The sequence below is a fragment of the Antechinus flavipes genome, chromosome 3, assembly GCF_016432865.1.
Source record: "Antechinus flavipes isolate AdamAnt ecotype Samford, QLD, Australia chromosome 3, AdamAnt_v2, whole genome shotgun sequence".
Classification (NCBI taxonomy): Eukaryota; Metazoa; Chordata; class Mammalia; order Dasyuromorphia; family Dasyuridae; genus Antechinus; species Antechinus flavipes.
Genome location: NC_067400.1, coordinates 520167958 through 520312136, shown reverse-complemented (window position 1 = coordinate 520312136; position 144179 = coordinate 520167958). Strand labels below are relative to the sequence as shown.

General features: G+C 40.0%; 1 protein-coding gene across 2 annotated transcripts; it reads right to left on the bottom strand.

The window, feature by feature from the left end:
• Positions 1-55005: 55005 nt before the first annotated feature.
• CHRDL2 (chordin like 2) lies at positions 55006-138736 on the bottom strand. 2 transcript variants are annotated; one of them, XM_051987114.1, is made up of 11 exons: positions 138557-138736; positions 122083-122195; positions 104170-104263; positions 101243-101385; positions 87559-87652; positions 77677-77732; positions 72996-73164; positions 70949-71143; positions 64690-64860; positions 57477-57569; positions 55006-55160 (listed from the first exon to the last, which is right to left on the bottom strand). In XM_051987114.1, exons 1-11 carry the CDS (start codon positions 138636-138638, stop codon positions 55081-55083), a joined length of 1290 nt encoding a protein of 429 aa, XP_051843074.1. In that variant the 5' UTR covers positions 138639-138736; the 3' UTR covers positions 55006-55080. The 2 variants fall into 2 exon arrangements, with proteins under 2 accessions (XP_051843074.1, XP_051843075.1); XM_051987115.1 differs by lacking the exon at positions 70949-71143.
• Positions 138737-144179: the final 5443 nt, after the last annotated feature.

The window sequence follows — 144179 nt, the reverse complement described above, 5'->3', positions numbered from 1 at the left end:
ATTAATGAGGCTTTCTACTGGAGGGGGCATTTGAGTTGAGCTTTCAAAAATAAGCAGGAATTCAAGTCTGAGGAGAAGGAAAAAATGGTACCCTCGGGTCAGGAATGGTGAGCAAACATGCAGAAGTAGGTGGGGACACAGAATAAGGGGAGGACAGTAAATGTGAGACAAAGGTGGAAAGGTAAATTGGTTCTGGAGTGTTTGTTGTTGTTCAGTCATTTTTCAGTTACATCTGACTCTTTGTGAGTTTCTTTGGCAAAGATCCTGGAGGGGATTGCCATTTCTTTCTCCAACTCATTTGACAGGTGAGGAAACTGAGGGAAACAGGATGAAGTGACTTGCCCACACAACTAGTAAATGTCTTAGGTGGGATTTGAACTCAGTCTTCCTGACTCCACCCTGGAGCTCTCTGTATTGCACCACCTAGCTGCCCCTCTGTATTGTGGTATACTTTAAATGACTGGAAAAGGAATTTGAACCTGTAAGTAGCATTAGGGAACCAAGTAGAAAAATGATCAGCCCTATGCCTGGTGGAACGAGTACCCCAAAGAAAGGATGAGCAAGAGGCTGAGTGAGGGGTAAGCTCCCTTTTCTTCTGACTGCCTGCCCCTGTCCCCTGCCTCCCCCAGGAAATAACACTGAACCTAACCTGAGAGGCTCAGAACTTGATGCTGAACTTTTCAGTTAATAATGTACATGGTACATTTAACTTGATTGAGTCTCAGTTTCTTTAACTGTAAAGTGGGAAGAACAATGCCTACACTTCCTGTACCAAAGAGCTCTGAATTTGGAATCTGGAGATTTGGGATCCAATGTTGATTCTCCTATTTAGTTGCTGTATGATCTTGGTCATTTAATCTTCCTGGGCCTCATCCATGACAGGATAGGGGCTGACTAGTTCATACAGAAGATCCCTATTTTCTATGAAATATATGAGAATGTGAGAACATTGAGGGTACAGGACAGAGAAGACAGGAGTCAGCAGTTGTGGATTGTACCCCTAGCTCTGACATTGACTCCCTGAATATAATCATCTCTAAGGTCCTATTCCAAGTCAATTTATGACTGATTTGAGTGGTCTAGAAATGTAAGTCATTATTATTTTGGGGTTATTGTCTTTTGATAGTGATTATTATTTGAGATCATAGGATAATAACATTTAGAACTGGAAGAGACCAGAGATACCTTTGCTAACATCTAGATGGGCATTTTTAAGATTTACAAAGAATTTCACATTCATGATCCCTTTTGATCCTCACAACCACCCCTGGGATTTAGGTGCTGTTGTTAGTTATCCTTCTACAGAAGAGGAAACAAAATTAAAATGACTTGCCCAAGATCACACAGCTATGAGAAACAAGATAGGAATCCATTTTTCTATGTCTCATGCTCTTTTGACTTTACCATGTTGCCTCAGAGAGAAGGTACCTTGAGTAGGAGGTGTTTTTACCTGGTGTCCATTGTCCCTAAGGGGTCTAGGGATAACTGTCAGGGGGTCTGTGAGAAAAAATGGAATCTCTGATTTTCACTAACCTCTTGCTGAAATATATTATTTCTTTCAATTATTTGAAGTCATGATTCCGAGATGGGCTCCTCAACTTCACCAGTCTGCCAAAGGGCTCCATGGCACAGAAATGGTTTTAAAAAATCATTCTAGCCCAACCTTCAAATTTGACAGGAGAAAACTGAGATTTGTTAAGTGACTTGCCTGATGTGACACAGGTAGGAAGTAGCAGAGTTGGGATTCAAATCTAGGTCCTTTCATTCCAAATCCAGGATTTCTCCCCCTGTAGGCAAATTCTACTCAGTTGTCATAAATATAGTTGTTTTTCCTGGTGTAGTGGGTAGAGTGCTGAGCTTCAAGTCAGGAAGACTCCTCTTCCTAAATTCAAATTCAGCCTTGGATACTTCCTAGCTGTGTGATCCTGGGCAGGTCACTTAGCCCTATTGACCTCAGTTTCCTTATCTGTAAAATGAGCTGGGGAAGAAAATGGCAAACCACTCCTGTATCTTTGCCAAGAAAACCCCAACAGGGGTCATGAAGAGTTGGCCACGACTGAAATGACTGAATAACATTCTTTCTCTGTCTCTGTCACACACTCAGGCACACACTCAGATACACATAAACATACACACACCAGCAGCAGCAGTAGCAAACACTGCCAGGTGCACAGTTGAGTTTTTCCAAATTTCAGGAGCAAGGAATGAATGAGGGCCAACTGGCTGATCCCAAAAGCCTGTCCTCACTAATTCAATCTGCAAACGCTGACCAGGGACTGTTTCAGGGCCCAGGACCAGGATAGCAGGCGGGCTGAGGCGGCTGCCTTGGCTCTGGCCAGGACTGGAGTTGTGGCCAGGACAGGCTGAGGTTCTCCATATGGCCTCAGGCCTCATCCCTAGGTCCCACTGGTTTGAGCTTCTCATAGGTCCTGCTGTGGGGAGAAGGGTCTGGGGGTCCCAGCCAGCTGGGTGCATTTGTGTTATTCTTTAGATAAGAGATGGAGAAAGCTCATTCCTGGTGTTTTTAAAAAGCACTGAATTTCAGATTTGGGTGGAACCTTAGAGATGATTGATAAGCTGACTTTTTTATAGTCAGGGAAACTAAGGAGGAGTAGCAGTTAGGGACTCAAAGGGCATAGGTTCAAATCTCAGCTCCACCTGTGTAACTTTGGACAAGTCCCCTCCCTCTTTCTTCTCTGGCTTTGTTCCTCATCTGGAAGAAGAGGGTTTGGATTACATAATTTTCAAGATTTAAATCCAGTTTTAAATCCCCAGATTCAGAGAGGGTAAGGAACTTGGCCGGAGTCACACAGCAGGGTCGTAACAGAGGTGAGACTCCTTGTCCACTGCTCTTTCTATTACACCATACTACCTCCCTTGCTCCCCACCTCACACTCAGAAGGGTCACCTCCAGGTTAGGCGGAGGCCATCCTTTCTCCGAGAAATAGTGCAGGTGACCTGCCAAACCTGCACTTATACAGTTCCCCAGGCGGCCGGCCTTGTTAGAGCTGTCCATGTGCCTTCTCCTGTTTATGCGTTTTGGCTTGGAGCTGGTGCTGCCAGACCCCCTTGCAGAGGTCTGGTGAATGAGAGGAAGGGGATCTGCCAGTTCTGTCCAGTCCCAGTGGGAGGAGGAGGGTCGGTTTTCTGCTGGTCACCTGAGTTTCCCAATCTTCTCTTTGGACTCAAGAGGGCAATGATTCCTTCTTCTGCATCCCCTACAATCTGCCTCCCAAGGCTGGCCTTTGCTCCCTGGAATCAGCTTTCCCTGCCCTCACACCTGCTCAGCATCATTTCAGATCCTTTGGAGGTTTTTAGCTCTTTGGAGACTGTTGCCTGTCCCTCCCCTCCTCACACCTTCCAACCCACTCTCCAGCCCTCAGCGAGTTTCTCATTCCTGACTCCCGGGACACATTGCTCTCCTGTTCTGACCTGACCATCCTTCCCCTGTTTCCCCTGCTGGCCTCTCTCCTCCGTCCTGAGAATAAGCACTCGTTTTCCTCTAGTTTCTGCTCTCAGCCATCTCTGATGCACAGAATTCGATCCTCTCAAAATAAACTAGAAGAGCTACAAGGACCCTTGAGGGGTCCTTCTAGGTGACAGGTGAGGAAACTGAATGATTTGTGTGGGGGTCGGGCAACCAGTGCCAGAGCCCGGACTGCTCAAAGATAGCCTTCCTTTTGTTGTGCTCAGTCTTTCTCCAGCCTTCCTGGAGGCTTAGGCTGGATCTCTCCTATGTGGTGTGCTTACAGTATTTGTGTGTAGGTCTTACTCTCCATTCCCCTTCAAATTGTAGGGCAAAGGATGCCTTTTTTTTTTAAAGCATCTTTTAACAAACTTAATATTTGATGAATAAACATCACACCTACATGTATTTGCTGAAGTACAGGAGGTCAGAGGTCGAAGAATCCTTAGAACAGATAATGTCAGAGCTGGGAGAGATACTAGAACACAGAATGTCAGAGAAGGGAGGGACCTCAGAACACAGAATGTCAGAGCTTAAAAGAAATCCTGACACAGAATGAGAGCTGGAAGAGACCCTAAAAATCATCCAGTTCTACCAACTCATTTGACAGATGTAGAAACTGAGGCTTAGAGGAAAAGAGAGAATGTGCTAAAGTTAATTCAGCTAGTTTGTATTTATATGATACTTTAAGTTTGATCTCTGATAAAAATCCAGCACTCCTGACTTTTTTGGGTTTTCCCCTGATACCGTTCTGCCTTAATCCAGACATAAGCCTTCTTTCAGAAGACTGGTCATAAGGAAGGGGTGTGTCCATTTTCCTGTCAAGAGAGCTACAATCACACTCTGCACCCTCCCCCCTCCCCCCCTTAGTGAATCTAAAGTTCTGTTTACTTAAGTTTCTGAGAGTCTGTGATTCTAATATTCTGTAGGTCTTAGATTCTGATAGTTAATGATTATAATAGTGCTATTCTGATATTTTATTAATCTGAGAATCTATGATTCTTAGTTTCTGGAATTCTATGATGTTGTAATCCTAAGGTTCCAGCAGCCTCTCAGCCTGACATTCTGAACTTAGACTCTGGAATGTCAGAGCTGTTGCTGTGTACAATGTTTTCCTGGTTATGTACAATGTACAATGTTTTTTCCTGGATCTGCTTGTTTTACTCAGCATTAGTTCATGTAAGTCTTTCCAGACCTTTCTAAAACTAGCTTGCTCATCATTTTTTTAAATAGAACAACAATATTCCATTACTTTCATATACCATAACTTATGTAGCCATTCCCCAATGGATGGGCATCTACTCAGGTTCCAATTTGTTGTCATTATAAAAAGTGCTACTATAAATAATATTGCACAAGTGGATCCTTTCTCTTCTTTTTAGTGACACTGCTGGATTTAAGGGAATGCACAGTTTGATAGCCCTTTGGGCATAGTTCCAAATTGCTCCCCAGAAAGGTTAGAAAAATAGGTTAGAAAAAAAATTAGAAAAAGATTGACCACATATTAGGGCATAAAAACCTAAAAATTAAATGCAGAAAGGCAGAAATAGTAAATGCCTCATGATCATGATGCAATAAGAATTGCATGTAATAAAAAGCAGGGAAAAATAGACCAAAAATTAATTGGAAAATAAATAATCTGATCCTAAAAAAGAATGGGTGAAATAACAAATTATACACACAATCAATAATTTCATTCAAGACCATGACAATGAGACAACATATCAAAATTTATGAGATGCAGCCAAAGCAATTCTTAGGGGAAGTTTTATATCTTTAGATGTTTACTTGCATAATACAGAGAAAGAGAAGATCAAGGAATTGGGTATGCAACTAAAAAAGCTAGAAAAAGAACAAATAAAACCCCCCAAGTAAACACCAAATTTGAAATTCTGAAAATAAAAGAGGAGATTAATAAAATTGAAAGTAAAAAAACAAAAACAAATGAATAAACAAAACTAAAAGCTGGTTTTATAAAAAAAACAACAAAATAGATAAACCGTTAGTTAATTTGATCAAAGGAAAGAAAAAAAAATCAAATTGTTAGTATCAAAAATGAAAAGGGAGGAATTTCCACCAATGAAGAGGAAATTTGAGCAATAATTAGGAACTAATTTGCCCAACTGTATGCCAATAAATATGATAATCTAGGTGAAATGGATGAATATTTACAAAAATATAAAGTACCCAGATTAACAGAGGAGGAAACAAATTACTTAATTAGTCCCATTTTAGAAAAAGAAATTGAATAAGCTATTAATCAACTCCCTAAGAAAAAATCTCCAGGGCCAGATGGATTTACATGTGAATTCTACCAAACATTTAAAGAACAATTAATTATAATATTATGCAAACTGTTTGGAAAAATAGAGAAAGAAGGAATCCTACCAATTTTTTTTTTATGACACAGACATGGTATTGATACTTAAACTAGATAAGATCAAAAAAGAGAAAGAAAATTATAGATGAATTTCCCTAATGAATATTGACACAAAAATCTTAAATAAAATATTAGCAAAGAATTACAACAAGTTATCCCCAGAATAATACACTATGACCAAGTAGGAGTTATACCAGGAATGCAGAGGTGGTTCAATATTAGGAAAATCATTAGTTTAATTGACAATATCAATAACTAAACTATCAGAAATCATATGATTATCTCAGTATAGATGCAGAAAAAGCATTTAACAAAATCCAACACCAATTCCTATTTAAAAACACTAGAGAGTATAGGAATAAATGGTCAATATGGTTGAACAAATGGTTAAAATATTCAATAGTATCTATTTAAAGCCATCAGCAAGCCTCAGATGTAATAAGGATAAACTAGAATCATTCCCAATAAGATCAGGACTGAAAAGAGGTTGCTCACAATCACCATTACTATTTGATATTGCATTAGAAATGTTAGGTTTGGCAATAAGAAAAGAAAAAAGAGATTAAAGGAATCAGAATAGATAAGGAGGAAACAAAATCATCACTCTTTGCAGATGATATAATGGCATACTTAGAGAATCCTAGAGAATCAACTACTAGAAACAATCCACAACTTTAGCAAAGTTGCAGGATACAAAATAAATCATCAGCCTTTTTATATATTATCAACAAAGTTCAGCATCAAGAGATATAAAGAGAAATTCTATTTAAAATAACTGTAGATAATATAAAATATTTGGGAGTCTACCTGTCAAGGCAAAGTCAGGAACTATATGAACACACTTACAAGACACATTCCACACAAATAAAGTCAGATCTAATCTCTTGGAAAAACATTAAGTACTCATGGATAGGTTAAGTTAATATAATAAAAATGACAATGCTACCTAAATTAATCTACTTATTCATTGCCGTTCCAATCAAACTGTCAAATAATTATTTTATAGAGCTAGAAAAAATAACAAAGTCCATTTGGAAGAACAAAAGGTCAAGAATTTCAAAGGAATTAATGAAACAAAATGCAAATGAAGGTGGCCTAGCTGTACCAGACCTAAAACTATATTATAACGCAGTGGTCATCAAAACCAGTTGATATTGGCTAAGAAATAGACTATTAGATCAGTGGAATAGGTTAGGTTCACTGGACAAAATAGTCAATGACTATAGTAATCTAGTGTTTGACAAACCCAAAGACCCCAGCATTTAATAAGAACTCACTATTTAACAAAAACTGCTGGGAAAATTGAAATTAATAAGGCAGAAACTAGGTATTGACCCACACCTAACACTATATATACCAAGATAACCTCAAAATGGTTATCTCAAAATGGGTTCATGATTTAGACATAAAGAGTGATATTATAAACAAATTAGAAGAACAAAGGATAGTTTACCTCTCAGATCTGTGGAGAAGGAGAAATTTGTGGCCAAAGAAGAACTTGAGTACATTATTGGATGCCAAATGAATAATTTTGATTGTATTAAGTTAAAAAGTTTTTGTACAAGCAAAATCAATGCAGACAAAATTAGAAGGGAAGCAATAAAGTGGGGGAAAATTTTACATTCAAGGGTTCTGATAAATGCCTTATTTCTAAAATATATAGAGAATTGACTCAAATTTATAAGAATTCAAGCCATTCTCCAACTGATAAATGGTTAAAGGATATGAATAAGCAATTTTTAGATGAAGAAATTAAAACCATTTCTAGTCATATGAAAAGGTGCTCTAAATCTTATTGATCAGAGAAATGCAAATTAAGACAACTCTGAGGTACCATTACACACCTCTCAGATTGACTAAAATGACAAGAAAAGATGATAAATGTTGGAGGGGATGTGGGAAAACTGGGACACTAATACATTATTGGTTGAGTTGTGAACTGATTCAACCATTATGTAAATTAATTTGGAATTATGCCCAAAGGGCTATCAAACTCTGCATACCCTTTGATCCAGCAGTATTTCTACTGGGTTTATATCCTAAAGAGAACTTAAAGGAGGGAAAGGGACTCACATGTGCAAAAATGTTTGTGGCAAGAAACTGGAAACTGAATGGATGTCCATTAGCTGGAGAATGGCTGAATAAGTTATGGTATAAAATATTATGGAGTATTATGGTTCTATAAGAAATAACCAGCAGGATGACTTGAGAGAAGCCTGGAGAGACATGAACTGATACTGAGTGAAATGAGCAGGACTAGGAGATCATTATACACAGTAGTAACAAGATCATATGATGATCAATTCTGATGGATGTGGCTCTTGTCAGAATGTTTAGCTGAGTTCATGAGTTCATTAGGACTAGCAATGTATTAATGTCACAGTTTCCCACATCCCCTCCAACATTCTTTTTTATCTTTTCCAGAACATTTATTAAGTGTCTATTATGTGGTAGGACCAATGCAAAATGCTTTATTAATATTATTTTATTTGAGCTTATAATAACTTTGGGAAGGTAGACACTATGATTATCCCCATTTAACAGTGAAGGAAACTAAGGCAGAGAGAAATTAAATGATTTGTTACATGGCTAATTAGTGTCTGACACTAATTTGAACCTAGCTCTTCTTGATTCTAGTACTCTATCCAACTGCCCTTAGAGAATACCTGCATCAGCTCTTTATAGGTGAGAAAATTGAGGTTGGGACAGGAAGGGACTAAGTCCCCTCACTCTAAGTCTAGTGCATACTTTGCCTTTTATGGCCTTTCCAATGTAGATTCTAATACTTGTCCAGCTTCCCATGATGGTTGTGAAAGCATTCTAGAACACAGAATATAAGAGCCAGGAGGGCCTTAGAACACAGGATGTCAGAGCCGGGAGGGTCCTTAAAATACAGGATGTCAGAGCCGGGGAGGGCACTTAGAACACGAGCCGGGATGGCCCTTAGAACCTGGCAGAGTTTTGCTGTGTACAATGTTTTCCTGGTTGTATACAATGTACAGTATTTTCCTGAATCTCTAGAACTCTGGAACACTACAAAAATGAATTGCTTTTATGAGGTACCAGGGACCATGTAACCTGGTTCTCTTCAACTGTTGGAGAGCAGAGAATAAAGAACCTTGTCAGGGTGGCAGAGAACAAGATGGCATCCGTGCAGCAGCCCAACTCTCCGCCAGCTCCTGGAGGATTTCTCAACCAGAAGCAGGCAGCTTGCCTGAACCAGCTGCCACCCTGACAGTTTTCCCACCCCTCCCCCTTTGACAGGCCTGCCCACCTCTGGAGCTCTTGCTGTGGCTAGAAGCGTGATTTCCAAATGACGTAGCCCATGTGGTCATTCCTGGGCCTTCGGACACAGTTGCTGTGATTTTACACGGCTTCATTAATCCCCCTGGGTGGGCAGTATCATCAGCTGGGACGTTGGTTCTTCTTAGGCAGATAGGCAGGGACAGAACTTAGGCCCTTCTCCTTTGGCCTGGAATTTAGAGACCCTCACTCAGTTTTTGAAAGGACATACAAGACCAGAACTAGAAGAAACCTTAGAAGATGGAACATAGAATATCAGAGCTAAAAGGTACTTAGACTATAGAGCACTTAAATGTTAATGCTAAAGGGACTTAAGAATATAGAACATAGAATGTTTATGCTGGAAGGTACCTTAAGACAGAGCATAAAATGTCAGCTCTGGAATCTAACCAGAGAATGAGTCAGTTAATCAATCAATACTTATTAAGCACCAACTAAATGCCATCGTCTAGTACAGGGGTCCTCCAACTACGGCCCATGGGCCAGATGCAGCAGCTGAGGATGATTATCCCCCTTACCCAGGGCTATGAAGTTTCTTTATTTAAAGGCCCACAAAACAAAGTTTTTGTTTTTACTCTAGTCCAGTCTTCCAACAGTCTGAGGGACAGTGAACTGGCCCCCTATTTAAAAAGTTTGAGGATCCCTGGCATGTCAGGGCTAGAAGGAACCTGAGAGATCATTTATTCCAGCCTTCTTTTGCAAAGGAGGAAATTCAGAATGACCCAAGATTATCAAGTGGATCAGGGCAGAGCCAGAGTTAGGCCCACATGTCCTGGACTCTCAGACAGTTGGGGGATTTTTGTTCTTTTGTATTGCCTAGACCATGACACTATCAGGAAAAAGTTCAAAGGCCTCAGTCAGACATCCAATCCCTGGTACATTATGATACTTGTCTACTTCTCCATGTGTATTTTTCTTTCCTCCCTTCCATGAAATTCTGGTCAAACTAGATTCATTGCTCACACAATTTTGATTTTTTAAAAAAATGCTGGCATTTATATAGCACTTCACAATCTCATTTGATCCTCACAACAATCCCGGGAATTAAGTGCAATGATTATTTCCATTTTACAGATGAGGAAACTAAGGCAGACAGAGGTCAAATGCCATGCCCAAAGTTACACAGCTAGGCAATGTCTGAGATTGGAGTCGAACAATGTTCTTTCTGATGCCAATGATACTAACTCCAGTGATCAATCAATTGCTCCACTCAGTCTTCTTTCTATATCTATGTTGATGCTGTTTTCCTGCCCCAGAATTCAGCACCAAAATTTACTAGGCACTTTCTATGTGTTATTTTATCTTAGTGATACAAAGATGAAAACATCATTCTCTAACTCCAAAAGGCTTACAGTTTCCTAGTGTATACTTCAGATTCTTAAATTGTGAGTTATGAATGTCTGCTTTGTATACATATTTCATATACCTATATATCAGGGCCACATAAAAATTTCTTGGGCAAAAAGGTGTCACAGTAAAAAAAAAAAAGTTTAAGAAGCTCTGGTATGGACCATACAAAAATCTCATAATATCAGGCCAAGTGTGGCAGAGCAAAGAACTACTCCAGACAGATAGGCAAGTAAGGAAGAGAAGGGGAGCAAGACAGAGACAGACAGAGAAACAGAGACATGGGGGGGGGGGGAGTCAAGGGAGGAGGATGATGGAGAAAGAAGTTGAGAGGGACAGAAGGGAGGAAGGAGAGAGAGAAAAACAGAGAGAAACTGAGAAAGAGAGATAGAGAGACAGAGACAGAGACAGAATAAAGGAAGATGGACACAAGAGAGGAAAAAAGAGGTCAAGCAAAAAGGGGGAGAGAGACAGAAAGACAGAGAGACAGAGAGAAACAGAGAGACAGATAGAAAGAGAGGCAGAGACAGATTCAAAGAGAGTAAAGGAAAATGGACAAAAAAAGAGGGAGAAAGAGAAGCTTGTTTTCTCTCTGATTTCACACCTGTGAGGATGACATAAACAGGCCAGAGATGTTGAAGGTCAGAGGGACGTTGCCAGGTCGCCAGGAGCCTGATAATGTAAAGGGAAGACTAGTCCAAAGTCATTGTGTTGTTTAATTTTTTTTTAATGACATTTTTAAAATAATGGCAGCCCATTGAGTGTGTGTGAGGGGGAATGATGGAACTTTGGAACATGGTCCAATCCACCTCACTGACTTTACAAAGAACTGCATCCAAATAATTCCCCAAAGAAAGATGCCTTGGGGTTGTAACAAGTTTCTGGTTCAGAAGTCTCTCCCAGTGTCTAAACCAAATCTCTTTTCCTGCTGAGCTTGAGAAAAATCATAGTGACTAGAGTTTGAGCTTTCTTGTTCTAGTCTCAGTGTTTTTAAATCTTTGTATCATTTGAACCTCTGCTCCTGCCACAAGAAATTGGAAGAATTTGGGGAAGGGGAATTTCTCACAAAGTCTCTCTGTCTTGTTCTCCCTCTCCCCATGGAAATTTTGGGATAATTAAGATGTGACTCATTTTGCTCTTTGCTAACAAATTCTCAATTCCCCTGCAAGTGCTAAGGTTAACAAGATCCCAAATATAGAAAAAGTTTTATGTAAACAGATAGAAAATGCAGTATGGACTCATTCAGTCCCCTCCAAAAAATCTCCTTCCTAGAGAATGTCAAGAGAAGCTAGATGGTGCAGTGGATAGAGGACTGGACCTGGACTTAAGAAGATTCATCTTCTGAGTTTAAATCAGGATGCAGACATTTACTAGGATGGTAAAACGCTGGACTTGAAGTTCTTTCTGACTTCAAACCCAAAGCTCCATCCATTGCAACAACCTAGTTGCTTGTGCTCTCATGAACAATGAGAGAGAACATTGAGTGGAATGGGATGTGACATGATCCAAAGGTATCTGGATCTTTTAGGCTGGAGAAGGAAAGGGTAAGCTCTTTATCACTCATCCACAGTGAATGCCACGAATGTATGCACAAGAATGGATCTGCTTTCAGATCAAGAGGAAACAAATCACTTAATCCCATTTGCCTCAGTTTCCTCATCTGTAAAATGATCCAGAAAAAGAAATGGCAAACCACTCCACTATTTATGCCAAGAAAACCCCCAAATGGGGTGATGAAGAGTGAGACAGGACTGAAAAATTGCTGAACAATGACAGAAATGCATCAGGCCCAGTGCTAAGCATTTTATAAATGTTATCTCATTTGATCTTCACAATGTCCCTTTAAGGTTGATGCTGTTAGGATCCTCACTTTTACAGTCTGGCCAAACACTAGCCCAAACAAGGGAGTCAGGAGACAGAATGTAGAGCTCAGAAAATACCTAATAAGACAGTCTGGCTGAAATCTAGAATGTTTAAAGAAGAATTGTGTGTGATAAGGTTACAGGATGTCTTGGAACCACATAAGCTAGGGCCTTGAATGCCTGGATGAGGAATTTACATTTTATTCTAAAAGGAATAGGGATCCCTTAACGCTTCTTGAGCAAGGGAGTAGCGTAGTTAAAACTAGCTTCAGGTAGATTATTTTGGCAGCTTTGTGGAAGATGGTCCAAAAAGGAAAGGGATGTCCACATCTATGAGATGATAGTATTTGTACTAGCTATCTCCTATGGATAATCTTAAGACTAAACAAGATAACTTGTCTGAGTGCCAGTCTGTCCAGAAGTCTCTGGATATCAGTCTTAAGCCAGGTTGATAGATTGCTCCAGCAATCTCTTAATTCAGGCTCAGTGTTGGGATGAAATGAGCTACTGGGTAATCATTGGACAGTTAAGAATAGCAGGTTAATTTTGAGCTATCACAGCATAGAAATGCAAAAATGATACAGTGACACAAGCCCCTCTTCATATAAACACATCTGGTTAGCTAGAGACATAAATGAACTGGTATTAAGTGAAATGAGTAGAACCAAGAGAACAACGTACACGGCAACAAGATTATACAATGATCAATTCTGATGGACCTGGCTCTTTCAACTGCGAGGTGATTCGGGCCAGTTCCAATGATCTTGTGATAGAGAGAGACTAATGCCCAGAGAAAGAACTGTGGGGGCTGAGTTTAGATCACAACATAGCATTTTCACATTTTTGTTGTTGTTCACTTGCATTTTATTTTCTTTCTTATTGTTTTTTTTTTTCCTTTTTGATCTGGTTTTTCTTGTGCATTATGATAATTATGGAAATATGGATAGAAGAATTGCACATGTTTGACATATATTGGATTACTTGTCATCTAAGGAAGGAGGTGGAAAGAAGGGAGGGAGGAAAAAATTGAAACACAAGGTTTTGAAAGAGTGAATGTTAAACACCATTAGTGCATATGCTTTGAAAATAAAAAAAAAAAAACTTTAAAAAAAGATAACTTTTTTGCTTTGATGACATGTTAGCCTACAACTAGTACTTTACATATGCTGATCTGATCTTGATAAAACTCTTTGAGGAAGGTACTATTCTCATCCTTATTTTACTGATGAGAAAACTGAAGCTAAGAAAGTGACTTGTTTAGGATCAGTCAGTAAATGTCCAAGGGATAATTTGAATTCAGACCTTCCCGACTCTGTTGCACCACCTAGTGGCTAACAGAATGTCCAAGGAATCCTCCAAGGAATGGATTATTTCATTTTGATTTGTGACTCAGAGCAGTGATACATAATAGACACCAAATACTTGCTTGCTTGCTGGATTACTAGAGAGGTGAATTAGGAAGTTATTACAATAGTCTAAAGCAGGTAACATGTGTAGCCAAAGGCCCAGATATTGTTCCCATCCCTACCCTACAGTTGTCTGGAAGAAAGGATCAGGGGCTGTGCTGATTTTGTTTTGTTTGTTTTTCTTTACAATTCCTTGCACAGGATCAGTGCTAAATAGAGGATGGTCAATAAGCAATGATAGTGAAGACCTATAATCTCTGCTGATCAATTGCTCGAGTTCAGAAGTTTTGAGCAATAGCAGCACTCAATCATATATCCCGACACTAAGTCTGACTCCCTAAGTCCCTGGGAGGGGGGGAATCACAAGGCTGCCTAAGGAGGGGTCAACTGGCCAAAGCTCACTCAGGATTGAGGTCCAGCCATGAGTAGCCACCATACTTCCAGATAAGGAAACCCAGCTTAGTTAATTGAATGAATGAATAAACAAATTAAAAAATAAATGAATGAATAAACAAATACATTAGTAGTTAAAAGAATGGATGCATAAACAAATATGTAGATAGATGAATGAATGAATAAATAATCAAATAATGGTTGAATTAACCATAGTAGTGGCTGTGTACAAGTGGAGAGGTGACAGAATCCATACAATTTGGTTGCTAATAAATGTGAATGAAGAGAAGAGAATTATGGATGACTCAGAAATTAGAAACCAGGTGATTGCAGTGTGGGGGAGGGAGGAGAGTACTTTAGAAAGACATAGGATAGATGGAGAGGGGGAAGGGTGAATTTAGGGGAAAAGGATGAGTTTCATTTTATGCGTGTTGACTTTGAGATGCTAATGAAACATTCAGGTAGAGATGTTTATTAGGCAATTGGTGACTTAAGACTGGAGTTTCAAGGAAAAATTAGATTCAGATGACTAGATTTGGGACTCATCAGTGTGGACATGATAATTGAAACCATAGGAGCTGATGAGATCACCTAGGGAGACAGTGTGGAGAAAGAAAAGAAGAAATACCAGACAGATAGTTGGAAAAGATACATGCTCAGTGGATAGGAGACAATGATGAACCAACAAAGGAGGAAAAAGGACAGGTCCCCTAAATAGGAGAGCCAGAAGAAATCAGTGTCATAAAAGAGAAAGGAAGACAGACTATCCAGGAAAGAATGGCCCACAGCCTTGAAATCTCCTGAGATTTCAAGTGAAATAAAATATGGATTCAAACACCTACAAGCACTTATTAAGCACCTGCTGTGTGCCAGACACAAAAGCAGGATAGTTCTTGCTATCCCACTACATCTGTTCCCGACCTCTAATAGAGGAGGATACAACACTTACATGAAAATGTAAAATGGAAAAATTATTTCCAGGTCTAGAGGTGAGGAGTGTTGGGTAGAGAAGGGAACATAATGGTAAGAAGGCAAATGGTGTCCTAGCGGGTAGCTAAATAAGAGATGAAGCATGGGCTGGGGTCAGCTAGCTTGGGTGACTTAGAAGCATGGAAAAATCCATTAGCCACCTTGGAGAGAGCAATTTCAGTCAAAAGGCAGAGTCAGAAGTAAGATCACAGAAAATACCACCTACATTCAGAGAAAGAACTATGGAGTCTGCGGATCGAAGAATAATATTTTCACTTTTTTTGTGGTTTTTCCTTTTGTTCTGTTTCTTTTTTCACAACATGACTAATGTGGAAATATATTTAACATGATTGCACATGTATAACCTATATCAGATTGCTTGCTGTCTTGGGAAGGAGAAGAAGAAAATTTGGAACTCAAAATCTTATAAAAATGAAGGTTGAGAACATCTTTACATGTAATTGGAAAAAATAAAATACTTTTTACAAAAAAAGATTATAAAGAGGATAGAAATGTATTGAGAAGTGAAATGGGAGCATTGAGCGTGCTTGAGAGTTTCAGTATAAAAGAGAGGCAACATATAGGATGAAAGCTTGAGGGGTGTCCAGATCAACTAGTGTTTTTTTGTTTTATTTTTTTAAAGGGTTGGGGATCCAGGCATGTTTGTAGGCATAAGGGATGATCCAAACATTAGTAAGATGACAGAGAAGGAGGCAATGTTCACCGGGGCAAAAAGAAGAGTGGATTTTCCTCCCTCAGCCAAAATATCCCTGGGGAATAAGATATGAAGAAAAGAGAGTTAGGCTATAAGAAAAGGGTTTAGTCTTTAATATATATATTTTTCCTTTTGTGAGGCAATTAAGTTAAGTGACTTGCCCAGGGTCACACAGCTAGGAGATATTAAGTGTCTGAGGTTAGATTAGAACTCCAAGAGGAGTTAGTCTTGGCTAGGAGAAGACATATTTTTTCCTCAGAGATGAAAACAAAGAATGAGAGGAAGGGAGAAATTCTCTAGGGGTTTTGAGGTGAAAAATAGGAGAGAGAAAGGAACTCAGTTTTCTCAGTAAAGCAAGGTCATTTAATGAGAAAGAAGGTGAAGGGGGAGGCAGATGAGAAGGAAGGAGGAACACCCAAAGGGAGGGAACAATCAAGTGTGGAAGAATGAAAAGATTGCTCTGCAGTAGTGAGAGCTCAGTTAAGATCAAGTAATATAAATTTCAAGTGGAACCTGCTTGGTTATAGAATGTTTTCTATTCTAAGTAAATGAGAAAGTCACAAAACAAAACACTGGAGGTCTGAGCAGGAAGGTTGTTACTAACTACAGGATCTCTGTCACTTCTTTTCCTCCTCTTCTCAATTGGAGGTCACTTAGTATGGGGAGAAATATAGAGCTCTAGGAATCGGGAGTCTGAAACTGCCGTTTTGGTGGTTTCTGAACCTGAGCAAGACCAGAGCCATTGATTATTCAATCTGTCAAATAGGTTCGGCAATTTTCATCCCCTGTCAAATGAAGATGATTTCTAGGGTCTTTCATTACTTAGGGATTTTATGTTTTAAGGTCATTTCTCATTCTATTAATGTTTAGTAAGGTTTTCTATGGACCTCTTTCTCCCTCTCTTTTGTCCATCTTCCTTTATTGTCTCTCTCTCTCTGTCTCTCCCTTACCTCTCTCTGTCTCTGTCTCTGTCTCTGCCCTCCTCTTTTTCTGTCTCTGTTTCTCTATTTCTATCTGTCTGTCTGTCTTTGTCTGTCTCTTTCTGTCTCTCTCTATGTGTGTCTTTCTGTCTCTGTCTTTTTCTGTCTCTCTCTCTTTCTCTTTGTCTCTGTCTCTCCTTTCCTTAAATTTTTCTAATTTCTATTTTTCTCCCCATCTCCTCTTTCTCCACCTCCTCTTCCTCCTCTTCCTTATCTTCCTCCTTCTCCTCCTCCCCTTCTTCTTCCTTCTCCTCTTCCTCTTCTTCTGTTTTCTTCCTCTTCCTCCTCCTTGTTTCTCTATCTCTCCTTTACTCTCTCCTCCCTCTTATCTTCCTCTAACTCTCCCATGCTCTCTTTCTCACCATCTATCCTGTTTCTTTCTAACTCTGTTTCCAATTTCTCTCTCTCATTATCTCCTTGTGTTTTTTGGCCCACCATTATCTCTCTGTCTTCATTTCTTTTTGTTTCTCTTCCCATCTTTTGCTCTTTCTCTCACTTCAATGTCTCTCTCATTCTTTGCCTGTCTCTCTAGCTCCATATCTCTCTCCATTCTCTCTATGCTTTTCTATGTCTCTACAACTCTTTCTGTATCTTCATATTTTGATCTCCACATTTCCTATATATCTCTATCTCTAGCCACACTTTTTTCTATTTCCATTTCTCTCCTCTCCTCTTTCAATATTAATCTCTGTGTCTCCTCTGTTCTCTCTGTCTCTGTCTTTGCTTCTGTTTCTGTCTCTGTCTCTATCTGTGTGTGACTCTCTGTCTCTCTCTCTCTGTTTTTGTCTCTGTCTCTGCTTATCTCCGTGTGCATGTCTCTGTTTCTCATTCTCTAGTTCTGTCTCTCTCTCTCTGGTTCTTTGTCTCTGTGTCTCTGTCTCTGTCTGTCTGTTTGTCTCTCTTCTATCCCAAATCTCTTTTAAAATTGGAAGGGATTTCAGAGCTCATTTGAAGTTTCTCTCCTTCCCCATTTCTTTTGTCCTGTTTCTCCCATCTCTTTGTCCTCATTTGCTCTATCCATCTCTCTCCCAAGTCTTTTTCCCTCTCTCCTCCTCCATCTTTCTCCCCATCTTGCTCTCTGTCTTGGTCTTTCTCGGTCTCCCTCCATGACCCTCTTTTCCTCACAGAAGAGAGCACTGTACCTTCCATGTCTGTGAGCTCACTGCATGAGTCACAGACCTTTGCAGCCAGGTCTCCACCCCCACCCCCCAAGATCTCCACTCCCTGCGCCCAGTGGAGCAGAGCCATAAGTAGGCCCATGAGCTCATGCTGGCTCAGCTCCGGGGAGGGCAAGCTGCCAGTTATGGCCCACAGCACCCCAGGGGCATGACTGGCAGCAGCTGGCAGGAGCCTGGCCTGAGGGGCTGAGACTGACTGGGACCCTAGAGGGCAGCTTGAAATGCCTGAAGACTCAGGAACAAGCTCCAGAAATAGTTGGTCAGAATGGGTGAAGGGTCTCCAGCCTCTGAATCAGGAGACATGGGTTAAAGTCCCAACCCTGCCCTCACCAGCCATATAATCTTAGTCAAATCCCTCGCCCTCTCTTTATTTCCTCGGATTTGATGATCTTATAGATCATTCCAGGTGTGCAATTCTATGAGTGTGGGTGAAAAAGGAGAAGCACAGATAGAGCTGAAATGGGGTGGAAGGAATTCGTGGAAGGACATTGGAAATAGGATAGATTGACAGAGGTGATCAAGCTAGAGAGAGAGTATTTATCTGGCATGAACTATATGCCAGCCACCATACTGAGCTATGAATGTACGAACAAGCAAGCAGTCCCTGCCTTCAGAATGTGTATCTTCTGTTTGGGAATGACAACACATAAAGGGGATTTGGAAAGAGGGAGCTCTCTCTGTCACAGATAAGAAGTGATCTGGAGGCCAGATTCCCTACCAGATAAAGCCAACACTGATTTATCAGTAAATCTGACAATCCAAATTAAATGTAGGGAAGTGATGTTTTTTAATAAAATAGCATAACTGGAGCATCCACAAAGTGATTGCCTCTATGATTTTGGGGGGAAATTGGGAAATATTTGGCCACAATAGGCCTCCTTTGCTTCCTTTACAATTTTAACTTGTCTTTGGCTCATAGCAGTTCAGTTCTGCGGCCTCCCATCTCCTGTGATAACTGCATATTTAAAATCAGCTGGAGTCAGGAATTCAGGTTAAGGGAAAAATCTTCAATTTTTATTCTCAGTAGAGGTGAAGAAGGATTGTGATAGCAACATGGACAGCTGCAACAGGAAGCCAGCCAACAGTCTCTCGTTCCACTTCCTTCTCCGCCCCCCTGCCTCCACCCACCAAAATCGTCATTTCCTATACAACACATCAGGACTTGCACAAAGAGTGGACAGGGGCCATTCTTTCTCCAAGCAGATATATTAATAGAGTATGGTCCAATTACTATTTAGCCTCACTTGCTTGGGACCTCAGTGCATCAACTTGAGCCTCAGCCCATTACATTTCCCGCTTTCTTTTGTTTTAGAACACAGGTGGTCATGCCATCCCTGACTCCTCAGGGAGGTCAGAGCCCCCAAGGGGAGGTGATCACGCTCTCCCTGACTTCTCAGGAAAGGAGGTGAAAGCACCGAAAAGGAGGTGATTAAGACCCCTCTGAGTTCTCAGGAAGGGAAGTGAAAGCACTAAAAAGGAGATAATCACGCCCTCCCTGACATCTCAGGAAGGGAGATTAAAAACACCAAAGGGAAGTGGGGGTTGCTAACAGGTTTCTGGGTTGAAGGGTCTTATTATGCACAAACCCATCAGCATGGGAGGTATTACCCAAGCACACAGCAATAATGCAGAGGCTATTAGTGATGACTCTCCTCACAGTCAGTGCAGACTTGATGTGGTGTAACAAACATGAATTGTACACGCAAGTAACGGTATAACAAACAATATAAATCAACATGGTGTTGTAAAAGATTGCCAGAAGTCCTAGAAGGAGGGTATGTAAACAGCAGTCACACATATGCCTTCTTCAGCAGCCAAGAGATAGTCCAAAACCAATCTATTGTCCATTGCTTCACATGTCAGGGAATCCAATGATCCCCTCAAGTTTTTGAAGTCCTAACTCTGAGATATCACTACACACCTGTCAAATTGGCTAAGATGACAGGAAAAAATAATGATGAATGTTGGAGGGGATGAGGGAAAACGGGGACACTGATGCATTGTTGGTGGAGTTGTGAACGAATCCAGCCATTCTGGAGAGCAATCTGGAATTATGCCCAAAAAGTTATCAAACTGTGCATACCCTTTGATCCAGCAGTGTTTCTATTGGGCTTATACCCCAAAGAGATACTAAAAAAGGGAAAGGGACCTGTATGTGCCAAAATGTTTGTAGCAGCCCTGTTTGTAGTGGCTAGAAACTGGAAAATGAATGGATGCCCATCAATTGGAGAATGGCTGGGTAAATTGTGGTATATGAATGTTATGGAATATTATTGCTCTGTAAGGAATGACCAGCAGGATGAATACAGAGAGGCTTGGAGAGACCTACATGGACTGATACTAAGTGAGATGAGCAGAACCAGGAGATCATTATACACTTCGACAACGATATTGTATGAGGATGTATTCTGATGGAAGTGGATTTCTCTGACAAAGAGACTTAACTGAGTTTCATTGGATAAATGATGGACAGAAACAGCTACACCCAAAGAAGGAATACTGGGAAATGAATGTGAACTATTTGCATTTTTGATTTTCTTCCCAAGTTATTTTTACCTTCTGAATCCAATTCTCCCTGTGCAGCGGGAGAACTGTTCGGTTCTGCAAATATGTATTGTATCTAGGATATACCGCAACATATTTAACATATATAGGACTGCTTGCCATCTTGGGGGGGGGGAGGAGGGAGGGAGGGGAAAAAACGAAACATAAGTGATTGCAAGGGATAATGTTGTGTAAAAATTATCCTGGCATGGATTCTGTCAATACAAAGTTATTATTAAATAAAATTAAATTAAAAAAAAGTTTTTGAAGTCCTGCAAAAGTCTTTTTATGTGTTAGAGAATCCAATGATTCCAGCAGATTTTGAAATCCTGTAAGAGTCTTATCATTTTCTCAGAAAATCCAATGATTCCTGAGGGCTTTCAAGTCTTATGTCTCAAAGAATCCAATGATTCCTGAGAGTTTTCAAGTCCTACAACAATCTTATGTTTCAGAGAATCCAATGATTCCTGAGGGTTTTGAAGTCCAACAATTTTCTATGTCCACGAGTCAAACACCATAAGTGCCACTCTCTTTCAGTGGTGAGCACAATCAGCAACAGAACCACCTGATATTTCTTGGGTCTTCTCTTTCGTTTCAAGGGTCTGCTCTGTCTCTCTGCGATGGACAAGATGAACATGGCTTGTTGGCACCCATCTGATTCCTTCTCCACCTGTAGAGATAAACCTTCTCCCCCAAGCAGTTAGCCTATCTGATCCCTTCCATTCACCACTTTCTGGGTCTCTTCACATCGCCTGGTGATTATCTAAAAATAGTGGAGCTGCTCACACTGGACACTGCCCTTCTGGTGGGTTATAAAATCTGTCTGCTGGAGCCAGTGTATCTTTGTCAAAAATCAAGAAGTTAATAGTATAAAGGGTTAGATTTAGAAGTTCTCTAGGGTTACCTGTGGCTCCCCCTTTCTTTTGTTTTTGGAGCAGCGTCTTAATGTCTCTGTTTCTTCTCTCTACTATTGTCTGTCCTTGAGGATTAAAAGGTATGCCAGTGGTGTGTAAAATCTTATACTGTGCACAAAAGTGTGCAAAATGTTTAGAGGTATATACAGGAACATGATCTGTTTTTATTGCTTGTGGCACACCCATAATAGCAAATGCTTGTGTGAGGAATTCAGTGACCACTCGGGCTGCCTCTTTTGCTGTTGGTATTGCAAAAGTGAATCCTGAAAAGGTGTCTATCACAATGTGGATAAAAGACAGACGACCAAAAGATTTATAATGGGTCACATCCATTTGCCAGATTTCATTGGGTCTCAAACCACGAGGGTTCTTCCCAGAGGCAGTGTAGGAGCGTGGAAAGGAAGGCAAGCCGTACAGGCTTTTACTATGCTCCTAGCTTCCTCTCTTGTTATTCCAAATTGTAAAAGCAAAGCTCAAGCAGCCTGATGATATTTATAATAAGAAGCCTGGCCTTCTTGGAATAAAGGAGTATTGACCAACATAGTTAGAAGGCTATCTGCCTTTAAATTATCTTCAAAAATGAGACCTGGAAGTCCACTATGAGAGTGGACATGCAAAATATAAATCTTACTTGGATGCTTTCTCACTTGCTCTTGAAGTTTCTTAAAGAGCTGATATATATTAGAGGATGCAAATTTTATTTGGGCTGTGGCAATTCTTTGTACCACAAATCTGGTACTGAATACTGAATACTGAATAAGCCGAATCAGATATTATATTTATGACTCCTGGATAATAAGTAAGAGCTAGAATGATCGCATACAATTCATTCTGCTGAGTGGACTGAAAAGGAGTTCTGACTACTCTCTTTATAGTTAAGTCATTAGAGTATACAGCACAAATATTATGTTTGGATGCGTCTGTAAAGATAGTTGGTCCTTTAAGAGGAACTTTAGAAACTTTTTCTTCAAGAATCTATTGCCAATTATGTAAAAGTCTGGTTATCTTTAATGGAAACCTGTGTGTAAAATTTGGAGCCATGGCTAATAAAATTTGCCACTCTGGGATCGTCTTACAGCACACATTAATTTGTATATTGGTGTAAACGGTGTATATCTTGTCAGGTCTTGTCCCAGATAATTGTACTGCTCGCTTAATGGCCTTTAATAAAATTCTAGCCACAAGAGTTGGGTAAGGAGTATGGCTTTGTTCTGGTTGTGTCTCCTTGATGAAGGACTGCTGTGGGTGCCACTTGTGTGGCAAAAACTGATATTTCCAAGGGTTTTTGAGTGACTCTTTCAACCACATTGGATAAAGCCAGTTCAACTTTTCTCAAAGCCTCTTGAGCTTCTTTTGTAAGCTGGCATGGTGAATTTAAAGCACTGTCTCCCCTTAAAATGTCATATAATGGTTGTAACTGATAGGTAGTCAAGCCTAACATGGGTCACATCCATTGGATATCTCCTAACAATTTCTGAAAATCATTTAAGGTGTTTAGCTTCTCTGTTCTTAAGGATAGTTTTTGTACTGTAAGCACCTTAGGGTATACTTCGTATCCTAAATATTGAAAAGGAGCATGTCTTTGAATTTTTTCTTCAGCTATGTACAATTTGTAATTCCTTAGTGTTTCTATGGTCTTTTGTAGACTTGCTTCTAACATTTGTTCCTCAGGTGCACATCCCAATATATCATCCATATAATGTAATAGAATAACTTTTGGAAATGTTTTTTCTTACTGGAGCAAGAGCAGCAGCAACACACATTTGACACATAGTGGGGCTGTTTTTCATTCCCTGTGGCAAAACTGTCCATTCATGTCTTTTATAAGGCTCAGCTAAGTTAACACTGGGCACTGAAAAGGCAAATCTTTTCATATCCTCCTTATGCAGAGGTAAGAAACAATCCTTAATATCGATGACCCAAAGAGGCCATTCTCTAGGCAATTGAATAGGAGATGGAAGTCCAGGCTGAAGAGTTCCCATAGTTTCCATCTGTTCATTCACTTTTCTTAAATCAGTGAGCATCCTCCATTTTCCAGATTTCTTTTTTACAATGAACACTGGGGAATTCCAAGGACTTAGAGAAGATTGTAAGTGCCCTTGTTCAAGCTGCTCCTGTACTATATCTAATAAGGCCTAAATTTTATTGCTACCTAAGGGCCACTGTTCTATCTACACTGGTGTATCAGTTTTCCATTGGATAGGAACAGGTGAAAATGTTGGCAGGCCTTCAACAGCAGCCCTGCTTTAAAACCGAAGTACTCATTTTTAACCCTAATTGCTGTAAAACGTCTCTTCCCCACAGATTGATGGGTATTTTTTCAACTAGAAAAGGAGTAAAAACTCCTGTTTTGCCTTCAAAAGTCCATCTCATAGGGGCAGCACTAACTTCAGCTGCTATTGATCCTCCTATGCCAGACATGTAGGTGTCTGCTTTAATCTTTGGTCTGTGACTGGGCCAATTGACACCTCTAATGATTGTATGATCTGCACCAGTGTCTACCAATCCTTCTAATGGTAGGCCATTTATATTGATTGTGAGCTTAGGTCGGTCTGCTGTTACAGCTGCTGTTCAGTATATTCCTGGATTTTGTGGTCTGGAGTCAGAACCTGGGTGACTATCACCAGATTGCTTATTAGGATTCTGTATGAGTAAACTTGATGCTACTACTTCTCCTGGGTGATAAGTCACACATTGTCTATCTGTATTAGTGACTGGGATATTATCTACACATTCCCCAGTTTCCCACATTAGTGTGTGGATAGACACTGTTTTGTACGTACAAAAAGGAGGTGAAATGGTCAAGCCTACTGTGCCTGGAGGCAAGGGATCCATAGGCTGGAGAGGAACAGATTCCACCTCTCCAGGGGGTATCTCAGTTGTCCCAGCTGCATACAGCTCTATTCTCCCCAATTGTAATTCCTTTCTCCCATCAGGTTGCTTCCTGGCTATTTGATTGTGTAATCCTTTTCTCCCATCATATGGCTTTCTGGCTGATTGGTCATGTCTGGGTACTGGACTTGTAGGCACTCTCTGGGTGTACCATTGGCTGCCATCATGCCCCAAGTGTTTTTTGCTTTGGGCCCTGGGGCTGGGCCCCTCATCCTATTTCCCTGAATCTGTCTACATTCTGAGGCCCAATGGAAGCCTCCATTGCATTTTGGACATGGGGTATTGGGTCTTGTTCTCCCACCTTGTTTTCTCATTTGTTTCTATACCAACACTGAGCTTTCAGATGCCCTACTTTACCACACTGAAAGCATTGACAAGTCTCTCTGGAAGTCCCTTGCCAAAAGGGACCCTGTCTCCCCATGTTTGGATTTTGGGAAATCTGCATCATAACCTGGCTATAAAAGGCATTTGTGCCCACTGTGACATAGCGTCTTATGTGCTCCTCTAAGGGAGCATCCTTGTGCAGTCCTAGTATAATTCTTCTGCAAACCTCATTAGCATTTTCCTTAGCAAGTTGCCTTATCAAAATGTCTGTTTTTGCATTTTCCCCATTTGTTCTTGTGATAGCTGTCTGCAAACATCCCACAAAATCAGCAAAGGGTTCATTTGGCCATTGTGTTATTTTTGTGAAGGCCCCACCCTTGTCATCTTTATTGTGGAGAGAAGCCCACACTTTGATAGCATTAGTAGCAATTTGCTCATATGCTGCTATGGAATAATTAATCTGTACTGTGATATCTGCATAGGAACCTACACCTGTTAGTAGGTCACAGGTGATTGCAGCATGAACTCCACTTTGACTATTTTGTTGGGCTTGTATCCTACAGAGCTCACTATATTCAGAAAGCCACAAGTAGTTTTGTCCAGGTTCTAGGGATACCCTTGCTATAGATTTCCAGTCATTAGGGGTCAAGATTTCAAAAGCCAAATTCTGTGATAACATCTTAACATAAGCTGATGTAGCCCCATAAAGAGTGCAAGTCTTTTTCAGGTCTTTGAGGATTTCTATATCAAAAGGAGTGTCTCTTCTACTTTCTTGACCTGAAGAATTAAACTGTTGAATTACAGGAAAAATGTAGTGTTGAAATTCTGATACATTTCTCCCTTCCGCTTTGGCCTTAATTAGTCCCTTTTGCAATCTAGTCATAGGAGCGGCTGGATGCTGGGGGGGAGGTGCTGGTGCTGTCACTATCTTCCCCCCCACCCCCCACTATCCCTTCTCCCTCCATCCCAGAGGGTGGAGTTGACGGAAGAGAGTCAATTACCTGCTCCTTAGATGGGGCTGAAGCTGCCTCAGATTCACCACATCCCTTGAGCCTCACCTAAGTCTCCATGCCCTGTGCAGATATGGTCATTAATCTGTTCTTTGTCTTCCTCCTTTATCTCAGGCTTCCCCATTTGGCTGTTCCTAGAGCCTTTTCCTTTTCTTCTATAACTTATTCCATTTCTTAAGGCCAACTGTATTATATTGTATAAATAGAATGCCTTGATGGAAATTGAATGAGGACTGTTTTTGTTGTAATATGTGGAGAGCTGTTGCCCAATTAATGTCCAATTATCTGGAGAGATTTGCTCTTTCTCTAAGAACCAAGGGGAGGTGTATTTTAGTGTACCCAGAAGTCTAGCTATCTGTTCCCAAATTATAAGTAGCCCTTGATCTTCTATCAGCTTAAGCATGCTTTCTATAGCGCCACTCCTAGGTGGGGGTGCGGTGGGGGGATAGAGAATCTTTAGCTAGCATCTGTCCCATTTCAGCCAAAAAAGGTTACTAGTTTAGTCTTTAAGAAAATAAGTTCCCTGTTTGTCTATTACAATACTCACCTAAGTTCCTGGTCACTGGAGACTGCTTCTGTGAAAGTAGGGTCCTTGGTTCCCACACTTGGGCGCCAAATGTGATGACTGCGTATTTAAAATCAGCCAGAGTCAGGAATTCAGGTTAAGGAAAAAATCTTCAATCTTTATTCTCAGTAGAGGTGAAGAAGGATTGCGATAGCAATATGGCAGCTGTGACAGGAAGCCAGCCAGCAGAGGTGAAGGGGGATTGCAGGTGAAAGAGAAATCAGAGGTAAAGGAGGGTCACGATAGCAATGCGAGCAGCTGTGACAAGATGCCAGCCAGCAGTCTCTCATTCTGCTTCCCTTTCCACTTCCTTGCCTCCACCCACCAAAAACGTTATTTCCTATACAACACATCAGGACTTGCACAAAGAGTGGGAAGGGACCATTCTTTCTCCAAGCATATATATTAATAGAGTATGGTCCAATTACTATTTAGCCTCACATGCTTGGGACTTCAGTGCATCAACTCGAGCCTCAGTCCATTACATCTTCTGCCCCCCAGGATAATCTCTGTGCCTCAGCCCGGCAGGCTGGTATCTTTAACTGGGCGCCCCTCCTCTTTGCCTCCTGGACTCCAAACAATCATTCAGTAAACATTTGTTAAGTATCTGCAGTGGGCCAGGCACTCTGCTAAGTGTGCAGAAATACAAGTGATCCCTGCTCTCAAGGAGCAATCTGTCTTTTAGAGCCCAGGCAGGGGAGACCAAATGAGCCTAGTAACTTGATTGGGGTAATTAGGGGTGAGGGGAGCACAGGTGGCCAAAGGGGTCAGAGGAAGCTTTATTTCAGAGGGCCACACTCGAGTTGAACCTTGAAGGAAGCTGAAGAGTCTAAGATAGAGGAGGAGGGGGTGTATTCCTGGAATGGCGGATGGTCAGTGCAAAGGTATTGGAATGGCAGATGGTATGCTGTGTGAGAAACAATATGAGTGCCATTTTGGCAAGACACCTGTGTGGGGCTTGTAGATTTGGGCCAGATTGTGAAAGGCTTTGCATTTTAACAGAGGAGTTGATATTCAATCCCAGCAGCTTCTGGAGCTTGTTGATCAGGGGAATGGCATGTAGGAAAATTACTTTTGGCATCGGTGTGGAGGATGGAGGAAAGGAAGGAAATAAGCATTTATTAAGCACCTACCATGTGCCATGGTCCTTATAACAACCCTGGAAGTGAGGTGCTATTATTATTCCCACTTTACAGATGTGGAAACTGAGGCAGAACAAGGTTAAGTGATTCATTCAGGGTAACACATTTAACAAGTAATTAAGGCTAGATTTAAATTCATGTCTTCCTACTCCAGAACCAGTGTCCTATCCATTATTCTACCTAGCTAGGGAGAAACAAGATAGGATGTTATTTCAGTCCAGAGGATATGAGGGCCTGAATTAATATGTTGGTTGTGTGGGTAGACAGAAGTAATCAGATGTGGACAATGTTGTATAATAGAAATGACAAAATTTGGTGATTTAGTGAGATAGGGATGAGTGAAAGTAAGAATCTAGGATGGCAGCCAGATTATGGATCTAGATTACTGCAAAGATGATGGTACCTTTGACATAACAGAGAATGTAAGAAGGGAGTGATCTGGAATGAAAAAATGAGTTAGATATATTGACTTTTAGATGTCTCTGGATCATACAGGTGAGTAGACAGTTGATAATATATGATTGATGCTCAGGGGATAGACTCATCTGAATATATAGATCTGTGAATTATCTGCATAGACATGTCATTCAATGCCATGAGAGCTCATGAGGTCAATGAGAGAGAGTGCTGGGAAAGAGAGAGAAAAAAGAAGAACCAGGACAAAGCTTTGAGAAGAGTCCATGGTTGGGGATGTCATATGAATGATCCAACTTAAGAAATGGAAAAGGAGTAAGCTGGTAAAGAGGAGGAAAACCAGGAAAAAGCAACACTAAAAAATCCTAATGAGGAATGAATGAATTGGATTGAAATAATTTTTTTTTCTTTGTTTTTGTGCCATCAGAAATGAATGATTCCCAGGGGCAGTTAGGTGACTCATTGAGGAACATGTCAGCCCTAGAGTCAGGAGGGTCTGAATTCAAACTTGATCTCAGATACTTACTAGGCTTGTGATGATCTTGGGCAACTCACTTAACCCTGATTGCCTCCAAGAGAAAAGAAAAAGAATGAAAAAAGAAATAGAGAGAAAGAAGGAAAGGGAGAAGGAAGAAAGAGAGAGAGAGAGAAAGAGAGAGGCAGGGGGAGAGGGAGAGAAGAGGGGAGAGAGAGGAAGGAAGGAAGCAAGGAAGGATGGAAGAAAGAAAGAAAGGAAGAAAGGAAGGAAGGAAGAAGGAAGAAAGAAAGAGAGAGAGAGGGAAAGAAAGAGAGAGGGAGAGAGAGGGGGAAGAAGGGAGAGAGGAAGGAAGAAAGGAAGGAAGGAAGGAAGAAAAACAAAGAAACTAGGAATTAACAGTTCTCTTCCTATCATAGTCCCTGGATAAAGTCATATAATGTAGGACTTAGAGTTGGATATGCCTTCAGAAACAATCACTAGTTATTCTGCAGATAAGGGAACAGGTCCAAAGAAAAGAAGAGGCTTCCTCATTAACTATTAAAAAGGGGCTTTGTATAGAGGGAAGAATACCAGATTTAGAGTATGAAGAACTAACAATGATATTTACTAGCTATGTGATCATGTGCAAGTCACATTAAGTCTCCGAATATCATTTTCCTCACCTATGTGGAAATAATAAACCTTGCACAATTAACCTCATAACACTATCTTAAGGAAAGAAGAATTTTAAAGTTTTCTAGAAATAAGACTTCTTGTTATTGTGACAGGGTCTATAACCTCAGTAGTCTCCATGTGGTCTTCATAAATAAAGATGGTAGGAGGAGAGAACCTAAAATCACAGCCAAACACTGCAAGTTTCCATTGCTCTTCCCTACTAGTCTAGAACATCTATGAAGGCAATTGTCTTTCAAGGTCTCCCACATACATATTAGACACTCTCTAAAGGACATTTTGAAGGCTTGTTGAATTAATAACTATAATAGCTAGCATTTTCATAGTGTTTTTGAATTTACAAGCATGGTATTTAGCACAAATGCTTAGTCAATGTTGGTTGTATTATCAATTAATGTCAAATGAGGTGTAAGACAGGAGGTTATATGCTTGCTAAAGGTGTTGTCACTAACGTTCAAGATGGCTAACAGAGAATTCAAGTACAAGAGGAATTCCCTACAGTTTCATTCATTTATTCATCCATCCATCTATCATATGCTGAAGCTCCATGTGCTTTGCTAGTGAATACCCAAACAAAACAAAAAGGAAGCTGCCCTACAGAATGGGGGTGGAAAGAGTGCTGGATTTAGCATTAGGAAACCAGAATTAGTTTCATGGGTACTAGCTGAGTAATCCCAAGCAAATCTCTTTCTGGCTTCCTCAGCCTTTCCTTCCATAAAATGTTGGTGGTGGATTCCTTCCTAGATTCCTTGTATCTCTACATCTTCTAATTCTATAATTTCCCCCATTTCTCCTGGAGCTCAAGCAGGGCTCTAAGGGAAAAGATGGTGAATCAGGGCAACTCAGAAATAGAGACATACAGGGTTAGAGACCAAGTGCCTTAGGGCAGAGCCAGGTGAGAGCAACTTTCTAGACTTGAGATAAAGCAGTGACCTCTCCAGCACTTGGTCTAAGTCAGGGCTTTTTAAACTTTTTCCACTCAGAGTCCCTTTTCATTCAAGAAATTTTTATGTGATCCTGGGTATGTAAGTATATAAAGTAGATATACATATCAAACATTTACTGATAATAAATTATAATTTCAGGACCCCTATATTCAGTTATGAAGGAGTCAATCACGGTTTGCTTTAAGTCAATCCTCTTAGAGTCCCAATTTCCAAGTTTATTCCATAAACAAACCATTGTGGAGGGCTCTGAGCTAAAACAGAATTAGCTAAGATGACCTCTTATCCTCAGGAAGCTTTCTTATCTATCAATAACTTTAGACTTCAAGACATTTTCTTAAATGCCATAACATCAAGAAACTCTTATTAAAGGGAACTTAGTAAACACATCTAAATATATCGTTTTTAGGAAGGGAAATTATGTTGATTACATCAAGCCTTGCTTGGGACATCTTAAATGAGATTTCTGTCACTTTAAAGCGTTTGCTTAAATATGCACATGGAAAAAAAAACCAAATAGATAAAATGTCCAAATGATGATGAATGGTTGGAGAACTGGTCTACCGGTATTTCTAGCTCAGACACTCACTGAAGATGGACAATTTTAGGGCCAGAATTGAATAGGAGGAGTTGAGCTGCATTGCCTTCAGAAAAACACATAGCTTTCTCATACACCCAAATATTCTTGTGAAACAAAGGCTCATCTCATTAACCTCTTCTGGTGATGCTTTTTGGGGGTGGATCATGGAAGACCAAACTCTCTGAAAAATCAAAATTGCTAGCACCTCTGGGTGGAGAGATATGGTAGGCATAAATAGGCAGATCAGGAATTAAAAGAAAAAAACAGTGTGAGAGAGAACACTAAAAAGATGTGAATAGAAAAGTAAGTAATGTGTCAAGAACTATAAGCATCAAATGAAATAATGTAAGCAAAGAGCCTTATGAATGTTAAAGTATTGTACAAATGTGAGCTATTGTAGTTATTTCTATGTCTGCCTTTCCCTCCATTAGATTGCATTTTCTCCTGGGAATACGGCCTACATTATATCCATCTTTTTATCTCTGACTCTGGATTTGAGGCATACTAGTTATTCTCTAAAGGGCACTATAAAGACATATTGAATTATTAATAATAATAACTAAAACTTATATTTTAGATCTTGCAAGCACTGTATATAGTTATCTCATTTGGAAATTCTTATCATGCCCTCATTACCATCAGCCCTGATGCAAAACATTTGTCCTATGAATATTTGTTTATATTGTCACGGCCATGATCCACCCCCAAAAAGCATCACCAGAAGAAGTTAATGAGATGAGTCTTTGCGCTATGTGCTAATAGAAAAGTAAGACCATCTCTGCTCTCAAAAGGCTCATGTCCTAAATGGGGGAGATAAAACATATGGAAGGTTTTAGCTACACATTAGATGGAAGAGTCCCATAGTCCTTAGGAGGGCAGCTGCAATGGAGGTGGTGATAGCTCATATTCGATGCCATTTCCACTGATAAAATCTTCTCCATTTCTGATACTAAAGCATCTCTTTTGTGGCAAGAACTTTGTTTTCTGGGTCTTCAGTAGCTGGGGCTGCAGCACTTGTAGGGGCACTTACCAGGTTGCCTCTCCAACGGGGATTGCTTTCCATGACTAAGTACTCCAGGTGAAAATAGGGCTATTCTCAAGCTTCCTGGGTTTAGTCCTGGGCTAATTTTATTAGTAACTTAAGGGAGATGGTAGCCAAGGTGATGATGGTGGTTTGATTTGCCTGGCACATGCTGCCTTCTGTCCCTCCCTCAGAATCTCTTCCTGATTCAGTCAGACTGATTTGCCTGCCCTGTGTGTGGCAAATCATTGGCAATTGGTGGAGATGGCTGTCCCCTTCTCCACCGGCATTGCTTCTCCAGATGAGGTCAGAGTGAAGTTCCCATTCTAAGAGGTTTTCAAGTAGAAGGCTAAGGGAATTTAGGAAGGCCCTAGTTGGGATTCCAATTGGAGGTTATCTAAGATCCCTTTCACTGGCTTGCAAGGTAGCATAGTGGACAGAGCATTGGAATCAGAAAGACTCATCAGGAATTCAAAACTGGCTTCAGATTAATTAACTATGTGACCCTGTACAAATCACATAATTTCCCTTTGTCTTTTCTAGCCCATCTCAGAGCCTGATTATCTCTGAATAATCAGAGATTTTTTTCCTTTCTACTTTGTCCCCATGTGAGTATTTTTCTCCATATCCCAATCACCTTCCAGTTCCCTTGTATATGTTTTCCCCCTCCTATTAGAATGTAAGCTCCTGGAGAGCAAGACCCCTCTTTTTGTTTATATTTGTATTCCCTGTGCTTGTCACATAGTAAAGTGCTTAATAAATGTTTAATCTAATAATCTACTTTAATTTAAATATAGTTTAATCTCTTAGTTCTTTATCTATTAAATGAGATTAGACCAGATGGTCTCTGAATCTCCTCTCGAGTCTAGATCTAAGAGATAAACTTTTCTCCCCTTCACTCAGCCAGAGACTCTGTGGGGACAGGGGCCACGTTGTCTCCTCCCACGGGGCCATGCATGGGGTTTGGCATCCCCCAGGGATGCTCATGACAAGGCGGGAGTGGAGGGAATGAGAGACTGGCTGACAGGCTGACAGATGGAGCACAGTGGGGGAGCAGGGCGGTCGGGTTAGAAGGTGCTATTTGTGCCAGGTGGGTATATGGAGCCTGGGCACCTCCAGCCAGGGCTATTTTTAGAAATTGTGTTTGCAGGTTTCGTATTAATAGTGCCTCTGTCCTTGGGCTTGGCTCCCAGAAGCAGAGAGAGAGAGAGAGAGAGAGAGAGAGAGAGAGAGAGAGAGAGACAGAGACAGAGACAGACAGAGACAGACAGAGACACAGAGAGAGAGGGAAAGGGAGAGGGGGAAACAGAGAGAGAGACAGAGACAGAGAGAGAGGGAGGAGAGAGACACACACACACAGAGACAGAGACAGACAGAGACATAGAGAAGGAAAGGGAGAAGGAGAGACAGAGAGAGACAAAGAGACAGAAAGACAGACAGAGACAGAGAGAAACAGAGAGACAGACACAGACACAGAGACACACAAAGACATAGAGAGAAAGAGAGAGAGAGAGACAGAGAGAGACACAGAGAGACAGAGACAGGCACAGAGAGAGAGATAGACAGAGAGAGAGAAAGGTACAGAGAGAGAGACAGAGACAGACACAGAGACACTTGAGAAAGAGAGAGAGAGAAAGAGAGAGAGAGAGAGAGAGAGAGAGAGAGAGAGAGAGAGAGAGAGAGAGAGAGAGGAAGAGGGAGAGAGACATTAAAAGGGAAGGAGGGAGGGAGGGAGAGGGAAGGTGATTTCTGAGCCCTTTCTTTTTAGTACAGTACAAAAATTAGCCCTGTTCTCCATCCTGGACTGAGAGGGTCTTGTGATCAGAACCCTAAACTCTATGTATAAGAGAGGAAAATACAGGGAGGAAACAGTTCCCACACTTCCAGGGCCTCTCTGAGGCTAATGGTAGAGACAGGACATACACAGAATGGATCAGAATGAACCCTAATCCTGGCCCTGACTCCAGTCCTAAGATAATCCTTGACCCTGACCTTGCCTTTGAACTGAACCGAGACCTTGGCTCAAGGTTGAGTTTTGACCGTGGACACAGACTCAGACTGACAGCTAATTTTAGAGAGATTCCCATCTCTAAGTGTGACTCTAGACTGATCTCCTAATCTGGACTCTAGCTCACAACATACAATATCAGGCAGATGTTTGTATGATGCTCTGACCTATATGGAAGAGTGTGCATGTGTGACCTCAGACACTCTGGATGAGAGTGGGGATGGTTTGGTGTAGTCCATCCTCACTGCTATTCAATGCAATAAAAAAAAAATTAAATATCTCCTCTGGGGCAAGCGCTGTGCCAAATAATGGGGATTCAGAGTGCCTGCCCTCAGGAAGCTTAGATCTAGAATGATCTTAACCCAGCATACATCGCAGTGTGGGGGGCAGCTGGTGGTAGAACACAGGCCCAGAGTCAAGAAAATCTGACTTCAAATCTAACTTCGGTAACATTGATTTTGTGACCTTGGGCTTAAGTAAATCACTTAACTGCCCTTTGCCTCAGTTTCCTCATCTGCAAAACAGGAATAATAGTAGCTCTACTGTTGGGAAGATCAAATGAGGTGATATCTGTAAAGCATTCAGCACAATGCCTGGTGCACAATGGGTGCTGTATCCATCATGTCTTTGTCAGCAGGAAGAGGCAGTGGCTTAAGCCCTTGGACGGTCTAAGGGGATACATTTCCTTACACCACCCAGGGAACCCAGGAGTTCAAGGAATAGAAATCTGGCAGACGCCCACTGTGGGGCATGGGAGAGAGGGGAGGATGGAGTTTGTGGTTGTTAGCTCTTATTATTATCATGGACTCATAAGAAGAATGGTACCTTAATAGAGAAAATCCTGAAGAATAAGAAAAAAGTAGCATTACTTTTTTTAACAGAAAAATCAGGACCTGTTGAAATTGAGCCACTTTGCTAAGATTTAGTGATTTAGGATCGGATCTGAACAGGATTCCACTGTCTGTGGTAGTTGTCACTTGCCCAGAAAGAACTTTTATAGTCAAGCACAGACACCTTACTTGCACCTTTCAAAGCAGGGTTTGAGATCCAAGCAAATAGTACATCTGTGATGCCCTCTGGGGTATCCATTAAGGAACATAGAACCCTCCCCCTCCACTCCAGAGCATCGCTATATCAGAAGTGATCATTCCCACAACTAGAATCCTCTGTGAGGTGAGAATTCCAATCTCTCAGGGACCTCAGTTTGGGTCAATATCCTTCCCATCATTGCCAGAATCTTCTCCATTGATCCCCAACAGGAAGTCATCCAGTCTTTGGTTGGACTCATTTAGTGACAGGGAGGTCACTACAATCTCACAGTTCTGACTGTTAGGAAGTTCCTCCTTTGTAATCTCTCATTCCTCCTTCATCCTGATTCTTCCCTCAGGGCCAATCAATCAGGACAAGTTCTTTCCCCATACCTTCAGAATATTTGAAGACCACTGTCATTCCCTTCTTAGGGCCTCAATTTCTGTATGTGTACAATAAGACTAAAGACTGAAGAATAAAGACTAAAGATTTTTAAGGTCTTTTCTGGTTCTAATTCCTATGATTTAGGGATTTTCTTTTCCTCAGTTTCTTTGGATGATTCTTGCTTGACATTGTTCCTAGTTCACCATGTTGATCTCCCCTAGAGATCATCACAGAACTGCAGAATATCAGAACCCAAATGCAGGATTCCAGTTCATCACAGAACCTAAACCCAAAAGAACCTGGAATGTCATCTCACATTTTGCAGAGAAAGGAAAGAATTCAGGAAATGTTTTGCTCAAGGTCCCATAGCAAGACAGTGACATTAAACTCAGGTCTCCTGATTCTAAGTCTGGTGATTTCTACATTGATCATTAAGGTAGTTCAGTAGCTAGAGCACTGGCCCTGGAGTGAGGAAGAATCTGGTCTCAGAGGCTTACTAATTGTCTGATGCACTTAAATTTTGCTTGCCTCAGTTTCCTCACTTGTTAAATGAGGGTAATAATAGCACTTATTTCCTAGGGTTTTTGTGAAGATTGAATAAGAGAATATTTGTAAAGGGCCTAACTATCACAGGGTCTGGCACATAGTAGGTGCTTAGTTAAAAATGTGGCCCCAGAACTGGACCCAACACCCTAGGGGATGAGGGTGGGGGTGGGGTGGGGTATGGAAGCTCGGCCAGTGGCCGCAGGCCCTTGCCAGCCCTCTTACCCTGCCCCCCACACTCAGCTTTTTGAGTAAAAATAAACAGGTCCAACAAGCTGGCCCTGTTCTCCCCCCTCACAGCCCTCTGCCCCCCGTCAGCGTCCACAGATCCAGTTGCAGGCCCAGCCTGGCTGGCTGGCTGGTGGTAGTGGCGGAGGAGGGGGTGGAGAGGCTGGGGCGTCTGGGCCTGGGCCATCGGTTCCCAGAGCTGCTGTCAAAGCCAGCTTTGTCCCTGGCCTCAGCTCCCCCCCAAGTCCCCGAGGCCCATACGATTTTAATTAGCGTCTGGTTACAGACTGGGCAGATGTGGAATCCACAGGGCGGGAGAGCCCCAAGCGAATCAAAGCCCCCCTTCTTTCAGGGGGCAGGGAGCAAGAGCCTTATAGGGCCCCCCATCTCTCAGTTCCTCACTTTTCTCCTCACCGCATGATTCTTATATATTCCCCTATCTCTTTTATCTTTCTCCCCAAAGTTCCCACCCTGCAATCCCTCAGACCCCCCCATATCCACCAAACCCACCTCTCACAAAGCCCCTTCATCCCTGACCCAAACTCTAGGGAGACTGGTGTACCCACTAACATCCCCCAACCATGACTTCTTGTATAGTTCCCCACCCACCCTGCTTCCTACTCTCCATAGCTCCTGCATTTTCCCATATCCCCTCATATCAATTTCTCTTCTACACATTCCCACAATCCCCCCAACATTTCTCCTAGTTCTCTCCCTTTTCTTCTCTATATCTCATAGGTACTATATCTTCCTTCATCTCTTCTCTGTGAAAGACCATTCCCCCTGCAGCCCCCAAGAAGTCCCAACTTTTAGTCTCCATGCCCATTTCAGGTTGTAAAGCTTTTTGGGGAATGGGGGAACAGTGAAGAAGCTGAGGGAGGGCAAGATCTTCTTCCCCTACAGGTAAACTCATCAAGGCAGTGCCCCTTTCCTTGTTCTTTGTCAGGAGGGAGAGCCAGTGGCTTAAACCCTTGGACAGTCTAAGGAGGTATGTTTCCTTACACCACCCAGAGAACCCAGGAGTTCAAGGAATAGAAATCTGGCAGACGCCCAGTGTGGGGCATGGGAGAGGGGGGAGGGATGGAGTTTGTGGTAGGGACATAAAAATGAAATCCAATCTCCATAATCGCCTGTTCTTGCCTTGACAGGCATGTTTCTCTCTCTGTCTCCATCTCAGCTTCCTGCTTTGCTCACTCCACCAATCATTCCTCTCAGGGACTGAGAAAGTCCCCATCCTCTGACCCTAACTGGAATCCCCATCCCCCTCAGGGAGTCCCCTCTGAATCTGAGTTGAGAGGGCCTCTGAAGGCCATTAAGTCTTTCACTCTACAACAAACCCCAAAAGTAGTCAGTCTGCCTTTCTTAAAGATCTCTACCACATTCTGAAGAATATCCAATTCTGGATATTTTAAATTGTTAGAAAGTTTGATGTCCCCCATATCTGTCTCCTTGCAATTACTAGCAATTGTTTCTACGGTGCTTTTGGGCCAAGAAGCACAAGTCTAGTCCCTTTGTCACCTTCAAATACCCAAAGTTAGCCATTACATCTCCCCCATCTGAGCCTTATGTGGAATATACTGAAGGCCTTTTGTCATCCTGATTGTCCCTTCCTGGACACACTCCAGTTTATCAATGTCCTTCTTAAAATGTGCCATTCAGACCTGCACATGATATTTGAGGTGATCCAATTAGAGTACAGTAGGCTTTCCCAATGGTGTTTGCTATACATAAAGACCCAATTAAAAGTCACTTTAGCTCTCTTGGCTCCCTCTCCCCATCTTCCCCTCTCCACCATATGACACTGTTGATTCATGGTGACTTTAGTTTACTAAAATGCCAAGATATTTTTCAGATATATTGCTATCTAATCACACACCTTCCAACTTGTACTTATGAATTTTGTTTTTGGAATCCAATTGTAAGCCTTTACACAGATCTCCATTAATTTTTTTCTTATTTTATTTAAAAAAATAAGTTTTTATTGATGTCTTCTGTTTCTTATGTCATCATAGTCATCATCATTATCCTTCCCTTTTCACATCCCAGAAAACTATCATTTAAAGCAAATAGTATTTTTTAAGAGGAAAAATAGTCAACCCAAGTGAATCAATGCATTGAAAAAGTCTGAAAACACGGTACAATGTGCAACACTTACGGACCTTCATCCTCCATGAAGGAGTAGGAATGTTCTGGCTTGATCTTTATAAGTTTGTTAAATTTACTTTTGATTTTTGGTATGAACATTTTTATGTTGTTATTGCAGTCTATATTGCTTTCTTAATTCCTTACATCTCTTTTCATCAATTCATGTAGATCTTTCCATGATTCTCCATATTCATCCCATACATCTTCTTAGAGCACAGTAATATTCCATTACATTCATGCACCACAATTTGTTTAGCCATTAGCCAATCAGTGGGCATCTATTTTGTTTCTAATTTTTTGCGATCTCAAAAAGTGCTGCTCTAAATATTTTAATGCATATGGATACTTTCTTCTCATTGATAGAATCTTTAGGGTATAAGGAAGTATATTGAGGATATATGTCACTAATGGAACTTCTGGTTTAAAGGGAATGAACATTTTAGCCACTTTATTTGCATAATTCCAAATGGGCATATTCATTAAATGTTATCTTGATCAATCTTGCAGACTGCCAAGATTTTTTTAGGATCCTGACTGGATCATCCAATACATTTGCTATCTCTTTTAGTGTTCGTGACTTCTGCAAACTTTAGACATCTGTAAATTTATTAAGTAATTCAATTTAATCAATAATTATTATGCATCTGTAAAGCACTGTGTTATGTGCCAGAGAAACAAAGACAAAAGCAAAATATTTTTAGCCATCAAGGAGATTATATTCTGTGGGGCAAGGTTTTGCACAAACAAAATCAGCAAAAAACAAGATAAAATCTTTACAGCTAGTATTTCTGATAAAGACCTCATTTCTAAAAAATATAAAGAACTGTGTTAAATTTGTAAGAATACATGTTATTCCCCAATTGATAAATTGGTCAAAGGATACAAACAGACAATTTTCAGATGATGAAATTGAAGCCATTTATAGTTATATGAAAAAATGTTCTATATCACTATTGATTAGAGAAATCCAAATTAAAACAACTCTGAGGTACCACTACACACCTCTCAGATTGGCTAAAATGATAGAAAAAGAAAATAATAAATTCAAACAACATCCATTTTGCTTTGCATAATGTTCTCTAGTTCCTCTTTGGTCATAAATTCTTCCCTTCTCCAAAAATCTGATAGATAAATTATCCCTTGTTCTCCTAATTTGTTTATGGTATCATGTTTTATACCTAAATCATGTATCCATTTTGACCTTATTTTGGTATGAGGTGTGAGATGTAGGTCTATGCTGAGTTTCTGACATATTATTTTCCAGTTTTCTCAGGAATTTTTGTCAAATAGTGAGTTCTTTTGGATGATGTTCTAGGATTCTCTAAATATATCATATCATCTGCAAAGAGTGATAGTTTTATTTCCTCATTGCCTATTATTTATATTATATTATATTATATTATATATATTTCTTTAATTTCTTATTCTTTTCTTATTGCTAAAGCCAACATTTCTAGTACAATGTTGAATAATAATCCTTGTTTCACCCCTAATCTTTTTGGGAATGTGTCCAATTTCTCTTTCTATTACAAATAATGCTTGCTGCAAGTTTTAAATAGACATTGCTTATTGTTTTAAGGAAAACTCCTTTTATTCCCCTGCTCTCTAGTGTTTTTAATAGGAATGGATGCTGTATTTTGTCAAAAGCTTTTTCTGTATCTATTGAGATTATAATATGATTTCTGTTGCTCTTATTATTGATATGGTCTATTATGATAATAGTTTTCCTGATATTGGACCAGTCGTGCATTCTAGTATAAATCCCACTTGATCATAGTTGTATTATCCTGCTGATAAATTGCTGTAATCTCTTTGCTAATATTTTATTTAAAATGTTTGCATCAATATTTATTAGGGAGATTGGTCTGTAATTTTCTTTCTCTGTTTTGGTCCTTCCTGGTTTAGGTATCAGTTCCATATTTATGTCATAGAAGGAATTTGGCAGTACTCCTCTATTTATTTTTCCAAATAATTTACAAATTATTAGAATTAATTGTTCTTTAAATGTTTGATAGAAGTCACTTATGAATTCATTTGGCCCTGGAGATTTTTTCTTAGTGAGCTCATTGATATCTTGTTTAATTTCTTTTTCTAAAATGGGACTATTTAAATATTTTCTTTTCTTTTCTGTTAACCTGGCAGTTTATATTTTTGTAAATATTCCTCCATTTTGGTTAGATTTCAGACTTGGTGCCATAGAGTTGGGCAAAATATCTCCTAATTATTTAATTTCTTTTTCATTGGTGGTAAGTTCCCTTTTTTTTTTTTTTTTGATATTGGTTATTTGATTTTTTCTTTCCTTTTTCTGATCAAGTTAACCAAAGGTTTATCTATTTTGTTAATTTTTTCATAAAGCCAACTCTTAGTTTTGTTTATTAGTTCAATATTTTTCTTAGTTTCTATTTTACTAATCTCTCCTTTGAGTTTTAAAATTTCTAATTTGGCATTGGGATTTTAAAATGTGTTCTTTTTCTAACTTTTTTTAGTGGCACATCCAATTCATTGAATTCCTCTTTCTCTGTTTTATTTATGTTTTATTTATTTATTTAGAGATATAAAATTGCCCCTAAGAACTTCGTTGTCTGCATTTCATATGTTTTGTATATTGTCTGATTATTGTAATTTTCTTGGATGAGATCATGGATTGTTCAGTCATTTGTTTTTTGACCCACTCATTCTTTAGAATTAGATTAATTTCCAATTGATTTTTAGTCTCTCTTTCTCTGGCCCTTTATTGAATATAATTTTTATTGCATTGTGGTCTGAAAAGGCAGCATTTATTATTTCTGCATTTTTGCATTTGATTGTGAGGTTTTTATGCCCTAATACATGGTAAGTTTTTGTGTAGATGCCATGTACTGCTGAGAAAAAGCTGTCCCTATTTAATTATCTCCAGAAGTCTACATATCTAGGTTTTCTAGGATCCTATTAAACCTTTCTTTCTTCTTTATTTTGTTTATATTTGTTAGATTTGTCTGATTCTGAGAGAGGAAGATTGAGGTCTTCCACTAGAATAGTTTTTCTATCTATTTTTTTCCTATAATTGGCTTAAAATCTTCTCTAGGAATTTGCTTGCTCTACCACTTGATGCATATACATTTAGTATCATTATTGCTTCATTATTTATGGTACTCTTTATCAAGATGTACTTTCCCTATTTATCTCTTTTAATAGGATCTATCTTTACTTTTACTTTATCTGAGATCAGAATTGCTACTTCTGCTTTTTTTTACTTCAGCTAAAGCATAATAAATTCTGTTTCAGCCTTTTAACTTTACTCTGTATATGTCTCTCTGTGTCGAGTGTGTTTTTTGTAAATAACATATTATAGGATTCTGTTTTTTAATCCATTGCTTCCGTTTTATAGGAGAGTTTGTTCCATTCACATTAACAGTTATGATTACCAGCTCTGTATTTCCATGCATTCTATTTTCTCTCCTGTATATACTTTTGTTCTCTCTTTCTACCTTGTCATAAGTTTTTTTTAACCCATTTCACCCATTACCTTATCTTTTATCAACCCTTCCCCTCTTCTCTTACCTTTTCCCTTAGTGTTTCTGCCCTCCCTTCTATTCTGGCCCTCCCTTTTCTTTTCCTCTTTCTCCAACTAAATGATTAAATTATTCCTTCTTAAAGCCAAAACTGAGGAGATCAAGTTTGACACAATGCTCATCCACCTCCTTTTCCTCCCTCAATTGTAATAGGTCTTTTGCATCTCATCATATGAACTAGTTGTTCCATTATACCTTTCCTTTCCTCTTTTTCCAGTTCAGATTGTTTCCCATTCCTTAATGTCAGGGACCATTCACAACCACACCTTCAGTCCATGTAATGCCCCCTTCTGTCTGCCCCCAATGACAAATAAAATTCTTAAGAGATATAGATATTGTTTTCCTATCTAGAGATGTAAACAATTTAATCTTTATATATATATATATATATATATATATATATATATATATATATATATATATATATATATATATATATAGTCTCACCCTGCCCCGCCCTCCCCCATTTACTTTTCTATGGTTCTCTTGAGTTCCATGTTTGTATATTAAATTTCCTATTTAGTTTTGGTTTTTCAGTTGAAATCACTGAAAGTCTCTTACTTAATTGAAGCTCCATCTCCTCCCCTGAAAGATGGTGCTGAATCTTGCTGGGTAATTAATTCTTGGTTGTAGCTCAGGTCCTTTGCCTTCCAGAATATGGAAGGCAAATCCTCCAATCCTTTATTGTAGAAGCTGCCAGATCCTGGGTAATCCTGATTGTTGCTCCTTGATATTTGAATTGTTTTTGTCTGGCAGTTTGCATTATTTTTTCTTTGAGATTATAGTTTTAGAATTTTGCAACAATGTTCCTTGGAGTTTTCCTTGTGGGATCTCTTTGCAGAGGTGATCAATGGGTTCTTTCAATGATTTTCTAGAATATCATGTCAGTTTTCCTTAATGACCTCTTGTAGTATGCTATCCAGGCTCTTTTTTTGGTCATGGTCTTCAGGTAGACCAATAATTTTAAAATTGTCTTTTCTGGATCTATTTTCCAGGTTGGCTGTTTTGTCAATGAGGTATTTCACATTTCCTTCTGTTTTTTCATTCTTTTTGTTTGTTTGTTTGTTTGATTGATTCTTGCTGTCTTACAAGGTCATTAGCTTCCATTTACCCTGTTCTAGTTTTTAATGTGTGATTTTCTTCAGTTATCTTTTGTATCTCTTTTCCCATTTGGTTTATTCTGCTTTTTAAGAAGTTGTTTTCTTCAGACCATTTTTTCCTTCCTTTTCCAAACTGTTCATTCCCTTATGCATATTTCTCATTTCTTTTCTCATTTTTTCTTCTACCTCTCTCATTTGCCTTTTGAAGTCTTTTATGAGCATTTCCAACAAGCCTCTTTGGGCTTGAGACCAATTTATATCACTCTTTGAGATTTCCTCTGTGGACATTCTGTCCTCATCTAAGTTTATGTTTTGGTCTGCCTTATCACCATAGTAGCTTTCTATGATCACGGTTCTTTTTTGTTTCTTGCTCATTTTCTTTCCATTTCTTTTGGTATTTCCTCTTTTTTTTTACTTTTAAGGTAGAACTCTGCTTCTGGAGGAAAGGGGGCTCTGTCCCAAGGTTCCTGTGTATCTGAGCCTTGGTTTTGAGTGCAGGGGCCCTTGTGTTTACAGAGGATAGCTTTGTCCGTTCTTTTCAGGAAACAGCCTGGTTTCCCAAAGTTTGCCTTCTGAGCTGGAACTAGAAGTTGCCCCCCTGATTTGCTCCTCTACTGAGCCAGGATTGGGGGGTCTTAGTTGCTGATTTGATATGATTAAGCCCCTCTCACTGGCTTTTCCAGAGTCTGTCTGACTTGGGCTGAACACCCTTTTCACCCCAAGGAGATTGAAGTTTTGTCAGTCTATCTTTATCTGGAGAGAGATTTCATTCCACCAAATTCTGTCCAGATGCTTGATTTCAGGTGGTTTTTGAGGGAAACTAGGAGAGTTCAAGCAGCTTCCTGACTTTACTCTGCCATCTTCAGTGATTTGCCTTTTCAAATCCCAAATGAAAACTGACATTCTTTGGATCCATTGAAGACTATCAAGTATATCAATCTATCAATCAACATATATTTATTAAGTGTTTGCTATATGACAAGCAATGTACCAAATACAGAATATACAAGTAATACAAAGAATGAAATCATCTTTATTCTCAACAAATGTACATTTTAAAGGATGTTTAACTTTTGTATTTGGTAATACCCCTGTGTCAAACCACTGTGATATGGACACATGACCCTCGTGATTCCTTGTCACATGCCACAATTTATTCAGCCATTCTTCACTTGGTAATAATAATAATAACAGTGAGCACTTATGTAGAACTTGAGGTTTGCTAAATGCTTTACAAATATCTTATTCTTGTTTTTTTCCTGAGGCAATTAGGTTTAAGTGACTTGCCCAGGGTCACACAGCTAGAAAGTGTTAAGTGTCTGAGACTAGATTTGAAGTCAGGTTCTCCTGACTTCAGGGCTGGTGCTCGATCCACTGCACCACAAATATCTTATTTTTACAATAATACTGGGAGGTAGATGCTATCATTATACCCATTTTATAGGGGAGGAAAATGGAAGCAGAAAGAAGTTAAGGACACTAGGTAGTAATTCTCAGGTCACAGCTTGTAAGTGTCTCAGTCTTCCTGACTCCAGATTCAGCCTTTTATCTATCTTAGCTACCTCAGCGAGAATTGGATTCAGGAAACTTGCTGTCAAATTCTGTCTTTGGTAATTTACTAATGTAAAGTGTGTTCCTGGATCACTTAATGCTTTGTTTTCTCTCTTGTACAGGTAGGGAAATGCATTAACTATTGATAGAAAAATGCTTTTTATTAAAGTTGTGAATATCATCCTGCTGGTTCTCATTTTACTGCATCAGTTCCTATAAGTCTTCATCTTTTTCTCTGCATTATTCTTATTCATCATTTCTAATGATTTATTATTTACATTTCATAATTTATTCATCTTTTCCCAGTTGGGAGCTATCTACGGTTTTGTTTTGCTGTAAATATTTTAATGTGCATGGGACCTTTTTTCCTATCTTTGGCATACCTGGGATGTGTCCAGTAACAATAGCTAGGTCATAGATTTAAAAGTGGATAGAACCTTTGAGAGGCAATTTAGTCCAATCTTCTCATTTTATCATTGAGGAAACTAGCTAAGAAGGATAAAATAGCTTGCACAATGACATACATGTTGTAAAGTTGTCTGACTCAAAATAGCTTATCGAATTTTCTTACATGATTTCAACTTGTTTGGCAGAATGGCTGGATCAATTTGTACATCTATCAATAGTCATAGATTTAGATCTGGAAGGTCATGAAGTCTAATTCCCTCATTTTATAGAGGAGAAAACTGAAGCCCAGAGGGCTTAAATGATTAGTCAGGATCACATAGCTGGCAAGTGTCAGGGGTGGAATCCAAACTCAGAACTTCCTGACTCCAAACTCAATGTACTATCTATCCACTATTTCATGCTGCTTCTCATGTATAAGTGTGCCTCTTAACTTTGTTTGGGATCTTCCCTCTTCCCTTCCTCCCCCCTCAGCTGACCTCAGCTGGCTTTTGTTCCCCTGGGCATCTTCTCTGGAATAGCAGGTGTTGCTTTGATCCCCCCAGTGTCAGTCTGACATCACTGCCCTTGGCTTAAGGGGGCAGAATCAATTTGCTGTGGGGCTTAGGTGCAGAGATCACCCTGACAGATCAGAATCGAAGAATAATACTGTGGCCAGCCCATCTCCTCTCTTCCTCCCCACTCTAATGTTGCAGCCCCCAAGCTCCCAAGTCCTGCGGACCTTTCCTAGGAGGGATAGGAAAAAATCCACCAGAACTTAAGCTATTAGTCCTATATCAAAGAATAGAGGGTAAAGATCACGAGGCTAGGAGTTAGAGGCTTGGGTTCAACTCCTGGCTATTTTACCCTCACTTCACCAAACTTCTGTTTCTTCCTCCACAATGAATGTAGAAATAATTAGGCTATCTGTTGTATAGAGACATTGTAATGAAGCCCTTTACAAAGGCTTTCTAAACTGAATTTTGGTATGGAAAATATTATTTGTGAAAGTATGAGTTCCTAGCAATGGATTTCCTTAGATTCTGCCCCTTAGACTTTCTCAGATCCAAAATTCCTGCTCTGGAGGAATGGTCCAAGCTATTTCTAGATGGCATGGTGTGGAGGGAAGCTCTGTGAGTAATAAACTGGGTTCTAGTCATAGTTTTGTGAGACTTTGGGCAGACAATTTCCTTCTCTGGGCCTCAGTTTGTTTATCTGTACCATAAAGCTCTAACGTAGGATCTAGAGCTGGGAGAGATTTTTAGAATTTTATGTTCTGAGTGTTAAGGTTCCTTTTAGTTCAGTCTTTCAGGGATCTAATAATTCTGGTTTTGACATTCTGTGTACACTTGTAATCTATGTGGCAATTCATTATTGGTCTCTAGCTCTTTTCTAACATTAAAAATTCTACACATGGCATACATAGAAAGTCATAGGATGTCATAGATGCTATTGTAGAACATAGAATATAGAATATTAAAACTGAAAGGAACTTTAAAACACAATATTAGGGTTGGAATCAAGTTCATAGAAGTTTGGCGCTCAAAAGGGCTGAAGCTCAGGCATTTATTTGCCTCTTAAGCCTATCTTTACTCTCACCTGTAGCTCCAAGAACCTGTAGTATGTGCAGAGACCGTATTCTGATAACACCTCAGCAGATGGACTAAACCAGGCTGAGGATACTGGACAGGTCTCAAACCCATCAGTGAGTTAGGGGAAGACGTCTACCCCCAAACATGTGAACACTTCCCCCCTCCCTCCCCAGTGGAACAAGCAGATGAGAACAGATTGTTCCAACAGCCAAGAAGGAGGCTGACACAGGTGCTGTGGAGTACGGAGAGCTTAGTCAGTCAGACATTGAAGTTGCCAAGGTCGTCCATTGCATCCATGTTGACTTTTGTCTTGCCACTGAACTTGGACAACTCTGGGAGAGAGTGAGATTGATGGCTTTGTACAATTCTGCCTCTTAAATCCAATTCATGTGCAAGTCTAGAGATGCTGTTGGTCCCCTTCTAAAGTAAAAGACAAATATCCACATACTCCTTACTATTCCCCTTTAACATAGTGTTTTCCCTCATCAGAATGTAAGCTCCCTGAAGGGAAGGACTATCTTGCTCACTGGGATTGGTATTCCTAGCACTGTAGTTTATGCCAAATAAGTGCTTGATAAATTCTCTCTGTCTCACTGTCTCTCTCTCTTTCTCTCTGTCTCTCTGTCTCTGTCTCTGTCTCTCTGTCTCTCTCTCTCTCTCTCTCTCTCTCTCTCTCTTTCTGTCTCTTTGTCTCTCTCTGTTGCTGTCTCTCTGTGTTTCTCTTTTTCTGTCTCTGTTTCTGTCCCTCTCTCTGTCTCTGTCTGTGTTTGTTTCTCTTCCTCCACCTCTTTCTCTATCTGTTTCTCTGTTTTTCTTCCCCTCCTCTGGGTTCCAGTTCTTTGTATGTAAAATGAGACAATTGACCTAAATGGTCCTTAGAATCCCTTCTAATTTTAACATTCTATATTTTGAGATTGATTGTAGAGCTGACATGCTAAACTCTAGGATCCCTTCCAGCTCTGACATTCTAGGTTCTCAGATCTGACCTTTTGTAGGGCATTGGACTGGGCAATGTGATGGACTGGATAACAGGCTGGATCTGAAGTCCAGTGCCTATGGTTTAAATCCTGACTCACAGAACCTCTGTGACTTTGAGCAAGTTACTGCTCTAGGCCATCCTCAGTTTCCTCATCTGTAAATGAGAGATTTGGATGAAATTATACCTAAAGCCCTTTTCAGTTTTAAATCCTATGATGTTATGATTCTATGAAGAGCTGCTATTGTGTTTGGACTGGGCCCTGGGCATTTCCATCACCCCAGGCTGGCCACAAACCACAGCCCAGGCCTGGGCTTCTTGGAAATGCTTCTGTTCTTTGTATCCCTTCTGCCCCCAGGGATGTGGGGGACCAGGTCAGAGAAGCCATTTTAGAGGAGCTTGAGGAGAATAGAGACACCCCCAAGAGATGGCCAGAAGCCATTGATTTGGCCTCAGGGCCCTGGTTTAATAGTGGGAGCCAGGATAATTCAGGGCTTTCTTGGAGAGGGATTGTAAAGGCAGGAGTGAGTGATGTGAACAGTGGGGATGATCTGAGTATCAGACTTGAATTGCTTTGTTTGTAGAAATCATTGAATTCCAGATTTGGAAGAGAGCTCAAAGGTTGTTGAGTCTAACATGAGTTTGTTTGTTTGTTTTTTATTTTGTTTTTAACATCAGCAACAGCTCATCACACGGTTTTTGCTAAAATACTTCATGAGGGAGGGCTTGCTATGGAAAACTTTTTGCCCTTTGGATAATTTTCATTGCTGGAGTTTTCCTTTACATTAAGCCCAAATTCTGATCTTCCATGTAACATCTGTCTAGTTCTGTCCTCTTTAGACAAGATGGGATAGACATAGAGACCAAACCCATGAATTCACGGTTATAAGGAGGAAATTCCCTTCACCAATATAAATTGGTAATTTATACTACTTAAACTCTGTTTATGCCTAGAGGAGAGAGAGTAAGCTATTTGCTCAGGGTCACACAGTCAGTATGTGTCAGAGATGAGATCTCACCTAGAATTCCAACTAAAACCTCACCTCCTACAGGAAGCCTTCTCCAGCCCCTGCTAATTCCAGGGTTTTCTCTCTGTTAATTATATTCAATTTATCCCAAATAGAGCTTTCTTGGTCTATATTTGTTTGCATGTTGTCTCCTCCATTAGATTGTAAATTCTTTGAGGGGAGGGGCTGTCTTTTGCCTCCTTTTTGTGAACCATCATTTAGCACAATGCCTGGCACATAACACTCAATTAATAAATGTATATTGGATTGAATTGAATCTGTACTGTCTTCTTGGTTTCAAAGTCAATTATCCATCTACTACACCCTACTGCCTCTCAAATCAAGAGTAATTCTAATTTCTTTTCCTCTAGGCAAACCTTGAGATCTCTGAATATAGTAATCTTCTCTCTCCTTAAGTCTTCCCTTCTCCAAATTAAGCGTGGACAATTCCCTCAACCAACTTTCATTTGGCATAATCTTGAAGTTCCTTACCATTCCAGCTGTCTCCCTCTGCATGCACAGCTGTTGATCACTATTGTGCTTTGGGGGAAGCAGCAAGGTGCAGTGGAAATATCATTGAACTTGGAATTTCAATGGAAATATCATTTGGAATCTCAAGATCTAAGTTCAAATCCATTAGCCCTTTGCTGCCTTTGTGGCCTTGGAGAAATAATTTCACATTTCTTGGTCTTAGTTTCCTCAGTTACAAAGCGGGAGAAATTGGAGATGACTTCCAGCCTTGGAAATATGATGGAGCCTAAGAAGAGTGCAGTGGGACTATTCCCTCTCAAGTCTTGGAAACTATGTTTCTCAATGAACTCATTAAGATATTAAAAAATTTAGCAATATTTTGTATCATTTAATAGAGAGACAATATTAGGATACAATGAAGACAATGATGAAGAGTGAAAAGATCCATTTCTGAAACCTGTTTTAATGCAGCTGAAGGTGAACCATATCAACTTTAGGGGGTTATCATGTCACTCTGCTGACTTATGTTGTGTTTTTGATTCACTAAAACTTCCAGATAATCTTCAGACAAACTATCCTCTAGCTCTTCTTCTCCCATGTTGTACTTTTGAAATTGATTTTCGAATCCATGTGTAAGACTTGATATTTATCCTTATTAAATTTTACCTTCTCAGATTTAGCCCTATCATTCTATTTTCATGAACTATTTTTGGATCATAATTATATCCTCCAAGCGCTTAGATATCATTCCCAGATTCATGCTATCTGCGGATCTGAATGGCATGCCATCTATTCCTCTATCCAAGTAATTTATTAAAATGTGGATTAGCACAGGGACAGATCTCTGAGACAGTTTTACTAGAAACCTTTCTTGAATCTTAACATCAGCCCATCCACACAATCTTTCAATCTGGCCATTAGTCAATTCCAAACCCTGTGCTTTTATTATTTAACCTACATCTTTCATCTTATTTATATGAATTACATGAGAAACTTCTTCAAATGATTTGCTGAAATTCATCAAATGTCTAACATTTCCTTGATTTAGCTGCAGTACCTCCTATTGAAAGAGGACATAGTGCAATTAGGATTAGTTTCAGGTTTATTGAATACTCTGGGTGGAGGATTATATGCCTTTTGGCTGATCAGGAGTTTTCCTTATTGGCTGAGGGAGGATCTGGAATTGGAAGAGAGGACCAATGATATTTGTTCAGGGAGCCCAGTGAGCACATCTTAAAGTGTGTCTAAGTTTCTCTGAAGGAAAAGTAACATTTTCCTCTAGCGTTTAAAAGGAAGTAGACCCTCTGGACCCAGAGAAAATTTGGAAGGTCAACTAGGCTCCAGAGAACCTTAGTCCCCATTACTCTCCCAAACTGCCTTCTTCTGAAATTATTTGGACAGTAGATCTGATTCACTGAATGCAAACAAAAGTTTCTCCCTTCGCCAAGTTCTGATCCTCCTGGTGTTCTCCGAAATATTTCTTACTTTAAATCATCTTCACTCAGTCTTGACATTCTCCTCCCTCAGATTTGGAGGTACCAAACTATCCTGGTTCTCCTACTCTTTCTTTGTATGATATGCCCTTTAGGAGAGGTCCTATTCCTTAAGGCTGGAAGGTTTGAATGGCTGACTCTTAGCTAAGCTCTCTGAGATCTGGAGTTCCTTCTCAGCTCCCTAGCCAAGGCAACAAGATTGTAGAGCAATTACTCAGCCCAATTACTCAGCCCTTGGTTCACAGCGCTAAATGTCAGCATGCTCTCAGCTCTCCAGCACTAGTCCCTGCCCCAGCCCAGACATCTCCATCTCTCTCAATCTTCCCATAGGATTGAGCAATCCCTCCACAGCCTCAATATCTTGGCTAGGAGAAGATGAGTGAAAGCTCCAAGTCCCCAAGAGCATGGACAGGAGAAGATTCTCCTGGGAGAAGAAAGATTTGACCCAGAGAGAATATTACATTCTTCTCTGTTGCTGACTCTTCATCCTCCATCCCTGTCCTCCTAAGGCACATCGTTCATGGCCTTCCTCTCTGTTCCCTTCACCTGTCCTTTAGCAATTCTCATTCACTCCTATAGCTTTAACGACCTACCTCTTTTATGCAGAATATACCTAGTATCTCCACTCCTGACCTCCCGTTTTGAGTTTGAGACCCCCATCTCTAACTAACTTCACATGTCAAAATGACCCTAAACCTACTTTTATGCTGTTTTTACTCTAAACCTGCTCCTCCACCTGATTTCCCCATAATTCATTGGTGCTGCTATTTACATTTAACAACTCCGAATTGTTATTGTCTTTTCCTTGTCTTTTCTGAGCTCTGATTTTCTCCTCTGTAGAAAGATGTGAAAACTATTTGCTCTACCAGCCTCAGGGGATTAGAATGAGAAAAGTGTTTTGGAGGAGGGGTGCATACTTCTTTAAAAATAATCCCTTGTATTTCTTTGAGGTGAGTGGGGAACTTGCCTCATCCCTGAGAGGAAGAGAGTACAAAAAACCTTGTCTTCATTTTGGAGATGAGGAAGTTGAAATTCAGAGAAGTAAGACAACTTGTCTATATCATTAAGTGCGTAGCTGAGCCAGTACTTAAATCCAACTACTGGCTCTAAATCTAGCATGTAGAGATCTCATCTCAGCAATCCCAAATCTGGAATGTTTTCTCACCTCTTGGATTTCAACTAATTATTCCATATTATTTTAACCTACCCTTCCCACTCCAAAGATTGCCTTCTTTGATTTAAAACACACACACACACACACACACACACACACACACACACACACACACACAAAACAAATAACCAAAAAATCCATTGAATTTTAGAATTGGACTTTCATTTCCTTCAATTTCACTTTCAGACTGCTCTGATCTTGAGGGCTGGGAAATGTTCTTTTGATGAGTTTATTGTCTTTCTTTGACTCTGGGCAGGAGAAAGCACAATTAGGATTAACTTGGAATTTACTTAAAACTCTGAGTGGAGGAGTTTATGCCTCTTAGTCTGACAGGAGTTTTCCTTATTGACTGAAAGTGGGTCTGGAATTAAAAAGAGAGATCCTCCCTCCTTTCCCTCCTCATTTTAGCCTCCTAGCTTCTCTGACTTCCTTTAAATTTCAACTAAAATCTCACCTTTTATAGGAACCTTTTCCAGTCCCTCTTAATTCTAGGACCTTCCCTCTGTTGGTTTCCAATTTATCCTGTATATAATTAGCTTGTATATAGTTGTTTTCTTGTTCTTTAGATTGTGAGCTTCTCGAAGTCAGGGACTATTGTTTGCCTTTTTTTGTATCTCCAGCACTTAGGTCAGTGCCTGAGACTTAGTAGGCACTTAATAAGTACTTGTTGACTGATTGACTGATTAGATTTTAAGCTTTTTGAAAGAAAAATTAAAAGGCTGGTCATTGCCTTTTATATTCCCTGAAGGAGTAGACAGATAGTAGACGTTCAATAAATATAGGTTGATTAGGAAAATGTATAGTCTCCCTTGAAGTTATGTAAGACTAGAATGTTTAGATGAGTCACATCTTCAAACACTAATTCAGTATGGGTCCTCTGTCCGCAGAGGTCCTCAAATGGAGGTTGGATGACTATGTTGAAGATGTTGGAGATGGCAGTCATACTCTGGGTTTCCTTTGAAGTTCTTTTCAACTCCAAGATTCTATGACATTATTAAAGAGATGGTTTGTGAGCCTGTAGAAAAGGAAGCAGTGATCACTAAAAACCAGCATGGCTTTGATGGAACAGGAACAGGTCTCTGCAAGTAAAACTATGACTAGCAATTTTTGCATCCAAGGTAAAATCACTGCAAATTGTGATCAGATAAAACAGTCAGGGGGGATGAAAATGGGGGTAGATGACTTTTTTTTTTTTTAAATAAGGCATCTCTGTTTTACCTTCTCAGGTCATTTGTTTTTGTTGTTCAGTCATTTTTTCAGTTGTGTCTTACTCTTTATGATCCCATTTGGGGTTTTCTTGGCAAAGATAATGATTTTCCATTTCCTTCTCTAGCTCAATTTACAGATGAGGAAACTGAGACAAATAGTTAAGTGACTTGACCAAGATCACACAGTTAGCAAGTGTCTGAGGCCAAATTTGAATTTAGAAAAAGAAGTTTTTGACTCTAGGGCAGGCACTCTATTCATTGTGCCATAAAGTTTTAGTCTGCCAAGATCTTTTTGGGCTATCTTTTCAACTAGCTATCTCTCACAGCTTTGTGTCATCTGCCAGTTTGAAAAATATTTCATCTCTGCCTTTATCCAAGTTGTGGATAAGATTGTTAAAGTGCACAGGACAGGTATAGTCCTTAGGGTTTTCCACCAAGGACCTCTTTCCAAGTCATCATTAATGACTATTCTTTGGGTCCAATGTTTAACGAATTTTGAATTATCTACCAAAGCACTCTTTCTGACCATATCCCTATATCATGTCCACAAGAATGAAAAAAATATTTTTCATTTTTGTTAAAATCTATGCAGAATATATTTGCATTACCCTCAGTCTACCAGTCTAGTATCAAAAAAGGAAATGAAATTAGTTTAGAATAAAGGAAAGGAGTTGAATAAAGACTTCCCAGATTCATCTTCCTTTATCCTTCCATGACCAGTTCTTGATAAATGCAAAATGGCTCTTTGTGGATACTGCTTCAGTCTCTATCATTTAAAAATACATTCTAGAATTTTGCTAGGAATCAAGGAAATCTCACTGGCCTAGAATTTGCAGCCTCCCCTATCTTTCCTTCTATAGTGACTAAGAGATAAGACTGAGTAGGTAATCTCTGAGCTCTCTTTCCAGTTCTGAGATTCCATACATTCTGTCACTGCCACCGTAAGCCACCCAGAGCCTAAAAATTTCTGACTTGAATCCCTGATCCTCAGAAGTAGACAGTGAAAGGATTTGGAGTAGCATTAACTACATGGGAGAATAACTGATGAAGAAAGAGTTTCCCACTAGGTAGAACACTGAATTTAGAGTAAGGTTCAAATTCTGCCTCTTGACAAGTCTTTTGTTAGCTCTTGGCTTCCTTCTCTGAGAAGAAAGGGGGGACATGAGAGCTGTCTCCAAGTTTTGGGTGAATTCTCCTCTGAAAGAGGGATTAAACATGTTCTTCTTGGCCCCAGAGGATAGAGGTTGCAGAGAGGCAGATTTTGGCTCTGATACAACAAAAATTTTCCTAACAATTCAAGCTGTCCAAAAGTGAAAATGGGCCACCTTGGAAAATAGTAGCTCTTGGAAGTCTTTCAGGAGGATCTAGATAACATCCGATTGGGGATGTTGGTTGAGGGGAATTCTTTTTTTAGGATTATTTGGTCTCTTGAGGTTCCTTCAAGTTGTGACTCTGTAATTGAATGGTCTTTAAGATCTCTCCCAGCCCTGCATTCCATATTCTCATTCTCTTCCCAGCTCTGACATTCTATACATTATATTCTAAGTTCTCTTCTAGCTTTAATTTCCTGTGTTCTCTGAAAATTGAGTGGATGGCCATCAGTTGGGGAATGGCTGAATGAATTATGGTATATGAATGCTATGGAATATCATTTTTCTGTAAGAAATGATCAGCAGGATGATTTCAGAAAAGTCTGGAGAGACTTACATGAACTGCAGCTAAGTGAAATGAGCAGAATCAGGAGATCACATTGTACACAGCAACAATAAGATTGTATGATGATCAACTGTGATTATTTGGCTCTTCTCAACAATGAGTGTTTGGAGGCATTTCTAATAGACTTGGGATGGAAAATGCCAACTGCATCCAGAGAGAGACTGTGGAGACTGAATGTGGATGGAAGTTTAGTATTTTCACCTTTTAGTTTGTTTGCTTGTTGTTTTTCCTTTCTTGTGGCTTCCCCCGTACCCTCATTTTGGTCTGATTTTTCTTACACAACAGAACAAATATGGAAATATGTTTAAAAGGATTGAACATATTTAACTTATATCAGATTGCTTTTTGTCTTGGGAAAGAGGAAGGCAAGGGAAGGAGGGAGAAGAATTTAGAACACAAAGTTTTACAAAAATGGATGTGGAAATTATTTTTACATGTATTTGGAAAAATAAAATACTACTGAAAAAATATCCTATGTTCATGTTCTAAGATTCCTCCTATTTCTGATATTCTGTATTCTAAGTGTCTCCTCAGTTCTGACATTCCACCAGGTCTCTTCCAGCTCTGAAAGTCCTATATTTCATGTTCTAAGATCTTTCCAGTTCTAATGTTCTATATTCCATTTTCTAACAACTTTTGTAGTTCTAATATTCCATATGCCATATTCTAAGATCTCTTTAGTTCTAGCATCCTATATGCCATATTCTAAGACCTCTCCCAACTCTGACATTCTATGTTCTAAGGATCTTCTCAACTCTGACATACCATCCTCCATGTTTTAGAACCCCTTCCAGCTCTGATAATCTACAATTCTCTCACACTGCATTAAAAGGGCTGCTCCCTTCCATTATCTGGATATGAAGAAGGGATGTTTGGGGACTATCCTGAAGTAGGAAAGACCACATTAGGGCTTTTGAACAAATACCAACTCTTCTCAAGGCCAGTATCCATGATAATGCAACTTCTTTATTAATATATAATAATTATATAGACTTCATATATGCAAATATCTAAGGCTCTATTATAAGGTCTTGGTCTCTTTGTCTGGGCTGGCTGTCACCTTCAGCTCTGCAGCCTGGGCTCGGAAGACGTTCCAATGACCTAGAAGAAAGGAATTGAATAAATTTAATTTAATTGACATTGATTGGTTAACTATTTATTGCAGACAAAACCCTGCACTTGACCCTGGAGGAAAGATTCCGCTCATATAAGGAATGACCTTCAAGAAGCTCGTTGTCTAGTAGGAGAGAATGGAAAAGAGAGGAGGGTTGGTGGGAAGGTGGGGTAGAATCTGGGAGTCTGGAGCACCTTAACATTCCTAGAGTCGGATATTGTCCAGATGGTTAAGTGTCCAACCCCCATACTCCAAGGCATAAATGAGACTGAATTACTATTTGGATTCCAGGCCAGTGAGCAAAGGAATAGATTTGTTTTTAGATCTGTGTTGGAACTTTAGGAGCTTCTCTAATTGGCCTCAGAAAAGTCATTTCTCCCTGAAACAGAATGACATTATAAAAAGAAAATAGGATTTAAATGTCAGCATACCTGATTTCAAAGCCAGATTGGGTTATTTACTATATGGGTGACTTTGAGCAAGTCCCTCTATTTGTTTGGGTCTTTGTTTCCTCCTGCGTAAAGTGGAACTCGTCATTTTTACATCCCTTGACTTCCTCATAGGACGGATGTGAGGAGGGAATATATATTGGTTCTCTTGATACTTCCTCTTTACTTGTGACAGGCAGGATTTGAATCCAGGCCTTTCTGATTCTAAGACTGATCTTCTCTCTTCTCTACCTTCCTACCTCACACACTAGCTATATAATATCAGGCAAACCAGTTTCACTACTCTGAATCTCAGTTTCCCCATTTGTTAAATGTGCCCCTGCCCTCACAGCGTTGTTGTGTGGTGAGTGTTTGTAAACCTTATAGGGCTATTTAAATGGGAATTATTATCATGATTTATGCTCTATTTCCTTTCCCCACTCCTTGACATGACTCTTCTGCTTCATCAATTCCACTTTTCTGTTCCAGGGCAGGTGAGTGGTACAGTGGATGGAGTGCTAGGTCTGGAATCAGGAAAACCTGAATTCAAATCTAGACTCAGATACTTACTAGCTGTGTGATCCTTTTTGCCTTAATTTCTTCATCTGTAAAATGGATATAAAAATAATCCCTACTTTCCAGGGTTGTTATGAGAATCCAGTGAGATAAAATTTGTAAAGTGCTTTACAAACATTAAAGTGCCAAATAAATGCTAGCTATTATTAGGTATTTCTTCATTTCCCATCAGGCTGTACTCATTTTAGATTATTTTGAAATTTTATAGGATTTGCTGTTGGCAAAGACCTCAGAGATCTAGTCTAATTCTCTTATTTTACAGAAGGGAAACAGACCTAAAGAAAGTAAGTGAGTTACTTGAAGTCATACAAGGAGTATCCAAGTTTGGTTCTAACCTGTTCTTTTGATTTAAAAATAGATTGCTTTTTTCTCTACCATCCATGCCTCCTTTGTGCCCTTGGCCATACCTCAGAGTTAAAACCTTCCTGTCACAGAAAAATGTGGACTGCCCACTCTTTCATTGAGAAATCCCTGGCTGGGGCCTTCTGCTGGATCTCTGTGCTGGGAACTGACGTCAGGACCAGTGAATGGCCCACCCCCCAGTCTCTCCCCAGCAGCCTGGGGCTCCTCCAAGGAGAAGGCCTGGGCTCCCCCCTCAGCCCTGCTTATTCTCTCAGCCACACTTCCCACCACCTGGACAGCCCTACTCCCTTCCTTGGCCAAGAGGATTCCAGAGTTCAACCTCCTCCAAGAAGGCTCCTTTGATTTATCCCACCTGCCGGAGATCTTTTCATTTGTTTCTCTAAATTCAGTTTGCATGAATTGGTGCTGGGGCAGCTAAATGATGCCATATATAGAACATGGGGCCCAAAGTCAGGAAAACCCATCTTCCTGAGTTCAGTCAACTTCAGACACTCACTAGCTATGTGACCCTGCCCATGTCACTTAACCTGTTTACCTCAGTTTTCTCATCTGTAACATGAGCTGGAGAAGGAATGGCAAACCACTTTAGTACTTTTGCAAAGAAAAACCCAAATGGGGTCTTGAAGAGTGGGATACTACTGAAAAACTGAAAAATGTGCTGATATATTAGGACTGGAAAATGAAGATTACAATGTTTCCCCTAGCCCATGGGGCTAGGACCTGTGGTCCCCTGAATGCAGGGGCTATACCTCCCTTCAAAAGCTGGGAGTTCTCTAAGTTAGTGACCTTCTCAGACCTCGCTAATGTCAGGGACCAGTCTCCCCCCACCCCTTGCCCCAGCCCAGGATTCCTAGAGAGCAGAAATCCTGTCTTTGGGGGCTACTTGAAAGTCCCCCCTTCAGACTGGGAAGGGGCCAGGAGCGGCACTTGGCCCACCTTCATTCGTCCGAGTGATGAGCCGGAAGTTCTGTGCCTCTTCTTTGAATTCTTGCTTCCGAACTTTCTTAATCTGAATCAGATGAAAAATTCCTGGGGACAGAGATGCATGAGCAGTTATTCCTTGGGGAAACTCCCCAAGCCATTCCACCCACCAGCAAGGATTAAATACATGCATCTGTCCCATCTCTGGGTTCCAGACCCCAGCCCATTCATTCAGCAAAGACTATTAAGTACCTCCCTGGTGCAGAGCACAGTTTAAATAAGATGTGATTTCTGCTCTCATGAAGGAGTAATCACATAAAATGATTAATATTTATTGAATGACGAATGCATTAGAGTTTCAAGAAGCATAGGGAATTTAAAAGTGTTACACAATTAATTATCCAAAGGCAATCTAGCCTCTTCAATTCCAGGCCCAATTCATTGTCCTTCTGCCCTTTGTCCAAGATATTTGTACTCAGGTACCAGCTCTATATATTGCTCATCTTTTTTCACAGGATTATAAGCATTTTTCATCTACTTAGTTTGTCCTATGTGGATTAAGCCAAACTCAAGCTGACCACAAGTTCCTCCCTAAAACAAAAGTCCATCATTTTTATCAATAGTATTTCCATGCAGTATATGACTAAAAATCATAGAATACCACAATCTGAAAAATTAAAATGACTATTCATCCAAAGGGCAATGAAGAGAAGCACAATGTATGTGAGAAGTTGGCAAAATATTGCAGAAGAGAAGCACAAAACATAGTATATTAGTAAATACTCAGCAGCCATCTCTCCAGAAGAGATGAAGAGAGCAAATATTAGCCAGAAACATTTTAAGATGATTAATGTGTTTTTCTCAAATACTGAATAATTAAGTGATGATTTAAATAGCACTGTGATGATTTTCTAACAATGTTGTAACTGTTCCAGACTTACTTCCCATCATTGTCTTAGTACCATCAGAACAAAAAGTCATAACAAAATAACATTCACATTTAAATATTTGTTATTAAAGCCAAATCCATTTAAAATAGACAAAAATGTATTGAAAACTTGTCAGCCACTTGCTGTCCACTATGAAATGGACTCCACTATAACACTGAACATAAAGGATGCCATCAGAGAGAATGTGGGACTGAAAAAGAAGGTGGGCCAGTTATGATAGACTGAAAGAAATCACTCATATGTTCCATTGGTATTCATTCATTGTCAATAAAACTAAAGATGCTTCAAGTTAAATTGGAATAAGCTCATATTGGGTAGCTAAGTGGCCAGATTTGGAGTCATGAGGACTTGAGTTCAAATCCAGCCTCAGACACTTACTAGCTGTGGGACCCTGGGCAAGTCACTTCACCCTGTTTGCCTCAGTTTCCTCGTCTGTAAAATTAGCTGATGAAGAAAATGACAAACCACTCCAGTATCTCTGCCAAAAAAACCCCAAATGAGGTCAGGAAGAATCGGACATGACTAAAAAATGACTGAACAACAACAAAAAGCTCCAATCGGCTTATTTGTAGGGCTTTAACTGCCAAACAGAAGAGTTTATATTTGATTCCAAGAAAATCATTAGAGTTGGCTGGGATGGGGAATGATGTGTACTTTAGAAAAATCACTCTGGACATTATGTGGAAGATGAGAGAGACAAGTCGGGAGACCAATTAAGACAGGTCCCTCAAGTTACAAATCAGAAAACTGAGAATCAGAGAGGGGCACATGACTGTAAGTGGCAAGGGTGATATTTGAACTCAAATGAACTCTTCTCAAGGCTTACCGTCTCTGTTGTCTTCAATGGAGCCTTGTATATCATTATGGTGGGCCTTTCAGCATCCTGATTACTCTCTTCTGGCTAGAGTTCTATCTCTCAATGTCTATCCCTATAATATTGAAAACTAGACAAAATATTCCAGCTAAGGCAAGTGAAATGGTCAACTGCCTTGTTTGAGACACAGCCTGCAAGTCAATTTCATTCCTGATTTTTTAAATTACTGAACACACAGCAGACCTTTAGTAGTCAATGGTTGTTGGATAAATGGATGAAACTTGGGGTATCTCCTCACTCCTCTCCCATCCCTAGCACTTAGGAGAACAGACTGAAGGTGCCAGATCAAGAAGGACCCACAACTTTTATACATCTCCTATGAGGCATTTTACATCATCTAGAAATAATCTATGTGTCTATATAACATAATCTATTTTGCCTTTTCCTGCAGCTCTTTTGAGATTTACATTTGGCCTGATGAAAAAATGAAGGCAATAATTATTTCCCCCAGTTTACAGATGAAAAAATTAGAGGAAGTGACTACTGGATATCTAATACAAGAAGAAGCTCCCAGTAACTGCTTAATATGAATTAGCTCCATATCCTCCCATCTCTTCCCCTATCATCTTCCCTTTCTTTGTACTTATCACCCATTCCTTTGTTCTCATTTCCTCTTCATATGAGTACAAAATATTTTGTATTATCACCCATTCATTTTTCCTTCCTTTTTACTCAACTTCTTCCTTCCTTTTTATAGTCAGCATCATCCTCTGGGATCAGTTCTTGAGACTCTGATTTTGAAACTCTCTTTGCTTAGTATTCTGCATCCTGCAAGCAATTTACAGGCATGTGGTTCTTATCTTGGAATCTGGGCTAAGAGCAGGAGCTAGTGAAGAGGTAGGAAGGACTTCAGTCAGATTAAGGGATATTCACAACCTTGGGCCTAGATTCATGGAAATTACAAGGGAATGAATGTGGGGGAAGGGAACCTTTAGAAAGGATGGAGGAGAGAGCTCTGGGCTTCAGCAGGGGATAGTCTAGTCTCTGCCACTTTTTAGCTGTGAGACACTGGGCTAGTTACATTAGCTATCCAAGCCTTAGTTTTCTCATCTCTTAAATTGGGAATAATAGTATTTCTACTATCTAACAGAGTCATGGTTAGTATCAAAGTAGATAACTGTGTAAATCTTAAAGGCTTTACTTCATTAGCTTCTCTCTGCCTCCTTTTTTGTGGGTGTTTTACCCCTTTTTTTAGTTACAGGGTGTCTGTGGCTTAGACCAAAGTTTCTTAAACTCTGGGTTGTATTATCCTATACATCTTCTCTATAACTCTTATGAGGTATCTTATATGGAGGTCATAACTGAATTGGGGGTGGTGAAAAATTTGGTATCAAATATTCCACCAAGATTTAATTCTTTATATAAAAATTAACAATCATATCCATCTCATCAGCACATAAATTTGCTTTTATCCTTAATAAATGATAAAATTGTATGTATATCAAAATTGTTTTAAAATAAATTTCTTTATAATTGATTGTAAATATTTGATTGCATACCTATTTTTGTGTCTGTATACTGGGGCTGAGTAAAAATTTCTCAGGCAGAAAGGGGTTGCGAGTGGAAAAAGTTTAAGACTCCCTGGCTTAGACTGTGTGTCTATCCCTCATAGAATCATAGCTCCATACACTCTCGAAAAGTATATTTCTCTTATAGAGAAGGATTCTACACTATGCTCTTCTGGACAGAGGAATCATCTAGTATATATTTGAATACTTCCAGAGATTGTGAACTCACTCCTTGTGGTAACCCACTCTATTTTTAAAAGTGAATTTATACACATTCATTTGAACAAGAATTACTCTGTAACATATGCTGTTCATCTTTTTTTTTTCCAAAGAAGACTGATGACATGGCAGGATGATATCCTGACTTGCAAGTGAATCAGCTTGAAGTGAAACAGAGCTACACAAAGTGGTCAGCCTCTCTGTCTCCTCCAGAATCATCAGAGTCCAGTTAGCCCATTCAGTTGTGGGACAGCTGGTGGTTAAAAAGTTCTTCCTTTTATCTACAACTGATTTTACAGCATTACGTTCCATGCTAACTAAGAGAAAAGATGATACATACAGAATAGATCAAAGCTAACCCCAGAAGAGAAGTCTCTGGCTACTGAGAACCAGAAAGACCTCTTTCAAAAAGGTGGGATTTGAGTTGAATATTGAAGGTAGTCTGGGCAGTTTAAGGCCACACAGAAGGAAAAAGGATCTATACTTCAGTCATACCAAATATAAAGTCCATCTTTAGAATTCCCTCCTTTCTACCCTCTACTTTCTGCCTTCCCAAATTGTCTCCTAAAACTACTGCTCCACAACCATGATCTTTGTGCTTTCAGGGGCTCCCAAATCCTTCTAACTTATGATAACCCTTGAGATATTTGAAGACATGTATTATGCTCCCATTTCTCCCAAGATTTCTTTTTTCCAGGTTCCTTAACCCATCCTTTAAGACAAGTTTTGAATTTTTACCTGATTCATATTTTCTATAGCATGCAGTATGAACTCCTTAGCCTGACATTCAAAGTCTTTCAGATCCTCTTCAGACTCTCGTTTTTATCAGTATTTCCTACAACTTGCTCATGCAAACCTTTCGGCCAGTTTCAAAGTGTCCTGAACAAACCAGAATCATTCTTACATTTCTTCACATCTTCTTTCCCTCCTAGAATTTCTTCCCCCCTCCTTTTTGCTTCTTCACAACTACATAATCTCAGAATTTGGACATACCTCATTAGGCATCTAGTCCAATGTGTACCTGAATAGGACTCCCCTCTTCCACATGTTCTTTTCTCTTGGATGTCCTCCAGTCCCTGAGCTTCCATGACACTGTCTGATCTCTCCTCAGGTTTTTCAGCTAGACCTCCATCCATGTCAAAGTGACTTTCTCTAAAGCAAGTCTGACCATATAATCCTTTACTCAATAAACTCCAGGATTAAATATAAAATCTTTGGGCACTTAAAGTTCTTCATAGCCTGATCCTATCATACCTTTCCAGTCTTCTCCACAATCCAGCTATATCAGTCTATGTACTATTCCCTCACCCATGACCTTTTCTCTGATCTCTGGGACTTTGTACTAATTGTCCTGCATGTCTGAAATGGTCTCACTCCTTGCCTTCCCCTCTCAGCTGCCCAGACTACCTTTAATACTCAACTCAAATCCCACCCTTTTGAAAGAGGTCTTTCCTGTTCTCAGTAGCCAGAGACTTCCCTTCTGGGATTACCTTTGATCTATTCCATATGTATCTTATATCATCTTTTCTCCTTAGTTAGAATGGAATATACTGTTGTAAGGACATTACAAGGCAGAATGCAGAGGGCAAGAGTTAGTTTTTTTTTTGTCTTCCCAGAGCTTAGCTCAATGCCCTAGAACATGTAAATGCTTGTGGATTGATTAGTTGGTTGGTTTTACAGCCTTTGCTCTAACCTACATCTCTCTAGGGGAACTCAACACTCCTAGAGAGCTTATTCCACTTTTGTGAATCTCTAATAGTTGGGAATCTGCTTTAGATTAAATTGAAACCCACCTCTCTGAAGTTCCTACATCAGCATCCTCAAGCCTATATGTCCCTGGGTCTGCCTTCTGAGCTCAAGCTGAGAAAGAAAATCTATATCAATCCTTCATGTCCTTCAAAGCCCAACTCAAACCTGCTCTACCTCTATGAAGGTACTTTCTTTGACTTCTTTGACTACTTCAACTGGAAGCACCTTCTCCCTCCTTTAAGTTCCAAATAGTATCTACTTTCTGTTCCTATCATTTGTCTCTGGGCATTTATATTTACATGGATTTTCCCTTTAGAGCCTTGTAGTCTTATCTTCCTAATAACTCATTAACTGGGTAAATGATTTGTTAAAATCTTTGAGAGCAAAATCTGTGTCTCACTTTATATTCCTGTTCCATGAGGCAAGAAGAGAGGTGGTAAGAGAACACTTAGGTGCCCACAATGAATTCAATTAATTTGTTCCATTCAAATTATAACCCAAGAAACTTAAAGAAATTGGCAGGTGCAATTGCTAAGTAATTGCTAATAATCTTTGAAAGACCTCAGAAGATGGGAGAGATGATTATCAGAGAGAATATGGATTTAAAATTCAAAATGAGGTGATATACATTTTTGAACTTGGCTGGGGAAAATTTGCTTTGTTGGACTATGCACATTTGTCTTTTTGTTTTCTCTTAATTGAGGGAGAGATATAAAATAATAATAATATGAATAAAAATGAATGAATAATAAAATGAATTTACTGGGGAGAGAGAAAGAGAGAGAGAGAGAGAGAGAGAGAGAGAGAGAGAGAGAGAGAGAGAGAATGGGAAAGACGCCATAAGATTGAAGATAGTCAAATGCCTTGAATTAAAAAAAAAAGAGGAAGCAGCTAGATGGCATAGTGGTTAGGAGGACCTGAGTTCAAATTCAGTCTCAGAATCTTAATACTAGCTGTGTGATTCTGAGCAAGTCATGTAACACCAATTGCCTCAGTAAAAACAAAAAACACTGGGACCTGCAAACACAAGCTTATGAATTTAACTTCACTAAATTTCTTGAGAAATTCTAGAATATATTTTTAAAGAGATCATTTGTAAGCATTTAGAAAGGGAAGCAGTAATAACAAAAGAGCCAACACAACATTGTTATGGCCGGTCATGGCAGACTAACTTCATTTCTGTTTTTGAGAGGGTATCCAGAACAGTAGGTCAAGAGAATGCTATAGGATTTCATTGAAGAATCAAAGTCCCTTCTTTTCTTGTGGACAAAGTAGAGAAATGTGGACTAACTGGTTGTACAACTGTGTGGATTCAGAATTAGTTGAATGAATGGACTCCAAAAGCAATAAAGTAATAGCTCAATGTCAGCTTGAAGAAAGATCTATAGAGGAAAACCCAGGAATCCAATACTTGCCATTTTTATCAATGAGACAAATGGCATAATTGTTATGCTTCTCCTTTTTGCAGATGACACAAAGCCCTATTGAAACTCCAAAGGATTTTGATGGTCTAGAACTATCTAGGCTTAATTAGTGATAAAATATATGTAAAATAAATGTAAAGTCACAAAATCAAAGGCTCCAAGAGTTGGAAGGGACCTTGGAGGTTTATTCTAAACAATAACTGAATAGCAATCCTTTATGTAGCATCCTTGATAAGGGAGATATAACTTGTGTTGGAGGAATTATTACAAAGTGAAGTTCACAAGGCAAACTCCCTGATGTTATTCAGATAATAATCATCATTACAGATAAATATTCCAAACACCCAGACAACATGATGTCATGGAGTCCAGGGGCAGAGAACACTGTCTCTTCATATTCTTTAAGTCTATGATTCCAAAATTCTGTAGTTCCATGGTCCCATGAATCTTTGATTCTAAGGATCTATTTATTTTAAGAAAGCAGGGCTGAGAATGGTGGCTCACCTTTTACCAGCTTCCATATGTAAATCTCCACATAGTCAGAAGCTTCCTGCTCCAGAGCAATTCGTCGCAGGCTTTCAGGACTTGGAGAGACAAGGGTATGGACAAGTACCTGACTGGGCCCGGCTGGACATTTGGTAGTACTGACCTCATCACTGGGGTTGGTCCTGTCCTCTGGAAGAGACAAAAAGTTAATTAGTGCTCCTGTTCTCCTACATGCTCCACTTTCATGTTTGGCTCTAGCCATGATGGAAGAAGGTGACTTCCTTGGAATGTGAGTACTCCAAAGCCCAGATATACTTCCTGGGACTGTGCAGGCACTCTCTTTGATTTAAAATTGCCTTCCATATTATAATTTTCCTTAAACTTTGGGCAAAAATACCTAAGATGCAAATGATGATATTTTAAGTAATGATAATGATAAATTATCATTTATGATTATTTATGAGAAATAATATCCAACACATAAAGAGAAATAATTATACTTGCACTGAGGCCCTCCCAATGCCTCCCCCTATGACATGGAGGGGACTCTGGGATCTCCAAGGCAATGTCAATGGAGTGCAACTTCTAGCAGATTCTAACCAAGTTGAAATAGTCTAAGGACAAAAAGAGCCAAAAAGATGTTGACAGATTAGGGAAGTGGTGATGAACTCAAATAGAAAGCAATTGTTGTATTGCATATTGACTTAGAAAGGTACCAATTATCATCATATATGCTTTATTGTATTTCATTAAATATTTTCCAATTTTTATCTAGTTTGAACCACACAGTCTCATGGAGCCTATAGGCTATATGTTTGACATTTCTGGGCTAGAGTATTGGAATGCATCTAATAATGAAATTAAATAGAAATAATGTAAACTCAGACTTGGATTCAAAAAATTGATTTCACAAATACAAGTTGGGCAGACTTACACAGTTTGTTTGAAAAGGATCTGGGGGTTTTAGTGGACTACATGCTAAGTGTAAAATATGGTGGAGAGACAAGCCAATGTGATCAAGGGCTATGTTGAGAGGCATAAGCATTTGCTAATGACTCACTCTACTCAGCCCTGGTCAAACCATACCTCGAGTATTGTGTGAAGCAATCAGATTTGAGGAAGGACATTGAGAAGTTGGAAACATCCAAGGTAAGGGAAACTAGGGAAACACTGGATTTATACCATGTCAGGAATAGTTGAAAGAAACTGAAGAAATTTAGTTTTTCTTTAGAAGGGACAGTAGTCTCCAGCTATTTTGTAAGTCAGGTCCAAACATGAAGTATTTACATAAAAGTCTCCTTATTGGTAGAGAGAATTATGACTTGACATTGTAAGCTTGCATGAGGAACTAAAGCCTTTGTAGAGAAAAAAGATTCTTTTTCCTTTGTATTCCAAGAAAAGTCTCCAGGCAAACAAGCTGGAAAGGTGTTGAGGCTCTAGTTTGTCCCATGTTTTCCTTCCAAAATCTATTTTCCTTTTCTTCTCAGAGAAAATCTAGAACCACATATGTTCTATCTTGGGGGGCACAAATTTGGAAAAATCTCTCCTCTTTAAAGGATTACCAAGGAAATCAATTCTACTAAAATAGTTTTTAAAAATATTTTTTAAATAGAGTAATTAAAAATATCTTTAAAAACAAATTCATGGACTTGTTAAGAAGCCTCAATCACCCTGCCCTGAACTAAAATTCTCCCCATAACACATCCTTCAGAGAAAGAAGACTAGCAGCTGAGACATCCAGAAGTGTATAAGTAGACAAAAATCTGAGAAAAGAACCAATGGTAAAATCCATAATGTACAAAATGTAGACAAAAAGAAAGAGGAACCAGATATTCTAAGACAAGAAGACAAACAGGTACCACTGAAACTTGGTGGGATGAAACATGCAACTGGAATGAGTCTCTGGATAAGTTTATCTTATTCAGAATAAACAGGGCAGATGTGAAATGAGATATTAAAGGGGCAGAATCATGTGAGGAAATAAATCATTAGAGAACATAGTGGAGAACATTTAGATGATGACCAAAATAGGAAGAAACAAAAACGATTCTAATAATGGAGTATGCTGTAGACCACCTGGACAGAAAGGGTAAAATGGATGAGAAATTTGGGAAACAAGTCCCACAAAATGCTAGTTACCCAAAGACTATCACAAATAGTGAATAATGAGCAAATCCATTTGTCCAAGCAGATATCAAATAGAAAGCAGAAGCATCAGTCAGACTAGAATATGCCAGACAATTTATTCATAGTGAATGATTTCTCCCATTAGTAGTCTTATCTGACATCAATATATAACATGTAGTGCTAGGGACTTTAATTATCCAGCTATCTTCTGGAGTTCTTGGTAAGAGCAGAGCAACTAATAACTTCATGGTCTGTCTTAGTGATAATTTTATCTTTCTTTCTCTCTTTCTTCTTTTCTTTCTTTCTCTCTTTCTTTCTGAGGCAACTGGGGTTAAGTGACTTGCCCAGGGTCACACAGCTAGGAAGTGTTAAGTTTCTGAGATCAGATTTGAACTCAGGTTCTCCTGATTTCAGGGCTGGTGCTCTATCCATTGCACTACCTAGCTGCCCCAATAATTTATCTTTCATAAGCTGAGGCAACTGACAAAATGGAATTTTATTCTGGATCTGATTCTTTCAACAGGAACTGGTTGCTAAGGTGAAGATGATAGGAACCTTGATGGGGAGAAGTGACCACCTCTTCTTAGAGTTTGTGATGGAGGAAGAAAATAAAGCCATATGTGATCTGATAAGCACCTTGGATTTGGGGAGAATAGATTTCAAAGGATTTTGATGAAGAATGACTGGAATACTATAGATTTTCTCCAAAGGGGAAGTTAGCTGAGGATGGGAGAAATTCTGATAACACAAAAGGAAATGAAAAATGGAAGTTGTCAGAAGAAACCAAAGTGAATTCATAGAGAATACATCATCAGATGGAATTGTGAATTGATCCAACCATTCTGGAGAGCAATTTGGAACTAAGCCCAAAGGCCTATAAAAGTGTGCATATCCTTTGATCCCAAAGAGATTTTAGAGAAGGGAAAGGGACCCTGTGTGCAAAAATGTTTGTGGCAGCCCTTTTTGTAATGGCCAGAAACTGGAAACTGAATGGATGCCCATCATTTGGAGAGTGGCTGAATAAATTATGGTATACGAATGTTATGGAATATTATTGTTCTATAAGAAATGATGAGCAGATTTATTTCAGAAAAACCTGAAAAGATTTGCATGACCTGATGTTTAGTGAAGTGAACAGAACCAAGAGAACATTGTACAAGGCAACAACAGTTGTGGATCAACGTAGTAGACTTGGCTCCTTTCAACAATGACATGATTCAAGATGGTTCCAATAGATTTGGGATGAAAAATGCCATCCACGTCTAGAGAGAGACCAATGGAGACTGAATGTGGATCAAAGCATAGTATTTTCGCATTTGTTGTTTGTTTGCTTGTTTTTTTTCCTTTCTCATTTTCCCCTTTTGATCTTTATTTTTTGTGCAGCATAAAGAATATGGAAATATGTTTAAAAGAATTGCACATGCTTAACCTATATCAGATTGCTTACTATCTTGGGGAGGAAGAAAAGAAGAGGAGAGGGAAAAAAATTTGGAACACAAAATTTTGCAAAGGTGAAAATACTATCTTTCCATGCATTTGGAAAAATAAATTACTATTAAAAGAAAAAAAAGATAATACACCAACCAACTTAGCTTTTAAAAGAATATATGCAGAAGATGGAAGCCATGGATAGATAACCATAAGAGCATAAATTTTAGAGCTGGAAGAAACTTTTGAGGCCAGTGGATCCAACTCCATTATTTTGTGCTGTTCTTCTGGAAAAGTGCTTAACACATTGTAGGCACTTAATAAATCCTTGTTGATTTATTGGAGGAAAAAAATAAACGAAATATGTGAGCTAAATGACAATACAGATTAGATGGATTTGTAATGGGATCAAGAGTCAGCCTCAAAAAGTAGCTGTTTATAACAAATTAATAGGAAGTCTTTAGTATAGTGCCCCAGAGACTAAGCTGGACTTAGATAAAGGAATAGATAGCATGCTAATAGAATGTGCAAATGACACAAAACTGGGATGTGAGCTAACGCCCTGCATGACAAGAATCAGGATCCAAAAAGATTTTGAAAGGTTAGAAAATTGGGCTGAATCAAGTCTTATATGGCATAAAGATGTGGGGAGATATGGGCAGACCTCAGTTTGCTCAGAAAAAGATCTGGAAGGGTTATGGGCTGCAGTCTCAAAATGAGTCAACTGTGTGATGTGGCAACCAAAAAAATAATAATGGGCTTGGATAAGAGAAGGCTAGTCTTTAGGAATAAGGAGCTGATCGTCCCTCTGTATTCTGCATCTAGTCAGTTCTGTGTGACATAGTTTACCAAGAATATTGATAAGCTGGAGAGTGTCCCAGTAAGGGAAACAATGATTATGAATGACTCTGAGTCCATGTCAGGTGTCAGGTGGAAGAAAAGAGGAGCTTTTGACATGACAGCTGGCTTCCAGGATGTCACACGGATGACATTGGTTCTTTTGGGGCTCAGAAGGGCGAACCAGGGACAATATATGGGAGTTAAAAGACAAAATCGGGTTTGAAATCAGGAAAAGCGTCCAAACAATGAAAAGTATTCAAAAATGAAATGGAGTGCAATGGGTTCCTTTTAACTGGAGGTCTTTGGACAGTGACTGAATGAAATGACCACTTATGTTGCAATGGAGAGTTGGTTCTGGCTAAGGATTAGATGAGATGATCATGGAAGCCCTATCTATTTCAGAAATTCTATGATTCTGGGAGAATTGAAAATTCAGATACAGATTTTGCTCCAAGTGAAAAATGGGAAATCTCCAACGAGTGATCATCCATTTAAACAATTCCAAGGAGAGGAGCTCACTTTTTATGGACAGCTATGACTGCTAAGAAATTGAGTCAAAACTCTATGTCCTCTAAGTACAGGGCTGAGGAATGGTATAGAAAAAGTAGCTGGCCCAAAAGAAAAAAGAAAGTAGTTCTTGTCCTTGCACTGTCCCTGGTTGTCTCTCCAGGTGCATGGGGTCAATTTCCTTCTCTAGTTTTCAGGTTTTCTTTCTACACAATAGAGATGATGTTTACTTTTTTGTTTGTTTATTTTTGAAGACAAGAGGCTGGATTTAAACTCAGGTTTTCCTGATTCTAGGGCCATCCACTGTCCCACCTACCAGTCCCAGTGGTGAACTTTATAAAGTGCCTTCTCACCCTCACCTTTATGCTTGGTTTTAGGTCAGTGAGGGCCATATTTCTCATTTTGGGATCCTTTCTTCTCATGCTCTCTCCTGCCCCTGGGACCACATCCTACTGGGCAGTTCTTTCTCATATCTGGTCTTCTGAAGTTCCCAATCCACACTCCTTTGCCCCATCCTTGGTGGAAATGGAATATGCCCAACCCCCCTCTTGTCCAGAACCAAGCAGTGAGGGGTATCAGAATAAGAACCCTGGAAGGAGACCCGAGGTTTGCTCTGTGTGATGTCACTAATTAGCCATTGGGTCCTATTTCTCTCTTTTAGATAACTTTAAATGCTCCTTCCAGCTCTAAGATCCTAGAGTTCTATTCTTTTATGACTTCATGATAAGGCTCCTTGATTCAAAGATTCTGTCATCTCCCCCCCCCCACCCCACATACACAAACATATTTATTTATGTATTTATGCATGCCCTTTGAAGACAGGGGGCTGGCTGTCTGCCTTTCTTTGCATCCCCAGACCTTATCACAGTGCTTGGCCCATAGTAGGTGCTTAATGAGTGATTATCGACTCGAATTCCAAGATTTAGAGGTTCTATGATTCTAAGATTCTGAGTCAATGGTCCTAGGAGTCTATGTTATTTTAATTGCATGGCAAAGTTTGCAAAAAAATTGTTATTTCCTTTGATCCCTGTGAGAGGCAGCTGGGTGGTACAATGGATAGAGCACTGGTCCTGGAGTCAGGCACACCCAAGTTCAAATGTAGCCTCAGTCAGTGACCTTGGAAGGCACTTAACCCTCCTTGTCCCCCAAAACAAAACAAAAAACAACAGCTCAGTGAGGTGGCTAAGGAGGGAACTGCGGCTCAGAGAGGGGACCCATGTGCCCACAGTCACAAAGCCAAGTGCCAGAGGCACATTTTGAGGTGCTCTCTCCTAACTCCAGTTCAGTCCAGGACTCTTCTGGGGTCTGTGGCTGTTACAGCTCTGAGACTCCGGGAGCCTCAGCTGGTACTCCCACCTCCCTCCCGCCTCCTCACCTGGGCAGATCTTACAGCATTTCCCTTCCACCTTCTCTGGGTAGAGGCAGCCATACTCCCTGGGGCAGGTTACCCGCTGGCAGTCTTGGCGGCCATCTTGACAGGTACAAAGGATGCAGGGCAGGGGCCCGAAGGAACGGAAGGCCGGGTGCCACACCTCCCCATGGGAATATGTCTTCCCATTGTACATGCAGGCTGGAGGGGAGACAGGCCTGAAGTCAGAGCCGGGCTCTCCAGAGTGGGGGGTGGAGGAGGAACTGGGGAGTCCCCAGTATGAAGGGGGAGATCCACCTTCAAGTCAGGGGTTCCTAATTTCTTTTTGGGTCATGTTCCCCCCCACCAGTCTATTAAAATTTATCGAAGGCTTCTCGGAATCATTTTTTTAAATGCATAAGATAAAACACAGGATTACAAAGAAATTCATTATATTGAAATATATGTAACAAAATAAAAGTTTTAAAATATAAATTCAGGGACTCCAGATTAACAACCCTGCTTCTAGATCTGGATAGTCTATCCTCTTCCACTCTATCACTCTTCTGTGACAGACTGCTCAGTTCCTTTCTTTTTTCTTTCCTTCTTCCTTCCTTCTTTCCTTCCCTCCCTTTCTTTCTTTTTGTCTGTTTCTTTCCTAACTTCCTTCTTTCCTTTCTTCCTTTCCTTTTTTTCTCTTATTTCCTTCCTTCTTTCTTCCTTCCTTTTTTTCCTCTGTTTTCTTTTTCTTTTCTTTCTCTCTTTTCTCTCTCTTTCTTTCTTTCTTCCTTCCTTCCCACCTCCCTTCCTTCCTTAGTCCCCCAATCTCACCAAACTAAAAGTGCAGCAGCCCATGGTCCCAAGGCCACTACTGATTTATTGATGGAGCACTTCTCTCCTGTTCCATTTCCATTGTGGGCCAGATTTCCCCACTCTAGGCAGCCTGGTAGCCCTCCCCAACCAGGAAGTCCCTATGTTGATTCCAGACTTAGTGTGGAAACTCCACTGACTTTAACCTTCCTGTACCTCAGAACTCCAGAACGCCTGGTCACTGGTGAAACAAGCAAAGACTAGAGGAAGCTCTATAATGGAAGCTTGTGGAATGCACTCTAGCACTGGGAGGGAAGGTATAACCTCTGAGTGTCTCTCAGCTCTGAAAGTCTGATTCTGAGTCTGGTCTCCTTTTAGTTTATCACTCGATTTCCTTGGGGTTTCCCCTGCTTTGTCTTGGATGATTTTCCAGATGCTCTTGAGAAACATTCTTAGTTTCCAAACCCCTCCTCTATCTTAGACTGCAGTGTTGTTTGGAAAAGAATAGTCTAAGAAGCATTCCTACTTTCTTTACCTATCCTGCTACACTTTAGCTCCCTGGTCCATCACCAATCATTGGAATCAGAGAGTGTCAGACTGAGAGGCTCTTGGGACCTTTGAATTACAGCATCATAGAATGCCAGAAACTGAGAATCAGAGAGCCTTAGATTAACAATCTATCAGAATGGCGCTATTATAATCATTGACTATCAGAATCTCAGACCTGCAGAATATTAGAATCACAGAATCTCAGAATCTTAAGTGGATAGAACTTTAGATTCACTAAGGGGTGGGGGGCAGAGTGTGATAATCAAACTTAAAGTGCCATATAAATACAAACTAGCTGTATTAACTTTAGCACATTCTCTCTTTTCCTCTGAGCCTCAGTTTCTACAGCTGTCAAATGAGTTGGTTGAACTGGATGATTTTTAGGTTTCTTCCAGCTCTGACATTGTGTCCTAGGGCCCCTTTTAGCACTGAGATTTTAAGCTCTAAGATCCATAGAACATTTTATGTTCTAAGGTTCCTCCCAGCTCTGACATTGTGTTTGTGCTCTAAGGCCTCTTCCAGCTCTAATACTGTGTATTCTAAGATTCTTCCCGAGCACCAGCATTCTATGGTCTAAGGTCCAACTCTGAGATACTATGTTCTAAGGTTCTTCTTGGCTCTAACATACTCCCATCTAGCTCTGACATTCTAGATCCTAAGGTCCCTTCCCTTCAACAGTCTGTGCACTTACTCCCAGAGCCATCTCAGGGCTTACCTTTCTTATGTTTCTCTTTGAGGACTATCTTGATGGTGGTGCTTCCGCTGCCCTTCTGCCCAAAGTGTCTGGGGATGAAGCCCAGGGAAGAGCTGAGGCCTGTGGGCGCTGTGGTTCCTGGTGCCCGCCGGCTCCCACCCTGGCTAACACACGGGTCCTGGGAATGCCTCTGCAAACAAGCACACAACAACAAAGGCTCAGCCTGATTCAAGAGCCTGGGGCCAGATGGGAACCCAAGAAAGGCAGCTGAGGTGAGAGCCCCACAAGGATCCGAGGACAGCTAGAGAGCTCCTCTGCCACAGGTTCCTGGGGCAGCAGACAGATGAGGGGCCACGGAGAATTGGCCTGTCTGGGGTAACCAGGTAAGAGCACTGCATTCCTAGAACACTGTGAAGTTCTTCATTTACTATGACTCCCTTTGTGCATAGTCTCTGTTCAACAACTACAAGGTTTCCTTCAGCTCAAGTATTGCTTCCTACCTCTCACCCATACTACCCACAAATTATGCTCTAAGGGCCCTCCCGGCTCTGACATCCTGTGTTCTAAGGTCCCTCCCAGTTCTGACACCCTGTGTTCTAAGGGCCTTCCCGGCTCTGACATCCTGTGTTCTAAGGTCCCTCCAGGCTCTGACACCCTGTGTTCTAAGGCCCCTCCCAGTTCTGACACCCTGTGTTCTAAGGCCCCTCCCAGTTCTGATAGCCTTGTTCTAAGGTCCCTCCCGGCTCTGACATCCTGTGTTCTAAGGTCCCTCCCGGCTCTGACATCCTGTGTTCTAAGGGCCCTCCCGGTTCCAACATCCTGTGTTGTAAGGGCCCTCCCGGCTCTGATAGCCTGGGTTCTAAGGGCCTTCCCGGCTCTGACATCCTGTGTTCTAAGGGCCCTCCCAGCTCCGACATTCTGTGTTCTAAGGGCCCTCCCGGCTCTGACATCCTGTGTTCTAAGGGCCCTCCCGGCTCTGACAGCCTGTGTTCTAAGGGCCTTCCCGGCTCTGACATCCCGTGTTCTAAGGGCCCTCCCGGCTCTGATAGCCTTGTTCTAAGGTCCCTCCCGGCTCTGACATCCCGTGTTCTAAGGGCCCTCCCGGCTTTGACATCCTGTGTTCTAAAGGACCTCCCAGCTCTGACATCCTGTGTTCTAAGGGCCCTCCCAGCTTTGACATCCTGTGTTCTAAAGGACCTCCCAGCTCTGACATCCCGTGTTCTAAGGGCCCTCCCGGCTCTGACATCCTGTGTTCTAAAGGACCTCCCAGCTCTGACATCCTGTGTTCTAAGGGCCCTCCCGGCTTTGACATCCTGTGTTCTAAGGGCCCTCCCGGCTCTGACAAGCTGTTTTCCATTCTGGTAGTCTATGATTCTGATTCCTCTTGTACTTAATCTTCCCTTCTTGATCCCCACGCCCCTAATCCCTCTCTTAGAGATCATTCTCCTCAAAACTCTCTTAGAAGTCTGTGTGGTTTTATTCCTTATGGTATATTTATTTTCTGTACCTTTAAAATAATTATCTATTAGATTGTAAGCTCTGTGAGCTTTTTCATCTTTATGTGTCTCGTGCTGAGCACATAAGGATTTAATAAATGTTAATTAAATTTCATTATCTCATTCAATCTTTACCATGACTTGATGAGGCAGAGGGAACATTTTACAGATGAGCTATCTAAGATCAAAGAGGTGACTTGCCTCTTGTTACCCAGCTAGAAGGTTTCAGAGCTAGGACTCAGACTGAAGTGATCTGGCTCCTAATTTGGCATTCTTTCCACTGTACCATCCTCATCTCATGGGAGTCAGCCAAGGATTACTTACTTCAGAGGTGCCATATTTGATCTAGGACCTGGAGCTAGCAAGGGCCTGGAAGAGTGAAATTCTTTACTGCTGTTGTTCAGTTATTTCAATTATGGCCAATTCATTGTGACCCCATTTGGGGTTCTCTTGGCAAAAATACTAGTATGGTTTGCCATTTCCTTCTCCAGCCATTTTACAGATGGGAAAACTGAGGCAAACAGGATTAAAAGACTTGGCCAGGGTCACATCACTAGTAAGTGTCTGAAGTCAGATTTGAACTCAAGAAGATGAGTCTTCCTGACTCCAGACCTGGCACTTTATCCACTGTACCATCTTGCTGCTTAATAGTCTATAGATTTAAGTTCACTTAAGAACAGGCTCGCCCATTTCAAAGGAGATGGATCAAATTACTTCTGCTCCCCAGACAAATCATAAATGTGTCTGGCACATAGTAGGTGCTAAATAAATGTTTATTGTTTGACTGACTCACCAAGTTATTGTCTCTTCAGCACCTTTTCCTATGTGACCTGTACTAGACTGTCCTAGACGTCTACTCTCTATGTCAGGCAGAAAGTGTAGTTTGTGGATCCAGGTTTGGAGAGCTCAAGATACTGTGTCGGAGACAATTTTACTACTGGCTGTCTAGTTGGGAGCAAAGTTCATATCGTATAAGGGAAAGCTTTCAGTGGAGAAAAAAGGGAAGGGGAAGAGCGTGTTCTGGGGCCAGACAAGCTCATATTCCTAACTTTTGCAATCTCTGAGCTTCACAGACACCCTGTGACTGACTGCAAGTGAAGGAAGGCAAAGGAAGAGAAATGACTAAGGGACTGGCCTTTGGAAGGGGAGGACGAGGGGAAGATGATGAAAGGTGCCCATTCAGTGCCCTTACTCTGGCCAGAGGGGAGTCTGCAGGACCGTCCGGCTCAAACTGGCTCATGTGAGCTGATAGTTAAAGTTTTAGTGTGAACCTTTATATTTCAGAAATTAGAATAAAATACTACAAATCAAAGCTTTATTTATTGTTTTGCTGATTGTCTAGGCATAAGAAAGTAAAGGAAGACATAATACTACTGATTAAGTTGAGAAGTATATTGTGCTTTTTGGAAAGACATTTGTTAAACATTTACCAGCACATCCCTGAATATGTCTGAAAAAGATCTCGGCAGTTTTAGGAGTTTAATATGAGTCAGCAGTATAAGTTGGTTAACAACAACAAAAAAAAAGGAACAGAATCCTGGGCTTCATGAAGAAAGATATAGCCTGTCCCTCTTTTTGCTGTCCTGGCCAGTCCACATTTGCACTACTGTATTCAGTTATGGGAGCCATCATTTAAGAAGGACTTTGGTCATCCAGAGATCATTCGAAGGAAAGCAACTAGGATGAAAACGAGTCCATGATATTCCAAGGCTTCACTGAAGTAAGTGAGCATGTTTATTCTGGTGAAGAGAAGATAAAAGGGGATATGATAGCTGTCTTTCAAGTATGTGAAAATACCTCATAGTGAAAAAAAACAGATTTGTTGGATAGAGTTGGCAAAGCCAGGAGAAGTAAAAAATTGGTTTTTGAATCCTGTCTCACTTTCTTTGTAATCTTAAGCAACCAGCTAAGTAGGGCAGTGGAGAGATCACTGAGCTTGGAATCAGAAAGGCTCATCTTCCTGAGTTCAAATCCAGCATCAGCCACTAGTTGTGCAACCCTGAGCAAGTCACTTAATCCTGTCTGCCTCAGTTTCTTTAGCTATAAAATGAAATGGAGAAGGAAATGGCAAAGTATTCAAGTATCTTTGCCAAGAAAACCCCAAAAGGACTCTCAAACAAATCATTTCACCTACCTGGATCTCAATTTCTTTATCCACAAAATGAGGAGGTTGGAGTAGATGGCCTCTGGGGTTCTTTCTAACTCTAGATCTCTGATACTATGGAATATAAGATATATAAACTCCTCTTTTTAGCTTTTTCTTTTGATGGGGTGAACCTAAATCATCTTAGCTCCCTTGAATGGACATGTGCCTGCAATCCCAATTCTCATTAGCACAGAAGCTTAAATCACCTCTGCTTTTTTAGCCCTCTGAATCCAGCAAGTTCCCAATAGCGGGGCAGATTTAGTGTAGATACCCAAACAATTTCAGCCCTTTTGCAACCTGAGTTCAAGCAACCCACAATCTCAGTCTCCCCACAGCAGGGATTATCAACATTATTCAACATACCTGGCCAATTGTCCTTTTTTTTTTTTTTTTTTGACAAGGCAATAAAGATTAAGTGGCTAATAACTAATAAGTATTAAGTATCTGAGACAGAATTTGAACTCAGATCTTCCTGACTCCAGGCTCAGTGTTCTTTGCCCTGTTCCCCTGTATTGTCTTTATCATGTGTGTGCTGTTCCACCCCATTTAACTCCAATCTCTTTTTACAGCAGAGACCATAGAGCTTTCATCTTAGTCTCCTCAGAGTCAAACCCACGCCTGGTAACTTACTTTTTTTGTTCAGATCTGCACTTTCACTGGTGTAAGGCACTTCCAGTGAGGAAACTGCCTTCACCAATATAGGTCTGACAGTCGTCTGGGAAACTGAAAAGTTAAATGACTTGTCCAGGATCACACAACCAGAAAGTGTCCAGGGCTTGACTTGAATTCAGTTTTCCTAACAATGGGGCTAGCTCTGCTTGATCAATGCTTGTTTGAGTTGAACTGACTTGAAACTAAATGGACAGAACTTTGTGACTGTGGTTGGACAGGAAAGATGAGGAAAAGGGAAGAGGTAGAATCAGCATCTTAGTGTTTGGGAGGCAGGTGATAGAGAAGAGGGAATTAGGAAGAGTAGCAGGTTCTAAAACAGGGTGCGAAGTCACATTGTACCAGACCAAAGCCACACTGGGGATGAGCATAAGAAAGATCAATCACTCACCACTCCTCGGTATAACTGCAGGGTTTCCTCCTCAGCTGATTTCTCATATGACCCATCTGAAAATCCAAGGTGGAAACAGACTCATTGGTGTTGTGCATATAAACTGAATTGTTTCTGGTTTACCTTTGGGTGCAAATCTTGGGGAGTTTTAAACTTTTTTTTCTTTTAAAAAACTGAAAATGTCACCTTTTCAATGGGTGAAGGAGGAGATGAAGGAAGGGAAAGAAACTGAAAACAAAATTTAAAAAATAACAAAATTTAAGCATTCTTTCTCTCTCCTTTCCATCCTCCCATTGAAGAAAAAAAAGAAAAACAAAATCTTTGTAAGAAATATACCTAGTCAAGCAAAATAAATTCCCACACTGACCACATGAAAATGTATATCTCAATCTGCACCCTGAGTCCATCACTCTTCTGTCAGGATGTGGGTAGCAAACTTCTTTATTAGTCCCCTGGAACAGAGGTGTCAAAACTTGTGCCCATCAGCAAAACTCCCCAAGAGCTGCCCCAATTAGATTAAAATGTAATTGGGAAATGTTTAACAAAATAAATAAAAATGCAATACAACACAGATAATGTCAATTTGTGGTTTTCTAAGTCAATATACTGCCCTCCAAGATCTGTTTCTATTTAAGTGTGACAACACTACTCTGGAATTAAGATGGGTCTTTGCACCGATCAGAATTCTGAAGTCTTTCAAAAAATGTTTGCCTTCACCATGTTGATGTTATATAATTTTTTTTGCTTCTACTCACTTTATTCTATAATAGTTTACATAATCTATTAATGGCACATTATTATAATAATATAAACATAATTTATTCAGTCAACCTCCAACTGATGGGCCTAACTTTAGCTTTCAGTTTTTTGCTACCCCAAAAAAGAGCTCCTTAAGTATGTTTTTGTACTCTTTCCTTGATCTCTTTGAGATACAGACCTAACAGCAATATCACTAGGTCAAATTATGTCACAAAAATTTAATGACTTTTTAGCACAATTCTCAATTTTTTTCCACAATGGCTAGACCCATGCACAGCTCCATCAATAGTCCATTAGTGTAGTTGTTTTCCTGCAGTCTTGCCAATATTTTTTGGACATGTCTTGTCCCTTCATCTGCCACCTCTTCATACTGGATCATCCAGATTTCATCTATAATCCTCTCTAGTTCCCTACCTGCTCTGTTGGGCTAGAGAAATTTAAAGTCCCATGAATGTTTTCCAAAATTAAAACTTTCTTCTTTTAGCACTTCAGAACCAAGTTTAAAAATGTAGCTAAATCTCCTGTGATTCATCTGTCTCCTCCCCTTGCCTCTCAAAAAAAAGCCTGTAGATGGGCTGTGGGCAAACTGATGATTTGAAAGAAGTGAAAAGTCATAATTAAGTGGAGTCTTCCAGAAGAGGAAGAAATGATGAAGAGAACCAATTGCTGAAAAAGAGATTCCTAGCAAGGGACCACCGTAGCTTAGAGTCTATGGTAGAGACAATCTGATCTGATAAACCTAGATTGGGGGAGAATACATTCCAAATTATACTGAGGGCATAGGAGCAGAATTCCATGACCTAAAATGCTACAGAGTTCCAAGAAAGATGGGAAATTCTAAGGAACAGAGGGTGCAAAGACAAATGATTCCAATGAGGACGAATAAACAGGAGTCATTTAATGAGGCCATATGGGTGCATAACTTACCAACTTAAGATTTAGAAAAGACATGTAATTTCTCTTGAGCTGGAAAATAATAGAAGTTGGTGGAACCCATTTTATCATGCATTCAAAGGCAACAAGAACCATCATTTTATGGGCCATCTGATTGACTTGCATTGCAGTGCTCATGATAGGTTTGCAAAAATGAGTATGAAAATAATTTTAGCTCAGCTCACATATGCCAACATCTGTTTTAAAAGATGAGGAATTAGAAAAAAATCTATGAAGAACTTGTTAATCTTCTTCTAATTGTACCAACCAAAGTGTCATATAGAATAACTTCAATAAAAAGATGGGCATAGGGGAATATTGCAAGAAAAATGAGTTGAAAAATATAGTTTAGGAATATGATGATTTAGAAGCTTGTAAACTACACAGAAGCTTCATACTTTTTGTACTACAAATGTCTTTCTTGAGAAAAAGAGATCCTAGACAGTGAATACCAAATATCACAAAAAATAAAATTATCGTTTAACAATTTTAAAAAATTGGTTACAAATGTTGGACTTATTTTTCAAATCAGCAATTTAACTTAGAGCAAATGTCAAATTTAGTATCAAACTAGAGAAATAAAAATTGAGGCAATTTCTATATGTCCTATTTTTAAAAAGTGTTGATGCCTTAAAATAGGAAATGGATAAAAGAACAAAATCCAATACCAATTCTTACTATTTCCTAAAGAAATTTAAGCTACATAGATCATTAGTCATAATGAGACCAATATGGTTTCAAAACTTCCTCTATCAACCAATACTTGAACTTAATTCCTATCAGAGAGACATGGTAGCTACAGGCAACATTGATTTAGAAATAAGCTCATTGTAAACATTTATAGAGGAGAATGGTAGAAGCTTTTAAATAGCATAAAATGATAAGAACAAGCAGAGGAAAAAAATTAAATGAAGTATGGTAAGAAAGCTAATCAGGCAGAATTGTTCTGAGAGCTTTTAAGCATGATCCTGCAACATAATTTTAATAGTTTTAAATAACTGATTCTCAACATATATGAAAAAGAACCAAAGATATTAAAGGCTTGAGAAATTTTTAGACATTAATATTACAAAAATGAAATGGGAAATCATAAACAAATGAGCCAGATATCTGCTTTTTGATTTCTAATAGATTTTTATGAAAATAACTTATTTAAATATCAAGAGCATATTTCATAAGGGTTTGAAATGGGAACAGTCAGCTTTTGTAAACTATATTCTCTAATGGAACAAATTTTTACAGTTACAATAAATTGAAAGATGAAAAGAATGCAAGATTCCACTGTACCTATAGCTTGGTTGATTGAATCGGAGCATTCGATTCAGCAGAGCAAACACTTAAAAGATCTAACTGCCATGAACATATCAACATCACACAAAATTCTTGAAAGATGTAACTACAGAGATAATTTTGTTCAATGACCTTCTGGTTATTTTTATTGAGCAAGGCATAAAACAGAGAGATGGATACCTTTCATAGATCCTAGAGGTAGCTAGGTGGTACAATAAATAAAGTGCTAGACCTGGAATCAGGACAACTTGAGTTCTAATGTGACCTCAGACATTTACTAGCTGTGTGACCCTGGGCAAGAAACTTAGCCTCTGTCTGTAAAAGTTTTCCTTATCTGTAAAATGAGAGAAATAATGATATGCTAATCTCCTAGGACTGTTGTAAGGATCAAATGTGATAATATTGTAAAGTGCTTTGGCACAGTGCTCAGCACATAGCAGGTGCTATATGCATGCTAGTTATTATTTTTTATTATTATTACTTGCCACTATTGGAAAGGATGTTTAGTGTGGGTTGCAAAAGAAAGAGAGATTCTTTAAAACTGGTGAAATTTTCAAGAAGCTCTTGTGTTTGAGTGATGCTGTGCTGATTGCATCAAGCCCCAGAATGTAGTAGAATAAGATCCATAATCCGGAAAGGTTTTGTCTAACTGTCCCCACAGGAAAAAGCAAGTGAATGAACAATATCTATTATCCAGATTAGAATAAGCATTTGGACGAATGATCCATAGAACTAGTTCATCCTTCAGTATCTTGGGCAAACACTGCAAATGACAATATACTCAACCCAGAATTGAAGAGGAGGAGGAGGAGAGTGGGTTGGGTTACCTTTGTGAAATAGAACAGTTTTAAAGACCCCAAGATTTCCCTGAAACAAAGGCCCATCTTCAGATGATAGTAAATGATTGTGAATCAAAGGAGACCAGTCCTTTAATTTGACAATTAAAATTAAGTGTCACCCAAAAGGCAATTGAAAGGTACATGCTGCATGTGAGCTTGCTGTAATATGCTACAAATGAATTGGGTAAAACTTGCTTAAAGGATATCTTCAGAGAGATCTAACACTAAAAAGAAAATGAACTTGTCATGTCCTGAGAGCAAGGACTGACTCTTAGATGACCAGGGTGTTCTGTTAGTTTCATGTAACATCAAAATACCTAAAGAAAAGCTGCTAGAATGTGGGGTGAACCTCTTTTGTAGAATTTGTGGGAGGACATTAACATGAATCACAAAGGATAGGTAGGTTGTGACAATTTTTTTTGAGAGAGTACCTACATTGAGGCTATCACAGACCCACAGAAGCATGTTCTGGGGATGAACGCACATAACAAGGCAAATAACATAAGATCAATACAAAAGATTAGCAGAAACCTGTGACAATAGTGTCAGTAGTGTTAACATTCAAAATGAGCCAAGGTTCAAGAAATGCTAAAGACATTGAAAAGGGCTTTGAAAAAGTCAAATAACTTTGAAAGACTTAAGAAATTTGATCAATGAAATGGACAACCATGATTCTAGAGGAGTGATTACAATGACCTGCCCATTCACTGACAGAGAAGTGATGTGTTAAAGGGGAAAAATGAAACATATCTTTTTAGACACTTTGTGTCCACAGACTTGTAAAGATAGAATTAAAATGGCTGATGGAGAATGGAAGCCCAGGTTAAGTCAGAAGATAGTAAGAGAAATCAAGCTTCCTTCAACCAGTTCAAGTCATCAGGCCTAGAGGGATGATATCCCAGAGCACTGAAAGAACTGGGAGAAGTGAGTGGAGACCTATTTTTGACAATCTCTGAAAAATCATGGAGAATATGAGAGGACTGGAGAAGACATATAGACACAGAGAAGGGCAACACTTGTCCCTATTTTCACAAATAGGAAGAAAGTAGATTTATTTCATTTGTGGTCAATAAACTTGACTTATTATTGGCAGAATTTCATAATATATTATTAAAAGGAAGATCTACAAGCATTTTGAAAATAAAGTGGTGATCCCATGATCCAGTATGAATTAATAAAAAAAAATCCTGCCAGATTTATCACATTTTGGTTTCTAGATTGGTAGGTGAGGAGAATGCTATTCAACTCAATTCTATAAGCAGTTAAAGGCCTTACTAGGTGCTGAGTATATAAACTTAGGAAACAGTGGCTGCCCTCAAGGAGCTTACATTCTGCTGGGGATTGGGTAGGGATGATGGTGGTACATAATACAAGTATAAAGGTAAATAAATACATATGGGTACAGAGTTATTTCAAGGGGGAGAATACTAACAACTTGAGGATCAGGAAAGGCCTCATATAGAAGTTAGTACCTATGCCAAGTTTGGAAGGAAACCAAGGATCCTGGAAGTAAAAGCAAGGAGGGAGAACATTCAAACAAGGGGGGGCGATTTATGTAAAAGTGAAATAGGGAATAATCATGGTCTAATTATGGTCTATCTGAATTTCATCAAGACATTTGATAAACTCTTTCCTTACATAATAGGGAAATATGGGCAAGGTTGAGTGGATTGAAAAATGATTAAATGAATGACCAGATTGATAGCCTAAGGGTTTATAAATCGATGTTGACCCAGAGGAAGGTTGCTCATGGTGGATCTCAAAGGACAGGATCTGTCCTTGGATTGGTTCTAACTAACATTTTTTTTGTTAGTAACTTGCATGAAGGTCAAATAATATACTTGTCAAATTTGAGTATGACAGAGAAAGGGGATAGGAAAGGAAAAAGATAAATTTGATAAATTAAAGCATCTGCAGGGAGGGAGATCAGAATGGGGAAGGGAACAGAGATATGAGAATAAGCTGAAAGAACCAGAGAGAAGCCTTAATGGAATACTGCCTGTCTTCAGACAGTGGAATAAGGTGAAGCTTCTTCTGTGTTGTTAGCCAAGACAGAAGCTGCAGGACAACAGATTTTGTTTGAGTATTAGAGAAAGCTCTGTAACAATGAGACCTTTCTAAAAGTGAAATGGGATGCTAAGGGAGATAGGAAATGCCCCTGAAGGATTATACACAGAGGATCCACTGCTATCTGTGGGCATAGTGTAGTGGGGTTCCTTCTTGGGGACAGATGGGCTAGTGGCCTTCTCATTTGACTCAGAGATTCTGTGATTCTATATTCTATGATGGAAGGTCTCACTCAGCAGAAGTGAGAGGGACCACAAAATGCATAAAACTTGCATGGCTGTCTCAAGCAGATCATGCCATAGAGTCAGGACCGACTCAGAGGCCTAGTTAGCTAAATGCAGTGTGCCTCCTGGCTCTGATGTTTATGTTCTGGGGTTCCTTTTAGCTTTAAGAGTCTCTACCTATATATCTATATCTAAAAATCTATATCTAAAAAAAGGTCCTTGTCAGTCCTGACATTCTGTTTTAAGGGCGTACATTGAGCTACCTCTCCTCTCACATTCTAGGGTCCTACCCTAGCAATGTCAATGACAAATAAAGTCTCAAGGGTAAAAATGGTGAAAAAGTCCCTGTTGAGCACGTGTTCGATAACAGCTCCACACCGTCCTCTAGTGGTAGCCCCATGTACTGCAACTCCTGCTTCAGACCCTCCCTCTCAGGCCACTTCCTAGCGGAGGCAGCCTCTTATTCCAGAGCTAGAGACCCTAAACCTAAGCTCCACCTGGCTTAAGTAAAGACCTCCCACTCGTGAGTCACCTCCTCCAAGAAGTCTGTTCTGACCATCCCCACCCACCCTCACTAAGCCAAACAGTGGATTATTCTCTAACTGGTCAGGATGTCAGGAGAGCTTGTGGGAAGCCAGAGTCTGCGTGAGGGTGAATACCAGAAAGAAAGGTGAATTGTGCTGTTCCATGGAAAGACCGGCCTCTGAGGCTAGACTAGCACACAGGGACTCAGCATTAGGACCACCATTTCCTCATTGCAGAAGGGAATGTTGTAGCCTGATCTTAGCGACAGAGACCTAACTCTCTCTAAAATTCAAGCAATGACCAAAGAACACCAAGGGGAGAAAGGCAGGGTGAGCAAGTGTATGGTATAATAGCAGCATCCCACCCTGGGGAGGATGGGTATCACAGGAGACCGTGGCTCTGCTACCAATTCATTGTCTGAATTTTGATCATTAAATTGATAACTCCCACTTTTATGGTGCTGTAAGTTGGTAAACTCTGTGAAGGTATTAATATGACATCATTAGTATTAGTATGAATAATTTTACAGGTTCAGTTTATAGTGCTGAGGTATTAGTATGGCAATTTTAGTAAATGGCTTGCTTAAGGTCATATAGAATTGTGGACTCAATCTCAGGTAAACTGGCTCCAAATTCAATGAAATCCTGGCTTCCACTATATCATAAGCTTTTCTAAAATACCTCTATAAAATGAGGGATTTGGATGAGGTGACTTCTGAAGATTCTTTCCATCTCTGGTTTGTCCCAATCTTACCCCCTACCACAAGAAAGAGAATCAAGCCTTAAACTCTCTGATCCAGACAAATATCTGAAGTTGTGTTCAGTTCTGGAGCCACACTTTAGGGTTCTCTCAAAACTAGAACATATCCAAAGGAAGGTGATCAGGACAGGAAGGAACAGGATGTGATGTCACAGGAGGATTGAATGGGATTCTCGAATTAATAGACCTCAGGCTGGACTTCAATTCTTGGCAACACTGATTAATGAAATGGTGAGTAGCATGATGAGCTGTTTTACTTAGAATAGATCATAACAAGCTAATCTCCTTTCTTTTCTTGACTAGACAACTCAACTGGTCGATAGATCAGAGGTCAGCTGTAGACATAGGGTATCTAGATTTTAGCAATGCAAATGAAAAATCTTTCATTGCATTCTTATAGAAAAGATGGACAGACATGAATCAAGTGATGATACAATAATTGGGCTTGCAACTAGTTGAATGGGCAGACACAAAGAGAGAGATCAAGCGTCCAGTGTCAGCTTAGCGTGGATTGACTGCTATAGATCTGTGGCTGGCCCTGTCTTACATTAATTATATCAATGACTTGGATATAATCTTAGGTGGCTTGTTTATCAAAACTGAGATGATACCAAAAGGGAAGGAGAGATAACACACTGAATATCAGCGGTCAGGGTCCAATATCTAGACGTGCTAGAATAGGGTAACAATAAAACAGAATAGGAATAAAAGTAAAGTTGTCCATTTGGGTTCAAAACCCCAGATTCTCAAGTATATGATGGAAGAGGCATAAACATTTGGCTCATTTAAAAAAGATCTAAGGAAGCCAGAAGTCACTAAATTAATAATACTAAGCATTTATGTGGTGCTTAAAGCTTAAAGCTTATGTGGTGCTAAAGGCTTGCAAACTACTTTACATAGGTTACCTTTTTTGATCCTCTCAACAACCCTATGAAGGTTTCTATTATTATTCCCATTTTATCAAGGATGAAGCTGAGGCTGGAAAAAGGTTAAGTAACTTGCTTGATATCATACAGCTAAGTTTCTCAAGTAAAATTTGAAGATCTTCTTGACTCAATACTTAACTGTACTGTACCACCTCATTGCTTAAATTGTTCATACTCTTTGACCCAGGGATCTCACTACTGTGAGCAAGGATATTGAAAACAACACTAAAGAATGGTCAGACAATCTGAAGTGACGAATCTCCATCCTAGCAAACTGACAGAGCGACCCTCATTGCTCCCAGTAGAGAAACAGTGATGGAGAGACTGGAGAGACCACCAGATGTGGTAGATTTGTAGGAGGTTTGGCTTTGTCTAACTTATGCTTTGTTATGAGGGGAGGGGTTTGGTTAATGGGAGGAGCATATCAGGAAAAGACTGTGATGTAAAAACAAAAGACACCCAAAAACAAATTTTTTAGAATCTTGGGTTTTTAGGAAACTGAAAGCTCCAGATGAACGGACAGAGTGCTCCAAGAGCCAAGAAAGGTAAGGCAGCAGAAGTATTGAGAAAGACATAGCATGTGGGACTAGAAAAGTTAGTCACTGAGTTCTGTTTCATCAAGCCACAGCTGGAAATTGGCAATCAGTTCTGATGTGATGCTTGGAGATCTTACCATATGAGGATTGGCTCAAAAAAGTAGGGATATTTTGCCTGGAAAAGAGAAGATTTCGGGGTGACATGATAGCAGTCTTCTTATATTTAAAGGACCACCACAAAGAAGAGGGATTGGACCTGTTAGTTTAAACCCAAAAGCAGAATTAAGCTCAAAGGGCAGAAGTTGAAAAGAGGGAAAGTTTAGGTTTGACATGAGAAAAAAACCTTCCGGAAAATTAACTCCACCTAAAAGTGGCCGAGGAGGGGGAGAGGGAGGGCATGGTTAGTGGACTGTCCCTTCACTGGAGATCGTCAAAGAAAGGGCAGGCATCCCTTTTGGGTATTTATAGAAGGGATTCATGTTTAAGAAAAGGTTGGTATAGTAGTCTGTGAGACTACTTCTAACTCTGGGATTCTGTAACATTTTATATTCTAAGATCTCTCCCAAAAATGTCATTCTGTTCTAAAGTCCCTTCCAGCTCTAATATTCTATGTTCTGAGATCTCTTCTTGCTGACATTCTTTGTTATAAGATCCCTCCCAGCTCTGACAGTCTAAGTCTTAAGTCTCTTCTGATACTAACATTCTGTGTTCTAAGGTCCTTTCCAGGGCTGACATTTTGCGACTTAAGGTCTCTCCTAGTTCTAACATTCTGTGTTCTAAAGCCCCTTCCAGTTTATTCTGTGTTCTAAGGTCCCTTCCACTTCTGATCCTCTATATTCTGAGGTCCCTTCCAGTTCTGTCACTCTTTGTTTTAAGGTCCCTCTAGCACTGACATTTTATGTTCTGAGGTCTTCACTTGTGATATAATGTGTTCTAATGTGTCATAATGTGTCCGTGCCATGTTCTGAAGTTCCTTCTAGAACTGGATGATCTGGGACAACCACATAGGTAGGCTTTGGCTTACCTTTGCAGGTGTGACAGCAGGAGTCAGGCACTGGGACAGGTGTGGGGCAGCTGGTTTCAGGACAAGTCATGAGGCCACAGTAGATTTGGCCTTCCTGGAAAGAGAACAGGGAGTAAGTTCAGTGATTAAGTCTATTGCTCTTGGGGACTAGACACAGAACGTCAAAGCTGCAATAGACCTGAGACCATAGACCACAGAATATTCTACCATGCTGGAAAGGGCCTTAAAACAGAGAATAGAGAATATTAGCGTTGAAAAGAGTCCAAGAAATCCTCTAGATTGTTGAGATGTAAGTGTCAAAGAGTGAAATTTAAGGTCACAAAAAGCCAAGGTCAAGTTCTACTCTGATGTTTTTTCACTGTCTGGTTAAGGAAGTTACAACCTTTCTTTCTGTCTTAAAAAAAATTCAGTAGTATCTTATTGTTCTAATTACCTGTAAAGACTGTTTTTAACATTTATTTTTGTAAGATTTTGAATTCTAAATTTTTTTTCTCCTTCCTTTCCTTACCTCCCCCTTCTCCAAGACAGCAAACAATCTGATGTAACAACCTTTCTGATGCTTAGTTTCCTTGTCCAGGTCATACTGTGAGATGTGACACTTTCCTACCTTATAGGATAGACGAGACTCAAATTAATAACAAGTAGTATTTATGTCATACTTTAAGGTTTGAAAAATAAATACAACCCATCTTCATAACAACCCTGGAAAGAAAAATCCTGATGAGGAAAGTCCTTTTATTTCTATCCTCAACACTTAGCAAAGTATTTGGCACAGAGTCAGTGTTAATTAATTTAATTTAATCTGAGAAAAGTGAAGTGAGTTGGTCTGAATCACACATCTAATAAATTTCTGAGTCTTATTTGTCTTGTTTGTAAGCATTTCTTTGTTGTCTCCATCTTTAGATTGTAAGCTCCTTAAGGGCAAGGACTGTCCAAGGTTTAGCATAATGCCTGGTACACAGTAGGTGCTTAATTTATTAACTGATTATTATTAGTTATTATTAGTCAATTGACTGACTCAGGATTCAAATGTGGAGCTTCCTGATTCCAAGCCCAATATGTTATCCACATCACCATCTAGCTATCTCATATGTCCTCATCATCTATCACCTGTCCAATGAGATCATGGATAGAAAGGACTACATGGGTCACTTATCATGAAGGTGGTTTTTGAGATTTACAGAAAAAATTTTAGTTCTGTTTGGATTCAGTGAACTCCATGAAAGGAGCTGGGATGCATGTCAAGAATTTGGAAATTTGGGTTCTTGTTTCTTTTACCTGGAAAAGCCATTTCCTTCCTAGGGACCTTGGGTTCCTGGTTAGTTAAAGCAGGAGATTGGACTTAATGACCTCTATGGTCCCCATAAGCTCCAGTGACCTGATATTTTTATTAGTTAATAAGGAATTTTGACCCTGAGCCTAGGAGTTAGAGTAATGACTCCTATTTCAACAGTATTTTAAGACTTAGGAAACTCTGGCTTCCCACAACTCTGGGGGTAGGAGGTTTGTTTATTATTATAAGCCCCATTTGCAGATGAGAAAGTTCAGGTTCATAGAAGTTTTGTGATTTGCTCACGTAGTCACAGAGCTAGTAAATGTCAAGCAGGATTCAAACCCCTGTGTCTTGACTGCAGGTCCAACACGTATTTCACTATACTATGCTACCTCAAGAATAAGCTTCCCTTATCTGGAAAATCAGAGTTATTTGCATTCATATGGTACAATACAGCCTTGCATTATAGTCTTTGGTTCTCACAAAAGATAAGAGTATACAGATTTTGATTCCTATTCTATGAAGGAGGAACCAAGACTCACAGCTCAAAGCCAGTCTCTTCTTTGTCTTACAACAGGCTGTCTTTCAACTGTGTAAAAGTTTAGCTCCTCATTCCCACAGCACACCACATAAATGAGCTATCAGAGTATGATTCCATTCCTCTATTATGTACTTGCTACTGATCATTTTACTAACCCTCTGCCTTTACTTGAGGAAAAAAAAGATCTGCAATTCTATGTTCTAAGAGCCCAGCCAACTCTGACATTGTTTCTAAGCCCAACATCCTGTGTTCTAAGGGCCCTCCTGGCTCCAACATCCTGTATTCTAAGGTCCCTCCAGGCTCTGACATCCTGTGTTCTAAGGGCCCTCCCGGCTCTGACATCCTGTGTTCTAAGGGCCCTCCCGGCTCTGACATCCTGTGTTCTAAGGGCCCTCCCGGCTCTGACATCCTCTGTTCTAAGGGCCCTCCTGGCTCTGACATCTTGTGTTCTAAGGGCCCTCCCTGCTCTGAGATTCCGTGTTCTAAAGGCCCTCCCGGCTCTGACATCTTGTGTTCTAAGGTCCCTCCCGGTTCTGACACTCTGTATTCTAAGGGCCCTCCCGGCTCTGACCTCCTGTGTTCTAAGGGCCTTCCCGGCTCTGACATCCTGTGTTCTAAGGGCCCTCCCAGCTCTGACATCCTGTGTTCTAAGGGCCCTCCCGGCTCTGACATCCTGGGTTCTAAGGGCCCTCCCGGCTCTGACCTCCTGTGTTCTAAGGGCCCCTCCTGGCTCTAACATCCTGTGTTCTAAGGCCTTCCCAGCTCTGACATCCTGTGTTCTAAGGGCCCTCCCGGCTCTTACATTCTGTGTTCTATATTCTAAGGTCCCTTCTAAGTCTGTAATTTTCTATTCTAAGGTTTCTTCAAGCTGACATTTTATGTTCCACATCTTAAGGTCCCTTCCAGCTCTGATATTCTATGGTCTAAATAAAAAAAAATTACCAAGTGCCCCCATCCAAATTTGTGGTTTCTTCTCATCCAAGGGGCAGCTTACAGGTGTGAAATTATGGTGTGTGCGGGCATGGGCTGTGTGTATACAGAGTGATCTATTTCACCCGTCTGGGACGTGCTGAGGAGGGCAGAACCAGGGAATATTTGGATTGGTAAAGTTTCCGAGGCCAGGAGAGGCCGTGCTCAGCAGTTTTCACCTCTCTCTTTTCCCAGGGCGTTGGAATGGCTCTTTAAGCAAAGCCACCACAGTCTCCTCACCCAGCCGCCTTCTTGGCACCCACAGACCCTCCAGATCTGGGGGGGCTCAGCACAACGGCAGGCTGTGTGCGCGCCAGTGGGCCGCCTGTTCTGGAAGGGCACAACTGTGGCACGGCGCGGCCCTCGGGCTCCAGGGGAGTCAAGGGGGCTGAAAGTAGGTCACTTCTTGAGGCTGTCCCTGCTCCCGGCTCAGTGGGCACTCTGGGACGCCTTGCGAGAGAAGACAGTGAAAGGATCTGGATGGGAATCGGAATAGCTGCGTGCCTTCTCTCCCCACTCCAACCCAGGAAACAGCTAAGCCAAAGAGAAGGGCCAACAGAGCTGAAGTAGAGAAAGCCTTGGACTGTGGATTATACCATCTGGGAGACTCAGTGTCTACCTTGTCACTGACTTTCTGTGTGCCTTCATGTTTACAGGAATATTTACTAGAGGATACAAGGAAGAAAAGAAGGAAGGAAGGAGGGAAGCAGGAAGAAAGGAAGGGAGGGAGGGAGAAGAGAAGAAAGAAAAAAGAAAGAAAAAAGGGAAGGAAGGAAAGAAGGCAGGAAAGAAAGAAGAGGGAGGGAAGAAAATATTTATTAAGTGCCTATCATGTACTAGGTATTATGCTAAACCTATCTCAGTTAATCCCTATTATACCACTGGGATATTATTATTTCCCTCATTTTACATTTGAGGAAATTGAAGTGACAGCAGTTAAGTAACTTGTTTAGGGTCACACAGCTAATAAATTTTGAATGTGGATTTGAATTCGGAGCTTGCTGACAGCTAGCCACGGTTCCACCCAAATGTATCTAAGAGGAGGCCAGGTAGAAATGACAGCTGTCATCAAGTACATGGAGTGCTACTTACTGTTTATGTGGCCAGGGAAGTCACTTCACCTCAGGGGGCCATAATTACTCAACTGGAAAAATGACCGGCCCGGACCAGAGGGACTCAAAGGTCCCTTTCAGCTCCGGGTCTATGATGCTTTGAATAACCACTGAGAAATCACCTGCTGGATGCGCCAGGCTCTGCACTGGGTGCTAGCACAGCACAGATCTCGAGGTCCGAAGCACTAGGTGTGAGTCCTGCCTTAGACTCTTGCTGAGTTACTACAGGAAGAGATTCCACCTCTCAGAGGCTCAGCTGCAGGTCAGCTACCTCATTCAGGGAATGTGGGAGTCAGCATCAGGGATGTGGACTTGAACCTCACCCACATCTGTGTGTGTGTGTGTGTGTGCATCATGGTCCGACATAGAGGTCCCTAACCCAAAATATAAACATTTGTTTTTTTAAAATAGTTTGATAATTTCAATGATTGGCTTCCTTCATCATCCATGAAAACATTCTTCTGAGAAAGGATCCATAGATTTCTTCAGATTGACAAAGGGGCCCAGGACACCAAAAAAGTTAAGGACTTTGTGCAGAAAATGTTGTGCTGAGGAATGGAGAATCGCAGTTCCAGCAGTTTCTAGACATATAAGATCTTGAATAAGTTGCTGTATTCTGTACCTCAGTTTCCTCATCTGTAAATCTCAGATATTAATACTTGCAATACTAATACTACTTCTTATTGTTGTTTTAAAGATAAAGCTTCCAGTACCTTTGAGTACTATAAAAATGAGTTGGTATTATTAGAACAGATGAAACAAAGTAGGGATCCTCTGTCTGAAGAAGAGAAGAGTAGAAGGAAGAGACTGAGTTATTGTTGAGGTATCAGATATGTCAGCACCCAGAAACATACCTGGTACCTCAGTTCTGTGGCCTTCAGAGACAATGGGAGTCATTTTGATGATGAAGATTGACCACTGTTCTCAATCTCCTGAGATCGGCTTTAAATTATAGCATAAGGTCCCCTGAGTAGACAGAAGGTAGAACTTCTTACTCTCTCAGTTTGGTGTACTATGTTTGGGTGTCCTGGCCCCATTAGTAGTTTAGGAAGGCCTATGGACCTATTCTCGGAATTGGGGTTTTAGATAAATGAAGGAAAGGCTAAATTTCAGTTAGAGGAGAGTACAAGTTAAAATGTCTTTCCTCCCAGCTTCATCCAAGTTCATGATTCTCCTTAAATATTTCTCTAGATACCCTCACACTAGAGACTGGAAGCTCCTTGCAGAAAGAAACTTTTTATTTTTGTCTTCGAATCTCCAGCACTGAGCATGGGTCCTAGCATATAAAGGTGCTTAGTAAATGCATGTTATCTGAACTATTGATTGGAATGATTGAACAAGGTAGCATCCTCTTCCTCAGAGGCTTTTGTTAAGAATGGGAAAGGGGACTGGGGATGGGCAGAGAATCCCACTGGTTTGGAACTGAATTATGGTTAGAGAGATGTTTGAGGAAAATCCATAGCCAGTCCATAGACTCTAAACTTCCTTTTGGTCTTCAAAAGTAAGGGTTATTTGGGCAAGAAAAGACTCCTGACTTCCCTACAGCTCTCTGGGGCTCACTGAGAGATGGGTCTCTGTCAGTTGGTCAGACAGTCAGTCACATAATTTTATTAAGCATTTACCATGTGGCCGTGCTCTGGGATAAGCACTAGAGACACATACAAAGAAAGGCTAAAACAGGATCTCTTCCCTCAAGGAGCTCATATTTTAATGGAGGAGACAGCATGCAAATAATTGTACATACAAAGGAAATGGAAAGTGATTTTAGAAGGTAGGGGTGGGGTTGGGGAATTGGGAAAGTCCTCCTAGGCTCTGAGAGAAGCTAAGGAAGCCATAGCCAGAGGTGGGGACAGAGGGCTTTCCAGGCACGAGGCAGAGTAGCGCTAAGTCATGCAATGGGTAATGGACTATTGTGTTCAAGGAGCAGCAAGAAGACCAAGGGAGCTGGATCAGGAGAGTGCATGAAGAGAAATAAAGTATAAAATGGCATAATAGATAGTGGATGGGTCCTGGAGTCAGGAAGACCTGAGATTACCCCAGATATTTACTGACTGACTGAGTGATCCTGGGCAAGTCACAACATTATTTGCCTCAGTTTTTTTATCTGTAAAACGAGCTAGAGAAGAAAATGGCAAGCCAACCTAGGATCCCTACCAAGAAAATACCCAGTGGGGTCTCAAAGAGTTAGACAAGACTGGAAAACAATGGAACAACAAAGAGAACAGTGTCTGTTCTCTGCTCAGAGAAGGTGCCCTTTAAGGACAGAGGCCACACGTCCACTTCAGCCTGTGGGATCCCCGAAGATAAGGGCAGTGTCTCCATGACTACTTGGTGACTGATTGCTTGGCTGACATTTTGGGGTTCACTTTAAGGTACCTCCTTGCTGCTCAGCTAAGGTAATAGATGCCTCCATGCCCATGGAAGGGTTAGAAGCAGAATCCAGACCATCTGCAGAGAAACAAGCTGGGCTGGGCCCTGGGCAGAAAGGTTCTCTCCCATCCCTTGGTTCTGGGCTCTCAGCTCAGCAGGCCTGCGAATGGCTATTTCTGTGCGTGCTACAGGGACGGGAAGGAAACGTTGAGCACTGATGCATGGGAGGAGGCAGACTCCAAAGGGCTTGGCTGGCAAGGGAAGAAGGGGCGGGCGGGCAGCGGAGGATGAAGGGCTTGCTGGGGCCAGCTAAACAATGGAGAATAATAATGATGACGATGATCATAGCTGACATTTCTACAGTGCTTCAATGTTTCCCAAGTATGTTTCATCTCTCGGCTCTTTTTGATCCTCACTCCAGCCCTGCTGAGGTGGGTAACGTCACTATTATCACTCCTGTTTCACTGACAAAAGAAATAGAGGGACAGGGCAGTGACGTGACTTGCTCAGGATCACACAGCCAGTCAATCAGCATGGTCGGGCTTCAAGCCTGGCACATAAACATGTCAGAAGTGGGAGCAACCTTTTCATTTTCCAGATAGGAAGGCTCCTAGCAGTCAAGTGATGGGTTCAACGTCATTGAGCAGTGGGAAACAAAGCTGGGGCTCCTACTCAAGCTTCAGGGCTCCTACTCTGGGACCCAAACCTGGTCACAATGAGCCTAATAATTGTGAAGCTAACAACAGCTAGCATTTGTGCAGCACCGACTATGTGCTTTATAAATATTATTTCGTTTTATCCTTACAAACAACTCTGGAGGTAGGTGCTATCATTATTCTCATTTTACAGGTGAAAAAACTGAGGCTAACTGACATGCCCATGGGGATAAATAACTTGGGTAGCTCAGTGACTCAAAGGATAGAGTGCAGGTCCTAGAGTCAGGAGGACCCAAGTTCAAATCCAGGCTCAGATACTTACTAGCTCTGTGACCCTGGCCAAGTCACTTAACCCTGTTTTGCCTCAGTTTTCTCATCTATAAAATGAGCTGGAGAAAGAAATGGCCAACCACTCTTGTTTTTGCTAAGAAAACCCCAAATGGGGTCACAAGGACTCAGATATGACTAAAAGCACCTGAAGCAAGGAACTGAGGCTGGATTTGAATTCAGGACTTACTGATGGCGGATCTAGTGATCTATCTATTGAGCCACCTAGTCACCTTGGCTATCATCAAAGCCTATTACTGGGCCTCTCAGTGCATGGTCTTGATACCAGTGTTGCACAGCCTGGAGGATGTCTCTGCTGTCCATGCTCCTACCGAGAACTCGTACAAGAGGGGTGAGCATGTGGGAGCAGAGAATGGGGAGAGAAAACCAAAACATTCCCGCTTCCAGAGCACTTGACAGTACACAATTATCTTCTTTTGTCATCTCTGTTGGATAAGTGGTATCATGATCATTATCTCCTTTTTGTAACTGAGGAAAATAAGATCTAGAGAGATGACAGTGATTTGGTTTCAGTCACACAGCTTCCAGATGTCAAACCCATGTCTGGGGTTTTCTTCCATATGCCATACTTTGGAGGCAGAGCCAAGGCGGTGGAGAGAAGCCAGATTGTTGCCTGAGCTTCCCCAGATTCCCTTAAAAATAACAATAAGCCAGTCCCCTAAAAGGATTCTGGAGTGACAGGACTTTTAAAAAGACGGAGGTAAGGAATTTTCTAGCGTAAGAAAACTTAGGAAGACTTCAGGAATGGTCTGGCTCACTTGGGTAAAAGTATGGCCCCATGTAGGTTGTGTCTGGGTGAGCTGGCAGGAGGCCCCACAGAGCAGAGCAGCAACCAAAGGCTCTTGGGCAAAGAGAAGGTAAATTGTGCGCCCCCAAACCTTGGCACAACAGGTGTACTAGGGCAGGCCGTCCCAGTGCAGTGGGCAAGCCAAGACCCCTGGAGACCTTGCTGCAGAAAGTCAGTAACCCATCTCCATTATACAACAAAAGAAACTTGGGACAGTGCTCCCAGAGCAGAGCTCAACTTTAAAAGTCACAAAATAGGCTAAAAAATGAGCAAAAAGAGCCCTGACCATAGAAAGCTACTATGGCAAAAGAAAAGATGGAAACAAACCCAGAAGAGGGCAATAATGTTAAAATGCCTATATGCAAAGCCTCAAAGGGAATATGGATTGGTCTCAATCCCAAAAGGTCTTGGAAGAGCTCAAAAAGGACTTAACAATCAAATAAGAGAGATAGAAGAAACATTGCGAAAGGAAATGAAAGGTATGCAAGAGGGAGTCAAGACTTTGGAAAAGGAAAAAAAATTGAAGAAAACAATTCCTTAAAAAATACAATTGGTCAAGTGGGGAAAAATCCATTAAAGAAAATATAGAATTGCCTAAATGGAAAAGGAGGTACAAAAGAAGAAAACAATTCCTTAAAAATTAGAATTAGGCAAGTGGAAGCTACTGACTCTACAAGCTATCAAGGATCAGTTAAGCAGAATCAAGAGAATAAAAAAAATAGAAAAAAAGGGAAGGAGTAGTTAGAGGCAAAACACTGGTGGAGAAAGACAGGGTGAAATGAGACAGAAAAGTATAAATAGGGAAAAATGTGAGGAGGGAAATATAGTTAGTAATGACAACTATGAATGTAAATGGATGAACTCTCCATAAAATGGAATAGCAAAGGGAATTAAAAACCAGAATCCTACAATATGCTATTTACAGGAAACACATTTAAAGCAGAGAGATACCCATAGTATAAAGGCAAAAGGCTGGAGCAGCATATATTATGCATCAGATGAAGTAAAAAACAAAAACAAAAACAGGCGAAGCAATCCTGATCTCAGGCAAAGCAAAAGTAAAACCATATCTAACTAAAAGAGGTAAAGATGGAAACTACATCTTGCTAAAAAGTACCATAGACAGTAAAGTAATATCAATACCAAACATATTTGCACCAAGTGGCAAAGCATCCAAATTCTTAGAGAAATTAAATGAATTCCAGGAAGAAATGTACTTGTGAGGGTCCTCAACCACCCTTTCCCAGAATTAGATAAGTCTTTTTTTTTTTTATAATAACTTTTTATTGACAGAATCCATGCCAGGGTAATTTTTTTTTTACAACATTATCCCTTGCACTCGCTTATGTTCCAATTTTTCCCCTCCCTCTCTCCACCCCCTCCTCTAGATGGCAAGCAGTCCTATATATGTTAAATATGTTGCAGTATATCCTAGATATAATATATGTGTGCAGAACCGAACAGTTCTCTTATTGCACAGGGAGAATTGGATTCAGAAGGTAAAAATAACCCGGGAAGAAAAAGAACTAGATAAATCTAAATACACACACACACACACACTCCCCACAAAAAAAGAAGCTAAAAAGTTAATAGAATTTTAGAAACGTTAGGCGTGATATACGTCTGGAGAAAATTGAACAAGGATAGGAAGGAATATACTTTTCCTTAAAAGAACATGGCACCCACACAAAAATTGATCGTGTATTAGGTCATAAAAACCTCACAATCAAATGCAGAAAGACAGAGTTAATAGATGCATTCTTCTCAGATCATGATGCAATAAAAATTATGTACCATGAGAGGTCATAAAAAGATAAGAATAAAATTGAATTAGAAACCAAATAATTTTGTTATAAAGAATGAATGGGTTAAGTAACAAATCATAGAAATAATAATTTCCTCAAAGAAAATGATAATAATGAGACAATATATCAACATTTAGGCATGCAGCCAAAGAAGTACTTTGAGGAAATTTCCTATCTCTAAATGCATACATTAATAAAATACAGAAAGAAGAGATCAATTAATTGGGCATGCAACTAAAAAAGCTAGAAAAAGAATAAATTAAAAATGCCCAATTAAATACCAAGTTAGAAATTCTGAAAATCAAAGGTTAACAAAAACAAAAGTAAGAAAATTATTGAATAAATTTAAGAGCTGGTTTTGTAGAAAAAAAACAATAAAAAAGATAAACCTTTGATTAATTTGATTTTCTTAAAAAGGAAGAAAAAAACAACAAATTACCAGTACCCAAAATGAAAAGGATGAATTCATCACCAATGAAGAGGAAATTAAAGCAATAATTAAGAGCTATTTTGTCCATGTGCATGCCAATAAATCTGACAATCTAATCAAAATGGATGGATATTTACAAAAACATAAATTGCCCAGACTGATAGAAGAGGAAATAAAATACTTAAATAATACTGTTTTAGAAAAAGAAATTGAACAAGCCATCAATGAACTCCTTAAGAAAAAATTTCCAGGGCCAAACAGGTTTACAAATGAATTCTACCAAACATTTTAGGAACACTTAATTTCAATACTATATAAACCATTTGGAAAAATTGATGAAGAAGGCATCCTATATTGGTGAAGAAAGCATTCATTTTATGACACAGATATGATCTAAATCAGGAAGATCCAAAAAGAGAAATAAAATTAGAGGCCATTTTTCCTGATGAATATTGATGCAAAAATTTTAAATAAGATATAAGAAAAGAGATGACAGCAATTTATCATGAGGATAATACACAATGATCAAGTGGGATTTATACCAGGAATGTAGGAATAGTTCCATATTAGTAAAACTATCAATAAAATTGATTACATTAATAACAAAACTACAAGAAACCATATGATTATCTCAATAGATGAAGAAGAAACTTTTGACAAAATTCAACACCCATTCCTATTTTTAATAGGACTATTAACAATAGAGACCATAGAAATAAGTGGAGTTTTCCTTAAAATGATAAGTAGTATCTACCTAAAACCATTGGTAAGCATTATATGTAATGGGGATAAGCTAGAAACTTTCCTAATAAGATCAGGACTGAAACAAGGATGCAATTTATCACCATTGTTATTCAATACTGTGCTAGAAATATTAGATTTAGCAATTAGAGAAGAAAAAGACATGGAAGGAATGAGAATGGGCAGAGAGGAAACCAAATATCATTCTTTTCAGATGATATGATGGTATACTTAAAAAATGCTAGAGAATCAACTAAAAAAACTGCTTGAAACAATGAACAATATTAGCAAAGTTGCAGAATATAAAATAAACCCAGATAAATCATTAGCATTTCCATCTATTATCAACAAAATACAGCAGTAAGAGATAAAGAGATTCCATTTAAGATAACTGTAGACAATATAAAATATTTGGGAGTCTACCTATCAAGACAAACCCAAGAATTATATGAATGCAATTACAAAATGCTTTTTAGAGAAATAAAATAATTTCAAAAAAGGGGGCCTAGCCATATTAAATCTAAAACTATATTTAAAAGTACCAATGATCAAAACTATTTGGTACTGAGTAAGAAATAGAATAGTGGATCTGTGGGATAGATTAGGTACATAAGACTCAGTAGTAAATGACTATAGTAATCTACTTTTTTTGGGGAAAAAAAAACAGACTCCAGTTTCTGGGATAATAATTCAGTATTTGATTAAAAAAAACACAACTGCTGAGAAAATTGAAAAATAGTATGGCAGAAACTAGGCATAGACCCAACTCACACCATATATCAAGAAAAGTTCAAATGGATACATGCTTTAGACATAAAAAAATCATATAATAAGCAAATCAGGAGAGAAAGGAATGATTTTCATGTCAGATCTATGGAGAAGGAAAGAATTTATTACCAAATAAGAGACAGAGAATGTTATGAAATGCTAAATGGGTAATTTTGATTACAGTAAATTGAAAAGATTTTGCACAAACAAAACCAGTGCAACCAAGATTAGAAGAAAGGTAGAAAGTTAGGAAACAATTTTAGTCAGTGCTTCTGATAAAGGTCTCATTTCTCAAAAAGAGAAGTCATATTTATAAGAATACAAGTTATTTTCCAATTGATAAATCATAAAAGGAAATGAACAGGTAGTTTTCAGATGAAGAAATTAAAGCCATCTATAGTCATATGAAAAAATGCTAGAGAAATACAAATTACAACAATCTCTGTGCATCTCTGTCTTTGTTTTTGTGTCTCTGTTTCTCTTTATCAATCTCTCTCTTTTTGTCTCTGTCTCTGTCATCTCTTTCTCTTTCAGCATCAGGGTTAATTGATTTGTCCAAGGTCACACAGCTAGTAAAAACAATTATGAGGTACCACCTTACATCTATAAGATTGGCTAATATGACAGAAAAGGAAAATGATAAATGTTGGAAGGGATGTGGGAAAACTGGGACACTAATTCTTATTGGTAGAGTTGTGAATGGATCCAACCATTCTGGAAAGAAATGTGGAACTATGCCCAAAGAGCTATAAAACTGTACATATCCTTTGGTTCACCAATACCATTACTAGGACTATATTCCAAAACAATCATAAAAAAGGAAAAGGACTCATTGTACATAAATATTTATAGTAGCTGTTTTGTGGTGGTAAAGAACTGGAAATCAAGAGGATGTCCATCAACTGTGGAATGGTTGAACAAATTGTGGTATATGAATATAGTGGAATACTATTGTTCTATATAAAATGTTGAGCAGATAGACTTCAGAAAAACCTGGAAAGACTTACATGAACTGATGCTGAGTGAAATAAGCAAAGCTAGAACATTGTACACAGTAACAGCAACATTATACAATGATTAAATATAATAGACTTAGTTTTTCTCAGCCATACAATGGGCCAAGTCATTTCTAAAAGACTCATGATGGAAAATGATATCCTCAATCAGAGAAAGAATTATGGAGAATGAATGTAGATTGAAGCATATCATTTTTACTTCAAAAAAATTCTTATTCATTTTTTCCTTTTCTTCTTTTACAATATGACTAATGTGGAAATAAATTTAACATGATTATACATGTATAATCTATATAAGATTGCTTGCTGTCTTGGGAAGATGGAGGCAAGAGAGACAGAAAAAATTGAAAACTCAAAACATTATAAAAATGAATGTTGAAAATTATCTTCACATGTAATTGGAAAAAATAAAATACTATGGGGGGGGGAGAAAAAATATACCCCACTGCTCTTCCAAGAAATAATAATAATTATCACTTATATAGTGCTTAAGGTCTTCAAAGTACTGTACATCAGTGTCCTCCTTTGATCCTCACAACAACCCTGGGAGAGAGGTATCATTCCCTTTTTACAAATAAGGAAACTGAGGTTGAGAAACTAAGTGACTTGCACAGGTCACACACAACTATTTGAGACCAGATTGAAACTAGAGACCTAGTTGCCTCTGTCTTCGGGTCTCTACATTACTCCTGACCAATGCTATTCCCTCCATCCCACCCTCCACTTTCCCATGCTGGAAGATTGCTGTTCTCCCCTACCCCATTATAGTTTAATTGTCTTTTGCCTCTTTTTATCACCATTGCTAAGCACAGGACCTGACACAATAAATGTTTATTGATTGTTTGGAAGAGAACAAGGAGAAACTTACCGAACAGCTGCAAAAGACACACTGGTTGGTCTGACGGGAGGGAAAGAGCTCTTGGGTAGTGAATGTATCCCCCTGCTGGTAGGTAGTCCCATTGTATTGGCACGACTTCAGGGGGGCCCGGAGCCCCGATGGCGTGTGAGGTTCTTCAGAGAGATTACCCAAAAGAAGGGAAAGAAAACGGAAGGTTCCAATTTGAGACATTATCTAGTCATCCTAGAGAGCCCACAGCTTTTGCTAGCTAGCATCTCTTTTCCTCTCAGTGTTCTCACATCATCTAGGGGACCCAGATTCAACAGGATTGGCCCTTTTGTGTCCTACCTTCTGTGGCTTCAGAGCCAGTCTGACTGTGCTTCCTCCCTTACAAAACAAAACTCCCCTCATGATGCTGATATCCATGTACTTATCTTATCTACCAGTGCCTGATGAAAAGCTCCATCAAGATGGCTACATCCCTTAGGACCAAGCAAAGTGTTCTGCCACGGTAAGCACTTAGTAAATGTTTGTTGAATAAAATAGATTTGAATAATAGGAGTTCTCTCTGTCTCTCTCTCTGTCTCTGTCTCTCTCTTTCGCCTCTGTCTCTGTCTCTCCGTCTCTGTCTCTGTCTCTCTCTCTTTCGTTTCTCTCTCTGTCTCTGTCTCTCTCTGTCTCTGTCTCTCTCTTTCTCTCTCTGTCTCTGTCTCTGTGTCTCTCTCTGTCTCTGTGTCTCTATCTCTCTGTGTCTATGTCTGTGTCTGTGTCTCTGTCTCTCTGTCTCTGTCTCTCTCTCTCTCTCTGTCTCTCTCTGTCTCTGTGTCTCTATCTCTCTGTGTCTAGTCTGTGTCTGTCTGTCTCTCTCTCTGTCTCTGTCTCTGTCTCTCTCTGTCTCTGTGTCTCTATCTCTCTGTGTCTATGTCTGTGTCTGTGTCTCTCTCTCTTTCTCTCTCTGTCTCTGTCTCTCTCTCTGTCGCTGTCTCTCTCTGTCTCTCTCTGTCTCTGTGTCTCTATCTCTCTGTGTCTATGCCTGTGTCTGTGTCTGTGTCTCTCTCTCCCCATCGGGGTTAGTTGACTTGTCCAGGATCATGCAGCTAGTAAGTATCAAGTGATTGAGGGATGCTTTGAGCTCGGGTCTTCCTTTCTCCAGAGCTGGTGCTCTATCCCCTGTGCCACCTAGCTGCCCTTACAAAATACTTTTCTCACCACAGGCTGGAGGGGGAGGCATTGTGTACATTATCACCACCACCCCATTTTACAGATAAAGAATCTGAGGTTGGAGCTTATATGACTTGCCCAAGCAAGAGCCATGATTTGGGCCCAAACTTCTCCAGAATCCAAATCCATTACCCTTTCTGTGATAACACAGGACTGTAACAAAAAGTCACTTCCCTAAGACTGCTGGAGTCTGTGTGTGTGGAGTCCACAGCACATTTATATTCCTCCTTCCCTGCATCCTTCAAATACTAGAAATAGCTCTCATATCACCAGTATTTTTTCTAGTGGCTTAACACTTCCAGTTCTCCAGTCCCTCATATGACTTCATATGACCTCCAGTCTCATCATAGCTGACTTCCTCTGTGCATGCTCCATATTATCAATGACCTTCCTATAATGAGTCTAGAAATGAACTTTAGATGTGGTCTGATCATGGCACAGAACAGCAGGATGCCCACTCTGTTCTAAAGGCTATGAATCTATTGATAGAACCAAAGGGCATGTAAGTTTGAGGGGAGCTGCCACATAATGTTATTAATTCAGAACTTTTGTTCCACCTCACTCACCCAGACTTTTTCATAGCAAGTAATCTTAAATTATATCCCCAATTTTCTAATACTAGGATAGTGGATTAACTAAATCTACATGCTATATTTTTTATCTTTCCTCCTCAAAACTATATTAGAATATATGTCTAGAAGGACCTTCAGAAAATAACATATCCATGTTATTCTAGCACAATAATCTTCTCTTTAAGAAAAAGGAGCTTACATGTGCAAACATATTTGTAGCAGCTCTTTTTATGGTGGCAAGTAACTAAAAATTGAGTGCATGCATTCAATAGGGAAATGGCTGAATAAATTGTGGCATATAAATGTAATGGGATATTATTGTTCTACAAAAATGACAAGCAGACTGATTTCAGAAAAGCCTGGAAAGACTCACATGAAGATACTAAATAAAGGGAGCAGAACCAGGAGAACATTGTACACAGTAACAGCAACATTGTGTGATGATCAACTATAATCAACAACTCTTTTCAGCTACAATGATCCAAGACAACTTCAGGAAACTTGGGATGGAAAATGCCATCCATATCCAGAGGAAGAACTATGCAGCCTGAATGTGAATTGAAGTATTCCATTTTTTCTCTCTTTTTAAAAATTTCTCACATTTTTTCCTTTTTGTTCTGATTTGTCTTTCAAAACATGACTGGTATGGAAATATATTTAAAATTATTATACATGCACAACCTGTATCAGATTGCTTGTTGTCTTAGGGAGGGGAGAGGTAAAGGATGGAGGAAGAAAAAAATTTGTAACTCCAAATCTTAAAAATGAATGTTGAAACTATCTTATATGTAAGTGGAAAAATAAAAATAGTATTGAAAAAAATTTTTAAAGAAGCATGGAGGACAGCTAGTTGGTATAGTAGATAAAATACCAGCTCTGAAGTCAGGAGGACCTGAGTTCAAATCTGATCTCAGACACTTAATACTTCCTGGCTGTATGACCTTGGGCAAGTCACTTGACCCCAATTGCCTCAGCAAAATTAAATAAGTATTTTTTTTAAAGAAGCATGGAATTAAAGGGAGGGGAGATGAGTGAGAGGTTGGGGAGACAAAGAGTTAAAGGAAAGGGAAGAAGAAAGGAAAGAAGGTAGATTTGGGAAAGGGAAAGCCTAGAGCCAGCAGGGAAGGGAGACGTGGAGTTGAGGTGGAGGCTGAAGCTACTTACCCACACACCGAGGACAGCATTGCTGAGGCTCCGTCACAGGCTGAGGACAGTGCACGGGTGGGCAGTGGAGACGATAACAGCTCACATGGGCACTCTATGGAGGGAGAGAGCAGGCTCAGGAGGTTGGCACCTCACAAAGCCCTTAACACGAAGGAGAGAGATGGGAAAGAGACACAGCTTTCTCAGCTTGGGCTGGAAAGAATTGACCTGGAACCAAAGCAGAAACTTGGAATTGTGTTCAAAAGACCACCCTAAGGTCAAAAATACTCAATAAATCATAGAGGGTTAAAATGCCAGAACTAAGAGGGGCCTTAGGACACAGAATGTTAGCACTGAGAATGACCTTGGGATGTACAATGTCAGAGCTGGAAGAAGGACTGGACCAGAGAATACAGAATAGGAATGTGGGAGGAAAAAACCCGAAAACTTAGAACCATGCAGAATGTAGTATGTTGAAGCTAGAAGGGACCTCCGATGAGAGAAAGTTTAGAATTTCAAGTGTTAGAATCATGAACCCTGGAACAGATAGAAAGATGGGGTAAGAGCTAAGTGGGACCTTAGAAGACAGAATGTCAGAGCCAGGAGAACCCTTAGAACACAGAATGTCGGAGCCGGGAGGGACCTTAGAACACAGGATGTCAGAGCCGGAAGGGCCCTTAGAATACAGAATTCCAGAGGTACAAGGAAGGGATCTCAGAAATAAAGCATCAGAGAGGGGAGCCACTTCAGCATGTACATATAATATGTCAAATCTGAAGGAGATATTAGAGACTATCTGATCTAGTACCTTCATTTAAGGATTTCAAAGCTGTGGCTCAGAGAGGAGAAGCTGTTCATCTAAAGGTAGACACTGTAGACAGTGGCAGGACAGGAACTAGAAAAACTTGTAAGCTCCAGGACTAGCAAAAAAAATCAGTTACCTACATGGTATTGTCTGAAGAATACTAGTTTGACTCCTTTAACTTCTTCCTGGCATAAGAGTTCTTAACATGCCCAGAGTGGCTAGGTGGGATAGTAGATAGGGCACTGGGCTTGAAGTCTTCTAGGAAATTTCTTGAATTCAAATATGGCCTCAGACACTTTTACTAGTTGTGTGACACTGTTTTTCTCAGTTTCCTCATCTGTAAAATGAGCTAGAGAAGAAAATGGTAAACCATTCCAGTAGCTTTGTGAAAAAGAACCTAAAAGGTGTCACAATGATTCAGACTTGATTAAAACAATTGAAGAATATAAGCATTAAATAACTGTTGGGATTCTTCACATGAGATCTTTGTAGAAGCAACTAGCTGGTACAGTAGATAGAGCACTGAGGGTAGAGTCAAGTTAGGCTCAGATAATTACCAGCTGTGATGTCCTGGGCAAGTCACTTAGTTCCTTGTGTGACTCAGTTTCCTCAACCATAAAATGGAGATAATAATAGCATTGACCTCCTATACTTTTTGTGAGGATCATATGCTATATTTGTGAAGCATGTAGCATGGTGACTGGCACATAGTAGATATTATGTAGTAGATACTAGCTAGGATTAGGATTATTTGTCCAACAATTCACAGTAAACTGACAGAACAGAAGGAATTGAAACATGGTAATACTGACATTCCTTCCTTAAAGGAAAACAGAAATCATAAGAAAATTGCAGCTAAATGGAGGAATGGTTCCAGGCTGTTCTTAGAGCATCAAATGAAGTAGCTGGTTGGATTGGTTTCATCACACACCAAAGGGCAGAAAAAAATATCATTTCATGGAAATGGAATACTTAGATATCTTGCTTTGAAGAATTTGAAATAAGCATGAGCAAAAAGACCATCAAGAAGGCAAGTAAGCATGGTTTATATAACAACATCTGTTGCAGAGGTTGAAGAGATAGAGAAAATCTAGGAAGTACTCAGTAATATCATTAATGTCAAGTCAACATTCACACTCATATTCTGTGAAATAAGCATAAAGATGGACACAAGCAAAGAAAGTGAGAAATATGTTGAAAGATGAGGTTTAGGATTAAGTCATCAAAGAGATGAAAGGCTTATAGAATTCTCAGTAGGTTCATGATACAGATTCTGAATATTTTCTTTTAGAAGTCTTTCCTCTTCAATTTTTTTGACACTGTTCTCTCCTGGTCACTACTTAGTTTCCTTTTTTGGCTCTCCAGGACATGCTTACTAACTATGGGTGTCCTGCAAGGACTTCTCCTTGCACCCTCTTCTCTTCTCCTTTTATGTTATCTCACTTGGTAATCTCACCGAGTATGATGATATAGTTAATGTGAATTCTGAATTGTTTTAATGATTGGATCTAAAGACATTGAACCATTAATGTGTCCCACAGGTTCATCTCTACTTAGATGATTCCCAGATATATATTTGATTCCCTTTTCTGAGTTGCAGTCTCAGAACATGCTGAATATGACACATGCCAAACAACATGAAAGAGACACTGCCTTTAGATTAGTGGAGAATAAATGATTGATTACTTATGTAGAATGCATTTCTGATTCATCTGAAAGTAGTCACATTATTAACTACGTTAAAAAAAAAAAGACGAAGAAAAAATACCAACTAGAAGAAAATATAAAAATGAGATGCTGTGGGTAATTATAATAGATATAATTATATTTAATAGATCCAATTAAATATAATAGGTACAATCTGATCAGTTCAAAAAAGGTATTAATATGTGGGAGGTGGATAAAGGAAAGGATATTGAGTTTAATTATATCACAGCCTTCAAAAGTATAAAGTAACCAATATAAATTAAGAAGCCTAAAGAACCATTTTAGCTAGAAGTTTACCTGCTTTCCCAATCTGTCAGGGAGATATAGTAGCCACGAAGAATACTTTTAAAAAATATAAGTTCATAAATATATGTAAGTGTATATATATTATACATAGATATGTATGTATGTGTATATTGATTTATAAAGTGTTAAGGACAAGAAGGGTCTTGGGGATTGCTTCACAAAACAACAAATAGCAGTTAGGGGCAAAACAAGTTGCAAAAAGATTGGCATGATACCCAAATATGCCAGACCACAAGAGAATTTAGAGTTGAAACTGGAAAGGCAGCAAATAAGGAAAAAATTCAAAAGATCTACCATTATTTCTAAAATAACTGATTTTCTTATTAATTGAAGTGTATTCTTGATACCTCACTGGTGAGGAAATAGCATCTCAAAAAACAAAGTTAGAACTAATAACTAGACTCTGCATTTAGGTATCTTGAAAATGGATTTCAAAATTATGTTGCCTCTAGCACAGATTTCCTCTTATCTAGTTCTAGCTCAGATACATAGTTGGGAAAACAGGGGGAGAGGTTATCTTACACATATGATGAAGTTTTCCAAAATTACTTGCCCATTACTAGTATGATTTCTTAAAGTTGGTGATTATCATTTGAGGAGGAGCTAAGTGGAGCAGTGGATAGAGCACCAGGCCTGAAGACAAGAACATCTGAGTTCAAATCTGGCCTTAAATCCTAGCTTGTGAACTGGGCAAGTTTGAACAGGACACAACTATTTGTCCCAGTTTCCTCACCTGTAAAATGAGCTGGAGAAGGAAATGGCAAATCACTCCAGTGTCTTTTCCAAGAAAAGCCCAAAGAGAATCACAAAGATCTGGACATGACTAAATAACAAAAAAGGTGAGATCAACATCCTGAATGTTTTGGGGAGTGATTGCTGAGTTTGGGAAATAGAATGGGGATGTATAAGAAAGAATGGGTATGGGGCAGTTATTGAGCAAGGCTGGTGTGGCAGTGAGGGAGAGAGAGGAAGGAGATTCATGTGAAAACCACAGGAGCTGATTCTTGGGAGTACATTATGAAGGAATGAGTGTAACCCAGGAAGAATGTCTAGATATGGGTCTTTGGACTTGAAATTGATTCTGTATTAAGAGTGACTGAATAAATTTTGAGTTTTAAGGAAAGTAGGTTCTAGGGCTAGGCAGAGGGAGGGTTATATAATCTCCTACCTGGGTTTCTGGCCTTTAGTGAACCTGGGTCCTAGTAACTATTCTCATTGAGTGATTCCAGCCTGAAAAGGTGATGAGCAAACTAAGTGGCAAAATATTTAGTTCCCAATAGCATCCATATGAGAAAAGAGTGTTGGGGAGAAGTCAACAGACCAGTGTTGAAGCTTAAGTGTAATTAGTGGCAAGTTGTGAAGTGCTTATGGATACATATGAATAGATCCTTGTCACTATGAACTCCAGTGGTCAAGGAATAAGTGGAAACTGAGGTCAGCCAGATATAGTTTGACCTTCAAAAAGATCAAGATTGTCATATTCTTCCTCCTGGACAATATGCTTCCAGAGCCTCTCTCCATCCAAAATAACAGGAAAATGTTCAGGAGTTGCTAAGCAAGGATATAGCTGCTGTTAATTTGGTAACACAGTCATCATTATTTAGTGCTATTAATGATGACTATCCCCAAGACCTCAAACATCTTCCATTATAATCCAATATATAGATCACAGGGCAGAACAAACACATGTAAGCTGACTTCCCAGGCTAGTTTAGACACTTAGGATATTCCTAATACTATCTATGTCCTGTAACAAGTCTCAAAAGGTTAAGTTTCCTTTAGATCTATTGGATGTAGCTTCTGCTTTTCTGAAATAATATTTGTAAAGAGCCCAGCACATAGTAGGCACAATATAAATGTTTATTCCTTCCCCTTTCCTTATACTTATATACTTCCATGTATTTCTGTAAATATATCCTAAAACAGCATTAGCTCTCTTAGCAGTGCTTATTTACATACTTTGTCATAGCTAGGCAAATCTAAATACCATTTCCATTTTCTACAATCTCCTCGTTTTCTGCTTCCAGAGATGGACAGCTTCCCTTTTTCTCTTCCTGCTCATTAGGCCTGTTTTCATTCCTTGGGACCAGCATGGGGATGTCCCAGTTTAAAAAAAAAAAAAGAGGAAAGAAAGTTTTTTCACTTTTTTTTTTTGGACAAAATTCAAGAGGTGTGTTTTTAGAAAAGAAAGCAGCAATCACTAAGAACATAGTTCCATCAAGAAGAGAGTACACCAGACAAAGCACATGTCCTTTTCTGAGAGAGTTATTAAACTGGTAGGCAGACAGGTAGAGTGGTTGCTGGACCTGGTCAGGGAGACTCATCTTCCTGAGTTCAAATCTAGCCTCAGACACTTGCAAATTGGTGAACTTTGCCAAGTCACTTAATCCTGTTTTCCTCATCTCCTCATCTGTAAAATGAGGCAAAGAAGGAAATGGCAAACCAAGCTAGGATCTTTGTCCTAAGAAAAAACCCTAAATGGGATCCCAAAGAGTTAGACATCATTGAAATGACTCAACAACAACAGACTAATTCCAGATTGTTCTAGAAAGTGAAAAGCACAAGCATTGTATTCTTTGTTTATTTGTTTTGAGGCAATTAGGGTTAAGTGACTTGCCCAGGGTCACATAGTTAAGTGTTAAGTATCTGAGACTGGATTTGAATTCAGGTCCTCCTGACTTTGGGGCTGATTCTTTATTCTCTGCACTATCTGGCAGCCATACAGCTGCCCCAAGCTTTAAATATAAACATATATTAAAAAAAAGAAATGTAATGCTTGGGGCAGCTGGATGATAGTGTAACTAAGATGAATTCTGGATTAATTTAATGACTCTTCAAAGACCAATGTCTAATTTATTGAAATCAATGTGGAGGGATCTCTCTAGAAGAACGCCACAGGGCTCTGATATTAGCATCATGCTATTTCCATCAATACTCTAGTGAAGGCATAAATCCCACAGCTGTACCCCACTTGGGCCTCCAGCTTCATCTGAAAATTCTTCTCCAGAAATCATTCCGAGGTTAATTCTATGATCTACCTGTCTGTTTGGTGAGGAGGTGAAGGGGAGAAACTGAGACCTGGGACTATACCCAAAGCACTGGGGAAAAAATCCAATCAAAACCTAGAAGTTAGACACTTAAGACCAATTCCTAATGATTTTTCTGTCACCAGAAATCTTTCAGTTGCCAAAGCCTTTTTTTAATCTTTACCCTGATTGATCCCTCTACAGCCTTTGACATTTATTTATAAATTATTTTTTTTCTGGATAATCTCTTCTTTATTGTTTTTTTGTGATACTGCTCTCTCCTAGTTATCATCCTGTATGACTGATCATTTCTTAATCTCTCTGGCTGTTTCTTCATAGAGATCATGCCCCCTAACTGAGTGACAGGTCTGTCTTGTTTGGATGAAACTTTTCTTCTTTTATTACATCTTCCTAACTCTCATGGGTTCAATTATCATCTCTTTTGTTGTTTGACCGTCCAGTCATTTTAGTCCTGTCCTACTTTTCTCACCCTATTTCAAGTTTTCTTGGCAAAGATAATGAGGTACTTTACCATTTAGTTCTCCAGTTCATTTTACAGATCAGGAAACTGAGGCAGACAAGATTAAGTGACTTGCTCAGTTTTATGTAGCTACTAAGCGTCTGAGGCCGAACTTGAACTCAAAAAGATGAGTTTCCCTGACTCTGGCTCTGGACAATCTATCCACTGTGCGACTTAGCTGTCCAGTGTACATAAATGCTCCAAATGAGTTACAGATGTAAATCTGTCCTGAACTACCGCCATGCATCTCCAACTACTTCTTGGGCATCTCAAATTCATCATTTCCAAAACAGAACTTTATACTCTTCACTCAAATCCTCTCCTTTTCCAAACTTCCCTGTTATTATCACCATTTGTCCAACCCTCCAAGCTTCCATTTCTTGAAGTCCTCTTCAATTCCTCTCTCTCCCATTCATTGCACACAGTCAAATTCTTGACCAAATCTTCTTGTTTCTTTCTTTCATTCCCACTCTCATAGCCACTATTCTGATACTGGATCTGATCACCTTGTGACCAAACTGTTTCAATAGCATTCTAATTTGTTTTTCTGCCTTTAACCATCTCCTCATTCCAATCCACCTTCCACTCAGCTACCAAAGTGATCTTAAAGTATAGATTAGATCATATTACCTCCTTATTCATTAAATTCCTCCCAATTCCCTCTAGTGTCAAAGTCCCCATCTGGTTTCTAAGTCCTTTTTAACCTGACCCCCTATTACCTTTCCCTTCTCTTTACACTTTACTCCCCTCTGCATTCCCTAAGATTCAATGGCACTGGTCTTCTCACTGTTATTCACAGCGCAGAACAATCCAACATCTGACTCAGTGCCTCTTCACTGTCCACTGTCTCCCAAACTTAGAAAGCTCTCCCTTCTCACTGATGTTGTGAGGTTTCCTGGCCCCCTTCAGTAATCATTTCATCTCTAGCCCTCTGCTAGTGCCCCACCCCAGTCCCCACTGGTGCCTTCTCTCTGAGATTATCTTCTATCCATTCATGTGTTTAGATCTTATATGCACAGAGTTCATTGTAAATTGCCTCTCATTGAAATGGAAACATTTTTGGTTTTCTTGGTATTCTCAGCACTTACTGCTGTGCCTGGCACATACTCAACACTTAAAAAAATGCTTGTTAGCCAATTGACTGGATCAGGACGATGGGGAGCATTCAACCTGAGCAAGTTGGGGACTCCCAGAGCTTACCATTGCCCCAACTAAAAATAAAAGGCGGGGAGAGAGAGTGTGGTGCTCCTGGAACATTTTACTTCCTGGCCTGACAAAAAAAGAGTGGGAGATAGTGGGAATCTCTGGGATTCTGCCTCTTATGCAAATTAAAGAGAAAGTTGCACCAAGAGGAAGAGGGGGGTGTACCTCGGGGGACCAGCTCTGGTTGAGACACAGCCCCAGATGTCCGAAGCTAAGGAACACCTGCTGTTTGTCTCAAGAGCTGACGTCAGCACCCCCCACCCTCCACTCACCCACCCATCCATCCACCCACTCCCTCCTCCCTGAGAACAGAGACAGCAGGCCTATTACACCATCAGGAATTATGTCACAAATGCGTTTGGCTTATGGCCAAGAGACATTTCAGGCTTTGGTGCAGCAGCCCTCTTGTAGGGGGCCAAAGAGCTCTGGCTACAAGGAAAGGGGGATCTTGGTTAGGTCATGGCATCTACCACCACCCCTCCTCTCAATGAACCGTCACTGGGCAAAGTCTCAGAGCTGGAAAGGACCTCTGAGACCAACAGCGGTGAGAGGAGAACCAGGAGAGAGCAGTGTTGCAAAAACCAAGAGAAGAGAATGTCTGGGAGAAAAGCATGGTTGAAAATGTCAGAGGCTGGGGAGAAGCTGAGAATGATGAGGATTGAGGAAAGGTCATCAGATCTGTCAACGGAAAGAAGGCACTTCTGGTCCAATTCCCCTCATTGGATGGACAAAGAAACTGAGAACAAGATGAGGAAAAGAGATTTGCCCATATCCCACAGACCCTAGGTAGCAGAACCAGGACTTGAACCCATGTATTCCAGCTCCAAATGTTTATTGTACTATAATTTCTTTCTCTGTAAAATGAGTGGATGTCAAGCAAAATAAATTGCCCCAATGGCTGTACACAAATGTTCCTCCGTCATGTTCTGTGACCCCATTTGGGAGTCTTGGCAACAGTATTGGAAAGACTTGCCGTTTCCTTCTCCAGCTCATTTTATAGAGTCAGTGACTTTCGTAGGATCATATAATTTATAAGTGTCTGAGATAAAACTTGAACTTGGGTCTTCTTGACTCTAGCCCTAGTTCTCTAGTCAGTGCATCTCCCCATCCCACCCCCACCTAGCTCATGCACATCTTAAATTAATTACCTCTATATACTGGATAAATGGTATATTTCATTATTGTTCCTATTAGGTGTGGGATGGGAAGGAGGGAAAATATATTTTTGTTAATTTAAAAAAATAGAAAGCAATGGAATACCACAGATGTGAAATATTACATGAACTTTCAGACAAGGTCACTGTATTTTTAATTTAACTGTTCAAGAGTTCTTTCATGGAGCAGGACTAATCTGTAAATGTTGTAATACAAAAACAAAACCCACCCACAAAACTGAGAATGGAAATATGAAAAAAAATGAGGGGGTGGACATTAACTGCTAAGGGTAGCCAGATCTAATTCCTATGATTTTGTGCTGCTACAGTATGCAAGATGTCCTGAATTCCTTGAAGATGGGGACTCTGCTTAGTCTCCCCTGAAGCCTGAAGCTTGATGTTGCTGTGACATCAAGGCAGAGTAGAGAGAGCCTGTACCAGCCTTTAGACACTCTTTCTAGCACTTAGAAGCTGGGAAACTATGGGTTAAGTTCACTAAGGCTCTCAGATCTAAAGGGCCTTCATTTTTAAAATGAGAAAATGGGGATAACATCTGAGTAACATCCTCATGGGGTTGTTGGGAGGATGAAATGAGATGATGTACTTGGCCAACTTCAATGCATTATACAAATGTCAGCTATTATTTGCCTTGAACATTTGAAGTGCTTAATTAATGCTTGTTGATACTCTATAGCAGACTGTATCATTACTGTCATACACTCCTGACAGGAAGACATTAAGAATGCAAGGTCCCACTGTGCTTATTGTGCATGGACTATTAAAAAAACACAAAAAAACAAACATTTTATCAGGAGGGCAAAATGTAGTCTTAAAAAATCTCCTCCATCTGTGAAGGATGGAGGTGTTTATGAGATCACAAAACATTCTTGAGAGAGAGGCAGCTTGGCAAAGTGATGAGAGAGCTAGTCTTCTAATCAGGAAGGCTGGGAGTTAAGTCCCACCTTGGATACATATTGGCTGAGTGACCTAGAACAAAGTCTATTAATTTTTCAGTGCCCCAGGCAATTCTCTAAGACTACAAGTTGTTCATATATATGTATATGTATATCTACCCACACACATGCACATGTGTGTGTTCAGTATTTACTTTTACTAAGATATGTTACAAGCAAACCAGATGTTAAGGATTCACTCAAAATATTAACTACCAATGTGAGACATTTATGAGTGGATTCAGAGTGAAGTAGATATACTTAAAAGGAACCAATGTACAGGATGACCAAAAGAGTGAAAAGATAAACAACAAAAAAGGCACGTGAATTCAGAAAATACAAGATACAATTTTGACTCCATCAAGCTTATGATAAAACTTCACTTTCTCCCATCAATAGAGAGTAGCTCTACTAGCAAGACTATAAATTGTATATATAAAAAAAAAGTTGTGGATCTGCCCTGGGATTTTCCTAATCTTTGAAATCTGAGATTCCCCCCTCAACTAATCCCCCAAAAAAATTCCTTAAAAGATTAAAATAAGATTGTTTTGTTTGATGATTCTCAATTAATATCAAGAAAGAAATATTATAGGAAAACATATGGGAACCAAAAGTGGTTCATGGAAATGGCATGGAATCCAAAAGAAACAAGGGAGTTTAGCTTTCAGATAGGCTTGTTTGAACATTGTTTTGATGTCTCAGAAGATTAGAGTCCACTCACCAGAGATATCCTCAGTGCCTAGCATGAAGTAAGAGCTTAATAAATGCTTATTTCCTTGGATATTGGATTGGAGTAGATTGGCTTACTCATCTATACATACATAAAAAGTGGATGAAAAACACCTACTGTCTAGACCATGTTACATTTATGATACAAGGCAGCTATATGTACTAGAGTACTGTACTTCAGAGTCAGGAAGCACTGAGTTAAAATCCTTCCTCAGATTCTTCTTGCTAGCTCATTTGATTTTTCTGAGTCTCAGTTTCCTTGTCTGTAAAATGGATATAATAATTATACCTACTCTGCAGGGTTGTTATGAAATCAAATGAGATAAGGTGTGTGAAATCTTTTACAAAACCCTAATGTCCTATATATAGATGAGCTATAATTAGAAAGGAAAAAAAGAAATAAAGTTGTAATCAGGAAAAAAAAAGTGAACTGGCCATTTCATGAGGGAAATGAATAAACTTGTACCCAATTACTCACAAAGAATATTGGTTCTAGAGTTAGAGAACCCGAGGTCAAATTAATCTGGCCTCTGATACTTGTGTGTGATCTTGAACAAAATTCTTAACTTCCCAGGATATCAGTTTCCTCATCAGTAAAACAAGGGAATTGGATTCAATGACCTCTGAGATCCTTCCCAGCTCTAGAATCTATGAACATATGAATGAAAAGAAGACCCCTCGCTTTCCCCTATGTATCCTCAACACATTGGATGGACATCCTATGGTAGGTTTACGGTAAGATATGGACAAAAATGGGTACAATTTATAGAATATCAGGTCTAGAGTCAGGAAAACCTGAGTTCAAATGACCTCAAAAATTTACTAGTTATAAAACTCTGGCCAAGTCATTTAACCCCTGTTCACATGTAAATTGAACTGGAGATGGAAATGGCAAACTATTCTAGTAACTTTGCCAAGAAAAACCCAAATGGGGCCAGAAGGAGTCGGACATGACTGAAAATAATAAACAATAAATGGACCAAAATGGTGCCGGATGAGTAGGTGTGGAAGGGTTGTGATGTGCACAGTTGGAGGAAGTGTCCACATTGATGAGCTTAAAAGTTTAGTGAAAGGTTAAAGTATAATGTGATGTGATTTGATTTGACTTTCTACAAAATTTTTTAACGAGAAAACGCCTACACTAGAAGCTCGGGGCTCTGTCCCTAATGAGCTGTGTGAGCTCCTGAAGGGCAGGAACTGTGTGTCTTTCTGTGTATCCTCGGTGTTTGGAGCTGGGCCTGGCACATGGCACATAGGAAGGTCTTAATAAATGCTATTGATTGACCATGTGACTTCAGGCAACTCACTTTATCCCTGTGAAGCTCAGTTAACTCATAGGATCCTGAAATTAGAACTGGAAGCGATCTCAGAGGCCATCTGGTCTAACTTTCATGGTAGAGAAGGCCAAGGATATTCACAATTTGTCCAAAATCACAGAGGTACAGTAAAAGCAAGCATCAGATTACTGATTTGCCCACGATCACACAGGTCAAGTAGTAAGTAAAGGATTCAAGCCCAAGTCCCTTGACTCCTAAGGAACTGATCTTTCCACTGTACCATGCTACCTCTCAATGGGAATACAAATTCAAGAACCTCACATTATGTGATTGAGCAATAAAATGAGTTTGATAATCTCTGATCTGCCACCATCTTTATCATAATAACTGGAATTTATATGATGCTTTAAAGTTTGCAAACCACTTTACAAATGTTAGCTTATTTTATCCTTACAACAACCGTAAGAAGTAATTTCTATTTTAAAAGTGGGAACACTTAAGAGAGAGTATGTGACTAGTCTTAGGCCACTAAGTTTGTAAATGTCTGAGACTGGATTTGAGCTCAGATTTTCCTAATTCCAGATCTAAAGCTTTCTCTACTGTGCCACCTAGCATCTTCATCATCAGATATAATTTGTAGGCACTGAAGGCAGAATAGAAAAAGTGCTGAACATGACAGCAGGAGGCACGGATCATTTTTTAGTTCTGAGACTTGTCAGGAGAATATTTTTCAACCAGATCACTAATGTTCTCTGAGCTCTTCTCATGTTCCTTGCTCTCTACTGGTACTTCCCTTTGGGATCATTCCTTTTACTTTCAGTTTTCAATAACCTTTCTTTTTTGAAGTCTGTGCAACCATTTGGTTGCTCTCCCTTTCCTTGTTGCTGTCATACCCTGGTCTCTGGGTCATTCACCTGGATGTCTCAATGACTTCCATATCTGGCTCATGATTATACTTTCCACTATTAATAAGGATTCCAATATTCATATCAACAATTGGCCTAACCATCTGATCTCATAATTCCTCAACCCTTTCAAGTCCAGCAACTTTCTTTACACACCAACATTGCCACACATGATACCTCACAATTTCTTAAAATTGTACCCCTTGAAATGTCCTTCTCCATCCACAACTTCCCACCCTTTTACTCTCCCACTCTTTCATTCAGTCACAAAAAAGGAGATGTTTATCATCACCTTCATCTCCTTGGACCCAACATTCCTATACTCCTAATCCAGCTTCTCCACTTTGGCTTTAACAGCTTCCAAACCCAGCTTTCATTCCTATAATTGGTTGCTTTAGTGTTTCACTGGCTATAATCCTCAAATTTCCTGTTTTCCTAACTGTCAATCTCTAACACTGGATTCTCATCCTTGGATAATGCTCATCATCTAATTTACCTGGCTCCTGATCCACTGAGTGTCACTGGAGAAAATAATGAAAATAAAGCTGATTTTGCCCACAATAAATTTATGCCATATAACTTCAGCTGGTTCTCAATGATGCTCAAAAAGTTTCTTATCCTATCCTTAATGATGATTAATTCATGTCATGCCCCATGGTGGCTCTTTCAAATTTTTGTCCTCTCTTCTTTTCATCAACCATAATATCCCCAACCCTATCCCTTCTTTCCTCACCACTCTCAGCAAATACTTACTAGCTATGATCACAAGTAAATCATTTAACAACTCTGACACTCAACTTCTTTATCTACAAAATGAGGATAATACCTGTACTACTTAACTTGAAGGGTTAAGGTGAAGCCAAAACAAGATTGTCTATGAAGTATTTTGTAAATTTTAAAATGCATATTGTTATTATTATTGTTAATATTAAACTGTAATGTCACCAAATCAAGTTATCTTAGCTCCCTTCCTCTGCTCCTTAAATATTCTCAGCATCAGTCTCCCCACAACTTCTACTTTCTCTTTTTACTCTATAACAGTAATTTGCATTTTCATGAATCCCTTTCTATGAACTCTTGATTATATTTCCAGCCTATCATTCTAGTCTCATTGGATGTCACTACTTTTCCCATACTCTATGGTACAGCCAAAGTGGCCTTATTTTTGATCTTTATGAATCACCCTTAATCTCCCACCTCTGTGAATTCTTTTTTTTATTAGTTTTTTATTTTCAAAATATTTGCATAGATAATTTTCAACATTCGCTCTTGTAAAACCTTATGTTACAACATTTTTCCCCTTTCCTCCCCAAGATGGCAAGTAATCCAATATATATTAAGCATGTATAATGCTTCTATACATATTTCCACAATTATTGTGCTGCACAAGAAAAATCAGGTCAAAAAGGGAAAAATAAGAATGAAAACAAAATGCAAACAAGCAACAACAACAACCATAAAAAGTGAAAATTCTATGTTGTGGTCCACACTCAGTTCCCATAGTCCTCTCTCTGGGTGCAGATGACTCTCTTCATCACAAAACCATTGGAACTGGCCTGAATCACCTTGCTGTTGAAAAGAGACTCATCCATCAGAATTGATCCATGTGATCTTGTTGTTACTGTGTACAGTAATCTCCTGATTCTGCTCATTTCACTCAGCATCAGTTCATATAAGTTTCTCCAGGCCTTTCTGAAATCATCCTGCTGGTCATTTCTTACCGGACAATAATATTCCATAATATTCATATACCACAATTTATTCAGTCATTCTCCAATTGGTGGGCATCCACTCAGTTTCCAGTCCCTTGCCACAAACATTTAGGCACATATGGATCCTTTTCCCTTTTTTCATGATCTCTTTGGGATACAGACCTAGTACAGACACTGCTAGATCAAATGGTATGAACAGTTGATGCCCTTTGGGCATAGTTCCAAATTGCTCTCCAGAATGGATGGATCAGTTCTCTGTGAATTCATTATTTTAGAACTGAATTCCTTTCTTATCTCTGGCTGATAGGGTTGCTTTTTTCCTTTAAGATAAGTTTGCTGCTACTCTTTTTGTAGTAGCAAGGAACTGGAAACATAGTGGATGTCCACCAATTGGGGAATGGTTAAATAAGTTTTGATATATGAATGTAATGGAACATTATTGTTTTATAAGAAATGATGAACAGGTTGATTTTAGAAAAGTCTGGAAAGACTTACATGAATTGATGCTGAATGAAGTGAGCAGAACCAGGAGATCATTGTACATAGTAACAACAAGATATGATCAACTGGGTTGGACTTGGCTTTTCTCAGCAATGTGGTGATGCAAGACAATTCCAATAGACTTGGGATGGAAAATGTCACCCACCTCCAGAGAAAGCACTATGGAGACTGAATGAGGATTGAAACATAGTATTTTCACTTTTTGTTTTGTTTTGTTTACTTTTTCTTTCCTGTGTTTTTTTTTTCCCCTTTTGGACAGTTTTTTTTTTTTTTTTTAACATGATAAACATGAAAATGTCTATCACTGTCCTTAATACATAGTAGATTCTTAATAAATATTTGCTTATTGATTAGTTCCCTTCCATATTTTCCAGGATCATGTTTCAGCTCTACTGCAGCTTAGATGTCTACCTTTTTACTGGTTCTTTCTCATTTGTTTACAAACATATCAAACCGCTTGTTGTCTAGGGAAGGGGATAGATAGAAGAGAGAGAGAGAAAAAAATTGGAACACAAAATCTTACAGAAATATGCATTGAAAACTATCTTTACATGTGTTTAGAAAAATAAAATACTATTGAGAAAAAATACTGTGGAAAAAAAAAAAAGATAAGGCTTAGACATTATCTTTTCATGACTTCTCTCCTAGTTTTCCCCAAGTTACTTTGTTCTTCCTCCCAAATCTACTTCATATTTAATCTTTGTATATATTTGTGTTTTATTAATTCATATTTAGGTCACAATTTTTTTATATATACTCATCATCTTCCCATTCGAATGCAACTTTCTTATGAGAAGGGATTTTTTCATTTTTTTTATCCCCATTGCCTAGCCCTCTCCTTAGTAGTTCTCAATAAATATTTGTTGATTGATTAGTTCCCTGCCACATTCTCCAGAATCATGCTTCAGCTCTAATGCAGCTTAGATGGCTACCTTTCTACTTGTTCTTTTTCATTTGCTTACAAACGTATCTTTTCTAAACCTTAAAAATAATGATTCCTTGAGCTTTCATAGGATCTACATCAGAAGAGACTAACTATCAAGTCCAATTCTCTCATTTTACAGATGAAGAAACTGAGGCACAAATACATTAAATGGCTTTCCCCAAATCACAAGGGTATCAAGTACCAGAGGCAGAATTCCAACCTAAGCCCTCTGATTCTAAAGCCACTCTTCATGCCACATCCATGATGCTTGCATTCTACTCCATCCAGCCTCTATCCCATCTCTTTCCACCTCTTTACTGTCTAACTTCTTGAGAAAACTCTCTAGTCCACCTTCTACTTGTTCAGTTCTCACTATCTCTTTAAGTCCTTGCAATCTGACTCCTATATCAAAGACTTAACTAAAATTATTCTTTGAAATGTCATTCAATCCTAGTGTTTTTTTTTTTTCATTCTTCACCTCCTTGACTCCTTTGCAACTTCTGACATTTGTCAGTCAAACTTTTCCCTTGGATATTTCCCCTCCCTCAACTTCAGAATCATTCTACTTCCTGGGTTTTCCTTCTGCCTCTTTCCTTGTCTATCACCTTCAGCAGATCCTCATTCCTTTCATCACCCCAAAACTAAGTGTTCCTCAAGCATCCATCTTGGGCCCTCTCCTTCCCCTGGAAAACTCATTCACTCTCATGACATCAACTGCTATCTTATGCAGATAGTAATATAATGTGTATCTAATGCAGAATATCCCCTTTCTCTTTTCCTACTCAATTCCCACCTATTGATTAGTGCTACTGTCCCATTCAGACCTCAGAGAACACTTTGTTCTATATTCCTCCTCTGCACTTCTCCTATATTACTGGACATTTTATCTGTGTTTCATACCCAACTAATATAGAATAGGATTCATCTAAATTTGGTGTCTCCTTCAAAACCAAGCATAGTTTCTGAAACATGCTTAATCAATATTTTGATTTTGTCACATGCTTGCATTCTCAAAAAGGTAGAAAGAGAGAGCAGGAAGGAGAAAATCTGCAACTTAAAAATTTTTAAAGCAAATGTTGATTATTATGTAATTTAAAAAATAAAATTTAAAAATATTTTGAATGAATATTGTAATTATATCTAACATTCATATAACATTTTAAGGATTGCAAAGCACATTGTTTCAATTAATAGTGTTAGAGATGGGATGTGACCAGCTTTAATTTTTTTTAATACTATGAGACCAAGGACCTGATCTAAAGGTCAGAAAGATTTGGGTTAGAATTCTGCCTTTGACATATATATTCTGTGTGATCTGAGACAAGTTTTTTAATCCCTCTGTGCCCCAGGGGAAATTCTAAATTGCAGAGAAAGTTCTGATTTGTGTCAAAAGAGTTAATTTCCTTATTGGGAATTTCCTGGATTAATGAAGTCTTAAACCTGGTAACAGCACCAACAATGACATCAACAATAACAACAAACAATATTTGTACTGATGTAGTCTAGAATGTGGGATTTTTAATTTCAAGTCAAGTGAAAAGAACATTTGGCTTGAAATGAAATGAAAATTAAAGGAAAAATCCCAGATTCTAGAGCTAACTCCAATACTTATATGCTGTTTATTGTTGTTCAATCTGACTCTTTGTAAGCCCATTTGGAGTTTTCTTGGCAAAGATATTAGGCTTGCCATTTCCTTCATTAGCTCATTTTACAGGTGAGGAAACTGAGACAAACAGGATTAAGTGATTTACCCAGGCTTATACAGCTAGTAAGTGTCTGAGGTTAGATTGAATTCAGATCTTCCTAACTCCAGGCTTGGCACTCCATTGTGCCATTTAGCTGTCCTAATTTAGGGCTGTAACCCCCTTGTCCAAAGGAGGAAATAGTTCCAGAATGGAGGGAAATGACTTGCATAGTTACCTTAATGCTATGTGGTACAGCATGACAGAGCTCTTTCACTATAGCACACTGCCCCTCATATAAACTGAGCACTTTGTAAAGTAAACAGCTAGCAAGGTCCTATGGTCTATTGGAAGAAATCACTTTGCAAACTTCCAACAGGAAGAACAGGATCCTCCACTGTGAGGTTGGGCATAGCTGGGGACCTTGCAGGGTTTCAGGACCTCTAAAAATCACTGTTTGTGGAGATTTCTTAGGTAGGTGTCCATGGTCATGTTTCCAGGTCCAGTGGAGGAGGATGGACCAACCTACCTCAGAACAGGTGCAGCGCAGACAGTACATCAGCCCCTGTGGCTCCAAGTAGGGATGCCAGCTCTCCCCCAGGGCATATCGCTTCCCATGGAAAAGGCAGAACATGTCAGGGCCTGGAAAGACCAACCAGTCACACATTAGTAGTCCTCAGGATGGTGTCTTCATCTTGTCTATAGGAATTCTTCATTATTTCAAAACTCAATTAAAACTCAACCATCCCACTTTCCCTCTCAAAAAAAGGACTCAATCTATATATCATATATGTTTGCATATATTTTTATAGATATGTCTCCCTAATGGAATGTAAACTCCTTGAAATCAGGGATTATTTTATTTTTAACTTCGTATACCTAGAACCTAACCACTATTATTCAATATTGTTCTAGAAGTGTTGGCTTTAGCCATAAGAAAAGAAAAAGAAATTAAAGGAATTAGAATAGGCAACAAGGAGACAAAACAATCACTCTTTGCAGAGGATCTGATGATATAGTTAGAGAATCTTAGAAAATCATCCAAAAACCTAACTGAAACAATTAAAGACTTTAGCAAAATTGTAGGATATAAAATAAACCCAAGCAAATCATCAGCATTTCTATATATTACTGACAAAGCCTAGTGGCAAGAGATGGAAAGAGAAATTCCATTTAAAATAACTGTAGACAAAATAAAATATTTGTGTATCTATCTGCCAAGGCAAACCCAGGAACTATAGGAACACAATTATAAAACACTTCTCATACAAATAACATACAAATAAAGTCACATTTAGAGCCTAGCATACAGTAAGCATTTAATAAATGCTCGTTGCTTTATCTCTCCATCCCTGAGGTATCCAACTTGAGATTCACTTCTTTGGGGGATGGGAAAGCACAGAGCGGCTTCCTTGACTAGTTTAGTTTAGACTTATCTTTATCACAAAACTCAGGAGCTCCTGGAAGGGCCCTTAGGGACAAGACTGGATCCTTGTTTTCTTTGGTATAAGTGTGAGGAAACACCCTTTATCCATGCAAGTAAAGCACCTCTTTTGCAAGCTATAAGCTTGGAGAGTTGTTTAGAGTACCGAATCATTAAGTAACCTCTCCAGGATCACATAGCCAATAGGCACCAGAAGCAGGACTCAAATCAAAGCTTTGCTGGCTCCAGAGTCAGCTCTTTATCCACTCTGCCATTCTGAATCTCATTGGAAGGACCTATAAAAATAATAAAATCCTAGAATCCCAGAGTTGGAAGGGACCTCAGAGATCAGCTAATACTGATACTTGAATAAAAATACTTCAATAAAAATTCCTTCTTTAATGACATATAATTAATCAACCAACACATACTTACTAAATGTTTCAGTTTCCACAACTGTAAAATGGGGACAATAATGGCACTTATCTCATAAAGTTGTTGTACGATTCAAATAAGATTATATTTATAAAGTGCTTAGCACAGGCTTGGCACATAGTAGGTGCTTAATAAATGCTTGCTTCTTTTCCCTTCCCTTCCCCTATTATGTGCTTGGCACTGTTCCAGGGTTACAAAGATGAAAATGAAACAGTATCTTCCCTTTATCAGGAGAGACAATATGTACCCATAAAAAATATAAAAAAGCAAATACAAAGAATTTCAAAGGGGAAAGAGTTCTGGATTAGGCAAGGACACAGTGGGTTTTCTCCTTGGCAAAGGAGAGGGTTGGAATAAATCCTCATTAAAATCTTTTTCAGGGCTAATATTCTATGCTCTCTTCTTTGTAGTCCTTTCTCTAAGTCAGACTGTTCTCCTGATAATGAAATCCTTTGGTGTCCAACTGAAGATCTCCAGGAGAAGGAGGATATAGAATGTCTCTATTCCTTGGGGTAGTCTATTCCAATGGCAGATATCTCTGACTGCTAGAAACTATTTTCCTTAAACTAAGCCTAAAACTGCCTCTCCAAAGCTTCTAGCTTTGGCTCCAACTCCAACCAAGAAGAAGAAAGCTGCTCCTACTTTATGTGAAATGATCTGACCCAATTTCAGTTTATTGCTGAGATGGATTCAGGTTTGGAGGGGGAGAAGGAAAGGAGATGACTGGTTTAAGGTCTTGCAGAGGAAGTCGTTGCTGAGTCCTGACTCCAGTCTAAATCTCCAGGTCCAAGATCAGGGCTCCCTCATCCTTGGGATTTCTACAATCCTTTCTATCTGTTCCTGGCATTTGCTTGATCCTTCAAATATAGAGCACCATATGGAACACGATTCTTCTTTTTCTTATTGGAAATTCTGTCTGCTTTTAATGTAGATTGAAGATATATTTAGGTATTTGGTGAATTTAAGCAAGTTTCTGGGATCATAGATATAGAGCTGGAAGGGATTTTATCACCAATTTCATTAAATCCCTTCATTTTACAGATAAGGAAATTGAGGTCTAGAGGGTTTAAGTAATTTCCCAAATGTGACACAGTAAGCAGCAGAGCAAGGATTCAAATTCAGGTCCTCTGGTTCCAGATCCATTACTCTTTCTGTAACTCTCACCACTGAGGCTCATATATCTGCTCATGTTGGATGAGGACTTATAGGGCTTGTTAAGATGGAATTCTAATTCGGGTTAGTAGATGCTTTGAATAGCCTTCTAACTTGTTGCCCTGTTTCTATTAATAATTAATTAATAATTGAGAAATGGTAATTGATAATATCTATTTTAAGGACTATATATATTATGTATCATATATAAAACATATTATAAAAAATGTATATAAAAAAGTAAAGGAACCGGACCTGTAATTTCATTGATATAGGGAATGTCAGGGGAAGGAGAATGACTCCACCAAGTCAGTTTGACATCTTTATAATTTAAGAGTCTTAGAGATTTGCCTAGAATACTGAAAGATTACGTATCTTGGGGAGCTTCTTAAGGAGTTACTATAAGGAAATTAGGAAAAGCTTCAGGAAGGATGAGGTCTCTGAGCTGAACCTTATTAGAAGCCAGGCATTCGAAGAAGCAAAAATAAAGATACTTTGAGTATTTCCTTTTAAAGTTCATTGTTCTCCCTCTTTTCATAGTTAATTGTGTGCTTGTTCTTTTACCATAAGAAGGTAAATTTCTTGAGAATAGAAAAATTGTCACATCTTTTTAATTCCCTGAATCAAACCTGGTGACTGGTACATAGTAATTCTTAATAACTGTTTACTGAATTATCATGTTCTTATATTCTTTATATTATATTCTTTCCAGCTCTGACATTCTATATTCTATTCTGTGATCCCTTCCAGCTCTGTTACATGATGCTCTAAGGTCTTTGTGGGGCTCAAGGGTGGGGAGTGGGAGTTAAAAACATTCTTTGATCTCAGCTTCATCCCAGTTCTAATGTATTAAGAATTTGTTAAGCTATAACATTCTCTACTCCATGACTCCCCACAGGACTTATAGAAGACCTTCTTGTCAGGGTTCCTGGGTCAATATAATGAATAAGCAGCCTACAGGAGGTATGATTAGACATTAGTTCATGTGAAAAAGATCTGGTGGTTAGAAAGGTCTAGTGAATCCCTGAAGTTCACAGCATCTCAAATGCTAACTTGATCTTAGAGTCTTATAGTCAATCAATTTGTCAATAAACCTCTTTAAATGCCTAATATGTTCCAGGCACATAAAAAGGCAGTGTTGAAGACTAGGGAAGAGAACAGTCCTATTGTTTTCTGTCCTTGCAAGAACTCATTGGAGTACTGTGTACAATGAGGGGTACATTTTGAAAGACTCACTGTTAGACAAGATATTAAACAGGAGCAGCAAGGTAGTACGATGAATAGAGCATTAGGCCTAGAGTCAGGAAGTCCTGAATTCAAATCCAGGTTCAGACATTTACTATTCGCATGACCCTGAGCAAGCCACTTAACCTCTGTTTGCCTCAGTTTCCTCATCTGTAAAATAAGGGTAATAATAGCATCAACCTCTTAGGGCTGTTATGAAGATCAAATAAATTAATCATTGTAAAGGGCTTAGCACAGTGCCAGGCACATAGTAAGAATTATATAAATATTAGCTATTATTATTAATATTATTGCTTACAGGGGAGAGACCAGAATGGTAATGGGAATACAGATCATGCCTTAGTATGCAAGGTTCTGGAGAGGACTGGCTTAAAGTATCAGCCTCAGAAAGGACATGGCCAAGGCCAAGTATTCCAAGAGTGCCTTGTGGAAAGAATATTTAATGTATTTTACCTGGCTTCACCTGGCAGGATAAAAAGAACTGACTGCAAAGTGCAGAGAGGCAGATTTCAGCTAGAAATAAGGAAGAACGTCTGTCTCAACAATGAAAGTAACTACTAATTGGGCTGAACTGCCTTGGGAGCAGAGAGTTCTGGTAGTTTGTTGGAGAACTGGAGAGATGATTCCTGTTTCGATATAAGCTAGAATGGTTGATCTCCGAAGCTTGGAGATTCTCTGAGTTTCTCTTGATTCTCATTTAGAACAGTGATCCTTCACAAGGTGTGATGGAAAAGGGCCATGGAGCCAGCTCCAGTAGGCTCTCTAGAGCTGATTGTCAAATTTTCAGCATACTTACACCTTACTGCAAATCTGGGCTTGATTTATTGATTTCTTAATTGTCTAGACTTTTAAGGAGAAAACGTGAGTAATGCAGGTTAAAATTAAAAGTATGTCATGTGTACTTTTTTTTTTTTTTGGTGGGGGGGGAGGAGTGCCAATTACTAAACATTTAAAAACACATAGCGGAGCACAGGTTTATTGACGTCTAATCCAATAAGCTTTCCCTTACTCCTCCAACTTAGATAGAGACAAATACCACTTGATTAAGAGGAAGAACTCAGCGCTCTCTTCTATAGACATCATTTCTATAATATTCTGGAGACGAGGGTAAAATGGCCTTCATTTGAACACCTCAAGAAGTGGGGATCTCACTCTCTCTATTAGGAATCTAGATTTTTTTTGTGAGATGGCTCTTTCTGTTTTCCTGTCTCTCTCTCTGTTTGTCTGTCTCTCTTTGTCTCTATCTTCATCTCTTCTCTCTGTGTCTCTCTGTCTCTCTCTCATAGCTAGGAAGCCCTTCCTTATTTTGGACACTTTAAGGAATCTGTGCTCCCCTTCTTTTATCAGTTCCTTCAAATGATGCTAATTACAGCCCATTCATGTGCTTTCATCCTATATGAGCCTAATTTAGATCCTTCCATAAATCTTCCAATGGCATTAGGGGGGTGGGGGGACATTCCTCCAGAACTCTTCACATTGCACAGATATCAGTGGAAAATTTCCTTATACTGAACTCAGACTGGCTCTTTTTACATCCCTTTTCATGGGTCCCAGTTCTGCCGTGGGATGGTGGTGAGGGTGAGACACACAAACAAAATCATCAAATGTCAGTAAGGGAAGAGATGTTAGAGGCCATCTAATCTAATCCCCTTATTTTATAGTTGGGAAAAATGAGGCTTAGTGAGGGGAAATGACCTGTCCAAGGCCATATGACATAGTAAAATTGTGGTACAGCCAGGTCTAGCACTGTTTCCTGATTCCTAAATCCATGTTCGAACCACAGAAGGCCCAAGCTAGCAGGATCCTAGGAGCACCTCTGCTCCTCCCCATCCCTCCTCCCAACTGACAGATATGGTCTATGGAGAGAATGCTGGATTTGCAGACAGAGGGCCTGAGTTCTCATCTTGAATCTGCCCCTTATGAACTATGTCCCATTGGGAAATCCTTTAACTCCATTTTCTCTTCTCTAAAATGAGTGTTTTAGATTAGACAATAATGTCCGCACTTCATTTTTAAATCGATCTCTCATTTCAGCTTGGGGCAAAGGTAACAAACAAATATTAAGTCCCTACTATATGCCAGGCACTGTACTAAGCACTTTATAAGTAACTAGGAAAGTATCTTTCTTTCCTTTCTTAAATTTTTCTAAACCATTCTCTCCTTTGCCTCCAATATTCTGTACCTTGTATTATACTTATCTCTGTCTACATCATCTGTCTTCTCTTCAATAAAGCTCTGAAGGCAGAGACTTGGGTGGGGAGATGACATTTTTTAAATCTTCATATTCCTTGTATCTTGTACTTAGTGGGCTCTCAATAAATAAATGAAATAAATAAATAAAATTCAATTGGATAGGAAAATGGTGTGACTTGCTTAAGTTCACATGCACTTAGAAGCTGAGAAGCTGAGACTCAAATTCCTGCTATCTCTAAGTCCGGTGTTCTTTCCACTAACTAGCCCATGTTTGCCCCAGGAGGGCCCTTTGGAGACCTGGAGATGGTATAATTTGCCTACCCTTGAGTCTGTTTTCTTCTGGGCAACTGAGGGGACTTGCAGGTTCACCCCTTTGGTCCATGGGAGGAGGCCCAGGCAGAGGCGGTGGATCCTGTTTCCAGTGAGGCTGTATCAAATTTGCTGTGTTTATCTCTGCCCGGCTGCTGGCAGGGAAGGGGCCGCCTGCTGGGCCTGAGGTTCACATGTTTAAAGCCAGACCAACTCTCTAAGGAGTGAATAATGTCTTTATTTCTCTGTGCCTTCCCCCCTTTGGGCGGGGGGTGGAGGAGGGAGCTGTTGCAACACAGCAGAGGACTAAGCTTGGGCCTGAAGGAACACAGTCCCACCTTCTTCTGGGACAGCCCCTGCTCAGCCCAAGGCTTCTGCCCCTGGTGCCAACTGGCATGGCCCTCTTGACCGGACCCTCCCTCACCCAATTCCTCCTTCATAAAAGAGAAGACAGAGGGAATGCCTCAGTCAATGCCCAAGCCAGGCTACCCCCACCCCCAAGGTGGGGAGGAGAGAAGAAACCAGTAGAAAGAGAGGAAGGGGGTGGAGATGGGGGACTGGTCTCACCCTGGGAGGCTTCTCTACTGCCACAATCTTTGTCTCCCTCCTTTCTTCTCCCCAAGCTATCTAAGCAGGAAAGTATGGGGGGATTTACCCAGGGCTACCGCTCTTCTCCAAGAGGCCAGTGACCCATGTTGGTACCAGGGTTGAGGGGGGAGAGGAAAGTTAACTGAGCCGGCAGGATGTCTTCAAAGTTCCCCTAGCATTGGGATTAACACTGTAATTCTCTTACGGGTTTATCACAGAACATATATCTATAAAACACAATAATAACACATTTATAAGTATATTAGAGAATTACGAACTGAGCTCTTAGGAGTGGGGGCTGAGGGTGGGGGAGGGTTGTAATCACCAGTGGAGGATCAGGAAAGGTTTTCTGGAAGAGATAGCATCTGAATAAGGCTTTAAAAGCAGAATAATAATTAAACAGTCAAAGGGTGAGGATGAGGCAGGTTCAGGCATAGGAAGCACAACAAGCAAAGAAATAGAAGCAGGAACTTGCAAGACTGAGAACAGTGCAATTTGCTTAGAATTTATAGAATAGATTGTAGGAAGGGGTTCAGTTATGTGTCCTGAGGACAAAGATCAGGTCATATTCATCTATAAAATATGCTATGGTAGAATGAGAAAAGCTGGTACAAGGGCCTGAAGTCAAAGAGATTCATCTTTGTGAGTTCAAATCCAGTCACACACTTACAAGCTGTGTGACCCTGGGCAAGTCACTTCACCCTGTTTGCCTCAATTTCTTCAATTCCTCCAGGCCCAGCTGGAGAAGGAAATGGTAGTAACTCCAGTATCTTTGCCAAGAAATACCAAAATGGGTTCAGTCAGATATGACTGAAATGACAGAACAACAAAACATAAAAGATGCTCAGAACTTCTCCTCCATCCCGAAACCTAGAAACTATTTCTCTCCTCTTTCCAGAACACACAAGTCTCATTCACCTTTTACTCCCTCCTCTTTCTTTTCTGCCTTTCCACTCTTCTTCTTTCTTTTTGCTCCTCCATCTCCCCTTCTCATTTTCTTCTTCCTTCATCTTCTATTTGATCGTCTCACCTTCTTCCTTCTTCTCTAATTTCTCTGTCTTCTCCACTTTCTTCTCTTCCTTCTCTAGCTTCTTCTCCTCTTTTTTAACCTCTTTCTCCTTACTCTATCCCCACCTTATTTCCATGTTCCTCCTCTTCCTCTTCCAAGCCATGGAGAATTTGGGATAAATCAATTTAGTCACTCACATTTCTATAGCACTTATAGGTATGTGAAATACTTTCCTCAAAAAAAGCCCTGTGAGGCCGGTGGTGAAAATGCTATCCCCATTTTACATCTAGTAAGTTACTTATGTATCATGATCCCACCCAAATGCTTCACTTTCCCAGTCCCTGTTGACCAAAGTTGGAACCCTCCACATAGTTTTATTGTGTCCACTGAGAGTTCTACCTGTCTGGCTTGGTCTTCCAAATCCTTCACAACTAGATCAAAGAATTTAAAACTAAAAGGTGCCTTAGAGGCCATCTAATATGATGAATCGTATTAATTTTACAGGTGAAAACACTGCCTCCTGGAAAGGTGAAATGACTTGTCTCATCTAATAGGGTTAATTAGAAGCTTGGTCTTCTGGCTCAAAAGCTAGCACTCTCCATAACATCCCATGTTCTCATAACCATTCCTTCAAGCTTCAGCCTTAGCTCACCTACTCTGGGAGTTCACTCTGAAAATCCAACCAACAGCCTTTTCCTTCTCTGATACTTTTAAGTTTTTCTGGGTAATTAGGACAATCTCATGGACTATATTCTCCTGCCTTGAAGAAGCTTCCTGAAGGCAAAAGCTTATTCTCTTCCTTTTCCTGGCTGCCCATAGTCTATATTCAGCATGGGAAACTGGTTCCACTAAAGGAATCTCAGGCTAAGAATAGAAACAGGGGTAAAAAAAATTAATATATGAAGGAAACTCATTCTCATTTAGACGGTATCCTAAACAGACTCACATTCCATTAGTGTCCCTTCTGTTTCCTGGGGTTCCCCCAAACTCCCATAATACTATTCTCTTCCCTTGTTATTTCTCTCTATGCTATTTCTTCCATTTGTCTTCCATTGTTACCCAGTATCCTGTCTTGCTCTTCCCTTTTCTTAACATCTCCTGAATCTCCTCCTTCCTTTCCCCTGTATCTGTGCTCATTTTCTGCTCCCTCTCATCTTTTCTCCCCATTCCTACTCCTCTTTCTCACCTGTAATTTCCCCACTGCTTTCCCCTTTCTCCATTTCTCCCTCCTTTCTCCTCCCTTCTCTCCCTATTCTTTCATTTTCTATCTTCCTTTCTTCTATCCCTACTACTTTCCCTTGCCCTCCCTCCCCCTCTTCTGTCCAAAATTCTTTCTCCTAATTCCTTCTTTCACTCACATCCTCAATCTTTCAAAACTCTCTCCCCTACCCAGCCCTCATTCTAATCTCCCTCTCCTACTCCTTTCTCTTCTTTCCTTACTTCTCTCCCCATTTCCCTCTCCTCTTTTCCTCTATTCATTCCCCTCGTTTTTCATTCCTTTTTTCCCTTTCCCCATCCTACATTATAGAACCTTATAACTAGAGGTCATCTAGTTTCACTAAGAAAGAATTCCCCTAGTAGTAGTCTGTCCCTCTCCCTTAGGATGAACACCCCTCTCTTCATTGCTCCTCCTTTTCTCTTCCTTCTTTTCCCCACCTTTCCTTAACAAAGTTGCAAAATCAGCCCAACATAAATGATTTCTAGTAGAGTTCCACTTGGAGATCCAAGAACACTGACGATCAGGGCTGGAAAGAGGACTTTAGTAGAAAGAATACAGAATCTTGGAGTGAAAAGAAACCATAGAGACCATTTGGCCAACCCTTATTTTACTAGGTAAACTGAGACTCAGAGAAAGAAGGAAACTAAATGCCTATTTTCTCACAAACACAGAGCTGAACTCTAAAGCTAGTGGTTAGGTTTATGGGGGCCTCTTGGCTGAAAGCCTCTGCTCTCATTCTCCTGAGGATGGGAGGACAAGAAATCACTTTAAAGATTCAGGTGAATCTGAGGGGAACATTCTCTTACTAATGCACAGAAAAGAGGGAAAGCCCTTGGAAGCACCTTTTTGTGAGAAGTTTTGGATATGGGGCAGTTTTTCAGTTGTGGAAGCTGATTTGGACGGAGTCTGTCCTGGTGAGATAGGGATGGTTGAGATGATCTCTGATCTCATGCAGCCCCCTCCCCCTTGCCTTTTTCCGAGCTGCCCCCCTCAAAGCGGCAGTCCTTCTCCAGCTAGCCCAGGCGGGCGCCAGTGCGGCTGGCTGGGGGAATTTGAGAGCCCAGGCAGCTGGGAACAGGTGCAACAGCTGGAACAGCTGGCGCCTGCTCTGCACATTTTGGAGAGTGTGTAACAGAGACCTCTACCGGCCAGAGAAAAGAGAGACCGATGCTGGGCCTGGGAAGGACATCTGGGGAAGTCAGGCTTAGAGCGGAAAGATTTCTAAGATCCAGTCGGCACTACACCCACCCAACTGCTTCCCGAATATATGTGGGAAACGAGGTGAGTCAGCCTGGGGAGAAATTGGGTTCTCTGCCTTCTCCTCCACACCTGGGCTTCTCCTGCTCTCTTGCTACTCATCCTCAGGTTCGGGCTGTCCAGTTTGTACTGCACTCTCTGTCTGTCCTATCCCTCTTTGAGATTCAGCCTACTAGTTGGCAGTCTGGTCTCCCTGCACCCTGTCCCCAATCCAATCCACTATTCTATGGATCTGTGATCTCATCAAGGTGAGGGATGCCTCCAACAAGACAAATCACAGTCATACATCCTGTGTAACTCTTAACCATTGCCTCCTATAAGTTTACCATAGGATGCATTCAAAATGCTGAGATCTTCCTCACATTGTTCTTATGCTGAGACAGATGGACAGTCCATTCATTCTTCTTCACTATCATACCCCACAAAAAACATACATTCCTCTGGCTTCTTTTGTTCAATACTGCTTAATCCCTTGCTCACCATCTCTCCACTGCTCTTTGGGAAATTCCTTGTTTCTATTCTATGACTCGAAGTCTAATAATATCACAAGAAAAATATTGATTTTTAAAAAAGGATGGGATCACTTAATTTAAAAAAGGAGAGAACTGAGGTCCAGAGAAGGGAAGTGGTATCTCAAGTCTTATATCCGAGTAGTGGTAGAACTAGAACTAAAATTTACGTCTCCAGATTCTAAAATTTAGGTTTTGTCACTAAAGCTGCCTAGGGTGTGATTTGGTGTCCCACAGCAATCTAGTTTACAAATACACTTCCCCAAGCACCTCAATTTTAGCCAAAAAAGCAAAAGCTTTTGTTTTACAATAGTAACTAGGGATATAAATATCCGAGCTCCCTAGAGAAAGAAACCAGTGATTGACATTCACACCACAGTGTCTAGAAGGGACACAGGATCTTGCTAAAGTGTGGAAATGAATGGGGGGTAGGGACTTTGAGCTAGAGCTTTAATATCACTTAAGATTGTCCTTTCTTTACGGAGTCTTTGAGAGGCTATAATATCTATCCTCTCCTTGATAATCACAGATAGACTCTCAGAGTAGAAAAGGCCTCAACTGCAAAGATTTCTGCAACCTGTTTGACATGAGATTTCCCAATGACTGTTTAAAGCCTTCCTGAGAAAATCTCCTAAATGTTTCATTCTCCAGACTAAACATCCCCTCTTCCTTCAAGGAACAGTCACCAATGTAACCACCCAAGACTCAGTGAGCTTTCTCCCAGCTCACACATTTCACACGGAAGGACCCATTCCTAAACAAGACAGCTGAGACCTCCACTAGAGCCATGTTTCCCTCCAGAAGGTAGAGATTCCTTCCTTATGCTGAAGGGAAAGAGAATGCTGATAAAAATGATATAGAAACGTGACTCCTGACTCCCTCATCACACTCCAAGCTGCCTATTTAGCAGCACCCAAAGCCTGCACCAACCTATTCAGTTAATCAAGCATTAGGTACTTACTATATAACAAGTTTTGTCACGTTCTGAAGATACACAGAAAGGCAAATGGAAGGTCGCTGCCCTCAAGGAGCCCATATTTAAGTAAGGAACACGCACAATCTCCTTCTGCCCAGTGTGACCAAGTGTGCAAGTTGGTAGGCTCCTGGAATGACTTGGTGTGATTGGCCTTTCTTGGAGGGAAGGGGACATTGGGGTGGAACATAGGGAGGGGGAGGAGGCAGGGTCCGGAATCAGTGCTTGATCCGGGACTGGGGTAAGAGTTTGTCTGTGAAATGACAGAGACAGGTGGTATTCCTCCTCCCCATCATTCTAACTCAAGAAAAACTTAACCTACATCCAACCTACTGGGAGCATCACACCCACAGCACAACATTCTTGACCACCCATCGCCAATGATGTTTGAAGATTACAGGGGACCTGAAGTTTCAGCAGGTGATTTTCCCTGAGAATTAGAGGGGCTCTTAGAGAACATCATGCTCACAACCCTCATTTTACAGATAAGCAAACTGAGGGAAAGGACTAGCCCATGAAAGTTGGTTTCAGAGCCAGGTTCCAAATCAAGGATTCTTTCCGTTACCATTTGGTAAGAACCATGTATTAAGGGTCCTGAGGGTCTATAGTCAATTGCAAGGAATAAAAACAATTCCTTGACTTCTAAAGAGCTTCTCCCTGTACTAACAGACTGTCTTTCCCTCCTTGAGAACAGGGACTTAGTCTTACCCATATGTTGTACCTCTTCTGGGCTCGGCACACAATGGACACCTCATAGATTTATGTGGAATTGAATTGAATTGGAATTGATGTGATCTATCTTGCAACCTTACTCCTTTCCTTATATCTATGTCACAAATGGAAAGACTGATTCAATCATGGTGATCCAATCCTCCTCATTCATGTGGACCTGACTAGGAAGCAAGAGACCCTGTCCCAGTCCTCTGCTGTGTGATTCAGAGGCAAAAGCTTGTCTGAGCCTCTGTTTCTCCAAGGCATGAGACAGCTGTTGTTGGCATCCTGTACCACTGGCATCCTGGGACAATGAACCCTGTACAATCAGACCAAGACCAATATGCTAATGTAAAGTAGCTGGAAGCCTAAGTCATGGGACTGACAGGGAAAAGAAAAAGCCTCCCTGCCTAAAATGATTTCCATACCTACCTATCAAACAATGTCTGAAATTTCATTATTAAGGTTTCACTTATTCGAGTTTTATTAGATTCACAGGTCCTGGAGAATCTTAGAAGACAGAATGAATGTCAGAGCTGGAAGGAACTTTAGATCGTAGAATGTTAGAACTGGGAAGAACCTTAAAGTACAATGTTAAAGCAACAAGAAACCTTAGAACCTGGAATGTTAGAATAGTAAAACATAAGAACTAGACAAGACACTCATTGAACAGCTGGGAGATCCAAAGTAGAGAGAGGGAAGCGACTCACTCAAACTCCCGATTCCTAGTCCACGGCGCTCTCTACTATACCATATTACCAGATATAGATGATAAAATTACAGTGAATGTTACAGTTCTTTGAATAGAGGTGAAAAGAAAGAAGAGGAAGCCTAAATTATAGTATAGGAAGATAGTCAGGGAGGGCTTCATAGAAGAGGTAAGACTTGAATTGAGCTTTGAAGAGAGAGATCCAAGAAATCTCCATTCTGGTTCAGAGTCTGCCACTAATCTGATTAATCAACTTGGGCAAGTCATTCTCCCAACCTCCATTCACCAAATAAGAAGTTTGATCCCAAAGGTCCCTTTCAGCCATGACATTCTAAGCATCAGCTGCATCACTCCTGAGTAGGCTGAGAGGAGGAGGGCGTCCTTGATGGATATATACACCCTGTAAGGCCAAGCCAGAGCACATCTCAGCGCTAGTACCCAGCTTGTCCTAAGGCTTCTGGCAAAACTGCCTTGAAAATGTCTTTCTGAAAGAAAAGCAGCTCCCTGTGACCAATTCATGACAAAGTTCTGTAACTGTCTCTGTCTCTCTCTTGTTGTCTCTCTGTCTGTCTTTGCCTTTCTCTCTCTCTCTCTTTCTCTTTCTCTCTCTCTGTGTATGTCTCTCTGTCTCTATCTCTGTGTCTCTGTCTCTGTCTCTCTGTCTCTGCCTTTCTCTGTCTCTGTCTCTGTCTCTCTCTCTCTCTTTCTCTCTCTCTGTGTATGTCTCTCTGTCTGTCTCTGTCTCCCTTCTGTCTCTCTGTCTGTCTTTCTCTTGTTCTTTATCTCTCTCGTTCTGTCTGTCTATCTGTCTCTCATTGTCTCTGTCTTTGTCTCTCTGTCTCTCTCTTTTTGTGTGTGTCTCTCTCTGTTTCTGTCTCCCTCTGTCTCTGTCTCTCTCTTTCTCTCTCCCCCATCTCATCTCCATCTCCCTGTTTCTCTCCATCTGTCTCTGTCTTTCTGGGTGTCTGTCTGTTTCTGTGTCTCAATCTGGCTCTATCAGTTTCTAGATCTCTGTCTCTCTATCTTTCTCTTTCTGTCTGTTTTTCTCTGCCTGTCTCTTTGTCTTTATCTGTTGTCTTTCTCTGTGTGTGCAGTCTGTCTGCCTCTATCTCTGTGTTTCTCTCTGGTTCTCTATGTCTTTAGGTGTCTGTCTCTATCTCTTTCTGTTTCTGTCTCTCATTATTTTTCTCTCTCTCTGTTTCTCTGTCTGTCTCTCTGTTGGTCTCTGTCTCTGTCTCTGAAATAGGCAAGGTTCTTTTAAGGAACAAAGCACACATGCTAAAAAGAATTCCAGAGTGTTTTGAAGTTACCTGGATCAGCCCCCTGTCTTGAGGCCAATCCCATAAAAGTCATAGAATCATAGTTTTAGAGCTGGAAGAGACCTCAAAAGTCCAACCCCACATTCTAAAGATGAGGAAACAGCCCTTAGCTACCTTTAGGAAAATGACTTGCCCAAAGTCCTACAGCTAAGTAAGTATCCTGGGCAGTAGTCACACTGAAGCCCTCCTGACTTCAAGTCCAAAGCACTGTTCACAAAACCTTGCTGTCTCTCTAGCATGGGTAGTATTACCCAGGTAGGCATTGGAAGGGTCCTAGATAATGATAAAATTTTGGAAGTTTAAGACAAACCCTTTTGACAGACTGAGGGCCTGAGAAATTGCCCAAGTGAGCCAGCTACAGAATTAACCTTAAGTGCAGGAAAATTACAAAGATAACAAGGCCTTCCTGGCCCTGTCCTCAGGGAATGACAATCTATTGAAAGAGCTGAACTTTGTTGCTAAAAATATCATGAGCTCGAAGTCAGGGGTACTGGTGAAAACTTTCATTTTTGTCTTTGCATCTCCTGGTGCATAATAGGAGCTAAATAAATGCTGGTTGGCCAAAATATACTAAGCATTGTTTGAGTCTTGCTGATTAGAAGAGCTAAAAAAGAAGTTTAGAAAAGGGAGAGAGCCTATGTACAATAGGTGGTTTGGAGCTTATGACATCCCACCCCAAGTCACCAGCCTTCTTTCTCAACTTTTCCCAGGACTGACCTCTTTCCCCTGCCTCAGAAAGTCAGGAAGTCCTTCTTTAGATCTAGCCTAAATCCTTTTTTCTCATATTCACATCTCATTGAGTTATGAATCTTCCCCCTACCCTTTTTGACCTTGGGAGTTAACTATTTGTCTTGGGTGGATTTGGGGAAACAAGTCCAATATGCCTGCTGAATCCAGTTTAATTTTTTTAAATCATTGGAAAGAACCTTAGAGATCATGTTATCTAAGTCTCCCTTACTTTACAAGTGTGGCTACTGAGAGAAGCAAATGGCTTGCCTATCATAGAAATGGTAAGTAGCAGAGCCAGTCCTTGAACACAGATCCTTTGATTTCTATCACTAGAGAAAGTGGTCTCTTTTTTTCTTCCCCAACATAAACTCTCATCTCCATTGAAGTCCCTAGTACTTTTAAACTCACGCCTCAGTCTTACTTCTCTATGTGCAGAATGCTCTCTTTTGTGTTCTCTGCACCAGTCATGGTTTCTGTCCTCAAGGAAGGGGAGAGGGTTATGGAGAGGAAAGAAATTCATCAACAGACAGAGAACTGGAGTTAAGCCTGTGTGATGTTGGGCAAGTTACTAAATCTTAATTTCCTCATCTGCTAAACGGGGCTAATAATGATATCTATCTCACATGCTGTTTTGAGAAAGGCATTTTGGAAAAGTTGACATGCTAAATAAAGGAGAACCATTACAAGGTCTTTCAGGCCATCCCCCTGTCTCTGAGCCTTGGAGTAGTCCTCCCAGTGAATGTTCTCTCTCTTTCTCTCTCTCTCTCTCTGTCTCAAGGGACATTTCTGCTTCTCATCTATCTCTTCCTTTGTAGCTATCTCCTCTTTCATCCTCTTTTATTTGCCTCCCTTTTTCTCATGCTTCTTTATCTCTGTCTGTTGGTCTGTCTCTTTCTCCTCTATCTCTTCCTTTATAGCTGTCTCTTTTTTCACCTTCTCTTCCTTTCTCTGCTTCTTTTTTCTCTCTCCATGACTGCCTCTGTTAGTCTGTGTCTGTCTGTCTGTCTCTCTCTCACACATACAGACACACTCTCTGGCTCTCACTTTCTCTCTCCCGGCCACAGTAAGATTCCCTCTGTCCCAGAACAGAGGCTAGAGAGGAGTCTGTGCGTTTCCATCTCCTGTCCTTGAGAGTACCTGGGACTGAAGGGGCCGCCCCCAGCCCAGCCTATTCTCCCAGCCCCTGCGGCTCTCCTCTTCATGCCATGCCTCTCTCTACTCACGGGTCCGGGGATGGGTGTCCGAGGGGAACCAGAGAAGGACAAATCCCAGCAAGGAAGAGAGGACTCTGACTTCAGGAACCATTCTTCCACCTCCAGACCCTAGGCAGAGCTGAACAAGGAGGAAAGAGCAAAAAAAGCAAGAGCTGGCCGGGAGCACGAGGAGGTGAGGGGGGAGAGAGAGAGAGAGAGAGAGAGAGAGAGAGAGAGAGAGAGAGAGAGAGAGAGAGAGAGAGAGAGAGAGAGAGAGAGAGAGAGAGAGAGAGAGGAGAGAGAGAGAGAGAGGAGAGAGAGAGAGAGAGAGAGAGAGAGAGAGAGAGAGACAGAGACAGAGAGACAGAGAGAGGGGGGAAGAGGATCACTGAGGACCCTGGTAATTCTCAAGTTCTGTGATACAGAAAGGAGGGAGACGGAAGAACAAGACGGGAGGGATCTGAGAAGCGTGGGAGAGGAGTAAATGGGGATTGATAAAAGAAAAATGAAGTGATATATAGGGAAGGAGACGGCGAAAAGAGGAAAGGGAGAGAGAGAAAAAAGGAGACGAGAGAAAGGAGAGAAACTTCGGGTCGCTCTCTCAGGTTAGTTCTAGCGCTTCAGAATGAGACTCAGATGGTCGCTGGGGTCTCGTTTTAGTTTAGAGGCAGGGGCAGTGACAGAGGAGACCGGGGGAGGGGAGCACTCTGGAAGAAAGCTAGAGAAGGATGAGGGGAGAGAGCGAGGGAAGGAGAGATGGGGAGAGGAGGGAAGAGAGACGGCGAAGGAGAGGGCGAGCGAAAGAAAGGGAGAGGGGGCACAGAGACGGGGGAGAGACAAAGATCCTGGGCCAGGCAGAGCTCTTCGCGAGCCGGGAAGAACGGCGGCGGCGGCGGCAGCGGGAGCTCGGAGCGCGCACTGAGTCCGCCTGCCAAGGGCGGCCGGCGCGGGGCTCGGCCTCATTTGTACCTTGCCGCGGGGAGCTCCCTCCCGGCCGCCTGGCGCGATCTCAGCTTAGGCGCCTCCTTCAGGGAAAGCGAAGAAACTCTGGGGACTGGTCGTCCGCAAACCCGGCCCCCTGGGCGTGCATGTGTGTGCGAATGTGCGTGCGTGTGGGAGAGACAGACAGACACACAGTCAGACAGACAGACGGCCAGGACGGCAGCGGGCGCCCCAGCCCCTTTCCTCCCCATATTCAGAAGAGCAGGAAGGACCTCGAGGCTGCTGACCCTAGTCCAGCCAGAGTGGCGACCCCTAGTTAGACAGCAAATAGAACTTCCCGGCGGGGAAGCTTGGAAGGGATGCCCTCGGCGCATGGTGGATGAGTTGGAAAGTTTTGCTGAAATAAAATGTCTTTCTACCTTTCTTCCCTTTCTCCCTTTCTCTCTCTCCTCTTTTTTCCTTCCTTTCTCACTCATTTTCTTTCTCTTTCCTTCTCTCCGTTTTCCCTTCCTTTCACTCTTTCATTTCTCTCATTCTCGTTCCTTCTTTTTTCTTTTTCTTTCTCTTTCACTCTTTCTTTTCTCACTTTCGAATTTTTCCCCCTTTCTTTCATTCTTTTAGTTTCCTTTCTCTTTCCTTCCTTTTTCTCTCCCTTTCACTCTTATCCCTTCCTTTCCTCTCTTTTTTTTTACTTTTTCTTTCCTTTCAGTCTTTCTTATTCTCTTTCCTTCCTTTAGTTTTTCCTCCTTCTTTCTTTCTTTCTCCCTTTCTTTGTTCCTTCCTTCCTTTCTCTTTTTTTCTTTCCTTTCTTTTTCTTCCCTTCTTTTTAAAAAGATATCTGTGTCTTTGTGTGTCTGTCTCTGTCAGTCTGTCTCTCTCCATATACAGGAATTCTACAGATTAAATATTACAGAAAATAAACAGGGTAATGAGCTCTCCTACTCAAGTCTCTTTGAATCATTGTTAGAAAGAATCATTAACTCTCCAGAAGGAGACTTAGATGGTCTCTTTTAGTTTAAAATCAGGGGCAGAGAGAGGAGGAGAGGTATCTCTTTGGGACTGGGGGCAACAAGAGTGGAGATTTCTGACTAGAGGACAATGCTGGCTATTCTACCTGGGAGGAAAGGGGTAATCTATATATTGAGTTCTCATGTTCTCCCGTCCCCCCCAGCCCCCACCCCCTCTCAAGCTTTGGATGTTTAAGAAACTAACAAGAAAAAAAAATGAGGGCACTGGGTAAGTCGCTCTCTGGGCATAAGTTTCTCTGTAAAAAAAAATAGCATCACAGATTGAGAGCAAAAGCGATCTTAGGAGCAGTCTATTTATTTGATAAATAGTAAAACTAAGGTTCAGAGGTGAGTAATTTGTGAAAAGCCATACCCATACTAAGTACCAGATCATTTTAGTCTACATTCAAGGCTCTAATTCACATATCTACAGTGTTTTAGGATCTGCAGTGTCTTAAGATGAGGCAGAGAGTGTTAATATTGCTATTCCTAATTTATAGATGAGGAAACGTGGTGACTAAATGTGTTGTTTAGGATAATAGAAATTAATAAGTTTTAGAGCAGGGCTAGAATCCAAGTGTCCCAACTCTAAGACCAAAGATCTTTTAAAAGGAAAACAAAACAAACACAATGCCTTGGTAGAATAAAGGCATGGACTATGTGGTCTCTAATCTCTCTCTTAACAATGGCCATCTATGTTCTTTATTGTAAGATCTCTTTCAGATCTCATTCTATGGTCTTATTGAGCTTGGAATTAGAGAACATACAGCAAAGACCTATGCTGAAGGAATCTCATCAATGGACCCTAAAAACATTCACACTAAGGGAGCAGAAAGGGTTCCTGCTCCCCACCAGCTACCTATTCTCCATCCCAACCTTCCTAATTCTCTGAAGTCATACATTTAGAGAAACCATTTCCTTTACCCCAGTTAAAATGTAAATCATTCCATTCCATTCCATTTAATTCTACAAATATTTATTAAAAGTCCACTAAAGAAAGGGACTTAGTGAAAGAGGGTCAGATTTGGAGAATGGAGAACTGAGTTCAATTTTAGCTTGGGACACTTTCTAGTATAAATGAAGTATGAGTTGAGAGGTAGTATAGTGCAGTGGATAAGTATTGGGGTTGGAGTCAGGAAAATGTAGTGCTTCTGGCACTATGTGACCATGGGCTTGCATTTAACTTGTAGCCTCAGTTTTCTCATCTACAAAATGGGGGAAATAATTTCTATAAAGTACCAATATGACAACCACAGAATCAGAAAGCCCTGTATTTAAGCCCCACACACAACACACCCTGACTATGTGTCTCTGAAAAAGCCACAACTTCTTAGTGTCCCACGCAACTTTGTAAGACTATAAATTGATTACCGAGCATAGGAGAATTTATTCTATGGACATTCCAAGGCTCAACTGAGCTAAGGTATGAGAAGCCTTTTGCAAATTTAACAGCATCCTATAAGTGTAAGATTATAAAGCTAGGTTCTTATCCATATCATCACATATATTCTACAGAGAGAATGTAATGAGCTTCTTCTCAGCTCTTTTATATTGAAACATCTATTCGTTATGCTTAGCTTGCTTCACATGACAGCCTCTTTCTTTTGGCCATCTTCCATAGATGATAGACTTAGAGATGGAAGAGATCTTAAAGGTCAACAAACCCAGCTTTTTTATTGTTCACATAAAGAAATTGAAGATCAAAGTGTTAAGGTCAAAGTGATTAGGGTCATATAGCTGGTATGTGCCTGAGCTAAAATTTGAACTGAAGCTTCCTGACTCCAGGTTCGGCATTCTATCCAATGTTCCATCTTGCTTTTTATTAAATATGTAATATAGAGGAATAAGTTTTTGGTCCGAGATCAAAGTGAAGTTGGAAAAATATGTTTTGGACATACTTCATTCCCTTTTTTGGTGTTTCTTCTCCTCTTTAATCACACAACTCTAAGCATCAAAAGTTTTCAATTGGTCAATAGTCAACAAATATCCAATGATATTGAGATGTCCAGTGACCTACTCTCAAAATACATTGAGAACTACACACTGTGTAAAATCAACCTACTATCCCAAGGTATACCCCAGTCTTTGACTCTTCCCTTCTCTGCTTCTCTAAAATAACTTACTTGTTCTGTGTATTATTCCCTCAGAGCCTAACTAGATGAGTAAGGGATCAGCACAATTAACATTAATACTTAATGCCTTTATGATATCCACAAACTATCAAAAGATCCAGAAAATGTCTATAATATTTGGGTAGAGGTCCTCCTTTATGGACATAAAGAATCTCATACCAATGGGCTTTGGAATAGCAATTACGTAAGGCAATTCTATACCCACTAAAAGCCCCTCTCTTACTTTCATAATAGGTCTACCATCTTTTTTGGTTATACATATCCTTAATGATTGTTTTTAATATTGTTGTGTCCATATCTTATCTTTTATTATTAGATTATAAGTTGCTTGAGAGCTCAGTATCATTTTTTGTTTCATCTTTGATATTGTTAATTGTTTTCCCAACATGCCTTACATCTGCAAGCCTTTGTTCATTCTATTTCCTTTGCCTGGAGTGTCTTGCCTTTTATTTCTATATGTCAACCTTCCAACAGTTTCAAGTCAATAGCCTTGACTATAATATGTGCTTAATAATCAATTCTTTAAAATCCAACTTAAAAACCATTTCTTCCAGGAAGCCTTTTCCAATTACCTCAGTCAAAAATCTTCCTCCTCAGTCCACACAAAGCACTTTGGTGGCATCTCTTTAATTCACTAATAATGTATTATTTCATATTTTGGCTATTTCTATGGGGTCATCATCCCCTACAAGACTATCAGTTGAATGAGAGCAAGAACTGTGTTTTATCTAAATTTTATATTTCCCCCAGAAACAAGCAAAGTGAACCAATATCCCCTCACAGAGTAGGTACTTATGATCTTGGAGTTCAGACTGGAAGGTACTCTAGTCTTTTTTATTTTCACAAATGAAGAAACTGAGATCCAGAAAGGTTATAGATCTTGACTGAAGAGGGTATTGAAGCTTGCAAGTGACAGAACCAGTATTCAAACTTAGCTCTTCTGGCTCTAAAAATGCTGTTTAGAAAATGTTCCTTGAATGGAGTTGTTTTGAATTAAGTAATACACAATTTTCTGCTTGGCGTTGAAATGTGTTTTAGTATTTCTGTTCCAACTTGAGCATGTCTGATGTCTGAGGATTTACGATACTTACAACCAAATAATAAAGGCACATTGCCCAGGACTAGGGTTGAAAGGCAATCCAATAGTTTTGCTCCCGCTCCAAACATTTCCTCTTTTCTAGTTCATGTTGGGAGATAGAATCCTACCTTGGGAATGGATATAAATCAGCAATCCATGACACTTTTGACTAATGGAAAGATCCCCTGGTTAAATGTTGGAGGGGTCATTGTAAGATAGACATATCAATATCTTGCTAACAGAATTATGAATTGATTCAAACTTTCTACAAAACAATTTGAAATGACACTAAAAAAGTCATTAAGTTATATGCCCCTTTGACTCAGAGATATTACTATTAAGCATCTTAGAGGCCAAGGCAAGAGAAAAAAGTGTTATGTGTACAAAAACAGTTATACCAGCACTTTTGTAGTAGCAGAGAACTAGAAGCTGTGAATGCCCTGGATCTTTGGCACATCTATGGTATGGAATCATCACTATAGGAAAGGATAGAA

What these genes read in the sequence shown, in the direction of transcription:
- CHRDL2 (XM_051987114.1), bottom strand. Translation starts at nt 138,638, where the DNA reads ATGGTTCCTGAAGTCAGAGTCCTCTCTTCCTTGCTGGGATTTGTCCTT. An exon ending in GTGTCTTTTGCAGCTGTTCG is followed by an intron (nt 87,653 to 101,242) that starts GTAAGTTTCTCC and finishes TTCTCTTTCCAG; the next exon opens with GAAGGCCAAATCTACTGTGG. An exon ending in TGCAGTTATACCGAGGAGTG is followed by an intron (nt 73,165 to 77,676) that starts GTGAGTGATTGA and finishes GCTTGTTTGCAG; the next exon opens with AGGCATTCCCAGGACCCGTG.